We start from the raw sequence: 132711 nt of genomic DNA on the forward strand, positions 1-132711 counted from the left end.
AAACAACTAGCAAGACAGGAACACAACCCCACCCATTAGCAGAGAGGCTGCCTAAAATCATAATAAGTCCACAGACACCCCAAAACACACCTCCAGACGTGAACCTGCCCACCAGAAAGACAAGATCCAGCCTCATCCACCAGAACACAGGCACTAGTCCCCTCCACCAGGAAGCCTACACAACCCACTGAACCAACCTTAGCCACTGGGGACAGACACCAAAAACAATGGGAACTACGAACCTGCAGCCTGCAAAAAGGAGACCCCAAACACAGTAAGATAAGCAAAATGAGAAGACAGAAAAACACACAGTAGATGAAGGAGCAAGATAAAAACCCACCAGACCTAACAAATAAAGAGGAAATAGGCAGTCTACCTGAAAAAGAATTCAGAATAATGATAGTAAAGATGATCCAAAATCTTGGAAATAGAACACACAAAATGCAAGAAACATTTAACAAGGGCCTAGAAGAACTAAAGATGAAGCAAACAATGATGAACAACACAATAAATGACATTAAAAATACTCTAGATGGGATCAATAGCAGAATAACTGAGGCAGAAGAACAGATAAGTGACCTGGAATATACAATAGTGGAAATAACTACTGCAGAGCACAATAAAGAAAACAGAATGAAAAGAACTGAGGACAGTCTCAGAGACCTCTGGGACAACATTAAATGCACTAACATTCAAATTATAAGGGTTCCGGAAGAAGAAGAGAAAAAGAAAGGGACTGAGAAAATATCTGAAGAGATTATAGTTGAAAACTTCCCTAATATGGGAAAGGAAATAGTTAATCAAGTCCAGGAAGCACAGAGGGTCCCATACAGGATAAATCCAAGGAGAAATACACCAAGACACATATTAATCAAACTGTCAAAAATTAAATACAAAGAAAACATATTAAAAGCAGCAAGGGAAAACAACAAATAACACACAAGGGAATCCCCATAAGGTTAACAGCTGATCTTTCAGCAGAAACTCTGCAAGCCAGAAGGGACTGGCAGGACATATTTAAAGTGATGAAGGAGAAAACCTGCAAGCAAGATTACTCTACCCAGCAAGGATCTCATTCAGATTTGACAGAGAAATTAAAACCTTTACAGACAAGCAAAAGCTGAGGGAGTTCAGCACCACCAAACCAGCTTTACAACCACTGCTAAAGGAACTTCTCTAAGCAAGAAACACAAGAGAGGGAAAAGACCTACAATAACGAACCCAAAACAATTAAGAAAATGGGAATAGGAACATACATATCGATAATTACCTTAAATGGACTAAATGCTCCCACCAAAATACACAGATTGGCTGAATGGATACAAAAACAAGACCCATATATTTGCTGTCTACAAGAGACCCACTTCAGACCTAGAGACACATACAGACTGAAAGTAAGGGGATGGAAAAAGATACTTCATGCAAATGGAAACCAAGAGAAAGCTGGAGTAGCAATTCTCATATCAGACAAAATAGACCTCAAACTAAAGACTATTAGAAGAGACAAAGAAGGACACTACACAATGATCAAGGGATCGATCCAAGAAAAATATATAACAATTGCAAATATTTATGCACCCAACATAGAAGCACCTCAATACATAAGGCAACTACTAACAGCCATAAAAGGGGAAATCAACAGTAACACATTCATAGTAGGGAACTTTAACACCCCACTTTCACCAATGGACAGATCATCCAAAATGAAAATAAATAAGGAAACACAAGCTTGAAATGATACATTAAACAAGATGGACTTAACTGATATTTATAGGACATTCCATCCAAAAACAACAGAATACACATTTTTCTCAAGTGCTCATGGAACATTCTCCAGGATAGATCATATCTTGGGTCACAAATCAAGCCTTGGTAAATTTTAAAAAATTGAAATTGTTTCAAGTATCTTTTCCGACCACAACGCTATGAGACTAGGTATCAATTACAGGAAAAGATCTGTAAAAAATACAAACACAGGGAGGCTAAACAACACACTACTTAATAACGAAGTGATTACTGAAGAAATCAAAGAAGAAATTAAAAAATACCTAGAAACAAATGACAATGGAAACACGATGACCCAAAATCTATGGGATGCAGCAAAAGCAGTTCTAAGAGGGAACTTATAGCAATACAATCCTACCTTAATAAACAGGAAACGTCTCGAATAAACAACATAACCTTGCACCTAAAGCAATTAGAGAAAGAAGAACAAGAAAACCCCAAAGTTAGCAGAAGGAAAGAAATCATAAAAATTAGATCAGAAATAAATGAAAAAGAAATGAAGGAAATGATAGCAAAGATCAATAAAACTAAAAGCTGGTTCTTTGAGAAAAACAAAATTGATAAACCATTTGCCAGACTCATCAAGAAAAAATGGGAGAAGACTCAAATAAATAGAATTAGAAATGCAAAAGGAGAAGTAACAACTGACACTGCAGAAATACAAAAGATCATGAGAGATTACTACAAGCAACTCTATGCCAATAAAATGGACAACCCAGAAGAAATGGACAAATTCTTAGAAATGCACAACCTGCCAAGACTGAATCAGGAAGAAATAGAAAATATGAACAGACCAATCACAAGCACTGAACTTGAGACTGTGATTAAAAATCTTCCAGCAAACAAAAGCCCAGGACCAGATGGCTTCACAGGCGAATTCTATCAAACATTTAGAGAAGAGCTAACACCTATCCTTCTCAAACTCTTCCAAAATATAGCAGAGGGAGGAACACTCCCAAACTCATTCTACGAGGCCACCATCACCCTGATACCAAAACCAGACAAGGATGTCACAAAGAAAGAAAACTACAGGCCAATATCACTGATGAACATAGATGCAAAAATCCTCAATAAAATACTAGCAAACAGAATCCAACAGCACATTAAAAGGATCATACACCATGATCAAGTGGGGTTTATTCCAGGAATGCAAGGATTCTTCAATATGTGCAAATCAATCAACGTGATACACCACATTAACAAATTGAAGGAGAAAAACCATATGATCATCTCAATAGATGGAGAGAAAGCTTTCGACAAAATTCAACACCCATTTATGATAAAAAGCCCTGCAGAAAGTAGGCATAGAGGGAACTTTCTTCAACATAATAAAGGCCATATATGACAAACCCACAGCCAACATTGTCCTCAGTGGTGAAAAACTGAAACCATTTCCACTAAGATCAGGAACAAGACAAGGTTGCCCACTCTCACCACTCTTATTCAACATAGTTTTGGAAGTTTTAGCCACAGCAATCAGAGAAGAACAAGACGTAATAGGAATCCAAATCGGAAAAGAAGAAGTAAAGCTGTCACTGTTTGCAGAAGACGTGATACTATACATAGAGACTCCTAAAGATGCTACCAGAAAACTTCTAGAGCTAATCAATGAATTTGGTAAAGTAGCAGGATACAAAATTAATGCACAGAAATCTCTGGCATTCCTATACACTAATGGTGAAAAATCTGAAAGTGAAATCAAGAAAACACTCCCATTTACCATTGCAACAAAAAGAATAAAATATCTAGGAATAAAGCTACCTAAGGAGACAAAAGACCTGTATGCAGAAAATTATAAGACACTGATGAAAGAAATTAAAGATAATACAAATAGATGGAGAGATATACCATGTTCTTGGATTGGAAGAATCAACATTGTGAACATGACTCTACTCCCCAAAGCAATCTACAGATTCAATGCAATCCCTATCAAAGTACCACTGGCATTTTTCACAGAACTAGAACAAAAAATTTAACAATTTTTATGGAAACACAAAAGACCCCGAATAGCCAAAGCAATCTTGAGAACGAAAAACTGAGCTGGAGGAATCAGGCTCCCTGACTTCAGACTATACTACAAAACTACAGTAATCAAGACAGTATGGTACTGGCACAAAAACAGAAAGATCAATGGAACAGGATAGAAAGCCCAGAGATAAACCCACACACATATGGTCACCTTATCTTTGATAATGGAGGCAGGAATTTACAGTGGATTAGGACAGCCTCTTCAAAAAGTGGTGCTGGGAAAACTGGACAGATACATGTAAAAGTATGAGATTAGATCACTCCCTAACACCATACACAAAAATAAGCTCAAAATGGATTAAAGACCTAAATGTAAGGCCAGAAACTAACAAACTGTTAGAGGAAAACATAGGCAGAACACTCTATGATGTAAATCACAGCAAGATCCTTTTTGACCCACTTCCTAGAGAAATGGAAATGAAAACAAAAATAAACAAATGGGACCTAATGAAACTTCAACGCTTTTGCACAGTAAAGGAAACCATAAACAAGACCAAAAGACAACCCTCAGAATGGGAGAAAATATTTGCAAATGAAGCAACTGACAAAGGATTAATCTCCAAAATTTACAAGCAGCTCAATATCAAAACAAACAACCCAATCCAAAAATGGACAGAAGACCTAAATAGACATTTCTCCAATGAAGATATACAGCCTGCCAACAGACACATGAAAGAATGTTCAACATCATTTATCATTAGAGAAATGCAAATCAAAACTACAATGAGATATCATCTCACACCAGTCAGAATGGCCATCATCAAAAAATCTAGAAACAATAAATGCTGGAGAGGGTGTGGAGAAAAGGGAACCCTCTTGCACTGTTGGTGGGAATGTAAGTGATACAGCCACTGTGGAGAACAGTATGGAGGTTCCTTTAAAAACTACAAATAGAACTACCATATGACCCAGCAATCCCACTACTGGGCATATACCCTGAGAAAACCATAATTCAAAAAGAGTCATGTACCAAAATGTTCATTGCAGCTCTATTTACAATAGCCCGGAGATAGAAACAACCTAAGTGTCCATCAACAGATGAATCGATAAAGAAGATGTGGCACATATATACAATGGAATATTACTCAGCCATAAAAAGCAACAAAATTGAGCTATTTGTAATGAGGTGGATAGACCTAGAGTCTGTCATACAGAGTGAAGTAAGTCAGAAAGAGAAAGACAAATACCGTATGCTAACACATATATATGGAATTTAAGAAAAAAAATGTCATGAAGAACCTACGGGCAGGACAGGAATAAAGACACAGACCTTCTAGAGAATGGACTTGAAGATATGGCGAGGTGGAAAGGTGAACTGTGACAAAGCGCGAGAGAGGCATGGACATATATACACTACCAAACATAAGGTAGATAGCTAGTGGGAAGCAGCCGCATAGCACAGGGAGATCAGCTCGGTGCTTTGTGTCCGCCTGGGGGGGTGGGAGGGAGGGAAACTCAAGAGGGAAGAGATATGGGAACATATGTATATGTATAACTGATTCACTTTGTTATAAAGCAGAAACTAACACACCATTGTAAAGCAATTATATTCCAATAAAGATGTAAAAATAATGCTTCATAAGACAGTAAAAAATTAGAAACAAAGTAAGTATCTAACAATCAGGGAATTATGGACGGAAGGAAGGAAAGAAGGATAGAAGAAATGAAGAAATGGAGGAAAGAAGGAAGGGGAAGGAAAACTATACCCAAACAATGGATTTGTTATGCAGTCAGTAAAAACATGTCCAGGAATATTTAATGACATGGTTAAACTGCTCATGATACAATGTTTAGTAAAACTCTATAAGAGGGTGATCAAAGCTTTAGGGAATAACGTAGATGACCATATATACACATACACACGTAAACGATCATAATATTTCTTAGTTCACAGCGTGCAGAAAATGTAACTTTATTTTTTTTATATCTCAACTTAATTTTTCTTTTATTCCTTCATTTTGCCTGATGACAGGAAATGAATCTAGTCAACTGAGAGGTAGCTAAGTCACCCTGGGATATTCCCAAGTACTTTGTATTTAAACAATCAGTTAAGCGTTTCCCCCTTCCCTCTTACTTCCGTTAGATTCCATTCCCCGGTGTGTATCACAGAGTGTTGGTGTCACAGAGTGCAGAAAGACTAGCCTTTCGCTGTCCTCTGTCCCTCACGGGCATCTGCTGAGTCATCATTTGTTTACTTGGTCGTCTGCATTTACTAGGCTTGCCTCCGTTGAGATACCTATGGCTCCAACACGGTTTGTACCCCAACCTCCTCTCAGCCCTTCTCCACACTTTGGGGCACATGAAACTCTAGGGTATTTTCCCAAGCCTCCTGGGCCACAGGCAACGTGGGGTCCCTGATTAGGCTTTTCCTGCTTCATCCACTTCTCCGCGACTTCTGTGACATGTCAGTACCCAGGACTTCTGTGTCAATGTCACTGTCCCTTCAGATTTCCCCAGGAGTCAGGATCCAGGTCTCTGCTTGAGGTCCCCAGCATCACTGCTCTGAAATATCTATCAATTCACAAGGTATGGGAGTGTCTCCGGGACTTACACCACACCGAACTCAATCATACTTCCCAAATCTCTCCTTCCTCAGCTGTGCAATGTTTAGCAAATCCATGATAAAGTGGATTTGAAAACTGGATCTTACATCATTCATTCTTCCAAAGTCTATTATTTATAAAATGAAATTTAGCTTTTGTACACAAAAGTCAGACTTTAAGACTCAGAAATCCTTTTTGTCTAAGTAAAGTATTTTCTGGGAATTTCAAGTCTATTTTGAAAACTTAAGTACTGATAATTGTCTCATTTTTTTCTCTTTGCTTTCCGATTGTAACCTTACGCTGAGTGCCCATAGAGAAGTTTTGCTGGTGACTGAACAATTGAAGAAAGGATGGGAGTAAAAAGGAATGAATATATGTACACATAGACAAACGTATATGTGTGCACATAAGCATACATATTTATATAAAGAATAGAAAAATCAATTCAACAGAAGGTTTTAGTGGTTGTCTATACATTTTCCCCCATATTTCCTAAATGCTTAGAAGGATCATGTTTCATATCATCAGAAAAAGAAAATGATATATAAAAATAAATCAGCGAGCAAGGTCTCTGAAGCCCATCATCACCACCCACAGTGAAGGAGGTAGAGGAAGGGACCCAAGCCTTCTGCTGGCCTCACTCAAGAATCTCCTCTCCTCAATCTCTGTGTTACATGATCTTTGACCCTATTGACCACTCTCTTCTTGAAACCCTCTCCTTTCCTCGGCTTTCGGAGCACCAAGCTCTTTTAGCTCTTTTCCTAGTTCTCTCATCTATCTAAAACCTAGACCTCAAGTCTGAGTCTGATGCTGTAATAAGATGAGACATTTGCGGGTCCTGGGAGGGAAATAGGGTAATTTGCATGAAGGAGTAATGTCAAGATTTGTGGCCAGAGGATTTACAATGGTAATAAAGATGATGACACATTTTCTTGAATCTGACAGGCTCTGTGACTACTTTGACAGATATGGCAGAAGTGACACTGAGGGGTGAGGCTTTAAAACACTGGCAGCTTCCATTTCTGTCAGGAGGAGCTCTATCTTTAGGAGCCCTGAGCCACAATGAGAAAAGTGAACTAGTCTGAGAATAGATACTATGCTGCAAGGAGCCCAAACTAACCACAGAGTATGCCATTTGGAGAGAGATAGTATGAAATGGTGGTTATTTTGAGCCACTAAATTTTGGGTAGTTTTTATGCTGTAATGGATAATTAGAACAGATTCCCCCCAATAAAAGGGACTAATACTACTGTAGCTCACTAGGAGAAGCTATAGTAGGAATTATCTTCATAACATGTTCCAGAATTTCTGTGAGGGAGGGGACTTTTTTGTTTAGGAAAATACCTTGATAAGCCAGTTAGGACTAGAAGGTGAGAACCTAAGGGGATGAGTTGGTACAGAGAGATAAAAAGATATAACTAAACCACTTTGAATTGAAAATGGCCAGGAATTTGGAGGCAGGGAAGAGCAATAGAGAAGTACACAGTGTTAAGGGAAGAGAAACAGAAGAGGGGGAAGTAATGTGGCCAGAAGTTAGAACCCAAGTTGCAGAAATGACTGAAAGACTTTGAATACATGAGCATCTAAGAAATTTGATTTGGTTCCATATTTGTGATGAAAATCTCTCCATTTCTGCAGAACTTCCATCAAATGTGCTACCAGTATTAGATACCTTTTGTTACATTTTTTTTTTAAATGGTGGAAATTGAGAAAAATATCTGAGTGCCACACTCAGGCCGACTTGGTGAGAACAGAGACAACAGGGACCAGTTCCTACACTGAATTACTTTAGGATAGTGGTTCCCAACAGGGAGTGATTTTGCCCCCCAGGGAACATTTAGTATTGTCCGGAGACACTTTGAATTGTCATGGCTGGGGACAAGGCAGTCATGACATTCAGACTGACATTGGGTGGGCAGATTCTGGGGATGCTGCCAAAAATTCCTACAATGTACTAGACAGCCACCCACAATAAAGAACTGTCCTGCCTAAAATGTCAAGAGTCCCAGGGTGGACAAATCCTGATTTAGGGGACACAAAAGTTCTGAGTCAGATGTGTCCGTGAGAACCCGAGTCTCCCACGGAATTTATAGAAAGCTTGGAGAAGATGTTAGACTTTCTACAATCCATGGAATATAATTTGAATCAGTCTTACCTAAATTTTCAGGGCAGGATTGTTCTATTCAACATCTGGGTTATGGCATCAAATGAGAAAACTGAATTTGTTACGGTTCTTATTTGCAAGTAACAGAAACTAACTCTGGGGAAATTGAGCAGGAAAGGAATGTATCGAGCAATTGTGAGCAGCTCATAGAATCTCTGGAAGAGCCTGGGAACATGGCTTGTTCTTTTCTGAAAAACATCCTGCAGAGCCAGTCCGTGGAAACAGTGGGGCTCCCATCACTGGCACAGACACTGCTGGAATGAAGGAAGTATGAATGTACTAGAAATTATGATAGGATGGAATTTTCAAAAGAGGAAGGGAAAAGAAACAACAAACAAGTTTATTTTAAAAATATATAAATGTCTTTCAGCCTTAACATTTAAAAAATGAAAACTCAGGCATTTGGGTTTAAAGCTTCATTGCCATCTTTGACCCCATAATCACAATCCAAGTCAGAACACATTTGGATAATTACACTTCCTCCTAACCGGCTCTCTGTTTTCAGTCTCCCACCTTTAACGAATCTTACTCTCCACTGGAAGTTTAACCTCCATAGAGCACCATTTGGATCATTGTGCTTTCCCACAAAGAAATTACACGTAAGTCCTTTTGCCAAAATAAAAATATCCAAATATAATTTGACATCTTCAAAACACTCTGTGATCTCCTCTAAACCTACTTTTCAGTTTTCTCTTCCATTACTCTTCCAAGCAAATGGTTTGCAAATTGAGCCCTTAATATACCATACATATCCAAATTACTGTGCGACCTGGAGAAAATTAACATATGTCTCTGAACTCATAAGAATAGAACATGGAAATCATATAGTCTACACTGCTCATTGGTAGAATAGTACATGGAAGTCATATGGTCTTCACTGCTCATTGGTAGAATAGAACATGGAAATCATATGGTTTATACTGCTCATTGGTAGCACTGGTAGCTGTAAACCTAGTGTCCTGAGATAACTGGAGGGTAAGCACTAAAGCACAGTCTTTCTCATGTCTTTTTGGCTGATGCAGTGGGGTTAATTTCCAAGTCCAACCCTTTATCAAACAGATCTCGAAGATGCAACCCAGCATGTAGAAGGCTTGTAGAATTTCAGTCTCTCTACATAGAGTGTATATTTTACTGGAGCAGGTATGAATCTCAGACTGTAAACTTAGCTGTGTGATAAATATTGCATTTCTTTAAATCAACTGAATTTTAACTCTGAGCCCTCATTTAGCTGGGTGTCTGGGAAATTCAATCTCTGCCAATACGGTGGTTCTCCTGTTAGGGAGAATAAAATTAGGTTACTCTCCCATTATGGAGAATAAAATAAAAGTAGGGGGACTTCCCTGGTGGTCCAGTGGGTAAGTCTCCACACTCCCAATGCAGGGGGCCAGGATTCAATCCCTGATCGGGGAACTAGATCCCACACACACACTGCAACTAAGAGTCCGCATGCCGCAACTAAAATATCCCACGTGCCACAACTAAAAGATCCCACATGCTGCAGTGAAGATCCCACGTGCCACAACTAAGACCCAGTGCAGCCAAAATAAATAAAAAATAAATAAATGTTTTTTAAAATAAATAAATAAAATAAAAGTAGGTTTCATGGTGTTTTAGAAACAGATGGCCATAAGAAGTAATCTAAAACTGTAAGTTCAATGGAAATATAGATAGTAATACTTAAACAGAAGAAAATATCTCATTCTTAGAGAATAATAGCATTGTTATTGTTATAGCTAATGCTTATAACGGGAGAGACAGGCAGTCAGAATAACTGTCCACCTTCTCTGTAGTTCTCAGCTTTACTGGTGGTTATATTGGTTGTAGGACTAAGGTTCTGGCCAATAGAATGTGGGCAGAAGTGAACTTTGACCCTATTGACCACAGTGGTCACACTCTCAAGTCATTTCTAGCCCTTAAAAGTCATACCAGACAATCCTCCATGCTCCCCAAAGTGACCTTGAAGGTCACATGTTTCAGATGGTATAGGCTCAGGTGGGAAGCACCCTGGGTGTCCAAGTCAGCTGACTTCAGGAGAGACAACCACCCCAACCAGTGCACATCAGACTGCCATGTGAGAAGGGAATAACTCTATTGTAATTAAGTCCTTGAAATGTGGGAGTTTATCTTCTAGAGCAGCCTATCCCATCCTATCTCAACTAATAGAATTATTAAGTGCTTACTATGTACCAGGCACTGTTTAAAATGCTTCCTATGTATTAACTCATTTTGTGATGAGTTAGACATGTTAACGGGTATTGTAACGTCATGGTAGTAGAATGATGCAGAACTACAAATCTAAAATGTCCATTGACCTCCATACTCATCACACACATCCTTACAGTATTTCTTCCGCCATCCTTTCTGCTCATCTAAATCTCACCCATCCCCAAGGAGGGAAAAAAAGGCAAGCTGGGTAGAGTAAAGGAAACAAAGGAAGAAGAGGTTCTAATTTGTGTTTCTTTAATACAAATAGGTCAAGCTAATCCTGCTTGTTAAGAACTTCTTGGGGGTTGTGCATGCCTGTCATCTCTCATCCTGGTGTACCCCTGTAAATGAATCACTGTGTGCACATTCTTTTTGCCTTCTCTAAATGCAAGCACCATTGCTGCTAAAGTGGGTCTCCAGACTGGGAGATGGTGGATCTCACTCTTCTGGTGGTGTTTGTAAACCAGATCAGGATTATAGCAGTTGTAGCGGGCTGCTGTGTCAACTGCTCATCTTGGCCCTTCCCACTACAAAGGAAACTAAGACCACCCAAGGTGTGAGGGAGTGAGGAGGCTGTCAACAGCAAGAAGGATGTGAGAGCTAGCTCCTCTTCAAGGCACACAGTTCAATCTTCTCCTGCTGAGGAGGTTGCCAGCAAGCTGGAAAGGCATCTGGTGCAGATACTACAAGAATGGATTACCATGCAGTGTTACTTAAAGGCAAGTAAATGTTTTATATCTTGAACAGGCCACACTTGGGTATAGGGTGGTGGTAGAGGACATGTTATTGATCTAAAAGGGAAGCAAGGAGGAAATGTACCAAATTATAGAGAAAAATACATCTAAGCAGGGGTAAGAAATCTCAGAACCTGAGGAGTGGAGAAAGGGATATTCTGCAGGCTTTGGACATGACATTGGGCCAAAAGAGGACATGGTCAGGGACTTCCCTGGTGGCGTAGTGGTTAAGAATCCACCTGCCAATGCAGGGGACGTGGAGTTCGATCCCTGGTCCAGGAAGATCCAACATGCCGTGGAGCAACTAAGCCCGTGCACCACAACTACTGAGCCTGTGCTCTAGAGCCTGTGAGCCACAACTACTGAGGCTGCATGGCACAACTACTGAAGCCCATGGGCCTAGAGCCCATGCTCCACAACAAAGAGAAGCCACAGCAATGAGAAGCCCGTGCACCGCAACAAAGAATAGCCCCCACTCGCCGCAACTAGAGAAAGCCCGTGACCAGCAACAAAGACCCAACACAGCCGAAAATAAATAAATAAATTTATTTAAAAAAAGAGGACATGGCCATATAAGTGGTCAGAGGTACAGGAAACTTCAAAACAAAGAAAAAAACTAAATGGCACAAGTTTTCAATTATGGAAAGGTAGAAGAAGAGAAGTAGCGTGTTACTCAAGCATATATGTGCACACCAGTGTTGTCCTGGGAAATGTTTAGCAACTAGCTCTACCAAAAAAGTATGCATCCATATGCATAGTATCATTATAAACTTTACTAGGAATAAGTGCTTGATTATTTTGATTACTATCAATACTAAAGAACTTACTATCAATTACTAAAGATACTAAAGAAGTTGCTCACATCACTGGCCTATGAGTTTACATCTGACATGAATATAAGTTGATACTCTCTATACATTAACAAGTAAGAGAAATGTGAAGCAACAAAGACGTATGTCAGAACTTGAATCATCCACGATGATGTTCAAGACATCTTTCATGAATCAGATTTTTAAATACTGGAAGAATATTTCCTCAATGTTCTGTGCTATTCACAACGGAACAGGCACAGATACAACACACTTTTAAATTGAACCTACAGTATTACCATTTCTCCATCACTTTCTTAAGACTAAACAGTCAACAAAATAATAAATCAAGCCTTGATTGGTAGAGTTTGCTGATTTCTGTGGTGGTAGTAGTAGTATTTTTTATTAGGGGTAAACTAATTACAGACTACCAACAAGGTGTCACTGAATGCAGAGTTGGGAAGAGATACACAGTAGCACACTATTATATAGTACTTCCACCAGACGGATGTAATAGACATAACAAATAACTATACGTGTAGAAAATAGTTCTGTACAATTAATGGTCATAGGTAATTTCTGGGTTCACCCGAATCTCTAGTCTTCATGATCCTTTTGGATCTGATGGATCTGCCATTTCTGATCATGCTTAGGTGGAATTTTACAGCAGCTGAGACCCCTCAGAGGTCGTAATCTCTCCCAAGTACAGGACAGGTAGTTAGGGGAGAACATTCTCCTCTGTCTGGCCTCTAGGATGTCTACCCTCCAACTTTTGCTTCAATTCTAGGAATCTCTACTGTCCAACTTTTGCTTTTCCAAGGCCCTTTCTCTACTCCAGGCCTCCTGGCAAAATCCTAACACTGGACTTAAGCTTTCATAGAAAGCTTTCACCAGGAGAGCCTTTGAATTCCCCATACTTCCTTCCTCCTAATATATGTGAGGCAAGGAAATTACAAAAGCTGCCTGCCTTTTCAATGGCAGAAGGGAAATAGAAGTCTGGGAAAAACAGTATAAGTTCAATTTTGGGAAAAACAGTATAAATTCAATTTTCAAAAATGTATTCCACCTCACAGTTTGTCCAACTAAAGCAAGGCTTCAGTTTGAATATCTACAAGGGAGCCACATTTTCTCAGCCAGTAAGGTCTATATTTGACTATCCGTCCTTGGTACAGTTTATTTCTAATTAATTACTAAAATACCTGTGAAAATGCAACAAAAATATGAAAATTTATAACAGTGACAAAAAAACACAAACCTTTAGCCAGAATTCTGGAGGAATAACCACTAAGTACAAGGTATATGCAGCAGAATTAGAGATTTTAGTCATTGGTTAATACATAATTTGTGATAGAAAACAAAGTAAACCTGCTGGCCTAGAAGAGCAAGGAAGAAAACACAGAATGAAGCCTGTGAAAAAAAATTATAGAAAAGAATGTACGGAGATATATGTAAGGAGGGAGCATGGTGCCTAGCACATTTGATGAGTGTCCACTGGTGATAGTAATCACAACAGTTGTAATAGAAAATCCAGAGGAAGATCGTATCCATGGTTTTACTGTCTATGAGTTTATTTACTATAGGGACAAGAAAAAAATTTAGACAATAATTTTGCATCTTTAAGATAATGAAAAAACGTGGCCTCTAAGGTACAGGCAGAGAAAGCAATAAAGATAAGTGAGGGAAATATAACAAGATTTACAGGGCAGAAGAATATTAAAAAGTACTTAGAAGGCAGGAAAGGCAACAGTACCACTGCAGAAAATGACATTTGTGGAAATGGAATGCAAATTTGAGATTTCTTTTTAGACAGCAGGAAAAAATGACAAATGTATAAAAATCATTAAAAATAAGAAAATGATAAATATGAAAACAAAGATTAGAAGTACAATTTTAAAACTACAGCTATTCCCAGGTGTGGCTGGGTGGGATAAACTTGATACTTCAGACACACACACACACACACACACACACACACACACACACACACACACACCCCTTAGTATCAGAGAGAGATCGGTCAAAAGAATTTAAATGGAGCTGTCTAGTAGGCAGGATAATGCCTCCCACAAAGAAGTCTACATCCTAATACCTGGAACTTGTGAATATGACAAAGGGGAATTAAGGATGCAGTTGAAATTAAGGTTGTTAATCATTTGACTTTAAAATAGGAAGATAATTCTAGATTACATGGGTGGGACCAATGTAATCACAAGGGTCCCTAAATGTGGAAGAGGGAGAAGAGTTAGTGTCAGAGTGATGCTCTGTTAGGAAGATTCAGGCAGCTACTGCTGGCTTTAAAGGCAGAAATGAGCCAGGGCCAAGGAATGTGGGCAGCCGCTAAAAGCTGGAAAAGGCAAAACCAACAGGCAAAACGGATTCTTCCCTAGATACCCCAGAAAGAATCCAGCACTATAGACAGTTTGTTTTTAGCCCAGTGAGACCCATTTCTTACTTCTGACCTCCAGAATTGTTTGGAGTAATTTATTACAGCAGCCATAGGAAACTAATACAGCTGGAATAACTTCTACACAGCACATAGGCTATTTGCCTTTCATAGTCATTCTCTGCTCCTCATTTTTCCACTGATGAGACTTCCTGTCAAATGCATTTCATTTCCCTTCTTGTATTATTTTTACAAGAATCATATGATATAGTTTAAAACTTTTATAATGAAAAATTTTAAACACATACAAAGTGAACAGAAAAGTATATAAATGAATTGTGTGTATATATAAGGACTCATACCCACGACCCAGCTTCCACAATTATCAACATTTTGTTATTCTTTTTGCATCTAATCTCCCTGCTTCAACCTTCCTCACTCAATTATTTTTTACAGATTTATGCAAAATGTAAATGTATGTATCTGAAATTTGAAATACACAAATCTTAGCTGTACATTTTGATAAATGGATACATCCAGGTCATCCAGGCTCCTATCATATGAACATTTCCATTTCCCTAGAAAGTACCCCAATGTTCCTTTCCCACTCTCAACACCCATTTTCCATGTTCTAGAACATCACATGAATGAAACATCCTCTTTTGAGTTCAGCACGTCTGTTAGACTCATTCATGTTGTTACCTGTATCGATAACTCATTCCTGTTTGTTGTTGAGTAGTATTTCCTTGTATAAATTTGCTTATCCATTTTCTTGTTGATGAACATTTGGTTTGGTTCCAGTTCTTAGCTATTGTAAATAAAGCTGCTGGGACATTTTTATACAAGCCTTTTTTGCATACATGTGTTTTTATTTCTCTTAGATAAATCGCTAAGAGTGGAATTGTTGGACCAAAGGGGAGGTGTATGTTTAGCTTTGTAAGAAACTGTCAAATATTTTTCCAAAGTGGTTGTACCACTTTACATACCCATCAGCAGTGCCTGAGAGTTCTTCATCAAACTTGGTATTGTCATTCTTTTTCATTTTAGCAGCTTAGTGGAGATATATTGGTATCTTGTGGTTTTAATTTGCATTTCCCTGATGACTAATAACATTGTGCACTTCACTTTTGTGTTCCTTGGTTATTTATATATATCTTCCTTTGTTCAGTGTTTGTCTGGATTTTTTTTGCCCATTTTTAATTGGGTTGTGCCTTAGTCAATTAGGGCTGCTATAACAAAATGTCATAAACTGGGTAGCTTATAAAGAACAGAAATTCATTTTTCATAGCTCTGGAGGCTGGACAGCCCAAGATCAAGGTGCCAGCATGGTCTATTTCTAGTCGGTGAGATCCTCCAACCTCTGCCTCCGTCTTTACATTGCCTTCTCCTCTGTGTGTACCTTTGACATCTTCCTCTTGTAAGGATACATGTACTGGCATTTAGGGCCCACCTGGATAATCTAAAATATTGTACTATTCACATCTCAAGATCCTTAATATAACATCTGCAAAGACCCTTTTTCCAAATATGGTAACAATTACAAGTTCCAAGGATTAGGACCTGATATCTACACAAGAGTTTTTGCAAATATATAGCAACACAATTATTTTTTTATATTCACCTTGTATTCTGAGACTCTTCTTACCTCATTAATTATATCTAGTGGCTTTTTTTTCTTATTGATTTCTTAAGGTTTTCAATGTGAACAATCATTTGAAAATGTTATGCCTTATATTTCTTTTTCTTGCATTATTTCACTGCATGTAATACCTTTAGTCTTAAAATATAAACATTATAAAGTAATGTGGATTTAATCATTTGTAAACAATTTCAAGTTCTTGCACAGTTTTCCAAAGGTTAATTGATTCAGTTTGGGACTTCCCTGGAGGTCCAATGGTTAAAACTCCAGGCTTCCACTGCAGGGGAATTAAGATCCCGCATGCAGCAGCCAAGAAATAAAAAGGTTTTTTAAAAAGTGATTCAGTTTCACCTTTATAAAGACAATTCTCAAATCTGTATTGCAAGCCTTACCTCCTTCTGGAATTCCAGGACTTGATTTCTAAGAGCCTCATAGATTTTTCAACCTAGGTAATTCATTAATGCCTCAGCATTAATCATCAATCCAAAACCAGCATTATCATATCTCCACTCCAAATTAGCTTCTCTATATCTGTGACTGTCACTAGCACTGTTGATTCACTACAGCTTGAAATACTAGTCATCTTTGATTCCTGTCCCTAGTTTCTGCATTTAGTTTTCCATTGCCTTAAATATTTAAAAATATCCTTTTAAATGATCTCTCACCTCTACCCCCATTGCTGTACTTAGCTCAGACCCCTCACACTTGACTTTCTCATCTAGCCTTCCCAAACTTCAATCTCTCTCTTTACAAATTCATCCTTTTCTGGTTTTTTTTTCCCCAGAATTATCTTCCTTAAGCCCACTTGATTAAGCTATAGTTCTGCCCTGTAGCAGAACTTCCACCCCTGACTAGGTCCTCAGTATGTACTCAATCACTGTTTACCTTTGTAAACATTATTTACCTTTTTAGGTATGTGTCTCCCTAGCCAGACCATGGTTACTTGAGAGCAGGGCTGGGTTTTACTCTTTTTAAAAAATATATCCATGTACGTGTGTGTGTGTGTGTGTGTGTGTGTGTGTGTGTGTGTATGAAATCCAAATGAGGAGTTTTAGGAAATCATTTATAATGTTTGTTGATGAGGATTATGACATGCTTTTCTGAAGGGTGGGAAGAGTCTGATAACCCTGATGGTGCAGCTATGTGTGACTTAGCTAGTTTCCCTCTCCAGGAAACCACAGAAAAAAAGTGCAGTGTCAGGGAACTTGGGCATCTCCCAGGAAGAACTTGGCAAAAACTTCTATTGTAAAAATTTTAATACAAAACTTAAGAAAACAAAGGCAAATATTTCAGTTTCCATTAATATCTCCCTTTCTGAAGATCCCTGATTCTCTGAAAAATGTCCTTTTGCGGGTAAATATATTAATAAATGTTTTGGGAATTTTAACTGGTGCACTGCTCAATTTCCATCTGAACCTGAGAGTTTAAAATAGTAAAATTCTTTCATGACTTCTGGACCAGAAAAACATTTTTAACATCTATTTCCGTAAGTAAATAATACACATGTTAACAAATTCAGAGTATAAAAGGATTTACAGTGAAAGCAAGTCTCCTTTCCACTCACGACTCACCATACTCAAGTCCTTCCCCAGACCCTTCCTGTAAAGGAAAAAGAGTCCTCCTGTGTCTACTCCTGATACTCTCTGAATCCTCTGCTTTATTTCTGACACTTCTAGTCACCAAAAGTCAGTGAGGGTGGTGGGGATTGGGATGGCTCCCTCACATCAAGCAATTTTCAGATTCTCCAGACACCAGCTGGGTGTTCTATAATTTAATTCAATTGTGACACTATCTACTTGGAGATAGCATCAGATCCTACAGGTTAGGGGCTCAGCTCCACAAGAATGGTTCCCTACCCCCTCACTTCAGATCCAATCACAAGTCCAGGTTGTTACTGTTACCAAACAATATTTGGGTCCACTTGCCCGCAGTGCAACAAAGTCAATCTACTGACACCAGGTTGTGGTGAAGGAAAGTATAGCATTTATTTGCAGGGTGCCAAGCAAGGAGAACAGGCAGCTCATGCTTAAAAGACCCAAACTCCCTGATGGTTTCCAGGAAGGTTTTTAAAAGCAACATCCGGGTTGAGGGTTGCAGCTCGTGAACTTTAATCTGATTGGTGGTGAGGTAACAGGATGAAGTTTCAGGAATCTTATTCATCAACCTTCTTGTTGCAACCAGTCTGGGGTTCACTGCTTGTGGTCAGCATGTAGTCACCATCCTCCACCTGGGTGAGGGTCTTAGTTTCTGCAGAACAACTCAAAGATATGCATCAGATGGTTATGTGTATCCCTTGAGGATGAAATATGACTCTATTTTATCACTGAACTATTTGCTTTTCCTTTGTTTCTGTATTCCCTCACTTCCCTAATTAGTAATTGCTTGAGTCTGCAAGGTGGAACTCAGAGAAGGCCGGGAGACTAAAGCCTTTTTCTATAAACAAGAAACAGGGGCACAGAGAGGCTTTTGTACCCAGGAGGGCTTCATTGGGTTAGGTGTTAAATCCAGGTTTGGTATCATGGGCTTTAGCATAAGTGACACTGTTTGGGGCCTGTGGTTTTTCTCTTTAACAGCAACAAGTTCAATATTATTTTTAAAACACCAAATGGGCTAACACAAGCCAAACAAAACAGGTCAGGGGGATGAATTTTGACCAATGGTGGCATTTTGATTACACAATACTCTGCCCCTTTATTCTCATGTGATACTATATATTGGAAATTGTTCCTTATCAGGACAAAGAGATCTAACTCATAGACTTTCATGGCTAGTATGAATATAATTTATTTAACTATTTCTATTTCTGGCTATTTTTCTTGTTAAATTAATTAAACAAAAAGGTCATTAGACAAGACGGTTCTAACGTCTTGGCAGTGTCGAGGAGGAAGAAATTTTCCTCTACCCTTCTAGGTTCTTCTGTCTGGCCTTGAAATGGAGCAGGATGCTGTGCGGCCCTCCCGGTACAAAAGCCTTTCTATATCCCCCATTTCTTGTTTGTAGGAAAAAAGCTTCAGCCTCCTAGACCTTCCCTGAGTTCCAAAGGGCAGTTTCAAACAGTTTCTAAATAGGGAAGGAAGGGAATGCAGAAACAAAGGAGGAGCAATCAAGAGACAAGAGTGCAGCCATAAAGCAAGGTCCTGGTTCCTCCTCAAGGAATATACATAACTTTGAGTTCTTCTGTAGAAACTAAGGCCCCCACTCAGGTGGAGAACGGTAACTACAGGCTGAGTACAAGATTCCTGGAACAGGGTCCTGTTACCTCACCACCAACCAATCAGAAAAAAGTCATATATCCTGCAGCCTTCATCCTAATCTTGTTTATAAAACTTCTTCCCCCCAAACCATCTGGGAGTTTGGGTTTTCTGAGCACAGGCTGCCCATTCTCCTCTCATGGCCCTTTCAAGAAACCTTTCTCTACTCCAAACCTTTAGGTTTGTTTGGCATCACTGTGTGTTGGTCACGTGAACTTGTGCTCAGCAATAGTCTAATAATTAAGTTGACATGAGACAGATAAATAGGAGACAATCAAACAAAAGTTTAATAACATGTATACATGGGAGAGACCCGGAAAAACTGTGAATCGCCAAAATGACTGAAGCCTTACCTTAAATATCAATACCATCCTCAGCTAAAGACAAAAGAAGATGTTGGGGATAGGGGCTTGGGACTTCAAAGGGGAGAAAGGACATTCACATGGAATTGGAAAAGTAAATATTTCCTAAATAAATGCTGGGCCATTCGGAGACAATTGGATGGAGAGTGGATTCTGATCACTAAGAGTTTCCCCCACTGCACTTTGTCCATATCTTTTACAGATATCTCTGGGGATAGCTCTATTCCTACAACAGGCCCTCTGTCTAAATTCCTCAGGCAGCTAAGGGGGAGGTAAAAAGAAAGACTTCCTGAGTCCTCTGTTTCTTAAAAATAATCAACTTAAATTAACCTCATGCCGAAGAGACACATTTTGTGGTGGCAAATTTTGTTCCCCTATAGCAGCCTACTAAGCAAAACAAAACCTAAGCCTCAAGGTTAAGAAATCAAAACCTAAAACAACCAATCAGAACAAGGTTAAGAAATCAAAACCTAAAACAACCAATCAGAACAAGGTTAAGAAATCAAAACCTAAAACAACCAATCAGAAACAGCCAACTAGGCTTTCCCAAATAAGGTAACCACTTAAACTGCAGCCAACCAAATAATTTCCTTTCTTCACTTCTGTGTCTTCTCCATAGAAGTGTCAATGGATGGATCACTTCTAACCAATTCTAGCTTTGTTACCGAATCCAATCTCACTCTGCTCGCCACACGACAGGCCAATAAATTGGGAGATGCGGTGTTGAGGCAAGGAATAACGACTTTATTCGGAAAGCTGGCAGGCTGAGAAGATGGCGGACTAGGGTCCCCAAAAACCGTCTTATCGGGGTCTGGATGCCAGTCTCTTTTATAGAATCCGAGAGGGAGAGGCGGTGAGGAAGTAAAGTAAAAAGGACCTTGAGTCTTGCAAAACATCTCCTCCCATGGCCTGCATAGAGGCAGGGTATGTTAATTTCTTCTTTCCTGCACCCATTCACAGGTGGGCAGGGTCAGATTGTCTCCCTGTGAGCTGAACAAAGGAAGGCACTTCAGTTTAACATTCAGGCAGAGGGGCAGGGTTCCCTGAGGCAGGCCATTATGTATGATTATAATAACAAAAGCAACGAAAAGTAAAGGTTAAAGTCAAAGAAACAGATCCAGCATGGAGTCAAAATTGGCTCTTCCCTGTTACAGCTTGGTACTGCTTGATTTGAATAATTTTTGATCAAGTAAACCTTTAAAATTTTTATTGAGTCAGTTTATCTTTTAATGATGTTGATTCCGATCTTTTGCTACTTCATACAATGGAGAAAGAAATAGCATGTATACATCTTTGCATGACTTGTGAGCAGATGAGGTAGAGGGTCTGGAGAAAGAAAACTACGTATGGCTTTCATGGCATTAGAGAAGGCATTTTGGGCCAAAGCCATTGTGTGATCTCAGCCTGGCCACAATGCTTGTCCTCAGGTCTCAGTAATTAATGATCTTAAGGGAACCAAAGAATGCAGAAACAAACAACTGTTATCAGGCAAGAGAAGTAACAATAGCAAAGAGAATGTACCAATTGTAAAGACTCTGCTTCACTGGTAAAGATTAGCCTGAAGCCTCAACCACCAGATCAACTGGCACCTAAGGGATGATGATGTTCACCTCTTCTGACCTGTGTGACTCCAATCAACTCAAGCTTGTACTCTGTTGACTGCCCAACCCCTTCATAAACATGCACGTTCCCTTAGCTTACAACTTCCCAAATTTTGCTGTTGGAGGAATCACTGCTTTGGGAGAGTCCCAGTTTTCTCCTCACTTGCTGCAAGGAATAAATCCTTCCTTGTCCTGAACTTTGGCTTAGTTGTGTCTTTTGGCTTGACACCCAGCAAGAGGAGAACCCAGTTTTTCGGAGAACAGATTCAGTAGGCTAAATGCCTAGACATAGAATCACAAAACAAGGACTTTGTAAGATGCAAAGATAACCCATATATGAAAGGAGTTGCCATTATTTGGTTTCCACTTTTTTTCCCATAAAACAACTGGAATTAACAGCAACAAAGGAATTTTTGCATAAGCCTACAATCCTGGGAAAACCTACATTTTGTACAGATCAGTATAGCAAGTTCCCATTTGTACTTGCCATTAAAACAGTCACCACACTAAATATAATAAAGAAAATCCCGGAGTCCTTCATTTGGGAAGTTTACTACCATAGGCTGGGTCTATATTTGGTGTTACTGTGAATGGATGCACACTGTCTTATGAGTCTGATGATTACGGGAAAGGAATTTTGTGTGTAGCATGTGCCGGGGGTGGAGTTCTTAAGATAAAGCGGGCATACCCAGCCCTCTGATACTGGGCCACTAATTGACTTCACTACCTTCCACAGGCCACATCCCTTGTATGGGTCCGTTTCCACATAAAACATAAAATGATAAGAGTTGGAATGGGAAAAGGGTATTTAAAGTCATAGAACTGACTTAGACTACTTAGAGAGATAATGAAGAGAGAAGAGAAGGGGTCCAGGATCTCAAGAGATCCTACGTTTAGAGGCTGGGAGGAGGAAATGGCAAAGGAGACTGGGGAGTAGCAGGTCCTTGAGAAAAGGTGAATGTGATGTCCTGAAAGCCAGGAGAGGGAAGACGATTAAGGAGTGTGCTGAGATCCAATATTCTGAGCTGAACGCGGAGCGGTCCAGTGACCACTGGCAATATGGAATTGTTGGAGGCTTTGACAACAGCAATTTCAACAAATTAGTGTGATTAAAAGCCAGATGAAGGCCGGTTAAGGAGTAAATGAACAAAATCATTTTTGACGCCTTTATAAACTGCACAAGCTTGTCCCAAGCCCTTAGGTCTCCTAATTCATGACCCCTCTTAGATCTGACCTTCAGAGATTCTAAAGCATTTAACTTGTCCAGTACTTCTCCAGCCTCCGGAGATTGCTCTAAGAATATGAAAGTACTTCGTAAACAAAGAGGCCAAACAAAGGAGCAGGGCAAAGGGGCAGTCGTGGGTTTTCATTACTCTGTTCTATTACTCTACCCCTGTACTGTATTCATTTTGTATTCCCTAGTTTCCTCTATGCTCCTGCAATACCAAATTTTCCAAATGGTAGCCACCCAGTAAGAATTTATCGCTCCGTATTTCTCGCCCTTCAGCCCCTGCCCCACACCTCGACCCCTCCCCTCCCCAAGTCTTTAACCAGAAAGGCACGAATTCACCATTCCACTCTGGACACAAAAAGGGAGGGGCGGGTCGGGGCGGGGTGGGGAGAGGGGAGGGGAGAGGGGAGGGGAGAGGGGAGGGGAGAGGGGAGGGGAAGATACTGTGGTTTCTACAGAGGCTTTGAGCGCATGCGTGAGTCCTCCCCCGGACCGTTTGTGCTGCCTTCCTAGGAAGAGGGGTGGGGTGGAGGTTTGCCCGACGGACCGAGTACGGGTGCCGAGCAGGCTCTCACGGAAGTCCATTCGCTATTGGGAGGTCCGCAGTGGCTGCTCTGTGCCCTTGTTGCCGAGGGCCTCTTCTTCGGTCATTCCTGGAGTAGGAGCCGGACTGGGGCTGACACCGGGGCTCCCCCCGGCCGCCTCGGCGCCTGTGTGACCTCCTCGCCGGCGGGATGTGGCGACTACGCCGGGCTGCCGTGGCCTGGTAAGTGTGGGCTCCGACCTGGCCCCGTTATTTCCGGGGCCTCCAGAAAACGGGGTTGTCCAATCGCGACATGCAGAATGTGCAGGTAATTCTCAGGCCAAGCAGAGAGCAGTTGGAGGATTCCGGGATATCTTTGAGGACCTGGAGTGACAGGAGCCCTGACTAGGCTTACCTGGGTGCTGGCCCCCGTACTGGCCCCTGTCCGTGTTCCTATGCCCCTCGGAAGATTCTGGGCGCTTTTCAGTCTTGGCCTTTTCTATTGTCCTTTTGTGCCTGCCCCTTTCACCCTTCTGTCCTCGCTGTTATCTCTGTCTCTGGTAGCTTGTTGTTTCTGTCCGGGCTCTATGACTCTAACCATGTGTCACCCTTGCCGCGTCTCTTAATTCTCACTGTCTTTGGCTTCTGCCTCCATGCCAGCTTACATTGCTTTTGCAGGTACCTGAGCTCCTTTCTCGGGGTGAAGGGGACTTTGCCTCTTTCCTTAGTACGCTGAGTGAACATGATTTGGAGTCAGATCTGGAGCGGTGACGCATACGTGTAGTGTCAGAGATGGTGATTAGAGATATTCTCTAAATAGCAGCTTTTTTCAGTGTTTAGGAAGGGAGACTTGCTTTTTGGATGTGAGGTGGTGAATGCAGCACCACCTTTCTAATCACTGTGTTATTGTTGCCCTGGTCTGTGTTAATCCTAAACCGAAAATCATAGAAGTATTTACATTTCTATGGGTTACTGTGTGCATTTTAATGAAATTAAATTTGACTTTAATCTTTACACGTAGCTGTGTTCTAGTATCCTTAGATATCTTCAGGTTTAACTCATTGTTGCAGGCATTTGATGAGAAGTAACATACATCAAGCAAGGTTGGAAAAACTTGGTTTTCCTGAATTAACTCAGTCTCTAAACACCTGTCTTGAATTTTTTTTGGAACGTTTTTCAGTGGTGTAATTTATAGTGTTTATAAGAGAGGGGATCCACTTGTTTTGTGAAGGTTAATTTGAATTTAAATTTAGAACTGAATGGCATACAATAGTTGAAGTTTCAGTCAATTAGAATAATTGAATAAGTTACTTCTAATGTCATGGAATTTTAATTTCTGAGTAAATCCACAGCCCTTGGTACTGAACTAAGTTATTTACAACCTTTTTATTTCTACTCCTCAGTATTTACTGGGGAAATATATCTAATTTTCTTTAAATAAGAAAAGACTTTGCAGAAAATAGCGTACTTTGTTGGAGCAATTAAGATATGTAGGAAAAACTTTAAAAATTGAGTTTCCAACCAACTAATTATCAACTGATAATTGTTTATTCAATTGGATGCTGTCGGTTAAATTGTTTCTAGAGTTACTCTTGACTCTGTAGTCATGACTTAAAATGTCTTACGTTGATAGCACAGTTTAGCTGCCTGCAGAAGAAGAGATGCGTAAGGTCAGATGCCCCAAGTTCTGGAGTTTGTCCTTTGATGTAGTTCCTATGCATGTTATGAAGGAGTACATTTAAATTCTTACTCTTTAATAAATAAACATTCTTTGACATATATATCTAAATATGTGCTCATAGACACGTCAGAAGACCAATGGCCAACATTTATTTAGGTGCAATAAATATTTGCATAAACTTGTTGAAAAAATAATAACAGGCTAGGAAACAGTACATAGATTAAAAGGAGATGATGGATGAGTGTGAATAGATGATTTCTGGGGTTGGGGTCGGGGAGCCTTGTTTTGCATCACATTTGATTTTTAGTTTGGTCTAATATACAGAAGTATATATTCAAATTCCTTTTCCACCATTCACTAGTCATTCTACCTTAGGCAAGACACAGTTTAAAAAAAGCAAGTTGGTCAAATAAGGATACTTACCTTACTGGGTTTTTCTGAGAGTTAACAGTAGCATTTGTGTAAACATCTAACATAATGCCTGGCAGTTAGGTACCCCTTTCCCCTCACTGTCCGTCTTCACAACATTATTTCAATGTTCCTTGATTCCTTTTCCTTAAGATATTTCTACTCCCGTTGTAATTAAATGAATTAAAAATTTATTCTTTAGTATGGGGCCTGGCCCATAGTAAGCACTCTGACGGTGTGTTGAATAAGATAATCAGGCGTATGTTTGCTGGTAGGAGACTTTCATTCTCTGCCAGGAAGGACAGGAGGGAAGAGTTCAGATAGTAACATGTGCATTTAGATTCTTTTCTCTTTGGGGTATTCCCCCTTCTTTCTTTCTTTTTCTGGGGAGCCAGGTACATGAGGTGTTAATTTTTCCTTAATTTCCATTCCTGGACCATCTCAGGATTGTGAAACATAGATGAGAGGGCAAAGAATAGATGTTATAAGCTACTGGAACTTCTGTGCTTAAAAGTAAAAGTTTACACGCCTTTTTTTGTATAGGTGCATCCATAATTCACACTTATTTTCATACCACCATTTTAGCCTAACATTACATGAAATCTTTCCGTATATCTACATGGTCTTCATATTTATCACTTTAATGGCTATACACAGTATTCTCAGTATTCTCTTTTGTTTATGTACCATAGTTTATAAATTTATGTTCTTAATATTAGATATTTAAGTGGTAACATTTTTTGCTATTACAACACATCTTTTCTTCCAGTTTTACTGAGGTATAATTGGCATACAGCGCTGTATAGGTTTAAGGTGTATAGCATAGTGATTTGACTTATATGCATCATGGAATGATGACCATAGTAAGTTTAGTGAACAGCTGTCATCTCATATAGATACAAAATTAAAGAAATAGAAAAAAATATTTTTTGTGATGAGAATTCTCAGGATTTAGTGTCTTAACTTTCATATATAACATACAGCCTGTTAATTGTATTTATCATGTTGTACATTACAGTCTTAGTATTTATTTATCTTAGAACTCTAAATTTGTACCTTTTGACTGCCTTCATTCAATTCCCCCTTCTGCCACCCCCTTCCTCTGGTAACCGCGAATCTGATCTCTTTTCTATGTGTGTGTTTGTTTTTGAAGTATAATTGACCTACAACACTGTGTTAGTTCCTATTACACAACATGGTGATTTGGTATTTCTATACCATTTCAAAATGATTACCATGATGAGTTTAGTTCGGATATGTCACTATACAAAGATATTTTGTTTTCAACTTTACTGACAGCAAATAGCTGTCAGTAGTTAATAAAATAAGTCTCTCCCTTTTTTGATTTCAGTTTTGATTTCTTGGACCAGGATCATAGCCCACATATAGTAAATTAGGGGACAGGCTCTGGAGTCCCACTGCCTAGGTTTGAATCCTTCCTTTACTCCTTATGTCAGTGGGGACTTCAGCAACTTACTTATGTCTGTCCGCCTTTTCCTCGTTGGTAAAATGGGGACGATACTAGTACTTTTATCATAGGATTATCAGCAGGACCAGATGAGTTAGCTCCTGCTGCAGCAGTGCCTGACACACAGTAAATGGTTAGTAACTGTGGGCTATCGTAAGACACAGTGTGATTGGTCGTGTGTGCCTGTGTGTTTTCCCTTTTGCATATTGCTCTTTTATATCGTTTCCTTTGCATTGTTTCCCCATCTGATCTTTTTTCCACACCTATTTTTCTTTCAGTGAGGTCTGCCAGTCCTTAGTGAAACACAGCTCTGGAACAAAAGGAAGCTTACCACTACAAAAACTGCATCTGGTTTCACGAAGTATTTATCATTCGCATCATCCTATCTTAAAGCTTCAAAGACCCCACTTCAGGACCTCATTTCAGCAGTTCTCCTCCCTAACTAACCTTCCTTTACGTAAACTGAAACTTTCTCCGATTAAGTATGGCTACCAGCCCCACAGAAATTTTTGGCCAGCGAGATTAGCTGCAAGACTCTTAAAACTTCGGTATCTCATACTCGGATCTGCTGTTGGGGGTGGCTATACAGCCAAAAAGGTGAGGTTAACTTTCCTACTGCTTTTCCAGTTATTCCAGCATGATTGTTTTAAAGTTTCTCAGCATATGTCGTTTTTCTTTAGTGCAGTAGAATGTAATTAGATGTTTAAACATTTATTGTGTGTCTCTATTATGTGCTAAATTGTTTTAATGGTGCTAATAGGAAAATGCTCTCTGAATCTTAGTTATTATAAGAGATGAAAATGGCCTAATGGAAGGAGCACTGGTCTGGGAGTAAGGACACTTAGGTGTGATTTTCAGCTTTGCCATTTAGTAGCACAGGCAGGGAAGAAAGTGGCATGCTCGTGCAACTACTTTGTGGCAGCTCTGGGACCAAAGGCGGGGTATCCTGATCCGTGGTCTGTCTTCCTTGTATTCCTCAGTGTTGTTTAAAGCCAAATCATGAAACCCATTTGAAATAGGTGTACATTTTGAATTTTTCCATTTTCTGTATTTAGTAAAGGAGCATTTACATGTTTTATATGCTTGTCTGCTAATTTACTTTTAGAAGAGCAAAGGCCACTTTGTTTCTAAAAATTCTGAACATAATACATTGCTCTTAGTAGCTTAGCATGTTTTAACAAAATAAATTTAAGTAGTTTTTTTTTATATTTTATATGGCATTCAGATCATTTGATTGGCATACTTTCTTATCTTTCAGACTTTTGATCAGTGGAAAGACATGATACCTGACCTTAGTGACTATAAATGGATTGTGCCTGACATTGTATGGGAGATTGATGAGTATATTGATTTGGGTTTGTATCAACGTTAAAATACTTTTCTTGGTTGTATCTTTAGGAAAGAGAAATAGTTGTATTGAGATAGCCCCTTAACTCTAAGTTTAAGGTTGTAGCAGTTTTTTTTTTTTTTTGACATCTTTATTGGAGTATAATTGCTTTACAGTGGTCTGTTAGTTTCTACTGTATAACAAAGTGAATCCGCTATACATATACATATATCCCCATATCCCCTCCCTCTTGCGCCTCCCTCCCACCCTCCCTATCCCACCCCTCTAGGTGGTCGCAAACCACCGAGCTGATCTCCCTGTGCTATGCAGCTGCTTCCCACTAGCTATCTATTTTACATTTGGTAGTGTATATATGTCAGTACTACTCTCTCACTTCGTCCCAGCTTACCCTTCCCCCTCCCTGTGTCCTCAAGTCCATTCTCTACGTCTGCGTCTTTATTCCTGTCCTGCCCCTAGGTTCATTAGAACCTTTTTTTTTTTGATTCCATATATATGTGTTAGCATATGGTATATGTTTTTCTCTTTCTGACTTACTTCACCCTGTATGACAGACTCTAGGCCCATCCACCTCACTACAAATAACTCAGTTTCGTTTCTTTTCATGGCTGAGTAATATTCCATTGTATATATGTGCCACATCTTTATCCATTCACTGTCGATGGACACTTAGGTTGTTTCCATGTCCTGGCTATTGTAAATAGTGCTGCAATGAACATTGGGGTGCATGTGTCTTTGAATTATGGTTTTCTCTGGGTATATGCCCAGTAGTGGGATTGCTGGGTCATATGGTAATTCTATTTTTAGTTTTTTAAGGAACCTCCATACTGTTCTCCATAGTGGCTATATCAATTTACATTCCCACCAACAGTGCAGGAGGGTTCCCTTTTCTCCACACCCTCTCCAGCATTTATTGTTTGTAGATTTTTTTTTTATACAGCAGGTTCTTATTAGTTATCCATTTTATACGCATTAGTTTATATATGTCAATCCCAGTCTCCCAATTCATCACACCACGACGTTTGTAGATTTTTTGATGATGGCCGGTTGTAGCAGTTTTATTTTAATGATAAAAGTAATAGAATAGCAGAAAAAAATTGGTAAGAAAAGAAATCGTCCACTAGTTCATCAGTTTAACACAGCTGCCACTATCCTTAGGGATCAGTTTCTTTTAATTGTACCTATTTTGTGTATGTGGTTAATATTTTACTTTCCTTTTTAAGAATTATATAGTCATAGTGAACATACACTTTGCTATCTTGTCTTTTGCTACCTAACACATTTGTCAGCATTTTCTACTCTGCCGAGCAGCCTTCTTGAATATCATTTTCAATGTTGTATGATGTTACCCAGAACAGATGCACTGTGCTTCACCTAACTAGCTCCCTTTGATTGAGTACCTTGGTTACCTCTACTTTTTGTAACCAGATTACTTAAAAGCCTGCTAGTGTCCAGAGTAATTTCTCCTGTTAGTCTTTCATTGTTCCCTTTTTCAAATAATAGATAGATGAGAAAAAAAGTATATTTGGTAGTTATGATTGCCAGTAACTCATGGTGATCTTTAGAAAAAGATTTTTTTTCTGATGAAATTATTTTCCTCAGGTCTCTTTTAAGACTTTGTGTAGATATTTTTTAGACTTTAGCTTAGGTGTGTATGGGGGTGGATTTGATCTCTGCATGCACTATTCACAGCACTGTCTTAAAGATAAAATTGTTGCATTGCCAAAGATATTTACAGGAAAAGCACTCCTTCAAATTATTTTTCTAACGTTTATGAGAAGAGCTTTTAATGGTATGCATTCACTAATCCCACGCTGTAGTGACTGCAAGCCTGGGTTCTGAAGCTAGACTGTCTAGGCTTAAACGTGACTCCCCCACTTTGCTGTATGTGCAGGTACTGTTACTTAACCTCTGTGCCCCATTCCTCATCTGTAAAATGTGGTTGATGAGAACTGTTTTGTAGCATTGACGTGAAGATTAAACAAGTTAGTGCTTTTATAGCACTTAGAATAAGACCTAATACATATTCTTATTTTGAGAAACTTTGTGTTTTATCTTCTCCAGAGAAAATTAGAAAAGCCCTTCCTAATTCAGAAGACACTGTAAAGTTGTACCAAACTTTGACAAAATTGTTGAGTATTTGTAAACAAAAATAAATACTTGATCACTTTATAAATAAAGCTAGCAATAATAAAGTAATGGCTTGTCTTGAGTTCAGAGACAGTTTTTTTGAAGTGGTAACAAGTGTAAGTCTTCCTAGGGAATACAAAAGGAGAGAGAAAAGTAATGGAATTCTGTTCTTAAACTTGAACTGGGATTTCATCACTTTTTTTTGAATTCAGGTCAGGTGCTACAAAGGATTTTTCTTTTTTCTTTGATTCATTGCCTTTCTGCTGTGACTTCCTCCCAAAAAATACTTCTGTTTCCAATCCAGTGTTAACATTTATACAGTGTTTCTGTCTCAAGGCATTTAACTTATAAATCAAAGATAACCCTCTAAACCGTATGTTTGGTGAGTCTTTTATAAAAATTTTTCATGGCTTGTAGAAGATCATCAGAATAACACATTGTTTCAGATATACGTAGCAGTTATAGTTGGAATAGGGAGAAAAATGGAAAAAAACATTTAAGTTTATATATAATTATTTAAATTGTATGAATGTTTCAATAGTCAAGTTCTTATTTTGAGACTATTTCTTTTCTCTTCTCCAGAGAAAATTAGAAAAGCCCTTCCTGATTCAGAGGACCTTGCAAAATTGGCACCTGACTTTGACAAGATTGTTGAAAGCCTCAGCTTACTGAAGGACTTTTTCACCACAGGTAAGGAAGGACGTGTGTTTGATCTCATTTAAAATGTCGGGAAACACAGAGGAAAAATACTTAAAATGTATTCATTTGTTTATTTCCATCTTTTATTTATTTATTTATTATTTTAAATTAACATTTTTAAAAATAAATTTATTTATTTTGTTTATTTATTTTTAGCTGCATTGGGTCTTCATTGCTGCGCGTGGGCTTTCTCTAGTTGCAGCGAGTGGGGGCTACTCTTCCTTGCGGCAGGCGGGCTTTTCATTGCGGTGGCTTCTTTTGTTGCGGAGCATGGGCTCTAGGCACGCGGGCTTCAGTAGTTGTGGTACGTGAGCTCAGTAGTTGTGGCTCGCGGGCTCTAGAGTGTAGGCTCAGTAGTTGTGGCTCACAGGCTTAGTTGCTCCGCGGCATGTGAGATCTTCCCGGATCAGGGCTCGAACCCTTGTCACCTGCATTGGTAGGCGGATTCTCAGCTACTGCACCACCAGGGAAGTCCCTATTTCCATCTTTTAAATGAAAATATTTAGTACAAATAAAAGCCAGGTTTTTGATAAAAGGATAAACACGAAGTTTTTTTGCTCTGTGGTTTTACTATTTTTTTAATTTATTTTTATTTTTTGGCAGTGCCATGCGGCACACGGGATCTTAGTTCCCTGACCAGGGTTCAAACCTGTGCCCCCTGCAGTGGAAGCACAGAGTCTTAACCACTGGACCACCAGGGAAGTCCCCGTGGTTTTAATTTTTGTTTGGCCCAAGAAAATGAAAATTTGCAAGAACTTAAACATGCTTGGCTTTAGTCAGTGAGGGAAAAATAAATCACTTGTTCTTGACAAGTAGATGACACTTCCTATGTGTTTGCTGTTCATAATTGGTTAGAGCCGATTTGGTGATTTTAAAACAAATTTAATTATAACGGACCATAATGAGTAGAATTTACTAAGGCTAGTCCTGGTGTATTTGCCCAATTCTGCCCTATCATGATATAAATCTGAGGTCTCAGACATCTTGTTTGCTCATTGTTAAATTTTACATTTCTATTTCCCCCTTTGCTGATTTTTCACAGGTCACAAATTGGTTAGTGAAGTCATAGAAGCTTCTGACCTACTTCTCTTGTTAGGTGTGTAAACAGATATTTTTGCTGATCTTAACATGCCTTTTAAATGCATCTAATAAACTAGCTGCAAATAAAATTGCAGACCAAATTTATAATATTGCTTATGCTAAATTTTAAAATGTCAGAATTATATTGGGCAAATTCATTATCCTTTAGGTGGAAATAATAAAATAACTTTTTTGTGGTAAAACTAAAATTCCTAAATTTGTGTCTATATTATAAGATTAAAGCTATTAAAAAGAAAGTTTGGTTAACCAAAATATTTTCTTGAACCTGATGTGTTTGTTTCTGATAATTGAAATGAAAGTCATTTTAATTTGTCTCATCTTGACAAATGTCTCATGTCACAGTTGACATTTTTAATTTAATATTTTTACTGTATATGGTCTGTAATGGCAGTAGTGTATGGCTGAACTGTAAGTACTCTCATGTAAAATAATCCTTATCAAAGATTGCCTTATTTTTTATTGCAATTTTCAGTGATATTTTAAGAAATCAGTTAAACATGTCCTATAATGGTTTTGAAAATTTTTTTCTTAGCTTACCACTGTGTTCCTTAAAATAAGAATAGTTTTCCAAAAAGTGATTTTTGCTCTAAAAAATCCTTTTATCTCTCAACCGACTAAACATAATTTGGAATTTAGTTTAGGCTATTGACTTCACTGGAATATTTAAAGGACTGCATATTTATCTTTAAGGTTCACCTGGAGAAACGGCATTTAGAGCAACAGATCCCGGGTCTGAAAGTGACAAGCCTTATAGAAAGGTACGTATAAAGGAGCATTCTTCACATAGATAGTCTTGAAAGATTTTTTAAAGTTTTTACCTACCCTGGAAGATCTGAAAATGGTAGCATCCGAGAAGCAAACATAAAAGCATCCAGTGGAGATATTGTTATTATTCTTGGTACAAAATGCAAGGTATTATTCAACAGTTCTGGAAATATAATTGGGGAAGCCAGTTTCCCTCAAATATGTCTGTGAAGTATTAGTTTCCAGGGTTATCCCCAACAAAGGGTTTTGTTGTTAAGTATGTGTGGGGGAAAGCTGGTATAAATAAAACAAGCAGGCTTCTTTTCTTTTGCCTAGGATTTCTCAGACCTTAATATATGCATGTGCATTGTGAATCTCTAAGAGAAGTCAAAGTGTGCAGGGTTTTCCAGATTTATTTAGCAACAAAACCCTTCTTCCATGAAGTACCTTCTAGGGACTAATGTTTCATGGTATACAGTTAGGGGAAATATTAAGGGAAGGGCAAGTTTGTTACTAAGGGATAAATAGACTTCTGTTACATTGCTAGTCAACAAAATTATGTATGGGGTTATTTAGGATATGTTAATTTCAATTCACGCATTAAAACCCGTATGAAACTTTTAGGAGAATTGCTGATGTAGAATAACGTGCATTGTTGTGTATTTATATTAATATGTTAACCTGATATTGTCTTACTCTTCATTTTTTTCGTCTTTTGAAATTGGTAAGATAACTGATTCCTTGGAAGTTTTTTTTTTTAATAATAACCTAGATAAATAAATATCTGGAAAAAATACTCCATGAACATTTAAAAATTCAATATGAACATTTAAAAATTAAATGATGAAGGTTATTATGGTTTTAAATCATTGAGGTAAATAATTTTATGTTTTTTGGGGAAGCAGGAAGAAAGTAATTCCTATGTGTAGATTTCCATCTTGTTTCCTGTCCTTCAACTTTGAGCTTTTTGCATGATATTCCAAGTTTTAATTATATTTCAAAAGATTTTTTTTCTTTTTTAACTTGATCTTTTGGAGAAAACATTTTTCAAAATGTGTGTGTATACGTGTGTGTGTTTGCCTTTTAACTTGATCATTTTTGATACCTTTTCCACTGGCATTATTTTAACCAAGGGATACCCTTGACTATACATGCTACTGGAAAGAAACATTTGAATAGAAATTAGCCTATGATGCACAGCTTATCTTGAGCCAAGGCCTTGGCCCTTAATGCAGATAGACTTAATGTGCAGAGAAAAGCTAATCTAACTGGGGAGAAGGAACCCCTGTTACAAGTATGGTAGTATGGTTTTTGAGCGACAGGATTTCTTGTTGCGTAGATCAGTTAAGGGAGGCTTGCATCTCTGTTCTTTTCTGATATGGCCTAGGATTGTTTTGGTAAATGAGAATCCTGTTTAGGGCCTGACAGATAATTCCCTTAAAATCCTGCTAAGGTGATAAATGAGTAGTAACTGATAAATTATCAAGAGCTCTGCAGTATAGAAGAAACAAGAGAACTGATCTCTGGGAATTTATATTTACAGATTTTATTTTATACAGTAGACATGAGAGCAAATTTATTGCTTTATTTTATAATTTACTTTGCTTGAAGATAAGTGCTGTTGTAGACTGTTTCTTTTTAACTTTTCCATAATTTATGGTGATTATCTTGCCCATTAAAAACGCACCAATTATTTCCAACTATTTGTTATAAATTAAGCTGTTTTCATTATAGGTTAAATCAGATAGTATTAAATGCTAGTATAAATGTTTACTATACAGAAAAAGTATTTTCAACCTCAACTAGTGGTTTTAAATTTTATTAATATGCAGCATTATGTTTTCAAGGCTTGACTGTTACCTGTGATATTTGAAAATAATGAACTACTCAGACAAGATGCAGATAAACTGATTGTAAGAGACTTGTCTGTAAATTGGTGGTTGAATGTAAGCATGGAAAGGGAGACCTTAGCAGAAGCCTTTTTGAAATTATTCTAAAGCATCAAATTTGAAAATTTGGGCAATAATCAGAGGTGGTAGGATGGCATCCAGAGTTCAGGTGATACCTTTTTGATTGGTTCAGTCTAGTGTCTGAGAGCCCCAAGATTTAAAATGGTGTTCATGCCTTAGCTTAATGATTGTTGGGTTTATACCAAAGTTTCTGGCTAGACTTCTATTAGAAATGTAAAAGTAAATGTGAATCAGATTTTTTAAATGTAGTAATAAATTAAAAACATTTCGACTAGAAGTAAAAAGAAAACTTGTTCTTTCTAATAAGAGAACACATCTGGAAAAGTGCTGGCAAGTAGAGGGACAATTAGGAACCTTTCTAAGTCAACTGAAGTGAAAGTGACAGGGAGTTGCAGGAACACAGATGCCAGATTGACTTGAGTCAGGCAGAATGAACCACACAATAGACAGATTACCTGTGGTTCCCAGTCTGGGGTCACTGGACTTTTAGGTGTTCTGGAAAGTTGTGATTGAGGTCTTCAAAAAGCATCTATTCCCACATAATGCTACACAGGCTAACTAAACCTCAAGTTTCTTTGATTTTGCCTGTATTTATATCCGTTCAGTTTGTGGACAGTAATGTTTATCAAAAGTTCTTCTACGTATTTTTGATAAATAAAAAATGGAAAAATACTGAAACCACATTTTAGTAAATGCTTTTAGTTAGTCAAAAATTTTTAAACTTGTGTTCACTATAGAAAAATATTAGAAAGAGCCCTTAGTGTGACCTGAATAATATTCTTGAGACCTGGAGACCTTTAGAACTACCTGAAGACAAATTCGAGTGGCAAGCCTTTTTTAGTGAATTAATGGACTCACCTGGTTTGTAAGTCAGTAGATTTCTGTATATCAGTCATAGTATATATAGGTGACAGGACCACTTAGTGTATCTCCTTTTTTTAGATTCAGTAACATTGTTGTGTTCTAGTGAAAATTAATTTGCTAAATGAGACATTATCTGTGCTTTTGTTCTATCATGTTTCTGATGGCTCATAAACATCTCATAGAAGTAAGGAATATGGTCATTCTGAAGGGTACAAGCCCATTTATAATTTATAGAAAATATTTGAAGTCCAAATCGTAAAAAGTATTGTTCCTCTTTTTTTTTTTTTTTTTTTTTTTTTTTTTTTGCGGTACACAGCCCTCTCACTGTTGTGGCCTCTCCCGTTGCGGAGCACAGGCTCCGGACGCGCAGGCTCAGCGGCCATGGCTCACGGGCCCAGCCGCTCCGCGGCACGTGGGATCCTCCCAGACCGGGGCACGAACCCGAGTCCCCTGCATCGGCAGGCGGACTCTCAAGCACTGCGCCACCAGGGAAGCCCCTGTTACTCTTTTAAAAATAATCATTAAATAGTAATTACCTTCCTTTCCACGTTACTGTAATTCTTATTTGTGTGGCTTTACTTATTTTATACCCACCCTCTGAAATATCTCTCTTCCCTTTTCTCTGCCTAATTTCCACTCATCCTGAAAGCCCAGTTCATTTGTCACCTCTGTGAAGCCTTCCATAACCATTTTAGTCCCAATAATTATTCTCTTAACAATTTAAAACATTTCACAGATGAAACACTATTTACTTTGGCTTTCATTCTTACTGTTTAATAGGCTATTTCTATCACAAAATCTCTGTTCTCAGAGCGCCTAGGATAATGCTGAACTCTTAACACAATTCATCAGTTGATTTAACTCAGTAAAAGTCTGATTTAAAGTAAGCAAATTTGATTAATGCTAACAGGAGTGGGCCCAAAGATTTTATGTAATGTGTCTTTTTGCTCTGATTACCTTTGAATTTCTCCTGGCCTTCAATATTTGACAACTATTGAGGAGAGCAAGAATGTGAAGGTAGCACTTATACTCGGAATTCTGAGTTGTAACAAAGCAGTGTTGCTTAAGTAGGACTTAACATTTCTGGGATTCCTTATGCAACAAATAATGTAAACTGTGGCAAAATGAAATTCTCACAACCAGCACCATCAAGTAGCCACAGATTCAGGAAACTTAGGTTTCCTAAGCAGCTAACAATTGGCAACTGTACTTGGTTAGATACTTGTTTTATTCCTTAATAATAACCATATTGCCTTTTTATGTCATTTAAAAAACATTAAATATATACTGTGTACATAACACTATTTTTAGGTAATAATTTAGAACAAAGGGGATTTGGTAGAAATTGTATTATCGATAAAAACTATTGGTAATAGACTGATTTGTTCATCTCTTGAAATTAATTATTTGTAGAAATTGTCCAAATAGGATGCGATATTTCTCAGTTGGAGCAAATTAAATAATTCAAGTAGAAAGACATACTTCTTTCTGATATCCAATAATAAACATATTTTAGTTGGCTGTAAATATCTTGAGCTGAATTATATATTACTGGGAGGGAGGAAAATAGGAAAATAGATCTTTTTAGCTAATGAAATAGCAGAATTATTCAAACTTTGAAAAGTAGTTTAGTGCCTAGGAATATTTTTTAAATGGAAGGGGAAAGAAGTCTTCACTTTCATGAAGTTCTTTTCTGGACCCAAGTTACTTTTAAAACTAATAAAACGGGTTGGCAAGCTTTTCCTTGGAGGCCAGATGGTAAATATTTTAGGTTTGCAAGCCCTGTGGTCTCTAGGACTACTCAGGTAGCCCACTGTACTTTGTCAACTCCTTCTCTAAAGAGTAATTTACATTTGCCCTCCGAAATATTGCAGTTTTACCATTTTCCTTATTTAAATGTAAATTGAACGTGAAGGGTCAAAGGCACTTTGAAAATAGTGAGACTGTAGAGCTAACAGGTATCAGGTGTAGACTTTGGAGTCACACTGCCTGTATTCAGACTCTGTCCTTCCTGTTTTCTGAGCTGTGTGACCTTGGATAAGTTCCTTAGCTTCTCTGAGTTTCTGGTTTCCTCTTCAGTAATAGGGGGAACCCCTACCTGATAAGGGTTAGCACAAGACCTTGCCACATGATAAAACTAAATGAATACTAATGTAATGATAATAATAATGATTATTATCATCTAACACTTAGAATTATTCCATGAGTTAGCATATTAACATTATTTGATTAATTTCCTCCTCTTAATTCCTGTTGAATCTGTTCTGGGGATTGTGATAAGTGGGAAAATGGACTGTAGGGTTGATGTGTAGCTTATATACAGAATAGGCAATTTTTAGGAAACCCAATTTGGATTTTGTGCTGTAAACTGTGTGCGTTTTTAGGTAAAATAGGTTATCATTTAATTCATTCAAGCAACAGACATGGGCCAAGCCCTATCCTAGGTGCTGGCCATAACACATCTGAAGTGTCAGGCCTTATTCTGTGTGTTAGGTATAAAAACAAACAAGGTATGGGCCCTTTAGAATACTGTTAAAAATATAGTATTGGGTTGGCCAAAAAGTTCGCTCGGGTTTTTCCATATCTTACAGAAAAACCCAAACAAACTTTTTGGCCAACCCAATATTTTATTTTATTTTATTTTTTTGGCCATGCCTCCCGGGTTGTGGGATCTTAGTTCCCCAACCAAGGATCGAACCCAGGGCCCCAGCAGTGAGAGCGCCAAGTGCCAACCACTGGACTGCCAGGGAATTCCCAAAAATATAGCATTTTAAATGTATTCACATAAGAATGAGTCATAATTTCAAGATTTTAAAAAATATTTTCTAACAAGCTTATCAACTTCTAGAGGTATTTGCAGCATTTTCAGTTGACATTTTGGTTTCTGGAGTGATCACTGATTTTCTTGGTCTGACGTTATACTTTTTTAAAAACCCGAGAACACTGTACATGAAATATGGGACTATGAGAACTGCAGTGTCAAATTGACAGTAACCAGGAGATGTTTAGAGAGTATTCATCTGTGGTTGTTTACAATAACTATTGTTAAAGATCACAATTAGTACATTTTTAATGTAATATATATCATTTAAAAAACAATTATGTGCTGTTTCTTGAGAGAAGAATGTCTGAACTTGGGAAAATATTTATTGAGTAAAAGTGTTCTGTTCACGTAAGGAGGCATGAACAAATGCCTCATCTTGCACAGGAGGCACACACATTTTTCCCTTCCTTATACCACAAGCCTTAGCTTTAAAAGCTAATCCAGCTGTGCTTAGGGTGAGATTTGATGCCTTAAGTTGGATAATGGTAACCTTTTTTAGTATAGTGTATATAGCTTTTTCTGTGTCTAATTCTTGTTTTCTTCCTACTTTTTTTAGGAGGTAACAGTTAATTTCAGCTACCTTCACATAAAAGTGCTTCAGTAACAGACTTGGAAGGAAAGTGAGGTGTCACTAGAAAGAGAGGGTGTTTTTCTTGTAATAGATATTAGATATTTACCATACACTTTGTATGTACATATAAACAGTGGATGAGGGAGGGGTGTTTAAGCTATGAATAAACAAGAATCCTGTGCCGGATAGACCAGCACAGTTAAGAAATGTGGAATATTTTCTCACTGCTTTAGCGTTTTATAACTTATACTACTGGGTATTATGTTAATTAAAGCACAGGTACACTAATGTGTAAGCCAACGTGGGAAGCCATCTTTAAAAGGGAACTGTTTTGAGAAATCTAAACACTTGGATGAGTAGAAGAAGTGATTATGATAAATGACTAAATGAATAAAAATGAGTTGGATTACTTTTCTTTCTGCTTGATGAAAGGCAGTGATACAAAAAATGAAAAAAAAGGACATAAAAAATTATGGGAATGATGAGGGTAGTGAGTTGGCATTACATTTCTTTGATAGATTTATCAATGACCATAAAAGTGTTTATTTAAAAGATACATGTTAAAAGATAACCGCAGGTTTTTATAAATATATTTTGTACTATTGAATTTGGAAACAAATGTTGAAAGTTTAGTTATGTTAGCTGCCACTTTGATGTTCTCTTACTTTTCATGAAGAAATATCAACTAGTTTCATCCTTTGCTTTATATAGTAAGTCAACCAGTTTCATTATGTTGGTATAACTTAATGTATTAAAACTAAGAATCAAACAAAATAAAAGTCCCCCTAATTGTTTGCTAATATTTCCCTTAATTTAAAGTGCTTTACTGTAATACAGCTTTTCTATTTGTATTTATTTCTTTCCTGGTAAACTTTTTTATTTATATAAATCTTTGGATTATATAAACTAAGTTATTAAGCCTCCAGGTGAGTCTACTAATTAAAATTTGAATGTAACGTTAACCAATATTTCATTTTAAGAAACTTTATAATTGTACTATACAAAATAAAATATTGTTGGCAGTTATTTTATAAAGCTGTGAAGCTATTTGAAACTCCTAATGAGTGTTAGTTTTCCTAATTCTTTTTATTATTATAACTTGGTAAAAATTGTTCTCCCAGGTAAACTATTCTTGTACAAATTAAAGAGTGACCTCATTCATTGGAACTTTGCCTTTTTAGGGTTTCTAATTGAGAAAATATAAGGTTCCTGGCATTGTCAATTGCTAGTTGTTTTTTCTCCTACATTTCTTGAGGTTGATTATCTAATAGACAGCAATTAAAAACACTGTACAGAAAATGACATGTATTTTCGTTTCATGTCACAAGTGAATACATTGCATCAGATGAACATTTCATGATTATTAAATGGAATGAATTTTAAGCATAGAAATGATGATTATTTTGTGCATAGGTCCAAACTGGGTTTTGTTTCATTTTTATTTTCATAGTGACTATATTATCTCCATATCTTAATTATTTTATTAAGCTTGTGCTTTAGTAATTGATATATCCTTGGTTATATTCTCAGAGGCCATTTTTATTTAATGTCAAAACAGGTTATAAAAAGTGAAAATTCAGTCAAACTACTTATTTGATGTTGTATAAAGCTAAAACAGTACCTCAAACATTATTTTTTAATTTGCAAAAAAAAAAAAAACCCTTAGATTTTAATCAAATAAGATTCTGTGCGTAGACATGTAAAATTATGAATTAATGTAAAACCTTGATTAACTTGATGCTCAAAACTACGTTTTGAGGGATCTCTATTTATTTACTTTTTGGCCACGCCATGTGGCATATGGGATCTTAGTTCCTGGACCAGGGGTCAAACCCACGCCCCCTGCAGTGGGAGCTTGGAGTCTTAACCACTGGACCTCCAGGGAAGTCCCTTGAGGGGTCTTTAATTGAAGACATCAGATGTCAAGGAAAACTTAAGAATAATAATTTAATAAGTGATTAAGCTATTATGTATTCTCTATTTAGTCTTATGAAACTTATGGTTGAGAATTAGAAGATTCAGACCTTTGAAATCAACACTGTTCAAAACTCAGTTTTGTTTTTTCCCCCATATGTATCAAGTCAGGAGCGTACACTAGTTCGTATTGGCAATTCAAAAATAAGGGTTGAAGTATTTGTTTTCTCAGCTTTTCTGTTACTAGGACATTTAGTTAACTATAGTGCCATCTTCCTTGAGCATTCCAGTTAGTCTCGGTTTTACTGTATGTTGATATTATATATCTGGCTCGTTTTATTCAGCAGTCACTTATTGCATTTTCCTTTTCACTTATTAAACTATGCTGTTTTATAGACATAATTTTACTGAGGAGAAAAATGGAAATGTAGTACAGAACCCAGTTATATAGTGGCTCTAAAGGTACATAACTGAGTTTCCATTTTTGTTATAAGCTATCCATTCTTCTCTGACTTACATCTGTTCCTTTCTTGTGCCCTTTGGTTTAACATTGTTCTCCTCCCCAATTTTCCTCTTCTCCTCGTTGTAAACTCATGGCAGGGTCTGCTTGGTGAGCTCATTCTCTTACAACAGCAAATTCAAGAGCACGAAGAGGAAGCGCGCAGAGCCGCAGGCCAATATAGCACGAGCCATGCCCAACAGAAGCGCAAGGTGATGGATGGTTTAAGGGGGCTACTGATATGTTCACACTAATCAGCCGTTTCTACCAGGATCGTGTCACCTTAATCCATTCATGGACTCCAATTATGAGAAATTATTTTTGACAAAGTAAAAATATGAAAGATAATAGAGATATGCAACTTTCCTAGAGTAGGTAAATCCAAAATATTAAACATAGGAATTTATTTTCTGAGAATTAGATTATCTGTGAGGGTTCATGGATTTGTACTTAGATAAGAATTATGAATTACAGCTTACTTGGTTCAGTTATTGAGTCACCTTAAATTTGTAGCCAACTTGTCTATTCTCCAAGTTTTCATTTGTAAAATGAAAAGGGTTACTGTGAATGACCATGTTAAATTAAAGAATGAAATGTATTTGTTTTAGTTAAAATGAATCAGCAGAGAATTCTTATTTCTTACAGAAGAAAACTATTTCGACTTAACTTTGGGGCAAAGTTATTCTTAGATACTTTGATAAATTTGTACAAAGATTTTCCACATTTATTAATAAAGTCAGCACAGATTTTCACCTTGTCTACTGCAGGGTTGAACATTGGAAATTTGATATGATTCTGGTCAATAAAGAACAGATTCTGATAAAACTCAGCATAACAGTATACAAATGTTTGGTTATAGGAGCAACCAAGGAATCCTTAAACATATACATTTGGCTGTTAGATGATCCTATAGTATAGATCCCAAGGTTAATGTTCTAAAGAGACTAGAGTCAAATGAACTGTATGTAATGATTTTAAAATTATACTCTAGGATCTTGAAATCAGCTATTTGTGTTACATATATTAGATAAAAAAATTTTGGAGTTAGGTGCAAATCTTACTCAGGAAAAAAGATTCAGTCATATAATTAGCTTCCTGTAGGTTCTGATATTGAAATCAACCAATATTATAGATAATTAGTGGAATAATTCTGCTGGCTAACCCTGTCGCATTTGGTGGTGGTTAATACTTGAGAATACTCATCATAGTTTTCATTTATTTTTTCAGTATCACTACCTGGCTTTTCTCAATTCCATGGCTGTGGAATCAACTCCTGTATGTTGTTTAGCTTTCAGTAAATGAATAACATAGGTAGAAATAGAGAACAAGTTATTTTCCTACTTGTGTTAAACCAAGGGAGGACTTATTTTGGTTGCGTTGGGTCTTCGTTGCTGTGTGCGGGTTTTCTCTAGTTGTGAGCAGAGACTACTCTTCACTGCGGTGTGCGGGCTTCTCTTGTTGCAGAGCACAGGCTCTATGTGCGCGGGCTCAGTAGTTGCAGCACCCGAGCCCTAGAGTGCATGGGCTTCAGTAGTTGCAGTGCGTGGGCTCAGTAGTTGCGGTGCGTGGGCCCTAGGGTGTGCAGGCTTCAGTAGTTGTGGTGCGTGGGCTCAGTAGTTGTGGCTCACGGGCTCTAGAGAGCAGGCTCAGTAGTTGTGGCACACGCGCTTAGTTGCTCCGCAGCATGTGGGATCCTCCCAGACCAGGGATTGAACCTCTGTCCCCTGCATTGGCAGGCAGATTCTTAACCACTGTGCCACCAGGGAAGTCCCAAGGGAGGGCTTACTTTAAATGGTGCTTTAGCATTCTCTGTTCCTCATGCTGTTGAGAGTACCATTTAAATATTGTAACAAGTTGGATGCTTAGGCTAAGCCCTCTGTTCCTTAGCTTTGTTACAGAAAGAAGGGGAGGGAGCTACTGTGTTTTGGTACGTTAGTTAGGAATATGAATATAGCTCTAGTTACTAGTAGTTCTTGTTTTTTTCATAATGGAAAAATAATTTGCAATGAGTCCTATAGATCTGCTATTTTAAGATTCTAAGATACAGTTTAAGATTATTGATGTGCTGTTGAATCTGATGATTTAAGCAATATCAGTAGTGAATATTGTTTATTTTCTACACTGCCAAGGGTTAATGTTCATTTGGGGCCAACTTTACTAGCCTTTTTTCAGGCTTATGGTTATCCTTCCTATTCCTAATATTTATTGGATTATCCATGTAACCCTTTTATTCCTCACTTTACACATTTGTAAAAGAGCTACTGGCAGGACTGTACCTCCATCTGTTTTGTTTATTAAGGCATACTTAGTAGAGCACGAAACGGGGCTTGTTCCTGCCCACTTTGCAGTTACCTTGTGTGAAAGTAAATGAGACTAAAAACAATTTATGCTCCTCTATAATAATATCATTCCTTTTACTGTCCTTAAAGATGGTTTCCTTACTGTATCTTCCCCTTAATTCCCCCTATAGTTAGTACACAGATGACTTTTCAGCCCTACATTGTCATAATGACCAAAATCCTAATTTGATGAGATTTTTATCATTCTAAGCATTTGAGGTTTGTTTGAGGTACAAAGCCACAGCTACTTTTTGACCATTATTTCTTATTACACCTTGAAAATATAAGTAGGCCTTCATTATTTATATCTTATTAGTAACAGCTAATAGATTTACCCTGTATCATCTGAGCAAAGGAGCTCATGCAGAGACAGCAGATTAAGACTGCCATTGATAGGTTTGCCTCCTGTGAATGTGTACACATACATAAAAATTTTTACGAGTCTTATGCATTTCTGTATTTCAGAATGTCCAGAATTGCTTAATAGGAAGAAATACTTAAAATTTAAAAATCAGGCTTGGTTTTGTGAGGAGCTAGTAAAGGTTTTTCTCTTTCAGCTTTAGCTTGTTTCTGCAGAGGGTTCCGCTCTTTCTCCATCAATTTTACAGCCCTGGAATTGTAGAAAAGCTCTGGTTTCAAGACTATTGATACCCATTTCTGTCAGGGTGAGTTTTAACTTAATTTCATAATGAAAATTACATATATTAAACAGTAGGACAAGAACTTACTGTAAGTAGCTGAATTTTACCAGTAAAGTGCATCAAAATAAAATATACCCAGGTTGCTAGTTAAGACCTCAAATAAATGATAGACTAACAATAGCATGTACTAGTCTCTTAAGAAAATACGTAAAAGTATCTTATCATTAATCTTTAATATTTATTTTGTGAACCTAAATGTTTTGATTTTATTTCCTAGAAAATATTAGGTCTAATTCTTGATTCCACCATCACGTGTCTTTTATATAATAACATTAATCTTTTAATTTAACATTAAACTAAGCAGATAGGAAGTGTATTGGTAAAACTGCATGAGTTGTTCCTAACAGTCATGCCAGAAGGGCACATGATAAATATTCCTAAGAATCCAAATTTATGAAAATCTTAACAGTCATTGTACTAAATACTAATATTAGCACAAAGATTGTATTTGTAATGTTCTAATAACCTTATATCATTTTAAATCTTTATCCTTTTTATTTTACCAAATTATCAAGGTGTGTAACCTTTTATAGTCCTTGGCTTATAGTAAACATTCTAACTTTGTGTAATTGTATTAGTTTCTTAATTATTGCCCCAGATATAGAGAAATGTTGGATTTTCTACTGTAATTTATATTACATGAAATCATTAAATATTCACATCTAAAACTAAAACAGTTTATACTAATATTGTTTATACATTTCATACTAATTTAACTGCATTAGATGAATAGTTAATGGAACAGAGTAAATCAGAGAAACTTTCAAAATGAATTGGGAATATAATCTGCATAACAAAATTTTTACGACCATACTATCACAATATGATGGCATGCCATTTGGTCAAAATATGGAATTATTTATTTCTTCACTGGCCTTTAAGATTTTGTTCTTTGGGTTGTGGGCTCCTCCCCAATGTGCTTGTTTCCTCACATTTTAGGAGACGATTAATAATTCTTGTCCATTTTACAAACACATAGTCAAATGAAAAACACTTATATCCACAAGTTTCTGGCAAAGTTTGTTTTATATTATCGTTTTTCTAATTACCAAACCAAATTTAGAATTTTTAGACATAGGCTTTTTAGGAAAAAATGATACATACCTATCATTTCTAACAAGTATTGTCATTTTTATTTAAAAGAATTTTGAGGGGGCTTCCCTGGTGGCGCAGTGGTTAAGTGTCCACCTGCCGATGCAGGGGACATGGGTTCGTGCCCCTGTCCAGGAAGATCCCACATGCTGCGGAGCAGCTGGGGCCATGAGCCATGGCCGCTGGGCCTGTGTGTCTGGAGCCTGTGCTCCGCAATGGGAGAGGCCACAACAGTGAGAGGCCCGCGTACTGCAAAAAAAAAAAAAAAAAAAGAATTTTGAGGGAAATTTTGATAAATTATTTGGAAATAGGAATTAAACTCTCAAAATAACTTTATTGCATGGATGAAAGTTATTAACGTCTACCTCAATAAGCAAATCATTTAGAATGTTTTCATATATATTTGCTACCATGATGTCTTGACTGCTTAAATAGCCAATGAATAAAGATGAATAAAGATTTACATGAATTTTAACTTGATTTTTGTCTCCTGTGGAATAAAATCATTTGTAAAAATTTTGAGTATCAGAAATTAGATAATTATTTTGAAAGACTGAGAATGACAACTTTGGCATCTCACCAGGGAGTCAAAGTACAGTTACATGTATTTGTCATAAATGACCTCATTTTAATTACAGTTGATTATTGTGTTTTATATTTGGAATTGTGACTACTTTAAAGCCTGTTATAGAATAAAGTTTTTTGTTGTTTTGAATATTTTATCTTAGAAATATTAGCATTAATAACAATTCGGAGTAGTTTCCCCAATACCTGTGGATTTTATCCTACTTTTGTTTTATGTTGAAATCAATTTTAGTTGCTTTACTCAACTTCATTGCTCCTGATGCATTCGCTTTATTATGGGTTAGCAGATCTTGCATTGGAACTGAATTTAAAAACAAGCATCTGGCTCCACTTAAAGCTCTGAAAATGCAAGTTGTTCTTTGCATTTATTAAACGCTTTCCTACTTACAGAATAGAAATGGATAGTGTTTGCTTAAAGATACACTATGACCAGTGAACTTTTCAGTAGCTGTAAATGATAGCATGTGTCTGACTTCCTGAAACATTTCTGTAAGGATATTATTGCCTTATTTGTCCAAGCATCCAAGTCCCTGTGCTTGAGTACAAAATAACCTATCAAGAATATAGTAACCGTATGTGTTGCTTTCTTTTTTTTTTTTTTTTTTTTTTTTTGCTTTCTTATTTTTCTAACAAGCCAGCCATATATGACTAGAATGGCAATAGGAAGATGGTTGCTTTTTAAGGTTTTCACTTAATATAAAATTTTGATGAGCTATTTTTATTAATGAATAAGATATTTTTACTTAAATAAGCATTTGATTTAAAATTTGCTTTGACTAAATATCCATATAAAGCCAGTAGTTTTCATTCTTAAAAATGCTTTTTTAAAAACATTAACTTACTGTATATTCTATATAAACCTAATTCTACTCAAATAAAATTATTTATTTTAAACATTTAGGTGTCAGACAAAGAGAAAATAGACCAACTTCAAGAAGAGCTTCTGCATACCCAGGTAATTCTGATGAGTAAAAAGAACCAGAAAGTTTTTCTTAAACTCTAAGTTTGGTGGTATGGAAATGTATCTTTTTAACAAAGCAAAATTTAGAGTGGCTTAATGATAGAACCTTATTATTTTAAGTAGATGCTCCGCAAAATGCAAAAACTAATTGAGAAATAAGGAATAATGAAGGAACTTAATAAGTTTAATTAACTAATTTATGAAGTGACCTGTCCTTATATAAATCTATGTTTGCAATTTTACATTAATAGGCTAATTAAGTAACAATTAAAGAAATTGGAGTTGAGTCTACCACAGTTCTTCTCTGAAGCCCAAAGCCAATCAGATAATAACCTTTCCAAAGGTATTTCTAACACTACTATGAAAAGTTATTCTCTTATAATTGATGATAACAATTATCATTAAAGACTTTTTCTGTGCAATGTAATTGAGTAGGTAACATTCTAGTGAAAAATTGCCCCATCACCCACTCTATCTTTAGTTATTCTATGTAGATACAATGACATGCAATAATTAAGAATAAGTTAAAAAGACTTATTGGGTCTCTCTTTTTAGGGGAAAAAAATACAAGGACAATCCAGATGAAATTAGGAACTAGTATATTTTGAGTCCCAGGTTTTCTTAATATCTATGCATTATTCTTACACTTGACTATATGTTAGAATAGCGTGTGCTCTGAGCAGCACTGTATATATTTGTTATGGCTTCCCAGCCAGGTGATTACAGTCTGCAGCCAGGGATTGAGAGTCATTGGCCTCAGAATGTGGTCTCTGCAGCATTAGCATCAGTAATGTCCTTTGGGAACTTGTTTGAAATGCAGATTATTGGTCCCATCCCATCTGCACTGAGTGGGAAGCTCTGGGTGTAGAACTGAGCAATCTTTGTTCTTAAAAACCCTGAAGTGATTCTGATGAATTCTTAAGTTTGAGAATTACTGGTCTAGACGTCTTTGCAGGATGACCCAGCAACACATCTCTAGGAAGACTGCAGATTGGCACCTGTACTGAAGAGTGTTTCCAGCCCCAGAAAATGTAGACCCCATAATTGATTCCATATTTACCAGGAAGTGAGCCAGTGGAAATCCTACCACCCCTATATATACCTATTGATATCAACCCTTCAATTTGGACAGTTGTTGTCAGCTGCTAGGCATTGACAAACACTTTGATGGAGAGTTCATGATGTAATAATAGCGTTATCTATATCAGTAGTGTCCAGTAGAAATATAATGCAAGCCATGCACTTTAAAATTTTTACATTAAAATAAGGATGAAAAGAAATAGGTAGAGGGCTTCCCTGGTGGCACAGTGGTTGAGAGTCCGCCTGCCGATGCAGGGGACTCGGGGTCGTCTCCCGGTCCGGGAAGATCCCACATGCCGCAGAGCAACTAAGCCCGTGAGCCATGGCCGCTGAGCCTGCGCGTCCGGAGCCTGTGCTCGGCAACGGGAGAGGCCACAACAGTGAGAGGCCTGCGTACCGCAAAAAAAACAAAACAAAAAGAAATAGGTAGAATTTTGATGTTAATAATAAATTTAACCCAGCAGATCTAAAATAATATCATTTAAACATCTAATTAGTATAAGAAATATTAATGTGGTGTTTATGTATTTTTACTGAATTATAGAAATCTGGTGTGTATTTTATACTTAACTCATCTCCATTCAGGCTAGCCACATTTCAAGTGCTCAGTACCTGCATGTGGCTAGTGGCTAGCATCCATATTAGACAGCACAGATCTAATTCTTAGATAACTACCAGTATTTTGTTATATATACTATTACTACAGATAGATGAACAAATTCTGTAAAAATATATTTTTATAATAGAATCTAGCCTGTAGTTCTATCTGTCTCATACTATTACATAATATTTTCTTTAATTTGGCTTAAGCTGGACATTCTCTGAGGATAGAGCCATGATCTCTTGTTATTTACTGTATGCTTGGAAGATTATAACAACCTAACATTTTCTAAGAAATATTTTCCATTATAAGGGTCATGTTATTGTAAGTTGGACATAAACATCCAGTTGGTTATAGGAAAGAGTAATTCTTAATAGTTTTCTGAACATTGTTAATGTTTAGAGAAGAAATAATAGTGTACAGAGAAGACCAGTTAGAAAAGGATCACATTTATTCTAGAAGAACATTGTATAGCCAAGCATCTACTTTGACAAAAAAGCCTGTCTAAATGTATTAGTTTTCTTTAAATTGTTCTTATATCAATATTTTAAAAATTAATGTGTAATTTCTGGCCACAGAAACTTACCAAAACTTGGAAGAGTTTGACCCCTCAACTCAGACCTGTATTCAAAACTCTATGACCTTAGATAGGCTACCAAGCATCCCTGACCTCTGATTCCTAATCTGTATAACCTTTGCCTCACTTGAAGGCTTACGGGAGTTAATGCAAGTCAAACAGTCAGTAAAGGGCCTGTCACATACTGAATAGTCAGGTACTGTTAGCTATTTTTATTTTATATCATTTTTATAAAATAATATGGGGGATGGGGAGAGTTTGAATTTTTGTCAAATGTCCCTTTAATGAAGACTTAAAATTTTGTTGTAATAGGAAATATTGCTTCATAGAGGATACTTAAGAACTTCCTTCTTCAAGTCCTTTCATTTTTAGTATTTTTAATAATTTCTTCAACATAAACAGCAAACTTTTCCAAACAAAATTCCAATTGAAATAGAAAACTATAATGAAGCTCATTGTTTGAGATAATATTCATAATTTATTTGTTCAACATTTTCATAGATGACTTTTAAATGAAATAATTCATTTTAAGTAGGTAGGAGATATTGCTTCAGGATCTTGGAAGATTTTAATTTACACTTAATGTTATTTTTTAACCCATCTTTTTCTTGCAAAGTTATGTGTATTATTTTGTTGCAGTTAAAGTACCAGAGAATCTTGGAACGGCTAGAAAAGGAGAACAAAGAATTGAGAAAATTAGTATTACAGAAAGATGACAAAGGCATCCATCATAGAAAGCTTAAGGTACTTTAAGTTTGTCTTAATTTGTTCGCTCTCAGAACTTTACCACTTCACATTGTGTGTTGATCAATACCGGTTTTTAAGGAACTGCAAAGGGTTCTATCATCCTTTTATTTCTAACCTGATATGCTTAGGGGATAGGGAGGTCTCTTCCTATGTTAAGGCTTTTCACAAATTATAATCTTCAAACATTTATTTTATACTATATCCATAAATTTTCATACTTTCAAGAGTCATTTCTTGTGAATCAGTTTATTTTTTCTGAAATATTTAGTTTATCTCTAGGTTTACTTAATTTATACAGCTATAAAACCAGCAGTGTAAGTTGATAGAAAGTTACATATGTCTTATTTTCATTGCCTTACTTGTATTGCCGTCAATGAAGAGGCCACTTCCACCAGTTTTACAATAGTTAATGTTTTCTTCTGGAAGGTTCCTTAGACATTTTAAAGTATTTTTGAAAAAGCATACCGGTATTGTTATCATCAGCACATTGGTAATTACCATTATCAGTTAATTAAATCTTATTATTCCCCACTAAACCAACCTTTATGTGCTAAATGAAATTGAAGTAATTCTTTTAACTTAAATGTCATATAAGTAAACAGAATATGTACGTAGCAAAACTGCAATAAATCATGGCACATTCATTTTGTAGCCAAGGTCCAAAGATACATAGCCCTGTTTAACCAACATGTATTAATAGTTGTGACTCCAAATTACGACTGCATAAAACAAATAAATAGCATGGCTTTATTTATAAGTCAGCACATGGCAGATGGAAAAAACCACATCCAAGTGTTAATATATATTGAGAATTATATATATTAACACTGAGAAATTGTATTTTCTCTCATAAAATGAAATGGTAATGAAAATTCGAAAAGTTTTTTGTTTATTTTTAGGTGGAGGGGATAACAGTTGCTTTCCTTTTAATTATTTCTAGGTGTTGAGAGATGAAAGGCAGTGTAGACCCTCATTTTGTTCCTACTTTGGCACTGAAACTTACCTTTAATTATTAAATGCTTGATAGTAACCTTTTTCCCAGGCCTGTGTATATGTTCAATCATTCCTCAAATACTTGAAGCTTATAATTTTCCAGGCACCGTGTTCGATACTGTTTTTACTGAGATGTCTGCCCCTGGTGCTCTCATATTTTAGTCTGCCCAGTTATCAGTGTACACTAATCATTCATACTGATTTAACAATAATCTTGGTGATTCTTTCTCTACTTTACCAGTTCTTCAGTCTCTCTTTCTCTCCCACTCTGACGCATACACCAAACATTCCTTTCAGTTGGTCACCTGACCCCTTATTGGGCGTTTTTTGGTGTTAATGGTCTTCCTTTGTTGGGCACTTAATGTTAGCTCTTCAGTATTAAACAATAACCTCCTTCTTTTGCCATTTAATTAGAAGGTTCGGAAATCATGAATTAATATACTGTGTTAAATCACTGTCTCTTTAAAATAAATTTGATAAGAACATATGGAATTTTATTCTGTATTGTTTTACATTTACTAGGAATATTTATTTGCATAACTAGGAAAAGCAATACAATTATTATGGAAACATTTTGAATGTATCAGCTTTTATCGACACATCTGTGGTTTTTTAAAAATGTTTTCACTATTTTATATTATTAATTTCTTGAATTTTATAGAAATCTTTGATTGACATGTACTCTGAAGTTCTTGATGTTCTGTCCGATTATGATGCCAGTTATAATACACAAGACCATCTTCCAAGGGTAAGTAAAAAATTAGTACACAGTGAACTTGCCCATTAGCAAAAAGGCACTATAGTTTTTTAAAAAGTTACATACATAATACATACACATATGTATAGACATAGACAAAGACATAAAATTTTCTGTATAATATTCATGTGTTCTAGGTGATGCCCTAAGCATTGAATATTGTTTGACTCTTTATTTTGGTCCATTGGTTTACGTATATTTATGCATAATAAAGTAAGGCTTTCAGATATTTGGCATTAGGTATTCATGATATCCATGATATTAAAATACCTGAATGGTGGATAAGATTAGGTACATGAGTGAAATTTAACCTTACAGAATTGAAAATGTCTTTGTAAAGAGTAAACTAGCTATGGAAAAGATTTGTGGAATATTAATGTTAATGTGGTTTTAAAACTAGTGGTTTAAATTAGCATAAGTTTTTAATAAAAATTTGGCTGTAAATAATGGATCCAGTTAATGTTTTGCTGTTTATGTTTTCAATACACATCAATGTATGAACCATCATTTTTTTCTGGATGATATTTTAAAATCATTTAATTGTGGATAATTTTTAAGACTAAAACTTCTCAGCAGCATTCCAAATCTATTAAATTTAAGTTGGTATCAAAAGATATGAATATGTGGTATTTATTTTGTCATAAGGTTGTTGTGGTTGGAGATCAAAGTGCTGGAAAAACTAGTGTGTTGGAAATGATTGCTCAAGCACGAATATTCCCTAGAGGGTCTGGGGAGATGATGACACGTTCTCCGGTTAAGGTAAGAAAATAGGCCCTCTGGATTAATAGACTTACTGTGGTGGTCATTTTGTAATGTATTTAAATGTTGAAGCACTATGTTATACACTGAAACTAACATAATATTGTTTGTCAACTCTACTTCAGTTAAAAAGGAAAATAGGCCAAATGAAGTTCCTCAGAAAAGTAGTCACTTTAATGAAGTTTGTCCATTGTGTTAAAATGAAGAATTCTGACAAAAGAAATAATTGATATGTAGCATTTGGAATTATTGCTAGTGTAGAAATCAGTAGGCGGCATCCCTCAGGCATGAACAAAGATCAGGAGTTTTTCTTGCTGTAATGTAGACACAAGGATGTGTGTGTATGTTTTAACTCAGCTGATGGATGGAGTAGGTATAGAGTGATTGGAGAAATGGAAAATTGAAGTCACCAAGAATGAAGGCTAGAATAGTGGTAGAAAATGAGACAATGAGGCTGATGCTGAAGTCTCGCAGAATTGAGGTCTGTTTATAATTACAACAGGCAGTCTAGTGTGATTCGGACAGTGCATTATTATTTGGGGTCTGGCTGTGATTTCAACCATGTTGTGTAAAACTAGTTTCTTTTTCATTGCTTTGTGTTATTGTGTGAATAAACCACACTTTATAGATCCGTTTTATTGTTGATGGGCATTTGGAATATTACAAATTTAGGGGGAAAAGAATGAACTGACTATATCATGCTCTGTAATAAAATGTAAAAATATTATGAACCTACCTTTTACATTGTAACCAGCACCCTAATTGTAGTGGCTGTGGCTGATACTATATTTTAGGAAGGAGTTCACTTTCTTCCAGCAGGCAGATATCATGGACAGATTTCCTTGGAACGGACAAGGCTGTTCTCTTTTCAGTTTGTCATTACTTCACTAGTATTTACCAGGACTTCTCCTCCTTCATGGACTCTAAACTCCAGATTTTTGTCTCCCCTTGAAGAGTGAAATTGCCAGAATCTTGACTTAACATTTTGACTTCTTTTTAACAGCTTCTTTGTTCCTTAATGTGCAAATGCCTTAAAGGGAAATTGTGCATAGAATGTAGGGCTCAGTTTTTGGAGATTTATTTCTGCTGTCCATTTTTCTCAGAGAGTTTGGCATCTTAGATGGTGGCTGCTTGATAGCCCTGGAATCCGATTTTGTCTCTTCAACACAGTGAGATGGCTACAAGTTTTAAACTTCTCTTTCAGGCCACCGTGTGCCACAAATCAGCAAATGCCCTGAGGGAAAATAGCTGCAGGAATATACCCATCCAGATCCTTTGGGGTCCTGGACTCAGTCCAGGCTGCTCTGATGTCTTCAAACAGCTAGGTTTTATTTGTTATCCTCTGTATGCTTAGCTAATCTTAGTAGACAGAATTGTTTTTTAAAAGTGAAATCGAATCATTATAGAGAAGCTTGAAAAGTTACAACTGAAAAGTTAAGGAATGTGAAGTTTAGAAGTTCTCATGAAACCACTGACTGTTGACATGTAAGTTGTTAGAGAATTTCTTGCTCAAATGTCACTCCTTGGGTGAAGGCTGCCTTAGTTGCCCTTAGTACTGCTCTCCTCTGTGGCATCCTAGGTTTTGCTACACAGACCTATTCTCTCTGTATATTTCTCCCAGTATATAATGAGGCCTAAACCAGTTACAGTCAATTCTTCGAGTTCCCCCATCTGCAGTGCCTGACACAGTTGGCTCTCAATAAATAGATGTTGAATAAATGAATTGTCCTTTGCCTAAATTTGCCTTTGAAGTGAAATGCAAGATTTCCTTTTAGTTTTTCAAGTTTTGAGATTGATGGCTTTCTGCTTGGTACTCCGTATAATGTTGACTGGAAAATGAGAACCATATAAGTGCTGTGGGAATTAATAGGAATTGTAAATACAGTCTTCTCAATTTTCTGTTACTTTCAGGTGACTCTCAGTGAAGGCCCTCACCACGTGGCCTTGTTTAAAGATAGTTCTCGGGAGTTTGATCTTACCAAAGAGGAAGATGTAAGTAGAATTTGTATGAGGTTTATGTATGTAACTTTTTATAACATGTGTAAACTTACAAAAGACAACTAAATGGAATATTTAACTGAAGATTTCCTTAGGATTTTGTTGCTTTCCATTGATAGCTTGCAGCATTAAGACATGAAATAGAACTCCGAATGAGAAAAAACGTGAAAGAAGGCTGTACTGTTAGCCCTGAGGTAAGTGTTGCAATTCATTTCAACAATGTTTTATGGAAATCCAATGTTTATGGTTTGAAATCATGGTGTTAACATTGATGTTTAGATTGCAGCTGTTCCAAGATACTTTGTCTTTTCTTTTCTTTTAATATTCCAAAGAATATTGTTTTGTGGATAATTTTCTATGATAATTACTGTTATGGTCAGAAAAAGCATAATTTTTTTCTGAGCTGCATATCTGAATGGATGAGATACAGAATTTTCAAAATACGTGTCACCAAAAAATTCCTAATAAGCTGCTTCCCAAAATTAGTCTTTTGGTTTTTGGATTTTTTTTTTCCCTGCACAGACCATATCCTTAAATGTAAAGGGCCCTGGACTACAGAGGATGGTGCTTGTTGACCTACCAGGTGTGATTAATGTAAGTATCTACAAAATGTGTGTTTTATCTTATTCCTATTGTGAAAGACATTTATAATGACATTTAAAACCTTTTTCTTCAAGACTGTGACATCAGGCATGGCTCCTGACACAAAAGAAACTATTTTCAGTATCAGCAAAGCTTATATGCAGAATCCTAATGCTATCATACTATGTATTCAAGGTAAGTCTTATTGAAAGATTTTAATTGCACTAATATTCTTCCTTACTTAGCAATCAAAGCTTTGTTCTACATATGCATGTTACATAAACATACAAAATAAATATGTTTTGTCATCTCCTCTTACTTTTTCGTTTTATTAGTAAATAGAATTGAAATTGGTGATATTTTGATAAATTTCACTGTGTAGGCATCATAGACATTTTTATTGGCTAGAATGTCTTTTCATAACTAAGATAAAATATTAAGAAAATTTTCTTACTATAATGTAGACACAAGGATGTAGCCTGTTGAAGTTTTTAAAACCTACTTTGTAACCATTACAGTGTCTTATTTATTTATTTATGGCTGCGTTGGGTCTTTGTTGCTGCGCATGGGCTTTCTCTTTTGGCGAGTGCGGGCTACTCTTCCTTGCGGTGCGCGGGCTTCTCATTGTGGTGGCTTCTGTTGTTACAGAGCATGGGCTCTAGGCCTGCGGGCTTCAGTAGCTATGACACATGGGCCCAATAGTTGTGGCTCGCGGGCTCTAGAGCACAGGCTCAGTATTTGTGGCGCACGGGCTTACTTGCTCCTTGGCGCGTGGGATCTTCCCGGACCAGGGCTTGAACCCGTGTTCCCTGCACTGGCAGGTGGATTCTTAACCACTGTGCTGCCAGGGAAGCCCTACAATGTCATTTTTCAATTTTTTTTCAGATGGATCTGTGGATGCTGAACGCAGCATTGTTACCGACTTGGTCAGTCAAATGGATCCTCATGGAAGAAGGACAATATTTGTTTTGACCAAAGTAGACCTGGCAGAGAAAAATGTGGCTAGTCCAAGCAGGGTGAGGGCAAGTTCTTTATACAAGCTCCAGTTATGACAGGGACTGGTTGGGGGAATAAAAAATTTCCTTGTGAAATACAAGTAGTAATGAGATTTTTCTTGGTTCTCGTTAAAAACAAAGTATTGTATAGTTATAGTAAATTACTTAAGTGCAATATCCAGGTATAAGTGAAATTCCACAATTGTAATCAGTTTGCTTCAAATACTTAAAACTGCTAATGTTGCTTACTCTAATTTAATTTAAATTTTGTATGTTGACATAGTCATTAACCTCATTTGTAGTATTTTTTGTTATAGTTTAAACTTTTTTTTTAGTTGATGTTCATTAATTAATGTAAAACTAGTGACAATTTAAATTCCTTTTGGGCCTTATTTTATTTTGTCCTGTCTTTTAAAAATATTTTTATGATTTATGTATTTTTTTCAGATAAACATTACGTTTCTTAACTGATGAAAGACTGTGAGGCAGATTTTCATAATAGAGAAGGCATTGGATAGGGTGTCAAGGCTCAGCATTCTTATCCATGCTCTACCACCAACCAGCTGCATGTCCTTGGGCAAATCTTGTTACTTTTCTGCATCCAGTCAGTGCACCATCCAACCTGTTAGTCTAGTTGATCTCTAGGTCATTTTCATTTCTGAGATTCTGTGACTTCTATTCATGGTATTCAGTGTCCCTTCTCTCCTCCTCCCTTAACAAGGAAAGAATTTTATTTCAAGGTACGATTGTGTGCAAGGTTTATTAGGACATGCTCTCTACTTAATTATGAAGGCATAAAAAAGTGGGTCAAAGTGGGTCAAAGTGCACAATCTGTAGCCAGATTGCTTGGTTTCACATCTGCTCTACTGTTTGCTAGTGGTGTAACCTTAGGTAAGTTGTTTTACTTTTTCAGTGCTTTAGGCTTTCTCATCTGTTGGAAATGAAGATATTAATGGTACTGTCTCATAGGTAATGAAAATTTATAGAGTTTAATATCCATCGTAAAGTGGTTGAAATAGTGCTTGGCACAAAAGTGTTATGTAAATGGTGGCTATCATCTGTTGTTATTATATCTTCATCCCCCATGGAACAACTTCAGATATAAGTACCCATCCCTCTGGCTACTGCTTAGAATTTCTCTTTTTCCCACCCGAAACTCTGTAGGACTATGCCTCTGTGATGGGGTTCCCAAGGCAGACCACCCCTAGGCTCCCTGATTCCGTAGGACTCACAGGACTCAGTACATAGTCATACTTCCGCCTAAGATTTTATTACAATGATAGGATGCAAAGCAAAATTACAAAATGAGAAGGTGCAGAAGGTGATATCTGAAGGAAACCAAGCCCAAGTTTCCAAGAGTTCTTTCCTAGAAGAGTCATACAGGAAATGCTTAATCCTGCCAGCAACAAGTTACTCATCAGAGACACAGCACCTAAGGTTTTTATCAGGGGCTGTTCATGTAGCCACCCTCAAGTACCAAGATTCCAGACGCCCAAAGGAAAGCAGATGCTCAGCATAAACCACATGGATTGCACAATGAGCCACTGTTATTTAGGGAAAGTTTTATATCAGTGTAGGGGATTGTTTACCAGTTAAGTTCCCAGATGCCAGCCAAGGACAGGCAGGCCTTTCTGAGGACAGCAATCTCAGGCCTGCTGTGTTAACTCTTTTCTGTACAGCCTCGGTGACCTTAGCTTAGCGTTGTTTTTAAGGGTAAGGCCTGCCCTTGGCAGTATTGGTCCTGATAGGGAGGAGGGGAGAAATGAGGTAGAAGCAAATTTCTGCGCTTCCTTCCCATTTCCCATCATTCCTTTCATTTTTCTCCTCTTCTTTAGGATAATGAGTTTGCATTTCCTTTGAATACAGTTGAAGCTTGTATCAGTCTTTTTTTATACCAAAGATTCAGCATTAGCTTAGAAATGTAACTTGTCTTAGAGGAGGGATTCTTATCTCAGTATTAATCTTAATGAGCTTCTGGGAGTAGGAACTCTTTTATGTTATGTGTGAATGACAGATCTCTGTGCAAGTGTGCATTTTTCTGGAGACAGAGTCTGTAGTTTTTATTTCATTTAGAAAAGGAGTTTTGACCCTAAAAGAGTTGAGAACCACTGGATCCAAATTTTTTTTTTTATAGAGTTAAAAAAAAAAAGACTGTCCAACTTTGTTAGAATTTAGATATTGGGGAAATAATAATAGAAGCTACTATTATTGTGTGCTTCTGCATGCCTGGCACTGTGTTAAGTATCATATAACCTTTTCAACTACCAGTTTGAAAAAGTTAAGTAACTTACTTAAGGCCACACACCTAGTAAGTGCCAGAGAAGAAATTCAAACTAAGGCCTGACTCCAAAGCTCTATATGTCATTCCAAGTTCTAATTTTGGTACTTAAGTTTTAACAATACATTTTTAATATAACAAAACTAAATGTATTTAATTTTTTCCTCAAAGAGCAATTGAAATGCATTTCAGTACTTTTGTGCAGACATATATAGCAATTGAAATACATTTCAGTACTTTTGTACAGACATATATTTACCCAAACATATACATATATAGCATTATTAAATTTGCTTTCTAAGTAGCATGTTATGCTTTAAAAATTACGTCAACTTACATCTGTTTATTTTTCCCACTTTTGAAAATAGATTCAGCAGATAATTGAAGGAAAACTCTTCCCAATGAAAGCTCTAGGTTATTTTGCTGTTGTAACAGGAAAAGGTATGCAAAGACAGATTATTATAGTTTTTTGTTGTTTTCAAATAATAAAAATGAATTTTCTTAGTGAGAACTTTACCATCGTCTCTCCCTAGGAAACAGCTCTGAAAGCATTGAAGCTATAAGAGACTATGAAGAAGAATTTTTTCAGAATTCAAAACTCCTAAAGTAGGTATCTTGTTTAAATATTTAAAGAATTTATAGTGAGGGAGTAACTTCAGCTGTTTTCATTTAAAAGTTTGTTTTATAGCTATCAGTTTAACATTGAATTTCCAGAATTGAATTCCCAAATAGCAATCTGTATTTAATAAGCAAGTCCTCAAGCTACTCTGACAGAATTGGGAGCAGTTTATCACACAGTACAGTACATGCTGTTGTAATAAATTGCCCCTTGGCATATGGGCATTGGAGACCACACTGACACCACTTAAGTTGTTATACTTATAAGATGATTTTTTAAAATCAACACTTACATGTTTAAATGCGTGTACACATTTCTCTTACAGTATTGGGGAAAGTTGGAGTGAGGGGTGGGAGTGTGAAAGGGGTGTCCTTAAATAGATATTGACAGAAATTAACAGAAAATAAGATACTGACAGAAAAGCAATGAGGAAAAGCTAAAGGGCAACTGAATTTTAAAACATTATAACATGTAGAGAGTCTTGAACTGGAAGAGTGCGTTTGCCTCTATATTAGTATAGTAAGTCAAGGTCGTCTTTTCACACGTAGTCTTGAGAATTGTCTGTTGGGTTGGGAGCTGGCAAGTGGGTAGAACTATGCTATCCATTATAGTTGTCACTAGCCTTGTGTGCTTGTTTAAATTTATTTATTTATTTTTGGCTGTGTTGGGTCTTTGTTGCTGCACACGTGTTTTCTCTAGTTTCAGCAAGCAGGGGCTACTCTTTGTTGCAGTGCACGGGCTTCTCATTGCAGTGGTTTCTCTTGTTGCGGAGCACAGGCTCTAGGTGGCGTGGGCTTCAGTAGTTGTGGCTCTCGGGCTCTAGAGCACAGGCTCAGTAGTTGTGGCTCATGGGCTTAGTTGCTCTGCGGCATGTGGGATCCTCCCACACCGGGGCTTGAACCCATGTCCCCTACACTGGCAGGCAGACTCTTAACCACTGTACCACCAGGGAAGTCTTTAAATTTAAATTAGTTAACATTAAATAGAAGGAAAATGTGAGTTCCTCAGTCACACTAGCCACACATTTCAAGGGGTCAATAACCCCATGTGACTGGTAGCTGCCATATTGGACAGCACGGGTATAGATTACTTTCCTCATCACAGAAAGTTCATTGGACTGCCCTAGTATAAAATGATTAAGTGGCTATTCTCATTATGTTATAACAAGCACATTCTCAAACTTGGTGATAGTATTGTCCTTTCTGCCACTTTAATATACTTTAGCTCTGGTTATTGTTTTGTAGGACAAGCATGCTAAAGGCACACCAAGTGACTACAAGAAATCTCAGCCTTGCTGTTTCGGACTGCTTTTGGAAAATGGTACGAGAGTCAGTTGAACAACAGGCCGACAGTTTCAAAGGTAAGTTGGGTTTTTAAAATAAACTCTCAAATTTAGATACTTTATTAGCTGGCAGTCTTGGGCATCCATCAGATTCTTTACTTCCTTTGCTTTAACAGTTGCTTTTCATTCATTTACTATAAGATAGTATGTAGGAAAAGGAAAACTACAAATCTTCAGTTGTATGAGAGCAGGATTTTTCTTTTCAGGGGAAACATTGCTAGGAGAACATTACAAAATTTAAATAGAAAGTTTGCAGTAGTGTTTGGGAGAAAGAACCTAGTATAACTATAGAGAACTCAGATTCTGCCTTTTTAGAGGAAAGAGAGGAAATGTGTTGGGAAGCAGAGCAGACAGTGTACTTTCAGCTACATTGTACTGGTTCCTGAATACCATGCTTTCTGGTTCCATGGCTTTGCTTGCTTCTGTAGTTTCGTTTGGTGAGAGTATATCCTCCGCCCATTTTCTCATTAGGAAAGCCTACCTATTTTTCCCATTAGTCCCTCAGCAACCTTGTAAGTGTCATTCTCATCTTACAGAAGAGCAAACTGAGGCAGAGAATAATTTACCTAAGTAACACACCCAGCATCAAACAGTAATAGATAATAGACCCAGGGTTTGAATGGGGTGCAAAATCAGGATTGAGTTGGTAGTATGACTTCAGAGTCCCATGCTCTTAGCAGCTGTACTAAATTGTGTCAGGTGTGTGCTTTGTGGATTGAAAATGGAGAAACTAAAGTCGAAGGGATTAGTTCGGAAAACTGTTGTAATAATGCTATTCTGAGATATTGAGAGCCCAGAGTACTCAGGAGCTATCTGTGCACACTCAGAAATTCAGTTAATATAGCAGATATGTGAGAGATAGCCTTTAACCACTGCATCTGGAACTGAAGAGAATCCTCAAACTTGAGCATTTTTCCTTCTTCCTCAGCAACACGTTTTAACCTTGAAACTGAGTGGAAGAATAACTATCCTCGCCTGCGAGAACTTGACCGGGTAATATTTATGTACCTCATGTATTTTGTATATATCTAATTTAGTACTGTGCTCTAACAAAATTTATGTTGACAAGCAAAATCTGGTAAGCTAAATTGTTTTGGTTTTAACCATGATTACTAATTTAGAGTTGCAAGAATACATTTCCACGAACAGTTGTCCCTTTTACAAATAAATTATTTATTACATAATAAAAAAAGTAATTAGGGATCATAGGATATCCAAACAAGTATTCAAAATCTTTTTCTGAAAAGGTGAAGAATAGTCTTTCAAGGTCTTATAAATTAACATATTTATGTAATGTAAACTTAAAAATTATATATCAGCTTTTTAACCTTTTCACTGTTTATACTCTAAGTTAATAGGTCTTAAGTATTGGTTTTCCTTGATTATAAAATGCCATCAGTTGTAAAACACAGCATCAGATTACTGTTAGTAATACACTAAATTAATGTGCGTTGGTAACTTTCACATAATGTTTGTTACGTAAAAAACTTATCTGAACAAATGTTCCGTGAAAAACTGCATTCAGAGTTGAATAAGGTAGACGTGTGTCAGTGTCTTTGTCCTTATCTGGATATTGGCATTCCTAAAGAAAGAGACTAGAAGAGAAGAGCGTTACTTGTTGGTCAGGCATGCTTCAAACCTAAGTCCAGCCAGTAGCTTGTCAGAGGCCTTCCTTTTAGTTATCTCTGAAAATCATGGCAGGGCAAATTGACTTATCTTATGAAAATCTTACTTACGTGTATCTATATTGCCTAGAACGAACTGTTTGAAAAAGCTAAAAATGAAATCCTCGATGAAGTTATCAGTCTGAGCCAGGTTACACCAAAACATTGGTGAGTATTTGACCTTTCCTCAAAGACTTTACTATGTGAATTATAATGGAATACTAAAACTTAGATTGATAAAGCAATGATTTATTGTAGCCTTGGCCTGTCCCCCCAAACACTTAGTAAATAGGCAAGAACATAAAGGTATGTTTTTTTGCAAAATCTAACCACTATCCTAGTCTAACCAATTAAATATTTTAAGTATAATGAATTATGTATTTATTCTGTATGTCTGAGAAGAGATATTCCGAAAGATAACTTTCTCCATGCTCTTTTTTTTTTTTTTTTTTTTTTTTTTCTTTTTTGCGGTACGCGGGCCTCTCACTGTTGTGGCCTCTCCCGTTGCGGAGCACAGGCTCTGGACGCGCAGGCTCAGTGGCCATGGCTCAACGGGCCCAGCCGCTCCGCGGCATGTGGGATATTCCCGGACCGGGGCATGAACCCGTGTCCCCTATATGGGCAGGCGGACTCTCAACCACTGCGCCACCAGGGAAGCCCTCTCACGCGCTTTTGAAATCTTCATTCATCTTAGGTTTTTCCTTATCTTATACTTAATAAATACATAATTTTGATTTCTGTAAAATCATTTAGGTAAAAGTTTTATCAAATTGTGCTTTAGCTAAGTATCAAACAGTCTAACAAAACTGGTTGCTCTTGTTGGATTACACGTAGAGAACAAAACTACAGAGAAAATTGATTTGTAAACGGAGAAGAGTATATTACTTTCAAATTCTCACATCTGCATAAGAACACTGGTGCTTTTGTAATATGTGTCTGATATGTTTTGTACAAATCACATTTGAAATTGAATCCTATTTGAGATTTTTTTTTAAATAGCAAGTAAATGCATTCTTTTGAAAAATACTCATGCAAATCGCTTTTAGGACCAAGTGTCACCTTCAGTTTATGTTTTATGTAAATATTGGCACTCTTAAATATGTTGGAATGGCAGTAACCAAAATAGTTTCCATGTACCTCAAGCAAGCTATGTATAAATAGCTTAAATTTAAAATTTTCATAATCATATTTTAATTAACAAATCCCTTATATAAAAATTATCTTTATAATGAAGTCTGTAGTATTTTAAGAATTTATTATGCTTGGAGCAGAACTGCCATTTATTATGAATATTTTCTGTAACTCTTACATTTGCTCAGTTGAAGATTATCAAAATGGAACTTAGTAGTGTCCAGTCCTTAAGTTTGTATTCAGTACTGCTAGTTTCCTTATGTTGGTGCCCTTTCTTCCTCGGTAGTGAACGCTTTTCTCTCTTCAAGTAGTCAAAATTTCCCTATTTTTAATCTCTCTCCTTATCCAAAAAAGAATTCTGATCTTATCTGTATTTGTTGATTGATTAATCATATATATATATATATATATATATATATATATATATATAAAACTTGTTATCATTAGTGTTTTAAGCCAGTTCTATGGCTTTCTATAAGTCATTCAGCTTTTGAAGTTTGCAAGAGATAGATATGTGTGTGTGTATATATGTATGTATGTGTATAGTATATACACATACACACAGAATGAATAGTACTACTTACCTTACTAGGTTGTATGAAGATAATGTACAGAAAAAGTGATTTGTAAACTATGATAACTCAAAATGCTATTTATGGGAGAAAAATGTGGTGCCTCTCTGAATTTCTGGCATCATCAAATGGAATGGTTAGTTTTGTTTGGACAGAGCAAGTCTGAAATCAAAGTGTACCTACACTTAAGCGAGCCTTGAAGATAAATCTAATTTACTTAACACACGGGTGGTGAAGGGAATTTGTGAAGGGACAAGAAACCTATATTGCCAGATTGCCTATTGAGAAGGCAAGGGAGAGAACTAGGACATCTGGCTGCTAGAGATTTATTCTTTGAGCTGCTGGATCTTTTCATCACCACCCCTCCACCTCCGCCGCACCCTTTTCCCCCTGACGCTGTAGCTTAACGCAAACATAGATCAAAATAGCAGGTCCTAATCTTAGCTGTTTGTGCCACATTGATTTCAACTGCATTGCACCCAAAATGTTTTATTTTTGTGACATAGTTGATGTTGTATCAGGTAGTATCTTTCTGCTGCTTAATGCCTTATGTGACATTTTAGGATACACCTCTAAGATGTTTATAATTATTTAAGTCACAGGACTGTTTGATCTGTATTTATAATCTGGAAGCACTGTTACAAGCATTTTGTCATTCTATACTTCAGTCATATTTTAAGAAAGTTATTGGAGGTTTAGATTTGACATATGATTCATTAGAGTAAGAAATAGGCTCTCAGCGCTTTCACACAATATACTTGATATTTAGGAGTCGATTACGGACACTAAGCAGGAGATAGTTATTTTATCCTTATTTAGAAGGATAGCTGGCAGAATTTATAGAAATACACTTAAAAATGGTATCGCAGTATACATACAATTTTTGGTGAAGAGTATTAAGTTTATTTTGTTGAAGTTAAAAGAATGAAAGGAACATGGGAATGCACAGTTAAGTATCCTAACTCAGATGTAAGGAATCAAAAAAGATTTCTTATAATTTGAGATTTAAAGAGTGAATAGATGCTAGGTAAAGGCAGTGACCAGAATATTGCAGAGGCCAAGAGGTGAGAACGAGAAAAGTGACACAGGTAACTGAAGACAGGTACCTATGGCTTTAGCATAGAAGGAGGCAAGAGGAAGAAGATGAAACGGTGGCTATAAGCAAGATATAGATGATTAAGGGCCTTAGAAACCATGTTTAGAAGCTTGAAATTTATCCCACAACCAGTGAGGGCCAATGAAGAGGTTTAGGCAGATTTGCAGTTTAAAAAGATTTTTGTAGTAGGGAAAGTGGAATACAGATGGAGAAAACTGAGCAAGGAGACAGTTGACTGTTGAAATAATCTAGACCAGAAGAGATAGTGGCTTGAACTTGAATAGTGGTTGTGTAGGTGGAGAAGAGGAGACATTTTTGAGATATTTGAGAGGTTACCTAGAGGATAGAATTGACAGGATTTAGTGATTGGATGTGTAGGTAATGGAGAAGAGGAGTCATTTAAACACTGAGTACATCTATATCCAGTAATTATATTGCTAGGGCTCTATTGAAATGAATATATTTTTGACGAAGATGAACACATAAGAATCTTCACCATGGTTTTGTTTATAAGTGTAAAAAATTGAAAACTTGTGTTTTTATTTGTAATTACATAATATTTGATTTATCCATAGAGTGGATTACTATGCAGCCATTGAAAAATGTAGGATGTCAACATGGAAAACTATGTACAATATACTTTAATATTATAGTTATTAAACAGTATGTGTAATATCACCTGTGTAAACACACACAAATAGTAATGTAGGCATTGAATATTTTTAATGATAAATTAAGCTGTGAATAGTGGTCATTTAGTGAAAGAGACATTATGGAGGACTTCTTACTTTTTCTGTATTGGTTTTAAATTATATGGAGTAAGTCCTCTGCTTTAAAAGAAGAAATTTTTATTTTGAAAAAAAATTTAATTAAAAGGGCATATAGGTAAAGTTGAGGAGATAAAGGGGGTGATAAATAGAACTATAATGGTAGTTGTATTTTATGTATTAGTGGTATTTATCCCTGGACGATGGCAAAACCTAGAGAAGAAGTCTACAATCACCTAGAATATATACTGGGGGAACTGGTCGATGTGAGTAGAGGATTAATGGTCTGGAAGAGAGATTGTGGGGTAAGGAGAACATCCACTTCCTGACTGAAGCACATTCAGCTAATGAGCAGCTTCCAGGCAGCAGAATTTGAGGACAGTTACTGCTTGTAAGAGAGGGTCAGGAAAGGTTTGAAGATGCAAGGAAAAGGGAAAGAATGAGAATATAAAATGGTTTGTTTGTTATGGAACAAGGTATTGGAGGCACAATAAAAGTTATTGTGATGGAGGGGAGCAGGGGGAGTCTGGACAGAGGACAGCAGCTTAGTGATGAAAGGGCAAGTGAGCTGGGTAAGGATAAGTGACAGCAGCCACCTTTGGTGGATTGGGAAGCTGCAGCCTCCTTTGAGAAAGTTACCTAAGGCTTGTCAGAATTTGGTGGTGTGGAATTTTGTTATGATCTCCTTGAAAGGGTGTCTGGGTTGTACAGTCCTGTCCCATAGACTCCTAGGAAGAGATTAACAGACCATGTCTGTTCTGAGGCAGGAGCAGCAAAAGGCCTTCGTGGTCAGAGGCTGTATCCTGATTCTTTGTTCATCTTTCAGATATCTTGAGTTTGTGTTTAAAATTGTCTGAATAGATGGCCCTGACAAACTTCTTTTCTTCCGCCTTGCTCTTAAAATTCTCCCATTATCTGTTATTAATGCCGTGACTAAATGGACTTTATCCTTTTAATCCTCAGTGGTGTATTCTCTCCGCATATTTTTTCTGTCTCTCTTTCCTTCTTTCCTTCCTTCCTCCCTTCTTTCCTTCCTTTTGTTTTTATTGAAATATAGTTGACATACGATATTATGTTAGTTTCAGTGCACTACATAGTGTTTTTTTAACATCTTTATTAGAGTATAATTGCTTTACAATGGTGTGTCAGTTTCTGCTTTATAACAAAGTGAATCAGTTATACATATACATGTGTCACCATATCTCTTCCCTCTTGCATCTCCCTCCCTCCCACCCTCCCTATCCCACCCCTCTAGGTGGTCACAAACCACCGAGCTGATCTCCCTGTGCTATGTGGCTGCTTCCCACTAGCTATCTGTTTTACGTTTGGTAGCGTATATATGTCCATGCCACTCTCTCACTTTGTCCCAGCTTACCCTTCCCTCTCCCTATATCCTCAAGTACATTCTCTAGTAGGTCTGCATCTTTATTCCCGTCTTGCTCCTAGGTTCTCCTGACCATTTTCTTTTTTTTTTTAGATACCATATATATATGTTAGCATACGGTATTTGTTTTTCTCTTTCTGACTTACTTCACTCTGTATGACAGTCTCTAGGTCCATCCACCTCACTACAAATAACTCAATTTCGTTTCTTTTTATGGTTGAGTAATATTCCATTATATATATGTGCCACATCTTCTTTATCCATTCATCCGATGATGGACACTTAGGTTGTTTCCATCTCCTGGCTATTGTAAATAGAGCTGCAATGAACATTTTGGTACATGACTCTTTTTGAATTATGGTTTTCTCAGGGTATATGCCCAGTAGTGGGATTGCGGGGTCGTATGGTACTCCTATTTTGAGTTTTTTGAGGAAATTCCATACTGTTCTCCATAGTGGTTGTATCAATTTACATTCCCACCAACAGTGCAAGAGTGTTCCCTTTTCTCCACACCCTATCCAGCATTTATTGTTTGTAGATTTTTTGATGGTGGCCATTCTGACTGGTGTGAGATGATATCTCATTGTAGTTTTGATTTGCATTTCTCTAATGATTAATGACGCTGAGCATTCTTTCATGTGTTTGTTGGCAGCAATCTGTATATCTTCTTTGGAGAAATGTCTATTTAGGTCTTCTTCCCATTTTTGGATTGGGTTGTTTGTTTTTTTGTTATTGAGCTGCATCAGCTGCTAATATATTTTGGAGATTAATCCTTTGTCAGTTGCTTCATTTGCAAATATTTTCTCCCATTCTGAGGGTTGTCTTTTGGTCTTGCTTATGGTTTCCTTTGCTGTGCAAAGGCTTTGAAGATTCATTAGGTCCCATTTGTTTATTTTTGTTTTTATTTCCATTTCTCTAGGAGGTGGGTCAAAAAGGATCTTGCTGTGACTTACGTCATAGAGTGTTCTGCCTATGTTTTCCTCTAACAGTTTGTTAGTTTCCGGCCTTACATTTAGGTCTTTAATCCATTTTGAGCTTATTTTTGTGTATGGTGTTAGGGAGTGTTCTAATCTCATACTTTTACATGTACCTGTCCAGTTTTCCCAGCACCACTTATTGAAGAGGCTGTCCTTTCTCCACTGTACATTCCTGCCTCCTTTATCAAAGATAAGGTGACCATATGTGCGTGGGTTTATCTCTGGGCTTTCCATCCTGTTCCATTGATCTATATTTCTGTTTTTGTGCCAGTACCATACTGTCTTGATTACTGTAGCTTTGTAGTATAGTCTGAAGTCAGGGAGCCTGATTCCTCCAGCTCCGTTTTTCTTTCTCAAGATTGCTTTGGCTATTTGGGGTCTTTTGTGTTTCCATACAAATTGTGAAATTTTTTGTTCTAGTTCTGTGAAAAATGCCAGTGGTAGTTTGATAGGGATTGCATTGAATCTATAGATTGCTTTGGGGAGTAGAGTCATTTTCACAGTGTTGATTGTTCCGATCCAAGAACATGGTATATCTCTCCATCTATTTGTATCATCTTTAATTTCTTTCATCATTGTCTTATAATTTTCTGCATACAGGTCTTTTGTCTCCTTAGGTAGCTTTATTCCTAGATATTTTATTCTTTTTGTTGCAATGGTAAATGGGAGTGTTTTCTTAATTGCACTTTCACATTTTTCATCATTAGTGTGTAGGAATGCAAGATGTTTCTGTTCATTAACTTTGTATCCTGCTACTTTACCAAATTCATTGATTAGCTCTAGTAGTTTTCTGGTAGCATCTTTAGGATTCTTTATGTTAGTATCATGTCGTCTGCAAACAGTGACAGCTTTACTTCTTCGTTTCCAATTTGGATTCCTTTTATTTCTTTTTCTTCTCTGATTGCTGTGGCTAAAACTTCCAAAACTATGTTGAATAATAGTGGTGAGAGTGGGCAACCTGTCTTGTTCCTGATCTTAGTGGAAATGGTTTCAGTTTTTCACCATTGAGGACGATGTTGGCTGTGGGTTTGTCATGTATGGCCTCTATTATGTTGAAGAAAGTTCCCTCTGTGCCTACTTTCTGGAGGGTTTTTACCATAAATGGGTGTTGAATATTTTCAAAAGCTTTCTCTGCATCTGTTGAGATGATCATATGGTTTTCTCCTTCAGTTTGTTAATATGGTGTTTCATGTTGATTGATTTGCGTATATTGAAGAATCTTTGCATTCCTGGGATAAACCCCACTTGATCATGGTGTATGATCCTATTAATGTGCTGTTGGATAGTGTTTGCTAGTATTTTGTTGAGGATTTTTGCATCTATGTTCATCAGTGATATTGGCCTGTAGTTTTCTTTCTTTGTGACATCTTTATCTGTTTTTGGTATCAGAGTGATGGTGGCCTCATAGAATGAGTTTGGGAGTGTTCCTACCTCTGCTATATTTGGAAGAGTTTGAGAAGGATAGGTGTTAGCTCTTCTCTAAATGTTTGATAGAATTCGCCTGTGAAGCCATCTGGTCCTGGGCTTTTGTTTGCTGGAAGATTTTGAATCACAGTTTCAATTTCAGTGCTTGTGATTGGTCTGTTCATGCTCTCTATTTCTTCCTGCTTCAGTCTCAGCAGGTTGTGCATTTCTAAGAATTTGTCCATTTTATCCAGGTTGTCCATTTTATTGGCATATAGTTGCTTGTAGTAATCTCTCATGATCCTTTGATTTCTGCAGTGTCAGTTGTACTTCTCCTTTTGCATTTCTAATTCTTTTGATTTGAGTCTTCTCCCCTGGCTAATGGTTTATCAATTTTTTTTATCTTCTCAAAGAACCAGCTTTTAGTCTTATTGATCTTTGCTATCTTTTCCTTCATTTCTTTTTCATTTATTTCTGATCTGATCTTTATGATTTCTTTCCTTCTGCTAACTTTGGGGTGTTTTGGTTCCTCTTTCTCTAATTGCTTTAGGTGTAAGGTTAGGTTGTTTGAGATGTTTCTTGTTTCTTAAGGTAGGCTTGTATAGCTATGAACTTCCCTCTTAGAACTGCTTTTGCTGCATTCCATAGGTTTTGGGTCATTGTGTTTTCATTGTCATTTGTTTCTAGGTATGTTTTGATTTCCTCTTTCATTTCTTCAGTGATCTCTTGGTTACTAAGTAGTGTGTTGTTTAGCCTCCATGTGTTTGTATTTCTTACAGATTTATTCCTGTAATTGATATGTAGTCTCATAGCACTGTGGTTGGAAAAGATACTTGGTATGATTTCAATTTTCTTAAATTTACCAAGGCTTGATTTGTGACCCAAGATGTGATCTATCCTGGAGAATGTTCCATGAGCACTTGAGAAGAATGTGTATTGTTTTTGGATGGAATGTCCTATAAATATCAATTAAGTCCATCTTGTTTAATGTATCATTTAAAGCTTGTGTTTCCTTATTTATTTTCATTTTAGATGATCTGTGCATTGGTGAATGTGGGGTGTTAAAGTCCCCTACTCTAATTGTGTTACTGTCGATTTCCCCTTTTATGGCTGTTAGTATTTGCCTTATGTATTGAGGTGCTCCTATGTTGAGTGCATAAATATTAACAATTGTTACATCTTCTTCTTGGATTGATCCCTTGACCATTATGTAGTGTCCTTCTTTGTCTCTTGTAATACTCTTTATTTTAACGTCTTTTGTCTGATATAAGAATTGCTACGCCAGCTTTCTTTTGATTTCCATTTGCATGGAATATCTTTTTCCATCCCCTCACTTTCAGTCTGTATGTGTCCCTAGGTCTGAAGTGGGTCTCTTGTAGACAGCATATATACGGGTTTTGTTTTTGTATCCATTCAGCCAGTGTATGTCTTTTGGTTGGAGCATTTAATGCATTTACATTTAAGGTAACTATCGATATGCATGTTCCTATTACCATTTTCTTAATTGTTTTGTGTTTGTTATTGTAGGTCTTTTCCTTCTCTTGTGTTTCCTGCCTAGAGAAGTTCCTTCAGCATTTGTTGTAAAGCTGGTTTGGTGGTGCTGAATTCTCTCAGCTTTTGCTTGTCTGTGGAGCTTTTAATTTCTCTGTCAAATCTGAATGAGATTCTTGCTGAGTAGAGTAATCTTGGTTGTAGGTTTTTCTCTTTCGTCACTTTAAATATGTTCTGCCACTCCCTTCTGGCTTGCAGAGTTTCTGCTGAAAGATCAGCTGTTGACCTTATGCGGATTCCCCTGTGGGTTACTTGTTGTTTTTCCCTTGCTGCTTTTAATATTTGTTCCTTGTATTTAATTTTTGATAGTTTGATTAATATGTGTCTTGGCGTATTTCTCCTCGGATTTATCCTGTATGGGACTCTCTGTGCTTCCTGGGCTTGATTAACTATTTCCTTTCCCATATTAGGGAAGTTTTCAACTATAATCTCTTCAAATACTTTCTGAGTCCCTTTCTTTATCTCTTCTTCTTCTGGGACCCCTATAATTCGAATGTTGGTGCGTTTAATGGTGTCCCAGAGGTCGCTGAGAGTGTCCTCAATTCTTTTCATTCTTTTTTCTTTATTCTGCTCTGCAGTAGTTATTTCCACTATTTTATCTTCCAGGTCACGTATCTGTTCTTCTGCCTCAGTTATTCTGCTATTGATCTCTTCGAGAGAATTTTTCATTTTGTTTATTGTGTTGTTCATCATTGTTTGTGTGCTCTTTAGTTCTTCTAGTTCCTTGTTAAACATTTCTTGTATTTTCTCCATTCTATTTCCAGGATTTTGGATCATCTTTACTATCATTATTCTGAATTCTTTTTCAGGTAGACTGCCTATTTCCTCTTCATTTGTTAGGTGTGGTGGGTTTTTATCTTGCTCCTTCATCTGCTGTGTGTTTCTCATTTTGCTTAACTTACTGTGTTTGGGGTATTCTTTTCGCAGGCTGCAGGTTTGTAGTTCCCATTGTTTTTGGTGTCTGTCCCCAGTGGCTAAGGTTGGTTCAGTGGGTTGTGTAGGCTTCCTGGTGGAGGGGACTGCTGCCTGTGTTCTGGTGGATGAGGCTGGATCTTGTCTTTCTGGTGGGCAGGTCCATGTCTGGTGCTGTGTTTTGGGGTTTCTGTAGCCTTATTATGATTTTAGGCAGCCTCTGTGCTAATGGATAGAGTTGTGTTCCTATCTTGCTAGTTGTTTAGCATAGAGTGTCCAGCACTGTAACTTGCTGGTCGTTGAGTGGAGCTGGTCTTGGCTTTGAGATGGAGATCTCTGGGAGATTTTCACTGTTTGATATTATGTGGAGCTGGGAGGTCTCTTGTGGATCAGTGTCCTGAACTTGGCTCTCCCACCTCAGTGGCACAGCCCTGATGCCTAGCTGGAGCACCACAGAGCCTGTCCTCCATACAGCTCAGAATAAAAGGGAGAAAAAATAGAAAGAAAGAAGAAGATAAAATAAAATAAAGTAAAATAAAATAAAGTTATTAAAAAAATAATTAGTAAGAAAAAACGTTTTCTTAAGTAATTTAAAAAAACAAATGGACAGACAGAACCCTAGGACAAATGGTAAAAGCAAAGCTGTACAGACAAAATCACACACAGAAGCAGACACATACACACTCACAAAAATGGAAAACGGGGAAAAAATATATATATATCGTTGCCCCCAAAGTCCACCTCTTCAATTTGGGATGATTTGTTGCCTATTCAGGTATTCTACAGATGCAGGGTACATCAAGTTGATTGTGGAGATTTAATCCGCTGCTCCTGAGGCTGCTGGGAGAGATTTCCCTTTCTCTTCTTTGTTCCCACAGCTCCCGGGGTTCAGCTTTGGATTTGGCCCCACCTCTGCGTGTAGGTCACCTGAGGGCATCTGTTCTTCACTCAGACAGGATGGGGTTAACGGAGCAGCTGCTTCAGGGGCTCTGGCTCACTCAGGCCGGGGGTGGGGGGCGGGCGGGGAAGGGGCACGGAGTGCGGGGCGAGCCTGCGGTGGCAGAGGCCGGCCTGACGTTATACCAGCCTGAGGCACGCCGTGCGTTCTCCCGGGGAAGTTGTCCCTGGGTCCCAGTACCCTGGCAGTGGCGGGCTGCACAGGCTCCCAGGAGGGGAGGTGTGGACAGTGAGCTGTGCTCGCACACAGGCTTCTTGGTGGCAGCAGCAGCAGCCTTGGCATCTCACGCCCGTCTCTGGGGTCTGCACTGATAGCCGTGGCTCGTGCCCGTCTCTGGAGCTTCTTTAAGTAGCGCTCTGAATCCTCTCTCCTCGCGCACCAGGAAACAAAGAGGGAAGAAAAAGTCTCTTGCCTCTTCAGCAGGTCCAGACTTTTCCCCGGACTCCCTCCTGGCTAGGCGTGGCGCACTAACCCCCTGCAGGCTGGGTTCACGCCGCCACCCCAGTCCTCTCCTGGCGCTCTGACTGAAGCTGGAGCCTTAACTCCCAGCCCCACCCGCCCCGGCGGGTGAGCAGACAAGCCTCTCGGGCTGGTGAGTGCTGGTCGGCTCTGATCCTCTGTGCGGGAATCTCTCCACTTTGCCCACCGCACCCCTGTTGCTGTGTTCTCCTCCGTGGCTCCGAAGCTTCCCCCCTCCGCCACCCTCAGTCTCCGCCCGCCAAGGGGCTTCTTAGTGTGTGGAAACCTTTCCTCCTTAACAGCTCCCTCCCACTGGTGCAGGTCCCGTCCCTATTCTTTTGTCTCTGATTTTTCGTTTTTCGTTTGCCCTACCCAGGTACATAGGGAGTTTCTTGCCTTTTGGGAGGTCTGAGGTCTTCTGACAGCGTTCAGTAGGTGTTATGTAGGAGTTGTTCTGCATATAGATGTATTTCTGATGTATTTGTGGGGAGGAACGTGATCTCCACATCGTACTCTTCCGCCACCTTGAAGCTCCTCCTCTACATAGTGATTTGACAATTGCATACATTATGGAAGGGTCATCACGATAAGTCTAGTAACCATCTGTCCCCATACAAAGTTATTACAGTATTATTGGTCATGTTCTTCATGCTGTATATTACGTCCCATGACTTATTTATTTTACAACTGTATGTTTGTACCTCTATCTTCTTCACGTGTTTTGTCCTCCCTCCCATACTCTTGTTTTCTGGTTTTAAGGGAAAAAAGACCTGAAAATTAGCAAGGGAAGACCTGCAGCTAAGCTCATTGACTCAATGGACTTAATTTTACACAAAATATTGAGTGAGTATGAGTCAACTTGCATGGCAGGAATTGTTGGCTCTCCTCACCCAAGAAAAGTGCAGTTTGGCTTTTGGACAGAATGGGGGTGTTTCTGTTGCCCTGAGCTTTGCAACTGCATCCTAAAAGATGAGGTTACTCCTAAGACTGCTCATTTGATAAACACGGTCTTTCTGTATGTTTTAGCACTGTGTAGCAGTAAAGATTAGTTTGGGAGAAGCCAGATATTTTCTAGAGATTTCAAATTTTTTCTTGATTGAAGTAGTTTTCTTTATTCTATTTAGAGAACCATATTCTTGTAAGATGTCTTTTAAAAGGTGGAATTTTCAGCTTGATCATTCATCCTTTATGTTATCATGAAATGTTGAACAATTTTACCTAGCAATATCCCATAATGTCTCTTTGCTTTGTGCTGTGGTCTGATAAATTGTTAAAATCATACCAAGAAGTTTACAGTCTTGGACTCTACTTCACAGTCAACACATATAAAGTATGTATTAATATTAGGTAAATGAACACATAAAAAGATACTTGGAATTATTAGTCATTAGGGAAATGCAAATTAAAACCATAATGAGATACCACTGTAAACCTATTACAGTGACGTAAATGAAAATGACTAATCATACCAAATGTTGGCAAGATGTAGAGGATCTAGAACTCTCATACTCCTCTGGTGGGAATGTCAAATGGTTCAACCAATTTGGAAAACATTTTGGCAGTATCTTATAAAGTTAAATATATAATTACTATATGATCCAGCCATTCCACTCCTAGATATTTGCCCAAGAGGCACAAGAGCATATGTCATACAAAGACTTGTACTTGAATGCTCATAGCAGCTTTATTGTGATAGCCTGCAACTGGAAACAGCCCAAATGTCCGTCAGCAGGTGAATAAGTAAACAGATTTATGCAATGGAATATTACTCAGCAAAAAAGGAAATGAAATATTAATATACACACAACATGGATGAATCTCAAAGTAATTATGCTGATGAAAGAAGACAGAGAAAATAAGAATACATGCTACATGACTGCATTTATATTAAATTGTAGAAAATAAACTAAGCTGTAGTGACAGAAAGTAGATCCAGTGGTTACAACTTTTGAGGATGATGAATAAGTTCATTATCTTGATTGCGGTGATACATAGGCATGTACATATATCAAAACTTTAAATATGTACAATTTATTGTAAGTTGATACTTCAATAAAGCTGTTTATAAAGGCTTAATGTTTGAATTTGGTGTTCTTGGAACTTTTTTTTTTTAATTTCAGGGAGGAAATCCTTCAGCAGTCTTTGTGGGAAAGAGTATCAACTCATGTGATTGAAAACATCTATCTTCCAGCTGCACAGACCATGAATTCTGGAACTTTTAATACGACAGTGGATATCAAGCTTAAACAGTGGACTGATAAGCAGCTCCCTAATAAAGCAGTCGAGGTTAGGATATAATTTAATTAAATGGGTGAGAAGCATTATGTGAAGGGATTAGGAGCTGTGAATTTTAGGTTTTATTCCTATCACAGCCACTATCTTTCTCTTTGGTCCTTATGCTCCTTTTATTCTTTATTCCTAATCTCTGTATTGGGATTAACCTTAATGCTCCTACCAGTTACTACTGTCAAAAAAATTTACTAATTGGTATGGTGTTGGTCTGAGGGTACTGGTTCTCCTTCCAAAGGTAGCATTTAACAAAACTGGCAAAATGTGTTTGAATGTGAAATATTTTTAACTTCTTCTGTAGTTAGAGATTCCATAAGGAAAATGTTCAATGGATGAAACATTTTATTTGTTGATTTTATGCAGGGCTCAATTTTACTTAAATAATTATTTCCTTAGTTAGGACCCTGCCAGAAGGTTAGACTAGGAATTGTAAGCAAGTACCTTAGAGAAAGCATTTCTGATACCCATGTATCTTGGCTCTACCACTTTGTAGCTATGCGATCCTTGGGCTGTTTGCTTAATAACCTTCCTGTTTTCTCATTTATAAAATAAGGATGAAAGTGTTGCCTACATCATAAATTGTTGTGAGGAGTCAAGGAGTTAACATATGTAGAATACTTGGACAGTATCTGCTCCATAGTAACCATTTGGTAAATGCCAGCTGCTATTATGATGATTATGATCATCATCCAAGTTGATCTTGCCAGGCACATTACTCTGAAGAACGATTGTTGTAGATAAGAGCCATTGTGTCCTTTGCTTCGTTGTGAAGTTGCTCACAAAATTAGAATCCATGTTAAAAATAATTTGGGGGGGCTTCCCTTGTGGCGCAGTGGTTGAGAGTCCGCCTGCCGATGCAGGGGACATGGGTTCGTGCCCTGGTCTGGGAGGATCCCACATGCCGCGGAGTGGCTGGGCCCGTGAGCCACGGCCGCTGAGCCTGTGCGTCCGGAGCCTGTGCTCCGCAATGGGAGAGGCCACAACAGTGAGAGGCCTGTGTACTGCAAAAAAAAAAAAAAAAAAAAAAAAAATTTTTGTTTTTCATTACCTACCTTAGAAACAAAATGTCAGTGTCTAATTATTCAGGTGTATTTTACCCCTTTCCTACCCTTCCAGTCCTTGCTTCTTTATCTCTGTTCTCAATTTCCTCAAGTCTCTTTTTCTAAGAACTCTTACAGCCACTCTATCTAAGCTCCATGTTGCTGACCCCTGGTCTCGACACATTTCCCCCTAAAGTAATTAGAGAGCTGCTGCCACTTCTCCTCACTACTGGCTCTAACATTTTTCTGGACCCTGTCCCATGATAGCATATTTTCATATCCTAAGGTTCAAGCAGCAGAAGTAATCATAAAAATGGCAAGTGATTCTGTCTTTTGCTGCTTTCTCCCTTCACACATAGGTGTGGTAGAAAGATGTGAACCTGCTGAAGGTCAGGAAACAGATTTTAATACCTCACTCTGTATTCTTGGACAGTCACCTTTCCTTATGCCATAATTTCTTAATGTTTAAAACGAAGAGGGCTAGATATAAAATGCAATATTAACTAGCCCATTTAGTCCTAAGTAGGTTTAGTTCTTAATTGATTTTGACACTGTGCTCTCCTTTCACTGTTCAGATAATTGGGAATTAGCAATAGTACAAGGCTGAATAATACTCACCTGTGTTCAAAAGTACTGACACATTACCTCATATATTTGCATAAGGGCAAAGATGTGTAAAAGCAAAGTCATTAAGAAATTTTAAACTTTTTACAGTATGGAAGAGGCAGGCAAACTCAGATGTTGTAGAGAGTGAAGTAAATAAGTAAGTGAACCGAGTCTGGTGGCTAATGTGGCCTGCATGCCTTCTCTGAAGGGACAGGCAGCTCCTGTTTAGCTCCAGCGGGCGAAGGTGTGCAGGAACATGGGCCCAGTGTTGCCAGGTGGTTCAAGTGATGCTGGAAACCTGGATTTTATAGGAAGTCTCTCAGTTTTTAAATGTTGGTTACTATTTTTTTTTAAAATTTGAGATGCTGTGTATGTGTAGCGAAACATGTCAGGAGGCCAAGTCTATTCCACCAGCTACCAGTATGAGCTCTTGAGGGCAGAGTTTATATTTGCTATACCTTTTTTTAAAAATGTGATTTCATATGTATTTTCTGATTAACTGATTTATCACATCTACTTGGCTTAAATTCATGTGTTTATTTTTCTTGTTACACATTAAATGAAAGTATGCAATATAGGTGCAGCTTTTTTCTTTTAAATCATTCTAGGTTGCTTGGGAGACCCTACAAGAAGAATTTTCCCGCTTCATGACAGAACCGAAAGGAAAAGAGCATGATGACATATTTGATAAACTTAAAGAGGCTGTTAAGGAAGAAACTATTAAACGCCACAAGTGGAATGATTTTGCAGAGGACAGCTTGGTATTTCATTTGTATATTAGGGTGCCAGCCTCATTTTTTTATATAATTTCTCAAATTGATATCCTTTTATAGAATATTTTTATATGACTATTTAAATTAGGTTCTGAATTGAAAATAAGGAACGAAATAGATTTACGAAATATAATCGGTCTTTTGACGTTTTTCTGCCCTTCTAAAATCGCCCTCTGCTATTTCTTTCTTGGCTATCATTTCAGAAGAAAATCAAACCTTGCAGTAAACAGGTTTCTATAAACTTCCACAGAATTTACGTGGGCCTGAACTACGGATAGCTGCTTCTCATTTTACCCTCAGTGGTAAAAAGAATTAGATGCATTGGTTTTCAGTGGAGTTGAGTCAAAATGTTAGATTCCTAAAATCATAATGCTAACTACCATGTGTTGGATGCTTACAAGGTACCAGAAACTCTATGTATTTTGTAAGCATTGTTTTATTTTGTTCTTAAGCAGTTATATTGTTGTCATTGGCAAAGCTGGGATACGAGCCCCATTGTGTCTTTATTGTAAAGCCTGGCTCCTGACCTTCATCACCTGATAAATCTTTTGTTACGTAGAATGTTCTCATCACCTAATCAAACCTTTTTTAACCACCCACTCTGTCCAGACAGTTATGGGAGGAACTGTTAAAGATAAGACTGAGCAGTTTTCTAAGAATGCATATTTCACTGTGGGCTGATCATAATTATAGGGTTTTTTTTTAAAGAAATGTTTGTCTTCATATTTGAAAACCATATCCATTCTTGTTAAATGCCTTAATAAGATTGGCTTGCTGAGAGAGAGTGGTGCCATTTTCATTCATTCATTAATTCAAAAGCTATAAGATTTGGAAACCAATTTTCTTACAATAAGTAACTAACATTTACTTATGATTGTCTAGACCTCTTAAGCTTCCTTCCATTACATTTTCCATTGGTGTTAACAGTGAGATAATGGTTATTGCTTTTTTTTTTCTCCTCTCCTTTTTGAAAATGCTAACACGTAGGTCATAGGGCAAAAAGAAGCAGTAGAGATGATCTGAATCATTAGCTCCTGAATACCAGGGTTCTAGGGTGTAATTTTATGTAGTTAAATATGTAATTCTCTACCCACCCCCCAACCCCCAGCTATCTTCTTGATGGTGAGCTCATTTAATTTGGGCTAGGAGAAAATCTCCACTGTTTTATTTTTTAGACAGAAAGCTGACAAATAAGCAGGCAGACAATAGGACCCTCTGCATTTGTGTGGGAGGGACATACTTTTATGTTGTTGTAGATACATCTGCTAGTTTGGATATTTTCTGAGCTGTCAGTTAGAATTAAAATTACTAAAATGACAAGATATCCATCAAAATAGCTGTTTTTCTTTCCTTGTTGTTTCAGAGGGTTATTCAGCACAATGCTTTAGAAGATCGGTCCATATCTGATAAACAGCAATGGGATGCAGCTATTTACTTTATGGAAGAGGCTCTTCAGGCTCGTCTCAAGGATAGTAAGTAGGGACATGGGTTATTGAGTTTTGAGTATTCTCAGTGGATAAAGAGTCACCTAACTTTAGTGAACATTGGTTTTAAAAAAAAATCTAACATCTCAAGTTCTTTGTCAGTACTATTCTAGTTGACTATTATTTGTGCAATTTTTTGGTCAACTGCTTGTAACTATTAAAAATGTTAAATTGAAAAAAATGTTAAATTGGACACATGATATCTATATGTACTTATATTCTAAAAAGCTGAAATTCAGACTATTTTAGTGTTTGCTACTATACTTATGGGAACTTTATAAGCAATTATACTTTTCATAGATTCTAAACATATATAATTAAATGCTTTCTTATATATGTACCATATCAATTATATAGTTTTATTCTTTATTTCAACTGACTTCATATTGACACAGTGTTTTTGAAGTGGTTAAGAAAGCAACATAGTATTAGTTATAATTTATGTACCTGGTAAGTGATACATTTCCTGATAAATAAAAAAAAATTTTTTTTTAATTTTTCTAGCTGAAAATGCAATTGAAAATATGGTAGGTCCAGATTGGAAAAAGAGGTGGTTATACTGGAAGAATCGAACCCAAGAACAGGTAAAAACAAACAAATCTTTGGCATTTTAATTCAGGCATTAAAATATAACCTCTGAATGCCTCTAAGCCAAACTTAATAATTTCAAATATTTTATATTAGCCTTTCTAAAAGACAATAAATCTTTAGAAAAAACAGTAAACTACAAAAGAAAGTCTAAAAAAATATGAGGTAGCTTTTTTTATTAAAAAGAGTGGTTGATTACTTTGTTCAAGTGCCTGTTTGAGGTGAAATGAAGATTAAATTTATAAACAAGAAAAAGTGACAGGAACTTCAGAGGATGTAGAATGAATGTGATTAGAATAGAAGATATAATGTCTTTTTAAAACCTTATTCTATTATTATCACTGGATTTTTCTGTTAGTTGTCTATTTAAACTATTTTATCCTTTTGCATTTTTTGCTCCTATGTTCACAAAATAAGCATAAAAATTCAGACAGGAAGTAGAATTATAGAATTCATATTATAAACATTTAATGATCACTTTAAAAGAACAAAATGGTAAAGGCAAGTATAAATAACTTTACAAATGAATAAATAGAGGGAAAATGTGTAATCATTAAAATCCTCCCCCCCTTCCCCCCACCTATTTTTATTCTTTCCTTGTTGTTATGGCTTCTTTTCTTATTAGCATTGAGTCTTACACCACCATCTCTTTCTTATGTTAATTCCTTAAGTAAAAGATGGTAAATAGAATATAAAATCAAAATACATAGATGAAGGAAGTAATGAATAAGAAAAAGAGGTGGCATCTAATTTACTTCCTTTCTTCCTTCCTTGAATCCATGTAATTAGAGAAATGAGACCATCAGATGTGTGTGTATTGAGAGAGCAGATAAAGAGAATGAAAAATTACCAAATGACATATCATTCCTATTCTTTTTTAATTGTTTTGTTTTTATTTTAAATACAGAGTTAATTATATAATCAACACCCTATGTTTTTCTGGTTTTATGCATTTCTTGTTTCGTAAGATATCTATCAGATATAAGTCCCAGTTTGTCTTAAAATAGTGAGGGGACAGTCCTCTTCTCTTTTTTTTTCTGATATGATTTTTGTGGGAAAATGAGTCACTCAGAGACTGAAAAGAAGCTGAAGAAATGGACAGAGTTAGTGGTTGGGTCATGCGTGTATTCAGAGTACATCAGTTATCTCTGCTATACACATGGGCTGTGAGGAGGCGGTCTTTCAGAACAGAATTCCTAGGGGATTCATCAGAGATTTCTGACTTTGAGACAGGTAGAGGCATTGATTAGAAAGAACTGGTGTAAGGCAGATAAACTCCAAAGAACAATGGCGTCTGACCTTTAAGGCTTAGTGAAATTAGGCCTAATTAGGTCTAGAACAATCAGTGATGGCAGAACTTGCCTCAGCAACTGGTAGTAAATATGCTTTGGCCAAACACACTCAGAGAGGAGTGATTCCTGGTTGTAAGTTACTTTCTCAGGAACTTGAACCCATAGGAAATCCCTTCAAGAGAAGCAGAGGAATTAGTTTTACTGTCAGTGCGAGGATCTGTAGCCTAGAAGAGGAATTTGGAAACCCTTCAGAGAAGAGCTTCTCCTAGGGTTATCAGGGTGGCATGTGTAAGACTCAGTCTGACTGTAAAACAAACAGAGGCCATAGTTTGGAGTGTAGACGGGAGGGACAGAAGAACCGCAGGGGAGGTGTTTGTATACGCAGGTTTTGTTTTCTCTGTCAAAGCAAAGCGTCATGTCAGACTCACCGACTCAAGCTCTCCTCTAACCTCTCTAACCCTCCCACTCCCAGTTGAAAACCGCTGGTCTAGACTTCATACCTGGAGTTTTCAGTGAGAAACAGATTCTAGAAGTTGAGAATATCCCTAGGTCCCACACGGCAAGTTTAGATAGGTAGCTGTGTAACAGTTCCTTTTCTTTTTGAGTTGGCAGGATTTAGCAGGAAAAGAAACTTAAGATTGTCCTTTGCTAAAGATGAGAAATCCATGTTCTGAAAACTATATTTTGCTTTTATATTGTTACTTTTTCCTAATCTTCTGGGGAAAAACCATTCCTTTGAAACATTTTCACTTTGAGCTAAACTAATGGAAATCTTGGTCAGGATAGATGGGAGAGTGGTGTTCTCCTGAACAGCCAGCATGGTGGGAACAGGTGGACAGGTGGAAGTGAAACAGGGCAGGAAGAGTGGGAGAATATAGTTGGAATTTTCCTTCCTGTCTAAGACCAAATAGCAGAAGTTTAAGGAAACAGTGAAATTTCTCTTTATTAAATTTCTTCTAATGTTTTCAGAGAATATTATTTAGTAGTTCCATTTACAAGCCGTTTATTTGTGTTTCAGTGTTATTTTTATATAAATACTCAGATTCTGTAGCTTGGTACAGTTTGGGGCAAAGTGCTATGGTAGTAACTTGTTTAGAGTAGTGAATTTGAAGCTAGTTTCCTGTACCATCCAGTTTTGAAAGAAGGATGGAAAAAATGAAAAGATAAAGTTAATTTGACACGGTACTGAGTCTTGCTTTCAGACTTACCACTAGTGTGTATGCTTTCCTCATTTGATGAAGAGATTGTAAACAGTTATAGAGAAGAGACTGGAAGTGAATTTAAGAATGTTGGGCACCTCACAGAAGCAATCTAAGAACGATTTCAATGAAAAGACTTTTTTAAAAAATCAGACTGAATTTTGTATTTATCAGAAAAGGAGCATGTCAACAGGCACAGGGCCTTACAGTCATCCAGTTCTTAGATATGAGGCATTTATAGAACATTATCTCTTCCCATGTATATAGGGCACTTTTTCCTAGATTGAAATCATACCCTAAGGTCAAGAAAGGATGTACATAGTAAGGTGCCTGATCCTGTGACTTGGACAGTAAAACATCTCAGCCAAAGTATCGATAAAGTATAGCAAATAGGGCTATTCCCCTTCCCCCCTTGCCCCCTCACATGTCCAGGTTGTTTTGCATTCATAAGCCGGGGTACTCTGGTTTTCCTTGTTTGTTGTGGTTGAGCTTGTGTCACCAATCATGCAAAAGTAATATATTCATTAAAATTGGGACTCTGTTTTTATAATTATGCCAAATCATGAACCATCTAAACACAGTCCTCTTTTAAACATTTCAAAGTGTGTTCACAATGAAACCAAGAATGAATTGGAGAAGATGTTGAAATGTAATGAGGAGCACCCAGCTTATCTTGCAAGTGATGAGATAACTACAGTCCGAAAGAACCTTGAATCCCGAGGAGTAGAAGTAGACCCAAGTTTGGTAATAAACCGCTGAAAAGCATGAACTTGCTTCCTTAGTCTTTGTTTCTTGTAGTAAAATGTTACTACTTCTAATGTATTACTTAGATATTTAAGTGCTTAATTGTACTTTGATCCTGTGTACTTTTGCTGACAAAAAGAACTTGGTCATTTTGAGTGTGGAAACAGCTGAAATTTTATTCTAAGTGTTGCTTTAAGTATAATGCTTTAATTTGTAAATGGGGAACTTGAGACTTAGAAAAGGGAAGTTCTCTGGGCAAATTCAGCAGTAAGTTCTGGGAAAAGGGGAGAGACCTCACAGAGATCTCTGCACTACGTTACACTGTTTCAGATTACAGAATGAAATTTTTGCTTAAATATGGCTCACTTAATATGTATGTTTTTTCAGTCAAATGTATCTTAATCAAGTATGAGTAAATTGGATAATACCTTTGGGTTCTATCTCATTTTCTTTCTTCATAATAAATATGAGGATATATAATTATAGTTTAGGCTACTTTTGCTTACCTTCATGATGCTTATTTGGAGAAAAATTTAAAAAAACAATTGTGTTTCTGGGCCTGTGTTCCCTAGTTAGTTAGGGTGTAAGGGATCAAAACTTCATTTTAACATTAGCTTAAATTAGCTTAAGGGAACCCCATTTAGAAAAGTAATTCTAGTGAGGAAAACAATCATTTAAGAAGTTTCAGGGCCATGCATAGATTCTTTTAAAGATTTATTTGCTATTTATGTTTCTGCACTGGAGAAATGAGTATACTTAATTTAAAATCCACCAGAGGTCAGAACAAGAAAAGAAAACTGATGAAAAGAAACAGTTAAAGCTGCTATACATCTCATTGTTTATAAATTGAAAATGAAATTAAAACTAATGATTACATGAAATTATTAGTTGAATATAGATTTCATTTATCCACATTGGTCCTAGCTCTTACTAACAGTAAATTCTGTTCGGTTGGATACTTTTGAACTTTATAAGTGGTTAATACAATAGGAGGGACTTTATCCATATCTTAGGATATGAATTGGCTGTATATCTTACTTTCTGTGAGCGAGAAAGTATCAGATTTTTTCCAAGAGAAACTATGTTCACTGCATTTTGTGAAGCTATAAAATAGGTAGCAAAGTACTGTGATAAGAATAGTGGATAGACTAGATGTCAGGAGATGTGAATTCCAGTACACTTCCATTCTGTTAGCTAGTAATACTGCCTTTAGTTATTGGTATAATCTCAGCCCCCTTTTCTCATCTGTCAGATGGTGTTGATGATGCTTGTTCTACTTTCTCAACATTATTTTTGTTGTGCTTGAAAAAAGACAATGGTGTGGAAGACCTCTGAACACCCTAACAGACTATATAGTAATAAAGTGGTGGGGGTCATATTGCTGAAGGAACAATGAAATTTCATAACGAGAAAGGAAATGTTGTTGGGTTGATGGACATGGTCTGAGACCAGCTTCCTAGTCTGACTCTGACCTCTGACAAGGCTCACAACCTCTTTTTGCCTTGGACACCTTACCTCTAACTAGAGGAAGATAATCTCCACCCTCTATACTCTACAAGATGATTAATAATAATGCTTGTTAGAAACACTGCAAATATTGAAGTATATAGACTGGTAAGGAGTCAGAGTACTAGTGGTCTAATCTTTACCTTGAAAAAAATTTTTTTAATGGATACAGAAGGTTGACAGAATAACAACATTGCCATTGGTTTTAATTAACTTTTTTATAAGTAAACTTTGTATATGATTTTTCACAATGTGTTTGATCAACCTAGAGAGCATACAGTAACTCTTTGGTCTCTTTTCTTTTTATTATTTTAGATCAAGGATACTTGGCACCAAGTTTATAGAAGACATTTCTTAAAAACAGCTCTAAACCATTGTAACCTTTGTCGAAGAGGCTTCTATTACTACCAGAGGCATTTTGTAGATTCTGAGGTAAGGTTTCCAAAAACAAAGAGAAATGTTTTTTAGTGATAGTTGTTTAATTGCTTAAAAGTAAGCTTGAGGTTTAGCATTAACTTTTAAGTCTTTTGATCTTCTGAAAAAAAGTATGCGTAATTTATAGAGTGACCTAACTCTTATTTTTTCAAAGATATTTACCACTTTTGTAGTGATTACATTTTACATACATATCATCCCAGTGCATATTAGATCATGTGCATATAATAGGCACTACAATACTTTTTAAAGATTTTTTTAAGAATTAAATTTATGTTAGAAAATAATACTTTACCATTATAGAAAGTAAATGGAATAAATAAATGTTAAAAAAACAACCATGCAAAAGGAAACAATATTTTATAATCCCCTGACCTAGAAGTACTTTTAGTTAACATTTTTATGTATATCTGTTCACCTCTTTCTATACATGTTGTATGTATGTGTGTGTAGATATATAACATAACCATTTATTTGCATAATGGAAATAATAATGCACTACATTTTTTATCATGCTTTTCCCCCCATATTATAATTCTTTATATCATGAAAATCTATTTTTTTCTATTTATTTTTTTTATACAGCATGTTCTTATTAGTTACCAATTTTATTCATATTAGTGTATATATGTCAATCCCAATCTCCCAATTCATCCCACCACCACCACCCCTCTCCCTGCTTCCCCCCCCTTGGTGTCCATATGTTTGTTCACTACATCTGTGTCTCTGTTTCTGCCTTGCAAACCAGTTCATCTGTACCATTTTTCTAGATTCCACATATATGCATTATTATACAACATTTGTTTTTCTCTTTCTGACTTACTTCACTCTGTATGACAGTCTCTAGGTCTATCCACGTCTCTACAAATGACCCAGTTTCGTTCCTTTTTATGGCTGAGTAATAGTCCATTGTATATATGTACATTTTCTTTATCCATTCATCTTTCGATGGGCATTTAGGTTGCTTCCATAGCTGGCTATTGTAAAGAGTGCTGCAGTGAACATTGGGGTGCATGTGTCTTTTTGAATTATGGTTTTCTCTGTGTATATGCCCAGTAGTGGGATTGCTGGGTCATATGGTAATTCTGTTTTTAGTTTTTTAAGGAACCTCCATACTATTCTCCATAGTGGCTGTATCAATTTACATTCCCACCAACAGTGCAAGAGGGTTCCCTTTTCTCCACACCCTATCCAGCATTTGTTGTTTGTAGATTTTCTGATGATGCCCATTCTAACCAGCGTGAGGTGATACCTCAGTGTAGTTTTGATTTCCATTTCTCTAATAATTAGTGATGTTGAGCAGCTTTTCATGTGCCTCTTGGGCATCTGTATGTCTTCTTTGGAGAAATGTCTACTTAGGTCTTCTGCCCATTTCTGGATTGGGTTCTTTGTTTTTTTAATATTGAGCTGCATGAGCTGTTTATATATTTTGGAGATTAATGCTTTCTCCATTGATTCATTTGCAAATGTTTTCTCCCATTCTGAGGGTTATCTTTTCGTCTTGTTTACAGTTTCCTTGCTGTGCAAAAGCTTTTAAGTTTCATTAGGTCCCATTTGTTTATTTTTGTTTTTATTTCCATTTCTCTAGGAGGTGGGTCAAAAAGGATCTTGCTGTGATTTATGTCATAGAGTGTCCTGCCTATGTTTTCCTCAAAGAGTTTGATAGTTTCTGGCCTTACATTTAGGTCTTTAATCCATTTTGAGCTTATTTTTGTGTATGGTGTTAGGGAGTGTTCTAATCTCACACTTTTACATGTACCTGTCCAGTTTTCCCAGCACCACTTATTGAAGAGACTGTCTTTTCTCCATTGTATATCCTTGCCTCCTTTGTCATAGGTTAGTTGATTATAGGTGTGTAGATTTATCTCTGGGCTTTCTATCCTGTTCTATTGATCTATATTTCTGTTTTTGTGCCAGTACCATATTGTCTTGATTACTATAGCTTTGTAGTATAGTCTGAAGTCAGGGAGCCTGATTCCTCCAGCTCCATTTTTCTTTCTCAAGATTGCTTTGGCTATTCAGGGTCTTTTGTGTTTCCATACAAATTGTGAAATTTTTTTGTTCTAGTTCTGTGAAGAATGCCATTGGTAGTTAGATAGCGATTGCACTGAATCTGTAGATTGCTTTGGGTAGTAGAGTCATTTTCACAATGTTGATTCTTCCAATCCAAGAACATGGTATATCTCTCCATCTGTTTGTATCTTCTTTAATTTCTTTCATCACTGTCTTATAGATTTCTGCATACAGGTCTTTTGTCTCCTTAGGTAGGCTTATTCCTAGATATTTTATTCTTTTTGTTGCAATGGTAAATGGGAGTGTTTTCTTAATTGCACTTTCACATTTTTCATTATTAGTGTGTAGGAATGCAAGATGTTTCTGTGCATTAACTTTGTATCCTGCTACTTTACCAAATTCATTGATTAGCTCTAGTAGTTTTCTGGTGGCATCTTTAGGATTCTCTATGTATAGTATCATGTCATCTGCAAACAGTAGCAGTTTTACTTCTTCTTTTCCAATTTGTATTCCTTTTATTTCTTTTTCTTCTCTGATCACTGTGGCTAGGACTTCCAAAACTATGTGGAATAATAGTGGTGAGAGTGGACATCCTTGTCTTGTTCCCGATCTTAGAGGAAATGCTTTCAGTTTTTCACCATTGAGAATGATGTTTGCTGTGAGTTTGTCATATATGGCGTTTATTATGTTGAGATAGGTTCCCTCTATGCCCACTTTCTGGAGAGTTTTCATCATGAATGGGTGTTGAATTTTGTCAAAAGCCTTTTCTGCATCTAGTGAGATGATCATATGGTTTTTATTCTTCACTTTGTTAATATGGTGTATCACATTGATTGATTTGCATATTTTGAAGAATCCTTGCATCCCTGGGATAAATCGCATTTCATCATGCTGTATGATCCTTTCAGTGTGTTGCTAGATTCTGTTTGCTAGGATTTTGTTGAGGATTTTTTAATCTAAATACATCAGTGATATTGGTCTGTAACTTTCTTTTTTTGTAGTATCTTTGTCTGGTTTTGGCATCAGGGTGATGGTGGCCTTGTAGAATGAGTTTGGGAATGTTCTTCCTCTGTTCCAATTTTTTGGAAGAGTTTGAGAAGGATGGGTGTTAGCTCTTCTCTAAATGTTTGATAGAAATCACCTGTAAAGCCATATGGTCCTGGGCTTTTATTTGTTGGGAGATTTTTAATCACAGTTTTGTTACCTGTGATTGGTCTGTTCATATTTTCTATTTCTTCCTGGTTCAGTCTTGGAAGGTTATACCTTTCTAAGAATTTATCCATTTCTTCCAGGTTGTCCATTTTACTGGCATACAGTTGCTTGTAGTAGTCTCTTAGGATGCTTTGTATATCTGCAGTGTCTGTTGTAACTTCTCCTTTTTTATTTTTAATTTTACTGATTTGAGTCCTCTTCCTCTTTTTCTGGATGCATCTGGCTAAAGGTTTATCAATTTTGTTTATCTTTTCAAAGAACCAGCTTTAGTTTTATTGATCTTTGCTATTGTTTTCTTGTTTTTATTTCATTTATTTCTACTCTCATGTTTATTATTTCTTTCCTTCTACTAACTTTGGGTTTTGTTTGTTCTCTCTCCAGTTCCTTTAGGTGTAACTTTAGGTTGTTTGTTTGAGATTTTTCTTGTTTCTTGAGGTAGGATTGTATTGCTATAAACTTCCCTCTTAGAACTGGTTTTGCTGCATCGCATAGGTTTTGGTTTGTCGTGTTTTCGTTGTCATTTGTCTCTAGGTGTTTTTTGATCTCCTCTTTGATTTCTTCTGTGATCTCTTGGTTATTTAGTAGCATATTTTTTAACCTCCATGTGTTTGTGTCTTTTACGTTTTTTTCCCTGTAACTTATTTCTAATCTCATAGCATTGTGGTCAGAAAAAATGCTTGATATGATTTCAGTTTTCTTGAATTTACCACGGCTTGATTTGTGACCCAGGATGTGATCTGTCCTGGAGAATGTTCCATGTGCACTTGAGAAGAAAGTGTAATCTGCTGTTTTTAGATGGAATGTCCTATAAATAGCCATTAAATCTATCTGGTCTGTTGTGTCATTTAAAGCTTGTGTTTCCTTTTTAATTTTCTGTTTGGGTGATGTGTCCATTGGTGTAGGTAAGGTGTTGAAGTCCCCCACTATTGTGTTACTGTTGATTTCCTCTTTTATAGCTGTTAGCATTTGCCTTATGTATTGAGGTGCTCCTATGTTGGGTGCATATATATCTATAATTGTTATATCTTCTTGGATTGATCCCTTGATCATATGTAGTGTCCTTCCTTGTCTCTTGTAACTTTCTTTATTTTAAAGTCTATTTTATCTGATATGAGTATTGCTACTCCAGCTTTCTTTTGATTTCCATTTACATGGAATATCTTTTTCCATCCCCTCACTTTCAGTCTGTATGTGTCCCTGGTTTGAAGTGGGTCTCTTGTTGACAGCATATATATGGGTTTTATTTTTGTATCCATTCAGTGAGCCTGTGTCTTTTGGTTGGAGCATTTAATCCATTCACATTTAAGGTAATTATCAATATGTATGTTCCTATTACCATTATGTTAATTGTTTTGGGTTTGTTTTTGCAGGTCCTTCTCTTGTGTTTCCCACTTAGAGAAGTTCCTTTAGCATGTGTTGTAGAGCTGGTTTTGTGGTGCTGAGTTCTCTTAGCTTTTGCTTGTCTAAAGCTTTTGATTTCTCTGTCAAATCTGAATGAGATCCCTGCCGGGTAGAGTGATCTTGGTTGTAGGTTCTTCCCTTGCATCACTTTAAATATATTGTGCCACTGCCTTCTGGCCTACAGAGTTTCTGCTGAGAAATCAGCTGACAAACTTATGGGAATTCCCTTGTATGTTATTTGTTGCTTTTCCCTTGTTGCATTTAATATTTTTTCATTATCTTTAACTTTTGTCAACTTGATTACTAAGTTTCTTGCATGTTCCTCCTTTGGCTTATCCTGCCTGGGACTCTGAGCTTCCTGAACTTAGGTGACTATTTCCTTTCCCATGTAGGGAAGTTTTCAGCAGTTATCTCTTCAGATATTTTCTCAGGTCCTTTCTTTCTCTCTTCTCCTTCTGGCACCCTATGATGAGAATGTTGGTGTGTTTAATGTTGGTCTCTTAGGCTGTCTTTCTTTCTTTTCATTCTTTTTTCTTTATTGTGTTCCACAGCAGTGAATTCCACTATTTTGTCTTCCAGGTCACTTATCTGTTTTTCTGCCTCAGTTATTCTGCTATTGAGTCCTTCTAGGGTATTATTCATTTCACTTATTGTATTGTTCATCTCTTTTTGTTCTTTAATTCTCCTAGGTCTTTGTTAAACATTTCTTGCATCTTCTTGATCTTTGCCTCCATTCTTTTTTCTGAGGTCCTGGATCATCTTCCCTCTCATTATTCTGAATTCTTTTTCTGGAAGGTTGCCTATCTCCACTTCATTTAATTGTTTTTCTGGGGTTTTATTTTGTTCCTTCATCTGGTACATAGTCCTCTGCCTTTTCATTTTGTCTGTCTTTCTGTGAATGTGGTTTACATTCCACAGGCTGCAGGATTATAGTTCTTGTTTCTGGTGTCTGCCCTTTGGTGGATGAGGCTATCTAAGAGGCTTGTGCAAGCTTCCTCCATGAAAATCTTGCTTTAAATAATTCTTTAAAAGAACTGTAGAAAGTTCTTAGAATGGACAACTGCACTTTAATGTCACATTTTACAAAGTAACCCCTAGGTGGCGGTAAACTAATGTATTTTGAGCTTTTTCATACAAGGATAAATGCTTTTTAAAGTGTCCTTCTGAAAGAGCTCTGTTAATCAGCGATCTTATTTGAGATCCCTAAAATGTTTTTCTTTTGCGTTTTCCGCAGCTTAAAAGAAATTTGTGTTTAAACGTGCCTGTGTAAAAATTGGCAAGTTGTTTGCATAATTTTCATTGTTAGTAAGACCTCTCTATTGAATAATCTTTCTTTTTCTTTCTTTCTCTTTCTTTCTTGCTTTCTTGCTTTTTCCCTTGCTTTCAAAAAGGAATATGCTATTTTTTAATTGAAATATAGTTGATTTACTATTTTATATTTGTTTCTGGTATACAGAATAGTGATTCAATATTTTTATAGATTATACTCCATTTAAAGTTACTATGAAATATTGGCTGTATTTCCCTGCACTGTACAATATATCCTTGTAGCTTATTTATTTTATACATAGTTGTTTGTACTACTTAATCTCCTACCCCTGTTTTACTCCTCACCCAGAGGATAAGCTTTTTTAAGACATCGTTAATGTATTTGCATATGCAGCTGAATTTCAAAAATGGCTTGAGTGTACACTCAAAGAACAGAGCTTAGCCTAAGGGCATATGTAAGATAACATGATTGTTAGTTGAACTAAACGCTAAGTAAGGATATATTCTGTGAACTTCTGCTTGTATATAACATAATGAAATTCTCTACTTCCCAAGTTTACTTGCTTTGTCATTGGAATCAAAACAAAGCTGTGGTGCAAATAAAACCCAAATCACGTAGAACTTTGTGGTTCCTGTGCAGAAAAAAATGCAGTAGGTCCTATCTACAAGAGGAATATATGTATTAGGTAAATCTGATTATTTTTTATTAAAGCAGAGGCTGTAGGTACTGACTTCAGGAATTTAATGTGTTCATGATTGTGGTTTTCATTTTTAAGTTTGCATCTGGTAACCTTTATTACCTAATATTTCAGTTGGAATGCAATGATGTTGTCCTGTTTTGGCGAATACAGCGAATGCTTTCTATCACTGCAAATACTTTAAGACAGCAACTTACAAACACTGAAGGTAAGCCACAGAAGGAGCACTTTCTAATTTGATATGAAAAATAACAGTAATAACATTTCATTTTAAATAGATGGATGCCAAAATATTTCCTGAATATTAGATTTATTAGAAGACCAAAAATTATAATTTGCCTTTAAAATAGTAATGAAAATAAACCATAATTGAAAAAGATGAGAGGTAAACATACCAGGAGTCTTTCTTCATTACACAAAAACTCTGTTAGGAAAGGACTCCTAAGCATCACTTAGGTTTTTTGGGGAATCTGTACTTCCATTAAAATGTTAGGGCTTAAGAATAGGACTTTCTCTGAGGATATGTGTTAGTTTCATGTTGATAAAAGTACTGCATAACAGGTAGATATTCTCCCTATAACTGAGAAGTCTGAACTTAATAATAGATTTATCATGATGAGAAAAATTAAGAACTTGCTCTCCATATATTGTTAATTTTATCATCCTTGTGCCTTCATAAAAATCATGCTTCTCATATTTCTTTATTTACTTTAAATAGTCAGGCGATTAGAGAAAAATGTTAAAGAGGTACTGGAAGATTTTGCTGAAGATAGTGAGAAGAAGGTAAAATTGCTTACTGGTAAACGAGTTCAACTGGCTGAAGACCTCAGTAAGTAATCCTTCCTGCCCTCCATCTCACTGCCTTTTCACCTTCCGCATGTCCATTTATTTCTCCATCTCATTTTAAACTTATAGAAAAGTATGTACAAAGAGCTTTTTCCGCCTGAACTGTTTGAAAGTTGCTGACCTGAAGTTCCATCAGTTCCAAGTACTTTAACGTGTGTTTTTTAGAAACAGGAATTTTCTCCTAGCAACCATCAAAATCGGGATGTTAATAACACTGATAAATTACTACATCTAATTTTCAGACTCCATGCAAGTTTCACCTGTTGTCCTAATATTGTCCTTCCACACAAGATGTTCCATATTTATCTTGTGCTTTCCCTGACCAAGCTTCCCTTTTTGGAGAATGAGATTTAGAAATCAAGAACTAGGAACCAGATATGTTCATCATTATTGAAATATCACTGTTCCCAGACCCACTCGGTGGAGCGAAGGAACAAACACCATGTGTGTGCGTGCACATATATACACATATTTACATCTGTATTTCTAATCATATGTATATATCTGTATTGAAAACCATAAGTTGACACCAGTGCTTTCCATTTTAATCTAATAATACCGAGTTCATTCTAATTTTTTCCTTTTCCTTATTTGTAATTCCTTTTTCTGACAGTGATAAATCTGGCTTTACGTATCTTTAATATATTTCCTTATTTTGATCAGTCCTCTTATATGTAACCAAACTTGCTACTGTCCCCTTCATTGCACAAATGTCCTTCTCACCCAGCTCGGTTCTTATCGCCCAACTCCAGGCCACTACCACAATACCTTACCCTGTGTTGACACCCTTTCCACCTCATCTAGGCTCTGACATTCTGTGCCAGGTTGCCCTTCCTAATGGAGTCCTTTATACTGAGCTCATGCTCTGACACTGCCAGGCATCTCTCTCTCTCATTCTCCCTACCCCCTGCCCGGCTACACAAGGACTCTTCCTCACCTGAAGCCCAACCGTGCTTTTGTAGAGATACTGTTTTCATCCTGCTGTGCTATGGCCGCCTGCACTGACTCTTCTCCTACACGGATCCTCTCCTCACTGCTGGGCAGGTCACGAACACCCTCTTACACCTGGTCTGGCTTTAACACCTATACCAGGGTGATATGGCTCCCCACCTTCAGCCCCCAACGTAGCTGGGCCCTGTTAGTCACTTTGTTTTTGGGGGCTTTGGGGGGGTGCGGAGGGACATTTGGTTTTTCTTTGAATGCTAGTGAATTCCTAGCTTTAAGATGTTTGGATTGCCTATTAAGATTTACTTAGATAGTTGAGAACCCAAGGAAATCAGTGAGAAGTTAATATTATTAAATAAAAATGAAAATACTGGTGGTTAGCGCTTCTGTTTGAGTTTACCTTTTTACAAGTTTCCCTTATTTCAACTTCATGAAACAGTATTTTTTTCTTTCAATGTAAACTTAAATTTACTATCTATGAATTTTCTGATATCCAGAAGGTAGCACATGCTCAACCCAAAGCAGTTCTTCACATTTGAAAACAGTTTCTAAGCTGAATATTTAGCACTTCCATACAACCCCTAGAACATCCAAGTGAAACCAAGCAGCGCTTTCCTGTCTTCTGCTGTGTGCCAGAGCAGCGTGTTCTCCTCCACCGCTTGTCCTCTCTTTCTCTCTCCTCCCTACCATCTCAGCTTCCTATTTCTTTCTCTTTTCCTTTTCCTTCTTTCTTTAGGTAATCTTTTTTTGAAACATATCTCACTTTAACTTTTATTTCCATCTTCTGTTGCTATTCTTCCAGTTTTTTCATGCTGCCTTGGTGGTGTAGTTAAGTCTGTGCTAACTCATAGAAGGCCTGTGCTTAAATCTGAACTACCATGTACTAGCTGTGTTATCTTAGGGTATCTTCCACAGCCTTAGCTTCTTTGTAAGAATGATACTATAATAGTTTTTTTTTTACAGGGTTGGTAGGGGAATTGGTTCAAAAAAACATTTGGAAGTTTCTGGTTCATAATTTCATGCTAAATTAGTACTGTTACAGGAAGAGATGTGTCGGTATCACAGTGTATACAGATCTATTTCTTTTGTATCCCTCGAGACATAGTTATCAGACAGTGAAATACTTCCATGTGTTTTACCAGCATATACATTTTTAAGTGATTAGAAAATATGTCTTTTCTCATGTTTTATAATAGAGTCTTGTGTAACCCCATCATTTTCTACTCCCAATTTGATTGTTTAAGGAAAGTGTATTGCTAACACAAATTTGTGCACTGTCAAGCCAAGTCTTATGTTTTCCTGAGAAAGTACTCATATGACTCCCTTGAAATGATTTACTACTTTTGTATATATATAATTATTGTCGTGTTAATGTACCAAATAATGTCCTTGGAAGTAAGTGTTTGACAAGTGACTCAGCCTCATCAGTCACACTAAAGGAGATGAGCCATGACTTTGTCCATTAGTTGAAAAAAAATCTTGAGAGTACCTTTTCCTTACTGTTTATGTTCAGTCTGACACTTGCGAATATGGTCATGGATACTTTCAGCCAGTAAACTGTCACAGTTTAATGGTTACTACTGTCTTACACAGATCAAAGTTCCTAGTATAGCATATTCAATTAGAATATGGTAAGTTGGTTAATGAAATTTAGAGAAAGGAAGTCAGAGTTTTTGTTTGTTTGTTTTTACTACAGTTTCAAAATGGTACAGGGTAGATTATTGTAGAGATTGGTAGAAGTTTGATGCATCATATATTTTGCCAGTTTTAAACGTGCCCAATTTCAAATCATTTCACCACTTTACTTTGGGGATTCTTCGACTGGTTTTCCTTTAAGATGAGTACATAAGTAGTATGGTATTCGCTCATATTCTGGAGAAAATACACCGTGTTCAATATTGAAGTGAAGCCACAAGCTAGAGTTAGGAAGATGAAAGAAATGAAAGAAGAGCTTGCCTCTTCTAGTTCTAGGAGGCTTATGAGATGAGGAGGCAGACAAGGAACCAGGACTCTGGAGATGCAGTGGATTCCATAGGTGGAACAGGGGAAGATCAGGAGGAACCTGGGACATCTTAGGATATAGAAAGTAAGGAAGTAGTTGAGGGATGATAGGGACAGGTCAACAAGATACAGAAGCCAATGTGCAGACGTTCCTGTTGGCCAAAACTAGGACAGTTTGGGCATCAATGTAAATAAGGACAGTTATAAGCTATAATCCATTGAATAAAACAGGAGTCCATAAATTGATAATTATATAAGTAAATGAATAAAATCAGTGATGAGGAATGGGATGTTTGTATAATCACACAAACTGTCTCCATGCAAAATAATTGAAAAGGAAAAAAGAGTAACTTTAAAGTGGGGAAGCCTGGGAATAACCACCTTAATCAAGTGGTCACAGTAATATTATCAGTAGTAGTCAAATCAGAACTGTGTGCCACCTTATAGAATGCAGTGAGAAGAACCCAGCGTCACTTCTATGATTTTCTTACCTTCAATGGATAACTTAAATTCAATCATAAGAATTCATCAGAAAAACCCCAATTAAAGCACAGCCTACAAAATAACTGGCTTGTAATCTTTAAAATGTATCAAGATCATGAGAGACAAGGAAAGACTGAGGAACTGTTCCAGGTTGAGGGAGACTAAAGAACAAGAAAACAATGCATGATCCTGAACTAGGTCTTTTTGCTCTAAAGGACATTCATGGGACAGTTGGTGGGAATCTAAGGGTTACATGGTAGTAATACTTCACTGTTAATTTTTAAACCTTGTTAGATTGGGATTATTTAGGAAAATATCCTTATTTGTAGCTACTACACAGAATATTTGGGGCTTGTGGGGCATAATGACAGTAAATGATTCAGGAAAAATGTTCTTTGTAGTATTCTTACAACTGTTGTTGAGAAAAGGGTAAAAAAGTAATTTTGTTTTTATAGCTGACAGTGGATCAGGAATCATATGAAAATAATTTAGAGATAATGAGACTTTTGAAAACATGACCTCTGAATATGTTGAAAGACTGGGTTGCCTCATGGATGGTTTAGTAAAATACATAGCTAATCTTTCCACCTTATTCCTTTTTTGCATTGTCTAGTCATACTCAGAACTGTCTGGTGTTTAAATATGCTCACTATGACCTTGATGAAATTCTTTTGATTTTATAGTGAATTTTATCTCAAAGGATTTTTTATAGATACTTAAATACAGCATTAATTTAGTTAAAATCTATTTGGATTCCCAGCATAGTTTTTAATAATGTGTCCAATGTATTTACTGAAACAGACCGCAATTTTAAAACGCTTTCTTTGAAGAGGAAAAAATTGGCATGTTACAGCTCAATTTAAAATGTTTCTTTCTATAATGATCTGCTTATGATTTATAAGATGTATTTTATGATTGTCATTATATAAACTAAGTAATAGTGCTAACATCTCACAGACTTTTTTTTGGAGTTTATTCTCCATCCCAGCCTGGAAACTGAGTGTCTGGACACTGGTAACAACTGCTAGTTATGTTGCTAAACTGAGTTTCATCAGAACAGCATGGGATTCTTTTATTGTTTGCTCTGTAAATATCGTATCAACCTAGCTTACTGTGAGTTTTTGGACCTTGATATCAGTTGCATGGGGTTTAGAGCTTAGGTTTCTTTTTTAACTCTTGTTCACTATTTCCTGTGTACATAATCAAAGAATCGCTGATACCCAGGAATTAAAGGGGTATTACTGATCATTTAGATTGTTCTCTTCTTCTTTTACAATAAATTCCTTTTCATTTTTGTATTGAAACTTGAATCTATTTATGAATATAAATTAATATTGAATAAATTTCCTGTGCCAGATATTAGGTTATGTGTTTAACATGCAGTCTCATAGGTATAGTCATTTTTCTCATGTTATAGAAAAAGAAACGGCAGCCTAAGAAACACACAGATAGTAACCGGTAAAGCCAAGATTTGAGCCCAGGTCTTTTAACTACTCTGCTGAACTAATTTGAGAAGAAAACCCCAAGGTGTTAGACAATATAATTATATAAAATGGTCTTTTGTATTTGGAGGCTCCCATAGTTAACAGTGTCCTTTACGGAGAGGGTCAAAAAAGACATACGTGTTAGTTATGACCGTGATAATCATCATGATCATTATCATCCTCTGTACTTCGGACACTAAAAAAATTTTGCAGCTTAAACTTTCAAACAATATGAAAACTTTGATAGCATTAGAACATCTGGGTAAGAGAACACAGAAGTGTAAATGAAGCCAGTAAACAGATGGAAGGAAGTTAATTTTCTTTATGTGACTTGTTAAATTGTCTTGAAGTACACTCAATTGAATTCCGCGATAGGTAAGTAGTATCAAAGTTGCCCAAAGTTCAGACACAGCTTTTCAGTGTGGTGTGTTTGTACTTAGAGACTTAAAATCCAGCTGTAACAGATACACAATCTTTACTTGAGCATATGGCTGTTACTCTAAGTTGAGGCTTTTTGTCGAACTTGTCTGGGAGTGTTGAAATGTTTTATAATAAACTTCAGTGTATTTCTTCATATTTCTTGTACTTTACATGAAGAGAAGATATGCTTCAGTCAAAACGAATGTTTCATATTTACATCTATACATGAAGAGAAGATATGCTTCAGTCAAAACCGAATATTTCATATTTACATCTATCTCATCTACTAATGAAATATGAAAACAGTCTTAAACCTTTTTACTTGGGCTACCATTACACAGGCTTATTTTAATGATAATAGTTTGATGTCCTCAATGTTAAAAACAGTGTAGCTTAAAGAGGCTGGTAGATTAGAATTTTCCAATATCCGCAGCTTTTTTTCTCCCGTGGTTAATTTGCTCTGCTGACTCTCTACACGAGGTGGCAACAGCTGGCCTTTTTACTAGAGGTCCGGGGATTAGAGAAGCAGTCTCAGCGGCATGCTCGGCCTCTTGCCTCTGTTGACTGTTCTTTATTGTTTGATGCCTGAGCATCTCCCAGACAGCCGGCAATTGTTTCTTGAAACTAAAGTTTGTTTCTCTTGGCAATATACAATGCTGGTGGGGCTTGTCTTTGTGTCTCCTTACTTTCCCAGTCTCCTCTTATCCTCCATCCTATGCTTTCTCTTGATAATTAGAATGGAGGAAAGATACAGGCTTTCTATCTTAGTGTGCAGGAGATTCAGTTTTGATGCTAAAAACTTAGAAATATAGATGACAGATGGACATTTCTTTTTTCTCTGAGCTACCAGGTAGTAACAAATTATTTTTATAATGAAAATTTTGTTTGTTCTTCATAATTAACGTACTAGTGCATTTTTTAAATTATGGTTATAAAAAGGGAGTAGAGGCAGAATGATCCAGTACTACCATTTTATAAGCTAAGATCAGAAGAGAAATGCACCGTAGCTGCTTAAGTTTAAGAAGTACCTTTGGGCTTCCCTGGTGGCACAGTGGTTGAGAGTCCGCCTGCTGATGCAGGGCACAAGGGTTCGTGCCCCGGTCCGGGAAGATCCCACATGCTGCAGAGTGGCTAGGCCCGTGAGCCATGGACGCTGAGCCTGCACGTCCAGAGCCTGTGCTCCGCAACGGGAGAGGCCACAACAGTGAGAGACCTGCGTACTGCAAAAAAAAAAAAAAGAAGTACCTTCATTATCTCTGAAATATAATTCTAGTTTATAAGAGAGTTAAGAAATGTCTTCATGCCATGTTAAAACTTGGATAAAAAGTAGTCAGGAAATATCTAGATGGGAGAAACTTCAGCAAAAATAATTTTGTTGTTCTTTATTTAGGAAAGAAAAGTAGCAAGATACTCGAATTTAATTTTCATTGGCTCCTCCACATTCCTAAACTTCTGCCGTACTTGCGGAATCCTTGAGGGCCTTTATGGATGAAACCCGTGGCCACGAAGTAGTGTGAGACTGAAAATCATCCTAGAAAGATTATTGTACTCAGAATCTGGGACTTAAAACTGTAGAAAAGGGAAGTCATGTGTTTAAACTATTCCTCCCGAAGTAGGGCTACGGCATGCATATTTTGCCAAGTCTCCACAGGTGATTGTTGCCACACACCGCCACCACCCACTCTGCCCCCGCACCAGTTCTCTGGAGAGTTCTTCATGCTTACAGCGGCACAGTCTGTTATTTTTATTAATGGGCATGAAATCAACATATATCTTCTTTTAGTAGAGTCTGATAAATCATGTGACTATTGAAAATTTGTTATTTGCACTATTATCTATAGTAGCATGTTCATTTGTTTCTGTAGACATAACCAAAGAAAATGAATTTTAAAGGGATTTAAAGGAGGAGAGGGTAGCATTGAGTTGTAGAATTCTAGGTACCTAGGCAACTGTAAAAACCATAATCTCTGTGGCATCATTTATACCTACATACTGTGATTGTGGTTTTTTGGCCAGTAATTACAGGCACTCAGTACTGCCTTCTCATCTCTCCTGGCTTCTAGCACATTTTAAGCAGCCTTTCCCTCTTTGTCTCTTTTTTTCTTATGTCTCACTGTGCCTTCTTATACATCATTATTATCTCTTGGTCCTGAGCCAGTGTTTTTCGTCCTCCCTGCTTATTTAACTTCCTTCAGTGGTTAAAAACCTTACTGAGGTACTGCCAGTGTTGTTTAATTGAGCAGAAGGCAGGCTTCCCACTATAGACAACTGTAGATCAACCAAAATAACCAATTTAAGAAAAAAATTTTTTCATGTCTATAATGATTGATCTATTCTGCCAAAGCCATTTGCTTCTTTCATAAATTCACCATATTTTGTATGTCATATTGAATGTGTTTGCTGAATGTTGGATCATGACGTTTTAATACAGGCTCTTCATTACCCCCTTCTCTTAACTTAAAAAAGAGGGAGAAGAAAGCTTTCTTCCACTCTGTCTCACCAGAAAACTGCCACCTCATTTCTCTTAAGAGCAGCTCGCATTTGCTACATTCACCCCTATACCCACACATTCCTTTGCTAGCATCTTGCGACTAGCTTTCATCCCTAGCAGAACCACTTCTTACTTCTTTCTAGGTCACCAGTGATGTCCTAATCCCCGGTCCACCCAGATCACCGAAAACACTCATTTTTGTGTGTGTGTTTATTAGGAATTTTTAAGTCGATTGGAATATTTTTATTCTATTTGACATTTATGCACTTTCTGGAATGGTTAGTAGAAGTGAGTATATTTGAAAAATGGGAAGATTAGAATGTTTCTTTTCTTCACTGCAGAATAAATAGCTTTCTGTTTTATGTTATCAGTGTTTGAGCTCTTTAAGATACCTTCTCAGGGTTAAAGTGATTGAATTTTTAACTTCTGCCTTTGTGGAATATTTTTCCTAGTAAGGTGAAATTGACAAAGCAGCTAAGGAAGGGAGTGAAGGATTATTTTTACCTTGAGTCTGCAGAGATGGAGTAGACTCTGCCTTTGTGTTGTAGTCCAAAAAAGGGAGAGAGAGTGAGTTGACACGAAGAATAAAGTAATCCTCAGGGAGAGTCCTGTGTGTTAGAGGAGTAGTTATTTACATGCGCAATTCCACACGATGAGTCCGAGTTGTGTGCTTTCCAGGTTATTGATGAGAAAATTCAGACTCAAAATGGGGCTTTTACAATCAAGCACATTTTTCATGCCCTAAGTCTGTCTTTTAAAGACAACATTGACGGATATTGATAAACTGGTACAAGATTAAAAGGATATTTACTTCTCTGTAATCTTTTACAGGCTACTGTTATTCAATGCTTTACTAGCAAGTATATTCTTTTTGCTTTAAACTCACATTTTAACTGATTAAAAGTGAGAATAAAGATAGGAAAGGGCTGTTCAGTAATTTATGGATTGAATTTTTTGTTGATCATTTTAAAGTGGTTTCTATTTATGTGTTATGTATTATGTGCTTGTGTGTATATGATTATGTATAAAAAAGTGCACATTTTTAAAGCTAGAAATGAGGCTGTTTTTCCCTTGTTATTAATGCTTACCACTCCCTCAGTGAGACTTTAGGATGAAATAATATCTTTACGTTTTGGATTAAACTGATTTGTTTTATTTTTTTAATCATGTATTCTCTCCATTCTAAGATGGAAGAAGATGGAATCTAGTTATTGAAAACTAAATCGAATTGCAAAACAATCCATTGATCTGTAGAACAGTATATTAAAAATAAGATTAAACAAGATATGAATACATTTTTTAAAAAAGAGAGAACTCTCTTGAAGGACAGATTGATGCACACTGAACTGGTAACCTCTGTGAAAGAGGGTTCTCAGGATAGTTGCAGGAGGGGTTGAGGACAAAAGAAATTTTAATTTCTTTACCATTTTATACATTTCTAAACTGTTTCTTTTTCCAAACGAGCATAATTCAAAATTACCTTAGAAATTTCATATTCTTAATTATCACATTCATAGAAATGATTAAGCTGATTCATGATATGATCAATTTTAAAAGTGACTGATATCTTCCCAAATAACCTCTTGGTAATTGTGAAACCAAGAGACATTTCATGGGGCCACATAGTAATTGGTTATCATCGTATCATCCTTTGTGGCTGAGGATTCACTTTGAATTCTTCCTATTTCTAGTAACTGCCCCTCCTGGATCTGTCACCTGTGAATGAATTGAAATCTTTCTTGAACTGAAGTTTTCACACTTGTGCAGCCCATTAAAGATAATAGATTTTCTCTGCTTCGTCGTTACCTACTGTGTATGGAATTAGTCCATTTTAATTTCTCTTAGAAGAACTTTTTCAGTCTGTTCCTTAGTTTTAATCTTTTGAGTTAGATCTTTTTTCTGGGCCAAGGAATTCAGGTCTTTTTTTAGTCTCTCCTTTTATTGGTACCACTTCATATTCTGTGTCATGTGTACCTGTCTTCACCCAGTACAACTACCAGAATTTTAGGTGTTTTTGTTTTAATCTTTTTTATCACAAAACTAGTGCATATGCATTGTATAAAGTTAGAAGATATAGATGGCAGAATTTTTTTAAACTATTACCACTGCTGAGATATAACCACTGTAACACTGTATTCTAACAAAATTTTTAATGGGATCTTAGGGACATAATTTCTGTTACACTTCTGGAACACATTTTTCATGAAGAAATCTTGGGTTGGCTTCCTCTTATACCCCAAATCTTCAATTTGTTGTCATTGCTCCTATTTCTGGTTTCTCATCTATCAGAGTAGGCTCAATTTCTCTTCCTTTTCTTCATACAAACTTATTTCAAAAAGATTCCCTGAGAGGAATAAGCAGCATTAGTAAAAATAAAACCTGTGGTACCCATTGCTTTAAATAGGTCAGGGATTCCAGAGGCTATATAGTAACAAAACATGTACTAAAAATCACTCTGCTTTTAAAGTTAATCTCCACCTGTATTCAGGACCCTGGCACTTCCTATATGTACTTGTACCTTCATTATGTCTCTCTTTCTTCAAAGATGCTGAAATCATTCCTATCTTAAAATTACTAGATTGATTCTTCTGTGCACTCCAGCTGCTTTTGATCATGATTCTCGTTTACACAGGAAAACTTATTTTCCCTTAATAAATTTATTTATTTATTTTTGGCTGCGTTGGGTCTTTGTTGCTGCGCACAGGCTTTTCTCTAGTTGCAGCGAGTGGATGCTACTCTTTGTTGCAGTGCGTGGGCTTCTCGTCGTGGTGGCTTCTCTTGTTGCGCAGCAGGGGCTCTAGGCGTGCAGGCTTCAGTAGTTGTGGCACATGGGCTCAGTAGTTATGGCTCGCAGGCTCTAGAGTGCAGGCTCAGTAGTTGTGGCACATGGGCGTAGTTGCTCCACGGCATGTGGGATCTTCCTGGACCAGGAATCGAACCCCTGTCACCTGCGTTGGCAGGTGGATTCTTAACCACTGCGCCACCTGGGAAGTCTACAGGAAAACTTTTGAATGTTTGGCTGCTGCCTCTACTTTAAACCGTCCACTCTCTTCTTAACTTTGTAATCTTTTATTCTCACTTCTACTGAGATTGCTGACAATCAGGAAAGCAATGAGCCAGGCAAGCATTAGGAATAGAAAGTATTCTCATGTAACTGCATCATTTGGTACTTTGGAATACAAATTAAATCCTGTTTGGAACTCTATATATGTGCTTTAAATTTGTATAGAGCTTTGCACTTTACACCATGTGTTGTGTTTTTCTTCTAAAGGCGTATAAGGCTTGTAAGTTATTATCCCCATTGTTCAGATGGGGAAGTTGATGTTCACTAAGGGAAATGATTTAGCCAGTTACATAAATATTTATGGCAAAGCTCGGGCTAACAACATGTGTCAGAGATAGTATCTTTTTAGATTTGTTTTGGGATTCTGTTCATTTTTAGTCTGGGTTTGGGCTAGTGGTGACTGTAGATAACCAAGTTCATATAGTTTGGCTTCCTTTTTTATATTATTTTCAATGTGTTATTTTTAGAGCCTACTCCTAGTTCAACTAATCATTAACTCGAGAACAATGAGTTTGTCTCCTAAAGAAATGTGTAATGGTTTCATTCTTCAAAAAAGATAACCCAGGCTTATCCATCTATGCATTCTTATTGCTATTTCAATTTTATTTCTTTTCTGTAGAAAAAAAGAAATTGCGATTTATAATTTAAAGGTGATCTTCTAAATTACTGAATGCATGAAATTATTCTGAAGCTGCATTTATGTCTTTGAGCCTTATTCTGCCTTATGGAACCAATATCAGTAATGATATCAATTTATAGGGTTATAGTGAGAAATAACTGAAAACATGAAATCAGCCTAAAAAAACACAAATGCCTATTAGTTCTCCTTGTGATAAGATTAATAATACTTTGTCCTTATGTAGCATCTTATTTAAGAGATATAATTGGGGCTTCCCTGGTGGCGCAGTGGTTGAGAGTCTGCCTGCCGATGCAGGGGACACGGGCTCGTGCCCCAGTCTGGGAAGATCCCACATGCCACGGAGCCATGGCCGTTGAGCCTGCGCGTCCGGAGCCTGTGCTCCGCAACAGGAGAGGCCACAACAGTGAGAGGCCTGCGTACTGGAAAAAAAAAAAGAGAGAGAGAGAGATATAATTGTATTCCATTTTTGTTTTTCATCTCACTTAATTCATAACTTTATTAAAGTCTGCAATTTTTAATTCCATACTTTTTTCTATAAACTTTCAGTTTGGCTCATAAATCAGAATTACATTCTCCCTTCTTGTATTATTTTCTTTTACTTTTAAAATTACATTAATGAGCTGACTGTTTAAGAATCATTCTCATGATTCATTCATCTGTTACACCTCCTCTTTAAAATTTCAGCACTGAAGGTCTTTTGACAAACCAATATTTATAACAGTTTGACAGCAGGATGAGGAACAGCGTTTGTCTTTGTAACAGCTTGAAGAAAGACCCTTTCCAGGACCCAGTCATGCAGTTACAATCTTGACCTCTTTCTTATGCTGGGAACATACATACAGCGGCACCTCCCATGTGTTTTCTTGTCCCATTGACTGTCCATTCACTTCCCATCTGTTTTGGAGTCTTAAAGGAACAGAAAGGGCTCTCTTCTTATAAATCTGTCTTTTCAGGTGATAAATGATGTCCTGTCTCTTTAAGGGCTGCCTGGGTGGTTTTCCTTCTCTTAAAATGTTTCAATCTCCCTCCTAACAAAATTCAGAGTAAAATATGCTTTTAAGAAGAGGAAAATAGAAAAGAAAAAAAAATGATGAATTATTTTAAAACCTTAATTGTTTGGGACTGAATATTTTACTGGTCATTATGCTAATGCTTTTTTAGCTTTCCTGATTACTTACCTATATCATAGTTTTTAAATTGTAGTGATATTTAGGGTTTTTTATGGGGAGAAAAAGAAATGTATTCATTTTGAAATAGCGTATTTAAACTTTTTTGAGAAAAAAAATGTATCATTAATGAGTTACCACATAAAATAACTTAAATATTTTTTCATCATAATATGAGTTGATAGATATAGTGAATATGGAATCTTTTATGTACTGGATACAGAATAAAATAATTCACAGGAGACAATTATAATCTTACGGTAGAATCTATCTAACATTCACATTTAAAAAGACGATCATGAATCCCATAAAACTGTATGATTTTTTTCTTTTGCTGAAAATAATGACTTTAAATATAGATTTTTATATCATTGAGTTTTCCGAGAATTGAGCAGAAATAAAAATAATTTATTTTTTTCTCTCATGTAGGGATTATTCATAGAAGGTTAAATGTGACAAATATTGTCCTCCCAAAATGTTCTTAAATTACTGATTTAAAAAGTATTACCAGTATATGGGCTTCCCTGGTGGCACAGTGGTTGAGAGTCCACCTGCCGATGCAGGGGACACGGGTTCGTGCCCCAGTCTGGGAGGATCCCACATGCCACGGAGAGGCTGGGCCCATGAGCCATGGCCGCTGAGCCTGCGCGTCCGGAACCTGTGTTCCGCAACGGGAGAGGCCACAACAGTGAGAGGCCCGCGTACCGCCAAAAAAATAAAATAAAAATAAGCTCTTTAAAAAAAAAAAAAGTATTACCAGTATAAAAAGATTATTTTTAGAATATTATAGTATATTATATGAATCAGCTACCTAGTGGTATATCTTCTACAAACTAGCTTGTTAGTTTAATTCCCTGCCTTATTCCCCAAACATTTTGAGGCAGATCTACCCTGTGCGAAAAGTAAAAATACTTGAGTGGAAAAATTGGGTGGAAGGGAAGAGAAAATCTAGGCAAGTGAAATAATGTGAAATTTGGGATAAGATTGGTGCTCAAGGGTTCTGTGTGCTTTGCTATAAGCAAGCTGCATATCTGGCCCTGAGCTTCCTAGTAGTGTTACCGAACTGAACTCTGGTCTACTCGCCCTATGCACAACAAAGCCAATCAACTGACACTGGGCTGTGGTGAAGGAAAGTACAGCATTTATTGTAGGACCCCAAGCAAGAGCAGGCAGCTCGTGCTCAAAAGACCTGAACTCCGTGCTGGTTTTCAGGAACGGTTTTTAAAGGCAACCATTAAGTGTGAAGTTCACAGGGTGCCTGATCAGCTTGTGGACATCCTTCTGATTGGCTGGTGGTGAGGTAACAGGATGTTTAGGGAATCTCAGTCATCAACTTTCCAGTTCCAAGCAGTCTGGGGTCTACTTGCTTGCCGACAGCATGTAGTCACCTTCCTCCACTGGGTGTGGCGTCTTAGTTTCCACAGAACAACAAGATATGCGTCAGATTGTCATCTACATCCCTTCAAGAGGAACTAGGAGTCCTGTGACTCTGTTCTAATCGTTAACTGCTTGAGTCTGCTCTTTGGAACTCAGGGAAGGTCAAACAAGAAACAGGGGACATGGAGGGCCTTGTACCTAGGGAATGCTCTGCGAGGTCCTGCTCGGTTTCAGTCCCCTCTTTTCTTTGCTACTTCTCAATCTTCAGGGGGACAGGGACGGGACAAGAAAAGGGATAAAGTTTCAGGTAGAGAGGTTAATCATAAGCCCTGCACGGGGACTTCGTTTTAGGGGGAGTTGGTTTCAGTAGCTGAGGCAAAATGGAAAACAGAGTTGATTACATGATTTATGGTAGCTCTCAGACAACAGCACAGCAGTTGCTTAGTTGAAGCATAGATATACCTGGTACACACACCTGAGAGAAAAGTCACTAGTCCTCATAAGAGGAACACTGAGTTATATGATATACTGAATCAAATGACTGCACATAATCATGAATTTCATGGGGCTCTTTATTGTAACATTCCTCAGTGTAGGCCAGTAACAAGCAATTCTGGACAAAATCAGAATGATGCCATCTAAATAAATAGCTATTTGGTTTGGATTATCTAAAGATGAAATGTATAGCATCTAGAGAAATAGATGAATTGTATATCCCCCATACAATTTATCATAAATGTGATTTCTTCTTGCAACTGAGCCTTTTAATAAGTATCAGGTAGCAGAGAAAGTTCAAGATTTTACACTGATTGACACTGACAAGCGCCTGGAATGGTGTGACTGTTGGTTAAGGGCAGGTCCATAAGAATTAATAGCTGAGATGAAATTAGGGTTGCCATCTATTTATGAAAGTTTAAGGGCCTAACCAATATAAAGGCCTGGGTATAAAGCTACTCTTTGTTCATCCATACTAAAGTCTTTTGGAGAATAGGCTTCAAAATTCAAGAAAGTATTTTTTAAGAGGTTTTGATTAGCCAGAAAGGAGCCTGGTAGAAATGCTCAATTAAAGTTGTTTTTAAAATTTAGGCTGAATTTATTCACAAGTCACTGAGTTGTTTATACATTCAGCAGACATAAATTATAATTTACTTCACAGACTTTATTATGGCAGCTTTCTTTCTAAATCATATTGTTTTGGGGTCTGAAATAGCAAATTTTTAAAATAACCATCTTTAATGTTTGGATTAAGTATTGGTTAAGTCAGATCACTCACCAATAAATAAATGAATGAGCAATGAATGAATATTCATGGGCATCTATTACATAGCAAGTGCTGTAACACTTGCTGAGTGATTTTAAATGACAGGCTTTTTTGTAAGTAGGTAATTCATACAAACAGTCACACGTTGATTCCTGGGGGAAGAAAAACAGTATAAAACTGATCTTTCTAAAATGAATTCTGTAACCCTATGAGAATAATATTATCACTTGTGGTTGCATTTTTTACTAGGAGCTTAACATCAAATAAAAAAATACTAAAGAACAAAGAAAAGACCATTTATAAGTTTTAAAAGGTACAATTAAAACATGATCAGTTAGAATAGTACATTTCAGTCCTAAATTTTAAAGTAATATGGGCTCTTTTTAGACTGATTCCCTCATTTTAGAGATAAAGAAACTAGCACCGTGATTTGTCTACAGTTGTAAGATTAAAGGCAAAACCAGGACTAGAAACTTAGTTCCCCTGATCACGTTATCGTATACCTGTTAATACATTATGTTCTCATCTTGATAAAAAGTCATATGAAATAACTACTCCATTGATTGTTAGGGGCATTAGACCAGGGATTCCTAACTTTTTTTTTTTCATCAAACACTCCTTTCATTGTTGTATACTCTTGTAAAGTCCATGTTTTATAAGATTTGTCTACAATGCACATAGTTTTAGTTTGAAACATAAAATTGCAATTATATCTTTAATCAGCCTAAATAACTAATTGTTACAAGAGTAGATGTAATTCTGGCCCAAACAAAGATATCCATTTGAACTTTTGAAACAATGGAAATAACCCAGAGAACTCTATTTTCACCTCACAGACTCCTGGAAGTCTGGGACCCCACCCAGCTTTACAATTACTGTCCAAGTCTCAAACAGCTTTCCAGGACATAGGAAACGATGCCTCCTTCTTCTCTAACAAGCAGAAGTATACTGTTTGTCTTCATTAATGAGTCTGTTTAAAAATAATCATACCTATTTGTAGGGAAAAAACACTACAGGGCCAAGATTCAGAAGGTAAGTATTAGATTTAGCTATACATCTTTGACTCTGTATCTCTTTGGCTCTTCCTTTCAACTGTAAGAGGTGTACATCTTTTCTTGTGCCAAGTCTAAGATTTCGACTGTAGTTTTGAGACTCTTGAATCTGGTCTATTATTCACTTTTTTTTGTTGTTGGTTTTCTTTGCTTGTTTCCCTAGATGATTCCTTTAAATACTGAATTTCTAAAGAGCACTTACAGTGTAACTGTCTAATGAAAAGCAAGCCTGTTTAGGAGCAACATATATAACATAATAAGAAGTGTTCCTTCTTTTAGTGAACAGCTCTTTATAGCAAAATCTCACCTACAAGGTGTCCTCAAGCTTGGTACAAAATGTGTATGCAGTATGTTATGAGGCAGTTCTGTTAAGGTACATTTGGATCTTTGGATGTGTGGTTTGTTTAAAATACACTGCATTAGTAAGTTTGCAGCTCGTTTCTTTATGCTTTCTCTAAAAAGATCAAAAGCTGTAAAAGGTTTATTTCAGTTCACGTGGTAGTGTTTTGTGTGTGATTCTTTGTTCCTGTTCTAAACTGTTATTAACCACTGAAGTGAACCTTCTCCCGGGTTTGGCCTTTTGGTATTCACAGTGTATTCAAATCCTAATTACAGATTAGTCTATATTTGAGACTTTTAGAGCAAGTATCAGAAGTCTCAAAAAAAAAATGAGAGTAGCAGTATCATTTCATGTGGAGATAAAGAGACCCAAAACATGAATGAGTGTCAAGTCATCCGAAGAAAAGAAAAAAGAGAAGGAACTTCATTCACTGAGACTGACGGTTTATGAGTTGGGGATTATGGGAATATTCATGACTCAATCAAGAAGCACAATGAATTGATGTTTGAAATTGTTCATCTTTTAAGTAAACATTGGACAAATGGAAAGTAGACTCAGTATTCACTACATGTGGAATTGGCTATTTCAGTGTAACAAAAATAGCAGTTTGTTAATCCCTTCCTGAGTTGGTTTAGTTTATCAAGTAAATCACAAATTTTTAAGAATTCTCTAACTATATAAATATTTATTGCAAATATTTAATAGAAAAAGGAGTTTGCTCTATAATTAGCCATGCTAATATATACACATTTTTCTGTGGGAAAGTAAGTTCTAATGGTGAAAAAATTAAATACCATAATATTTGGGGATTTGAAAACACTGTAATTGTGAGACATTAATTTGGAAGGATCAGAAAGTGTTAAGTGTTAAGTGTTAGTTGCTAACATTCCAATTTGATTTTTACACATAACTCAGTTTTCTGTGCAGCCAGGAGGCATAGTTGGTATACAAGACAGTGCTGGAACCTTACATCAGAATTTAAAATGAATGAATTCAAATATGGAAAATAATGCTGCTATATTATTTGTAACATAGCTTCCTTGCAAAGCATGAAATCATGCTTGTGTGTGCTTGTGTAGTCAGCATATTTTAGCCTTCTTAAGGTGCAATAATTAAGTTGTCCCTCACCCCACCCCCTATTCCCCACCCCGCCCCCACAGAATGCTATTGTGTTCTAAGACCTGAGTATTCTCTGTTCCTTGGTGCTTTATGTGGTTCAGGTGACCCACCAGCTTTCCTTGATCTTCATTGTCAGTGTATACCCTGCCTCCTGTTCTCAGACTTGCTCTAGCTCTTGTGATCCTGGCATAACATCCAGGAAGCATGTTAAGTGCTTTTTTTCCTTTCTTGATAACCTACAGCCCTCATTTTCCATGCCATACTTTTGGGAACTTCATTTATCGAATATTTATTGAGCATATATAGCGAGTCAGACATTGTTGTAGACACTGAAGATGCTAAACGTTTTTGGGCCAGTTTCCTACTCTTATAGTGTTCTCCAAGGGTCTCTCCAAGTGTGTATAGATCTAGTCTCCTCAAGAGGTAATAATATTCATTCGAGTAAGGTAGCATAGTATACATTTTTTAGACATTTCTAGGCACAGAACTGCTTAGGAGGTGCTCAGTAACTATCTCACTCCCTAATTTTTATCAAAATGTCTTATTTTACATAAAAGGTAAAACTTTCACCAAATACATTTGAAATAATAGCATTTGTTTTGTTACCATTTAGAGTCTGCATATGGTAGCAGATCTAGTATGTGTTTCTTAATTGGAGGAGTGTGGACAAGGCTAACTCTCCAGGCTTAATGTCCTCATCTTTGGCCGTGAAACCTGCTGGGTTGTATGAGGACCAAATGAAATGTGGGATCTGACATCACGCAAAACATAATAGACACTCAGAGAGAGGTAGAAAGTAAGCAAGGAATTCTTCTCAAAGGCAGGGTATAATGTATGTCCCCAGGTCACTCCATTAAGTACATTGTATAAGTGAAGGAATGAATGAAGAAATGTGTTTTTCAATTTAGTATTAAAAGGATACATTTATCACAACTATTCTTTTTTCTTTTAACATTTACTTCCATCCTCTTCTCTCCTCTCCTCTCCCCGCATTACTTCCTAGTAACTTACTTATGTTTTTTGTGTCATTCTTGAGGTTTCAGTACAGTGTGCTGATATTCCGATTGTAAAATATTTTGTATAAAATCTTTTTAAAGGGAAATTCGGTAATTTTTTATTCTGTGGTTTTCATATTTAAATTAATTAGTTTTTTTAACTTTCATTTACATAAAACATCACTTATCTCTAATTTTAGAAGAATTTGAATTTGATTCAGATTCCACAATTAGGCACATGCATCAGAGTGGCTCTTGGCTTCTTTCAATACAAATAGATCTTGCTCTGAACAGTGTCTTGTGAGGGATTCTAGTTTATCACTCACTCACAGATAGTCTGTCCAGCTGAACATAGAGGTCATTGACAGGGCAAAAGGATGGGTAGTGCTGGCCGTTCAGCTGCCTGATTGTACTCTGATCGTGGAGCAGATAGAATGATTTCCTTTCTTCATACAGTACAGTTTTCCCAAGTAGAAATAGTTCTCAGTCTAATGTTAGAGAGCTGCTAAGGCTCTGAACACTTGTTTTAGATTTCCATGTTTTGTGCTATTTAAGCTAGATGATTTTTTAAAGACCCCATCCATTTCCAAAATTTTGAGACAGTTTAGAAAACTTCTTTCCACCTGTTTCCCAACCCCCTTTAAAAATTCTTCAACTGATGACCTATAGTATCTGGAATTCTCTAAATGTTCAATGAAGAAAATAGGTGAACTCTTTCTAAGCAAACTACATGAAATAATTTTTAAAATAAGAAATGTGGCCTTATTTTGAGAAAGGAAGTATGTTTACTGGTTTGACTGCTAGTTTAAAAACAAAAAAAAACAAAACAGACTACCAGAAAGTACAAACTAAACTTCCAAGAGTTTAATTTTTTATATATAAGGAGTTACTCCTGCCTTTGTGATAACTAAAATCATATTTTCTCAGTAAATAATTTGATTAAAACAATAGGGGGTCCCCCTCCCCTGGCTTTTTTTGGTGTGTGTTAGTCTCGGTCTAATATCAAGAATTAGAAGTACTGAATTACTGGAAAAAGAAGATGAAGACATTACATTCTTTATATGCAACCTGGTAGGCTCTGTTGAGTTCCTGCAATGCTAATAAGAATTTACAAAAAGGATAGTTCTTTTTATTGGCTACTCATCACAAATGCTGTCTCACTGTTAAAAAGGGATACTTGTATCTTCAATTGCAGATTATTTATTTTTAAATGATACAATTTGTATCTTTTAAAAGATAGGAATGTTGTAAATCAACTATACTTCAATTTTTAAAAAAATCTGAAAAAGAATATAAACATCATGAGAGTGAGAATATTGTCTTATTCGGGCTTTGCACTATGCAGCCATTCAGTGACTGCCAACAAATAAAGTATGCACGAAGTTCTGGGTGGGGGGAAATATAAATGTTGACTATTAATACCTCTTACATGTTTTTTTTCTCTAAGATATAAAGTAGAATGCTTTGCAGTTTTGCCTCTGGATCACCAGCTTTGAACCAGTCATTTCACTTTAATTGATAATTCTCACCAACATGTTAAATTGTGTTAACAGGACAAAAATATTTGTTACCATGCTTACTATAACCTGTATTTTAAGATGGGAGCTGCATGATTAGGTTAGTGAAGTAGAATAAATCATGACTTCTGTTTTTAATATTAAGAGATAGGCGTGTGCCCTGTGAATAGTTTACATTTTGAAGGAAATTTTTATATTTCAGAGAGAAATTGCAGATTTTATTTGAACATCTATAAACGTGAAAACCTAAAATCAAATAAAATAATGTAAATCTGTCATCAGTGGTTCTGGTGTTTTTAAACTTTCCTTTCCTCATTCACAGCAAGCAAAGTACGTTTTTATTTTTTAAAGTGTTATTTCCTTTTTCACGTTTGTTGAAAATATTTCGTACAATTTCTTTTGCCGTTCAATTTTAGGACATTTTGACATATAAAGGGTACATTTTAATGTCATATTGGTTGATCTTTGTAACTCTTCCCATTACTTCATACTTAGAAAGTCATTTCCCAGTTGAAGGCCAGTTATATACTCACCTGTATTCTCTTCTAATTTTAAAAAATGGTTTCATTATTGTATATTTTCCTCTGTTCCAGATAATGCTAACTGTGAGTCCTTGGTTAGACTCCAGAGAATCTGACAACTCCTTAAAATTCTATACATAATGGTATATTTATCTATACTTGCATTTTTCTGTGTAAGGATCCACAGCTTGTATTAAATCCTCAAAGGTATCTGTCACAAACCCCCACCCACGCTCCTCCCCTTCCAAAAATTTAGAAGCTCTTGCTATTACATAATCTGTTCGAACTTTATTTGGCTATAAGATGGAGTGTGGTGCTAAGGTAATTTTCCCCCCTTTTCCCAAGTCATTAAAGTATCCCAAACCATTTATCTTCTATGATTTGTGATGCCTTTGAAAAATAAATTTGTTTTTAACTAATTTATTATCTCTTTTTATCTCCACAGAGAAAGTTAGAGAAATTCAAGAAAAACTTGATGCTTTTATTGAAGCTCTTCATCAGGAGAAATAAATTGTAATAAGTGAGTAAAAAACTTCTTACTGCGTTGGTAATGACTAAACACAAAATTTATATTTTAGACTTATTTTAATAATCATTCTATTTAACTATATCCACCTTGTTCCTTAATAATAATCTTAATGTAATTAAATAATTTAAAAAGGAGGAATTTCTGAAACTAGATTCTAAATTTTGTATGTATGATGTTCCTTTGAATAACTTGATTGCCTTGTGGCTCGACTAAAAATATCCTCTAGAACTCTTTGAACAGAAGAAAGGTCAATAAAGCTAAGATATTTCATAGTGTGCAGGTGGCTCATAGAGTTTCTGTATGTGAAGAATTGAGCTTTAGCTCTCATTGTTTTATTTCTCGTTGTTCATATTCAATGGATAATTGTGTATATGTTCACTTGCAAAGCTTTTTATTTGTCTTGACTAAAAATTTTAACAATTGTTCTTAATCTTATTCTCAACGTCTAAAAACGTTTAAATAAACCATTTTTCAATTTAAAGTAACTTAGATAGCTGTAGAATTTAGGACTCTTCTGAATATATGGACTCTTGTTTAATTCTGTAGTCTGGCATTATAAGCAGTTCCCAATAAAATATTGTATATTGGAAGACTTCTCTTAATAGCAGAGTTAATTGTTAATTATTGCTGAAGAATTACAATTAGTAAATCTTTTATAGAAGAAGTTGAGAAAAGGAAAATGCTATAATTAAAACCTTATCATTAATTTGAAATATTTAATTACTCACTTTATCTGTGAGCCTTACACTATAGGCAGCCTGCAACACAGTCAGAAGTGAAAGTAGAAATGTGAAAGATTCATTCTCTCCCTAGATGCATTCTGTTCAGAAAAGGCCCTTAAATCAGACTACCTACTTTCTTGTAGTGCAGGGGCGATATATTTGAGAAAGCAAGCTAGAAAGGGAAGCACAGATCAGACCAACATCATTCAGAACAGTATACCAGCAATGAATGAGAGAGGAAGGAGTTAAAAGCTTTAGAATAATGCTTTGTTACTTTGTTTGTCTCTTGCATAAGTTAAGACTGGTGTATGGGTGTATACAAAAATATATCTAGAAATTAAATATCAATCATCTTTAACTCATACCAAACATAATTCAGTGTTTTTAAGTGTGTGTTTGTAAATGTTTTATACAACTTCAATGTATGAAAATTTTCTTTTAAAACCATCAAGTGTTACAATGTCTTCCTCATCATCATAATTACTATCAGTAGTTAACGTTAGGAACATTTTGAGAGTCTTCTGGATTTGGAGATTCTCTTCATAAACACCAGTTTACTTGATGTCTTTGTTTACACATACGGTTTTTTGGGGGAAAAATTCACAGAAACCCCATTAAAAATATAAGGTATGTTTCTGTCTTTTCAATGAAATAAGGTAGCCCACAGCCAACCAGTGTTTTACGGAACAGTCATTGTCACTTCCCTAAGCTGATCAGTGTGACATCTGGAGTTACTGTTGCTGCTGGGAACATGCCTTTTCCTGCCAGAGTGTCTGCCTCAGTTGCAGGCCAGGGCAGTCCTATGAGGCCGGCTGTGTACAGGAAAATAGTCCCAACTTTCTTTGTTCCCTACTTGTCTCTACTCTCTATGCCACGAACTGTTACATATATCTGTGAATTGGACAGATACATATCCATTTAAAAGAATAAATCTGGTAAAATTGTAGCCTTGCTTCATTCTGACCATTTAATAAAAGTTACCAAGCATCTTAAAGAATACTTTCGCAATGACAGTTTTAAGATGCATGGAGTTACTCAGCCTGATCGTTTTCAGTAACCAATTCTGATACTTTCTGAAGATGAAGTCCAATATTTGAATCATACATCATGTTTGATAAAAATTATTTTATATTCTGGTGGTGGATATTTTAAATTTAATAAAACTAGCAAACTTAGGCAGTTAAGCTTCAACATTTTTATGATCATGCAGTAGTAAAATTTACTTAGAAATTTTACATTTGTCTCCCTAGACCTAAATTTATCAATGACAGTTCTGTTTATTTTTACAGACCTCCTACTCATAATATAATCACCTCTGCACACATCTGAAGAAAGAAAACTCCAGAGCCTTTTGTCCTGCCTTTTTTTTCTTCTGCTATTCCACCTTTCTAAACATAAAATAAAGTCATGGAATAAAAATAATTTATGCGTGTTAGAGGCACTTTAACCATCAGCTGCCTTTTCAATGGAAAAACAGTGGAAATGGCATTAACATTGTATTGTATTTTTTTGTATTAAAGTGACAAATTGGGATAATTTAACTTGGTATGGCCAGTAGGCTCAGTCCTTGAAGATAAGAAGCTCGCTCTCCTGCTTGTTGTCTGATTTGTAGTGGCACTAGTTCAACTAACTCATTAGCTGATGTTACTCCATGTCAGTTTCTTTTCCAGAAAAAGAATGCTAGGTGTTTTGAAATAAAACTGATGGCAATTTTCTAAAGGCTATCAATTGTATATACATTGATATATACTCAACAACCTGCTGAGTTGTTGTCTGTATCTGTAATGTTCTATATCCAGAAACTATTTGACCATGATAATTCAGTTTATATTCATCTCATGAAAGAAAGCGAGTTAACAGAAAAACCCCTCAAATAGGTTAATTTGTATTACAATTCCATGTACATTCAGTGAAAGATTTCAACCCTTCATTGATAGCTTAGAAGTTGCTGTAGAAGCTAAGTGAGTAGCAGCTTACCTATTTGATTCAGTTGATGTTTTTGTACTCTCTCTACCCATTTGAAATTCATTCATTTTGGATGTTGTACACTTGAGCTAGGCTTTCTTGTTAACAGTGTTTTTTTTACCATTTGACAGAGCTGTTTGTTTGTGACATAGGATAGGAAAGATTAAGAATAATCAATTGACTAATTTCATTTAGACTAATTTCAACTATTGTCAAACATTTCATCTAGGCCTCAGGAAAAAAGCCTTCTTTCATAAGACTGTATTTTAAATAGAAATTATTTCAACAATTAGAATAGTGTTGACCATCCACCTCTTCACGGAATGTTTAAAGAAAAATATAAAGTTTAATTCATTGCAGTTCAATTACAATAATATCCTCACATCATTTTCATTTTTTTATATACTTTTTTTTTATTGGCTAAAGGACTTTAAAGCAAAGAAAATAGGCCATTTTTTACTTTAAATGTCTTTCTCATTTAACTCTGCTCTTTACTGCCATTTCATTAAGGCTTTATTATTCTAATAAAAATGCCCATTGTGTGACAGTTTTTATTTTACAGTTTACTTAATTCTACAGTTTTCTTGAAATTATGTTTTGGTAACAGTTCCCTTGCCACCCCACATTTTTTTTTTTTTTAATTTAACATCTACATTCTTTATTGTGATCTCTGTCAAGATCTGACACTTAATATGGAAGGTTAAAGTATACCACAAAATATTTCCGAAATTGAGAATTCAGGAAATATTTGTTTTAAACTGGTTGGTAAGAAAAGTAGATCCAGTTTTAAGCAGCTAGTAGCAGTATACTTTATTTGGGAGCTGAGTAGTCAAGGACGTTGCTGTATCCTTCAGACCTAGGGATAGTGGGTGAATGGAAAGGGAGTAGAGCTCCCCGGTGTTCTGTGCAAAGGTTAGGAAATGACCTTACCGGTTAACTACCTCTAACCAGTGTTGGCCAGTGGGTAAACACCCTCACGGAAGCAAACATCATGTAATGATTAATTAATATTTTTGCAGTTATAAAACACAACCACTTTATAACTACAAATCTATTTCTAAAGAAAAAAAGAAATAGGACCATGTTTATTTCTGTGAGCTATGGATAGGGAAGAATGCCCTCAGCTGTATTTCTACAGATTGCCCCCAAGCAAAAAGGCTGATGTTATTAAGTCAGTACTACTATTGCATCTCTTTGTATAAATTTAAGAAAGGTGTGGGGGAGGGAGGATGGATGTCTCCATTTCTTTGAGGTCAGTATTTGTAATTTAAATATATAAATAGATAATAAAAATATTATTTAAAATCCCACATTAGAGTCCAGATATTCCCCGTCCTCCTCAGTAATACAACTTCTTTCATGGATTATACATTTTTTTCCTTTATGGCTAGTCTCACACTAAGCATGCTTCCCTCCCCAGCCAAAAGCCAGGTATTTATTAAATGCAGATGTTATTAAAAGAAAAAAATAAAATTCAGGTTCTCAACAGTAAACCCTGTGTATTGTATCTGTAGTTCAGAACTTACAAATGATTCAGATACCAACAAATCGCTATACAGAAGTATACAAATTTAACAAATAAAAACAAAGTCAATATACAGAAGTTAAATTCTAACCAGACCAGGAATCATTTGTTTTTCATGTCAGAATTTGCAAAGAATAGAATGAACAAAGCTCTGCATGGAAGACTGAACAACTGTAAATAGATTATATCTAAAATTTACTCGTCCGGGTATCAATTTAAAAAATCAAACTGTGTAGGCAAATCATGACAGGAAACAAGCGGTTCTTGCAGCTTCACGGTTGAATTATAGTTCAGCTGAGCTTTAGTTATAGGCGGAGCAATCAGCCTTTCTTAGCGGCTTAATTATATTCTCTTTTCTTGGTATTATCCCCTCTTTCCAGGCTTTACTCCAGCAGACTCCTTCCCACAAATTATTTAGCCTCCAGATGCAAATGAATAGTGTAAAAATAAGTAGGGAACATTGCAGAGAGTGGTGTTTCCTGACCTTATAATTTGGGAATTTTACACATGGATAAGATTCAGAGTGTAGGTTTAAAAGGTAAATCCCTTAACTAGTTAATAATTTTATTTTTTATTTATTTTGGAGGTATTTATCTGCGAAAAAATTATAATGGTGTTTTAGTTTACCAATAAAGGGGGTCAAAGTAATTGTTTTTTAAATTTCAGTTCTCTAAGCTGGTATATGCTATAGTTTCAGGAACTCTAGCAGTATAGAAATGTGCTCATAAAAATGCTTACCTTTTGAATAATCATGGCTTTGTGTTTAAATATTTAAAACTTAACCTTGTTTTTACTTGTGCACTATGACTGAACTCGTATTATTTTTTAAAACCTTCACACTATATGTAGATATTACTGCAATTTATATTTTGCCTGTGCTTGATCTAAGGTCATTTGTGTAGATGAGTAATTAAAGATACTGAAATCATGTTATAATTCTCTTATTGGAGAACAGTTTTTTTTTTTTTTTGCGGTACGCGGGCCTCTCACTGTCGTGGCCTCTCCCGTTGTGGAGCACAGGCTCTGGACGCACAGGCTCTGGACGCACAGGCTCAGCAGCCGTGGCTCACGGACCCAGCCGCTCCACATGTGGGATCTTCCCAGACCGGGGCACGAACCCGTGTCCCCTGCATCGGCAGGCGGACTCTCAACCACTGCGCCACCAGGGAAGCCCGGAGAACAGTTTTTAAGTTGTCTGTTTTAACAAGGGAGAGAGATACTGAAATCATGTTATAATTCTCTTATTAGAGAACAGTTTTTAAGTTGTCTCTGTTTTAACGAGGGAGAGAGAGAAACCTGTGCACCTAGGGAAATAATTTGACGTCACAGTATAACCAAATGCATGGTCTCACAAGCCTCTTAAATGTAGCTCTTTTTTGAATGCTTGAATTTCACATGCCTCCCATTGCACAGTTGTAATTTACGGTCTAACAATGCTCTTTTTCATGTCTTGATACTTGTCAATACATTTTGGTATTTTCTTTGGTAAAATATATCTTTTAAGTGTTTTTAATTGCATTTTGCTGCCATGGCCACCATTTTCTTTCTTTCTCTTTTTAAATTTATTTATTTTTGGCTGCATTGTATCTTCGTTGCTGCGTGTGGGCTTTCTCTAGTTGTGGCGAGCAGGGGCTGCTTTTCATTGCGGTGCGCGGTCTTCCCATTGTGGTGGCTTCTGTTGTTGTGGAGCACAGGCTCTAGGCGCAAGAGCTTCAGTAGTTGTGGCTCATGGGCTCTAGAGCGCAGGCTCAGTAGTTGTGGCGCACGGGCTTCGTTGCTCCGCAGCATGTGGGATCTTCCCGGACCAGGGATCGAACCCCTGTCTTCTGCAGATTCTTAACCACTGCACCCCCAGGGAAGTCCATGGCCACCATTTTCATTAATGATGCTAACATGTTCAGTCATATATGAGGCTTACTAACAGGTCATCGTTAAGTCTTAGAACTGAAAGGAACCTTAAAGATCACTTAATTCCATCTACCACCTGATTATGAGCTCCCATTTTTTATTTTATAATTCTTCCCAGAACTTTGCTCATAAATGATGCTTATTAAAGATTTGGTGATCATTAGATGTGTAAAATAAGGCAGAGCATGGGTGTGTCTTCTCCAGGATTCATGTGGTTGGCTAAAATCAAAACCAGGAAAAGACTGTAAAGTCATGATTGCTTCCATAAGTGGTAGACAATAGCTGGAGTGTGGTATATCTCTGGTGAATAGGTGTCAAGACAATCTTTGACTTCCTTTAGAAGGTTTATAAGGAAGAACGTATTTCAGTCATATGAGCAGTTATTTCACTTGTCAGCGTTAACAGACCAATCCTAGTTTGAGGCCCCAAAACTAGTTGCATTTTAAATTGTTTTCATCCTTTGTGCACTTCAAGTTCAAAATCTTCATGGGTCAAGAAAGTTTGAAGAATTTACTTCCTGAAGATTTAATAGGGTAATTTATGTGTTTTCTTCTAATACTTTCAGCTGAAGAATTAATATCTTTGTCCAAGTGAAGTAGCTGCCATGTGCTTGTAAATAATACAGATGCATTATTTAATTATATTACAAAATGTGTTTTAAAATAATAATTATTGTTTCAATAAAATTTAAACAATAAAATACCCAATTTGTGATAACTAAGTCATAATTTCTGCACATATTAGACTAAGCTGATAGATGTAGAAAACTTAAAAGGATTAAGACAGGTACTCCAAAAGTTGTCAAAGATCGCAAAGCAGAACAGTGCCAGGACAGTTTAAATGTGAGTGATCTTTAGCCCGAAGAAGACAGTTTTATAAAATAAGGGTAAGAAAAACATACATCATAAGGCATTGGGTTAAATATGTATCTTGAAATGAGAGTTGTTACCAGCTTGACAATGAGAGAGTGTATATGATCGCCCTCTGAAAGCCTTCTTGTGTGTTTTGTTCGCATTCTGTAGGATCAGTGTTAAGGTTCATTCGGGGTCAGGTCACTGATAGGGGGTAACTATAGCTTTTAAATGTTTTTAATCAGTTCCTTATTCTTTGTGGTAAAGGATTCTTATTATTTGTTTTGTTTTGTTTTTAACTAATTAACCAGGTGTAGCCTGGTTCCTATCCAAGTATTTGAGAAAGTGCAAAAAGTCTTTAAAAATATATATATATATATAGGCCATAGACCTCACTGAAGATCCAGTGAAACTGTCAGCAGCCTCCACGGAGGCATATCTTATGGTTGTGTTAAGAATACAAGTTTCACTCCTTAGAGTTCAAAGCAGAATGTCCGTTCTGCTACTTACTCTTGAAGTAACTAAATCATAGCAACAACATGGAAATTAGAATTTTATCCACTTGTCAAAAAATATGTTCATGGTGTACGTGATTTAACACTTGCCAAAAGCTTGTGAGACCTCTAACATTTGTGAGAAAGTATGTAGGGAATAGGTTAACTCCACCTTCTTGCTTTGATAAAGTTTATCTGAGAATTAGGCCAAATCATCAGAAAGCAGTACTACATGGACTACTTACCTTTACCGACTTCTTAATTTATCTAGTATTATGCCCTTGGCTTTCGCAGACAAATACTGTATGATGCACTTATTTGACAAAATACACAGTAGCTTTTGCAGTAGTAAAATCTAGTGACATGTCTCTTTTATCACTTAAGTTCTTTAAAGTAAGGAGTACTAGATAATTCAGTGCCAGCAGAGTTTCCCACTACAGACAAACGCATATGGTGCTTCCCTTCTGTCAAAGAGAACTCAAGACTTCACCTGTTTCTTTGCTTCAGCTACCAGGAAATATTGAAATTAATATACCTCTTAAGGGATGAACCTATACATTTCTCTGCTCCCTTAGTTTGTGTTCCATTTTTGTTTTTAATCTCTCTTTTCCATACATCTTAACACAGACGTCGTCATGAGTCATTAACGAAATGCCATACTTAACTATTTCTCCATTAAAAACTGTATTTGTCTAGAGGGCTTAAGTCAAAAGTCCTCACACTTGCAGCCAATGATGCTCCAAGTGGTACACAACCAATTCCTCTGATCACAGGAGTTTTGACCTGCTCCGTTTCCGACCTGAGCCGCTTCACCCCTCCTTAGGCAACCTGGTGGTCCCCTACTCCCGGGAGGTCACCATACAGATGCAGAACTTAGTGCAGACACCCGATTGGCACAGCGCACTACAGCACGGAACTCATGGGATCAAGCGATCCTCCTGCCCTCAGCCTCCCAAGTAGCTGGGACTGGCGGCACGCGCCACCACACCTGGCTCACAGCCAATCCCTCTGTGTGCCGAATGTATATCATTTTTGTCTACCATCAACGTATATGTAGTGAAAACCAGGAGTCACCTATACCTTAACACAGCACAGCACAGCACACGCCCAGTAATGATGGTGAACCCGCCTCCCCACCACCATGAGCAGCGCTAATGCGAGGGGGCGGTGTTTGATGTGTTTTGGGAGAAAAGGTGCACAGCCATTGCAGGGGCGGCAGCACACCCTGAGTAAGAGCCTGTATAAAGGTCTTAGCGGGACTCAGGACACAGTGTACTGTCGCTGGCCATGAGCCTTTGGGGATCTATCTAGAGACCCCCCTGAAACCTTTTTAATGGTCAGTATCCTATCTTGCCAAGGATTAATCCTGTGAAACGTTTTTGACTTTCCTTTTAAATTTTGAAGAAAAGAACTGAAATCTAGAGCAAAGGAGCCAGTATGTCTTATGTTATGCATCCATTATCATGGGCAGTATTATTTCCATTTTTATAGATGAGAAAATAAGCTCAGAAAAGTTAAATAACCAAGGTCATTCCAGTGCCTAGCAGAGTCTAAATTGGAAAACAAATCTGGTTACAAGCCTACGCGCTTTCTAAAACGTGCTCTCTCTCAAATATACTTTTAGGAAAATGAATTTATTTATAAAATTATATTAGAGCACTGATATACCTAGAAGGTGCAAGTTGAGCTGACTTTACAGAAATGCCCTAGGATGGTTTTCCCTAATTATATGAGACTTCTGTTGCACCACAGGAATAGAAACCCCTGCAGAGATGGTTTCCTACCGGGCCCTGGGGGACAAGGTGATACTGAGATTCAGGAGTTTCTAATCTCAGGTCTACCCCAGACCTTAGGAGTGAAAATGAATACTCTGCCATTTTCCCTTAACATGTTAATCATGTTAATTTTCCCATTTTACCTCTACAGATTCTCTGATTCTTTTTGAGTTAGCCCAACTGTTAAGATGCAGAATTATTTTTACCCCAGTTTTCAAAACCTTGATTGAATATTTTATTTTCCCCAATTTTGACTGCCTTTTGATTTCTAATAAATTTAGCACTTGAAAGGAAAGCCATTAACAGAAGCCTTTACAATCTCTAAGTTTATTTTCAGGAATATCATTTATATTCTTTATTTAATTTTCTTGCCCTGAGAGTTTCTAGTTTCCCAGGACCATTAGGATAGGAATAGGTAATAAATACTTCCCTGCCAACATTCTTGTGAGTTCCTCTAGTCCAGTATCAAATCCCCCCTAGTATGAGTGCCTAGTTGAATATCCCCGCCCTCTGCTGCTTCTGCCATACCGAAGGCTCTCAGCAAGAGCACGAAGCCACGCCCATTTTCATACATTCAGATTTCTCTTTTTAAATATCTGAGACACTTACATTCTTACTAATTATACTAATTGCTAAATCAGGATCCTGAGACTGTGGGCCCATTCACGTCAAAAGCACTATGTTTTGTCACCGTAGCGGTGGACGGGGCATTAGGATCTCGTTCTCTGGGACAGGCGCCCAGGTTGGTGTGGTTCGCCAGCTGTGTACCCTATGATTGGCTGGGCTTTTGATGTGCAGATACTACAAGTTGGTCACCAACTTGTGTACAATGGGCCTGTTCTGGTTCATGCGAAAACCAACATCCTTTTTTTGTGTTCCCGGGTGACAGGATGCTACAATACTATTAGCATTTGCAAAGAGTGCGCTCTGTCCAAGGGTGTAACCACAGATCGTGTGCTGCTCAGTTTGTGTTTCTCTATTATGTGAGAGACACAAAGAAGCTGAAGGCTGGCAAAGGCCTGTCAGATCTTGTAATGTAGCGCTCGACCCCCAAACTCCACTTGGCCTCCGAGGGTCTCTTGTTCCCGGTCCCACCCCTTCCCCTGAATGGGCTCTGAGGTAGGTAAATGAATTCAGGGGCCTGGTAGGCGGGGGATTCCTTTCTGACCTCATTCCTGTACCATTTGTTTGTGGGCTTGTAGGGGGAGAGGAGGACATTTTGGAATCCTTTGTGTCAAATAATTTTTTTGCAGGTTGGGGAGTTAATGGTAACTTTGTCTGAAGCCACTGGAGCAGAAAGCCTCCACGGCCGAGGCGTGGTATGCTCACCCTCAAAACTACAAGATGAGAATGTGGAAATAAGGACATTTCCATGGCAGATGGATACACGGCACGTCTGCATGTTCAGCATCTGGTGGTGGGCAGCTTCCATCTTCCCGTATGAGACAGAGCACTTCTTCCTTTAAAAATAGCTTCCTCTTTCTGAGTTACCATGGCTTTTATACCGATGCCTATAGTTTGGATAATCTTTTGTGTTACCAGTTTTATATATATATATATATATATATATATATATACTGAAACATTTTTAAAACCTTCTACCACCTAGCTAACTGTACAGAGTATGGTGTGATTTCTAGAGGAGTTATATCATTTTTTTACCCTTGGACTTGCTTTGCTTATCTAGAAAGTGAATTATAGTTTTAGAACAATGATAGCTCTTGTTTTGTTATTAAAAAAAAAAAAAAAAGAAAGAAGAGACCCAGAGAGAAGAAGCCATTTGTTCAATTAGTGGTCGAGATAGAACCCTTGCCTCCTGACTCCCAGGGAAGTATTGTTTCTGTTCCATGAAGATTTAAATCAGGGGCCACAAATGTAATGCCTCAGTCATTTGTGTTTTTTCTGTTTTTGTTTTGTTTTGTTTTGTTTTTTTGCGGTACGCGGGCCTCTCACTGTTGTGGCCTCTCCCGTTGCGGAGCACAGGCTCCGGACGCGCAGGCTCAGCGGCCATGGCTCACGGGCCCAGCCGCTCCGTGGCATGTGGGATCTTCCCGGACCGGGGCACGAACCCGTGTCCCCTGCATCGGCAGGCGGACTCTCAACCACTGCGCCACCAGGGAAGCCCATGCCTCAGTCATTTGTAAAAGAAGTTGGGGATCCGGATAATCATATGAAACCTCCTGCCTTTTAAATATTAGCAGCTGATTTTAAGAATCTTTTAAACAGTGTGTGAGTCAGACAGAAACATCTGTAACACACTGCCCACCCATGGGTCACAGTTTGAAACCTGATTTAAACGGTAACTTTCTGCTCACCTCTGGCCTCTATGGATTTGAGTGACAGTATTACTAGGGCTTCCGCAAATAATATGATTTCTGCTCATTCTTAGAGATGCATAGATTTTTAGCTTCATTTGTATACCTAGAGCTCTAGCTTCACTAATGATGAGGCTGGACTGAAGGGAAAATTTTACCGTATGTAAATTCTGGCTCAGAGAGGCTGCCTGAAGTTCCGAGGCTGGCTTGTTGGCCAAGTCTTTCTGGGATTCCAGGAAGCTTTGAGTGCAGAGCCTGGAACAAAGGGCAGGTATTGGATGGGCCGGCCGTGTGCTAACAGCCTCTTCCCTCACCTCCTCAACTCTCCTGCCATGGCGGTTCCTTTTCATGTTGTGAGCTGCTTGGCAAAACTGGGGGTATGTTCATAAAGGGAGAACAGGATGCCCTACTTCCGGCATATCAGGCAAGTCCTCGCTAAGGGAAAACCCCAAGTGAATGAGATGCACATACTTACATAAAAGTCTTTTGCTCTAAACATCAAAGTTTTTCAAGTTCTGAAGGTCACCCTGGTGAACCTCAGCCAGGGAAAATGGCACTTGTCATGCTAGTTTTTCATAGTTTAAGTGAATTCTGAGTATACAGAGCACATTTATTTATTTTTTTTTAATTAATTTTTTTTTTTTTTTTTTGCGGTATGTGGGCCTCTCACTGCCGTGGCCTCTCCCGCCGCGGGGCACAGGCTCCAGATGCGCAGGCTCAGCGGCCATGGCTCACGGGCCCAGCCGCTCCGCGGCATGTGGGATCCTCCCGGACCGGGGCACGAACCTGTGTCCCCTGCATCGGCAAGTGGACCCTCAACCACTGCGCCACCAGGGAAGCCCCCAGAATAAGGAAACCTTAAAAAACCTTATTTTTAAGGTTTATTGAGGAGGAGGTAGCCCAGAATTTTGGTAATTATTTTGTATTTGCGGTGCAGCTTGAATAAAACCAGCTCACTAACTAAAGGGTGCTTTTTTCAAAAAGGAGAGTCTATTGTGTAAGTGTGTGTGTGTTTATCCTGGATTTGTAACCAAGAATTCATCGCTGTTTCCAGAAAAAGAAATCTAGTTGGAGAAACTCTACCAGGAGGAAGGCCACTGCTGAGAAGGGCAAGGCCCTGACAAGCACACATATACAGGGTTTGAAACCTATGTGTTTATCTACAGGAGAGCAAAGGCAGAGCACAGGCCATGAAGCCAAAGGGCCATGCTTCTAATCATGCTCTGCGTCCATGTGATGAGTGACCTTATCAGAGCCCCTTCCTCTTCCAGGATGGTCCCAAAGTTCCTACCACTGATTAAACTTGGCATCTAAAGATGTTCTCCCAACACCGAGGAAAAGTGTCTCCTGCTCCAAGTAAGTCAAGCAGGACACTTTCCAGATTACATTCTCTTTTAAGTGAAAGGCATCATATTTGCCTCCAAACCGGGCACAAGGTGTTTCTCTCCTAAATCCTTCTAAATAATGATAGCAACATTTACTGAGTGCTTATTATGTGTCAGGCACTGTTGTAAGCACTTAACCTGTGTGCTGGTTTCCACAACCCCGAGAGGTAGGTACTGGTATTTTCCCCTTTTACAGATGGGGAAAAAAAATGACATCTCTGAGTTGTTCAAGTTGTCTGTCTACTTAGCTTGTAAGTGGCAAAGCTGGGACTTCCACCCTGGCAATCTGTCCCCTCGTCGGTGCACTTAACCACTGCACGGTGCTGTAAACTGTTTCTCTACTAGAAATACCCTGCATTGCTTATAAGTAGGAAGCCTGAGGAAGAATTTGCTGTCGGCAAAGGACGTCAGAGAAGTTTGAGAGGTTGTGACTTCAGAAGGCTGGCATCTGGGAGCTGTAGATAAGAGAGTTCCAGCCCCCTCGGGAATGTTTGCAGATAGAATATTTTTCTATTTCTAGGGCTCAGTGCCAAACCTCACCACAAGCAAATCCCTGGGAACCAGGCAGCCCAGTCTTGGGATGCTCCTGACTTCCAAGGAGACACCTCACACCCAGCAGCCCCTCCCTGCCGGAGGGAAGGGCAGGGGCTTAATATGTGCTGGAACAGGGGAGGACAAAGACCTGAAACCAAGTAGGTTTTTTGAAAGACTATGGAGGAACTTTCCTGGTGGCGCAGCATTAAGAATCCACCTGCCAATGTAGGGGACACAGGTTTGAGCCCTGGTCCGGGAAGATCCCACATGCCACGGAGCAACTGAGCCCGCGTGCCACAACTACTGAGCCCGCGTGCCACAACTACTGAGCCCGTGTGCTACAACTACTGAGCCCGTGCGCCTAGAGCCCGTGTTCCCAACAAGAGAAACCACCGCAGTGAGAAGCCCATGCACCGCAATGAAGAGTAGCCCCCGCTTGTGACAGCTAGAGAAAGCCCGCGCACAGCAACGAAGACCCAATGCAGCCAAAAAATAAATAAATAAATGAAAAAAATAAATTCAAAAAATTTTTTAAAAAAATAGGCTATGGATGGGCTGCCTGAGAGGGCACAGTGAGAGTTGTGTGAATCCTTATGTTCATGGCGGGCAGCAAAGGGACTGGCTCGCTATGTCCTACTAGCCCTGCCACCAGGCCATGCTTTACCACGTGGGTACGAGGAAAGTTGGATTGTTGGCATCTTATTCAGTATGGTTGCTTACGTGAGCTACTTTTACATTTTTCAGTTTGAATGGGTTTTCCTTTGTCTTCATTTTATACCGCCACTTTACTGTCTTCTGGGCACTTCTGGAGAGAGTTATCTGGAAATAAAGCAAATGAACTTTTAAAATGTCCTTGAATCCCAGGATCTAGAAGTAAATTGGTGTCTTCAGTAAACCCCGTATATCTGTAAACTATGCACTCTTTCATTCTCAGCCAAACGCCTTGGAAGAGAGATCACCCTGTACTCAATCTACAGCTCACTCCAAGCTCCAAGCTGGCATTTCCTTTGTCAGCTGGGCCTCCCTCCCCACGTCCTTGCTGCTCCCACCACTGCCCCTCGGCCAACCGCCCCTCTCGGAGGCCCCCAGTGACTTCCGTGCTGCTAATGACCCCAAACGCTGCTCTACTTACTTGGCTTGATCCATTAAGGCCATTTAATACTTTGTGACATGTGTTCTCTCTCTCTCAACTCTTACTTCTTTGACTTCTGTAATTTTGTGGCCCCACTTTCTCCTGGTCTTCGTTCTTATCACACAATGGTTGCTGATTGTCAGGACTGTCCACAGAGCTTCCCGAGTGCGGACCTTTCCTGGAGCGCTCCCTCAGCACTCTCCTTTTCTGTCTCCTCTTCCTCCTGGCTGGTTGACCCCCAGCCACATTTGCTTGTGACTCAGCTCTCCAGCTCCATCCTGTTCCTGTCTCCACACTCCAAACCCCAGCTCCAGCTCCCTACTTGCATGTGCCCTAGGTGTCTTACACTCAACCTGTCCGAAGTGCAGCCACCCCTTTCTCCATTTTAAACCTCTCCCTTCTCCAGATCTCACTATTTTGGTGACAGGCACTGTAATAGCTGCCAAGAAAGACACCTAGGAGTCTCCCTGTCCCTGATACAAGCAACAAACCCAATCACCAATGTCTACAGTTTTGATCTTAGTATCTTTCGTGCTCATCCTCCTGTCTCTGCACACCTCAGATGGCCCCATGGCTCACCTTTCTTCCTGCCACATGCCTTCATTTTCATTTCTATCTTAAGCATCCCTTACACTCTTGCCAGAAAGAAGACTCTAAAATGCAAATGTGACCGTTTTTGATTAAAACTGTCTCCAGATAACTTGCAAATAAAGTTCAAAATCTTTAGCACATAGCCCATTTCTCTGATAGCAATTCCAACCATCCCCTCAGCCCACATCCATATCAAGAGCCACAGACCTTCCTGCACACACACTTGCTCTGATAACCTTCGTCCATCCATGGGGACCCTGATCCAGCACCACCTCCTCTGGGTAACTTTTGTGACCCCTCCCTTCCTTCCCAACTCCCACCTGAACTGGCTGCTTTTCCATTAGCGCCCCACGCATCTGCCTGTCCTAACACAGCATCGTGTCCTGGGACTGCTGCTTTATATACATTTCTTCACAAGAGTGAAAGGTCTTTAAGGGCAGACACTGGGTATCATAGATCGTATCCCTAACATCTAGCACAGCATCTGGCACATAACAAATATTGAAAAACTGTTCAAATGAGTGAACTGTTCACGTCTGTAAAACATACAGTATATAGACGTTGAGTTACGTATAAGGTAATGCTCACTGCTATATGTTTATTCAGGTTTATGTGTTTGTGAGCGTGTGAGTGTCATCTCTTTTTTCATTTGCTATCTGGGATAAATAATTAACTTTTCACTTCAACTGGCAAAAAATTGGCCCAGGATTTGCTGTGATTTGGAAGGTCCTTTGCAACTTTAGTCTTAATTTCCTTGTTGATAAAATAAAAGGGTTTGATTGGCTGTTCACTAAAGGTCCTTCTAATGCTGACATTTGTAAAAACTTTGATTCTATTTTTTTATAATCAATTTTTATTGGAGTATAGTTGATTTACAATGTTGTGTTAGTTTCTGCTGTACAGCAAAGTGAATCAGTTATACATATACATATATCCACTCTTTTTTAGATTCTTTTCCCATATAGATCATTACAGAGTATTGAGTTCCCTGTGCTATACAGTAGGTCCTTATTAGTTATCTATTTTATATATAGTACTGTGTATATGTCAATCCCAATCTCCCAATTTATCCCTCCTGCCCCCCTCCTTGGTAACCGTAAGTGATTCTATTTTTATATAAAACTGCCTTTTCTAAATAAAACTGCCCTGAATTGGCATACAGCTTTCAGAGCTATTATCTCATTTAATGTTTAAAATATATCAGTATGGTAGATAAGATATTGTGATGAAATGAGTAGAATTCAGTTATTGGCTTATATTAAGCATTCATCTAACCTTAATGAAATAACTTGATTCTAGCACTAAACTTCTGAAATATTTATCACATTATAAACACAGGATGCATTTCTAATTCCTTTAGCTCTCAGAGCTGTACTCAAAATATAGAACATTTTCAGAAAGAAATCCTTGCCTTTTCCTTTTTTGGCATCTGGAGTCTCTCCTAGAGTACCTGCCATCTTAGATGCCAAGTCTTCCTCTACCCCAGCAGTTAGTTGGTAAGGGTGGGACCCCGGGGGTACTCAAGACCCTGTCAGTACTCAACAAGGTCAAAATGATTTTATAATAACACTGATATTTTATTTTCACTATGTTGACATTCACTGGCTCTGCAAAAACAGCCATGGGTAACACTGCCTAGCATGAATCAAGACAGTGGCTCAACCTGTGCTAATGAACATTGTGTCATCTTCCCACCATGCGCTCACAGTTTAAACCAAACTAGTTTTACTTAAAGAATGGCTTGATGAAACAGTAAAAATTATTCATTTATTTTATTAATTTGTATTGCTATGATATTAATGTATTTTATCGATTTTTAGTTTTATTAAACCTCAGCCCTTAGGTACATGCTTTTTTAATAGTCTGACAAAGTAGGAGTGTCACATAAAACCCTTTGTAACCCGAAATATCACAGTCATCTTGATAAAAAGTACTCGTGCAATTATTTGATATATGACCTAAACTGTCATTTCTTTCAAGGAATACCACTTTGCTTAAAAGAATGACTAATCAGCTATGGTAATTCAGACTGACTCCTAAAGCAGACATTTTCTCAAAACTAAGAGTGAACCTGCCACTTTAAGGAAAACACCTCTGTTGTATTGGTTACCAACGGTAAAACTTACACATTTAAGCAAAAATGAGAATTTGGAAAAACAAAATGAGCTTGACAACTTCTCAGTATTTTTCTGATGAGATGGAAGATGGTATTCATGAATGTGATTTTTTCAAATTGTAAAAAGAAATGTGTCGGTTGGAAGATCTGCGTAACCAAGGAAACCAATATTTTCTGAACGGCTAGTGCATAATGGGTCCAGATCAGGCATGAGGAAAGGTCCTCTCCAAGCAGGAGGTAGACCAAGGGATTTTATGTCATAGAGGATAAGTTTACTGACGTGTCAAGTGTTTGTGTAGCATCAAAGAAGCTGCACAATTACCGGGAAAGGCTATTCCATTCTTCTTGTTTTTTCTCATCCCATTACTGTGAGAGACCAAGTTTTCTTCACCTCCTTAACCAAAGCAACATATTGCAACAGATTGAATGCAGAAGCAGATAGAAGAATCCATCTATCTTCTATCAAGCCAGACACTAAAGAGAATTGCAAAAAAAAAAATTTTTTTAAGCTACTTGTGGGCTTCCCTGGTGGCACAGTGGTTGAGAGTCCACCTGCCAGTGCAGCAGACACGGGTTCGATCCCTGGTCCAGGAGGATCCTACATGCCACGGAGCAACCAAGCCCGTGTGCCACAGCTGCTGAGCCTGCGCTCTAGAGCCCGTGAGCCACAACTACTGAGCCCGCGTGCCAAAACTACTGAAGCCCGCATGCCTAGAGCCCGTGCACCGCAACAAGAGAAGCCACCGCAATGAGAAGCCCACATGCAGCAATGAAGAACCAACACAGCCAAAAATAAATAAATTAAAAAAAAATAGCTACTCGTGTTGCCACATTCTTTTGTTTTTCATAAGAAATGTATTTTATATTAACATGGAATCATTTTATTTTTAAAAATTTATTAATGAGTATTTTAAATATTTCTCAGTTTCAGTTTTGAATATATCAGTATCAACTATTATATCCAATAGTAAATATCAATCGACATAAACCCATGTCAACAAAAACTTTGGGGTGTACGATACTTTCTAAGAGATTAAAACTTTGAAAATCATTGCTTTGTACTATGAGGCTTAGCGATAGGATCAGAGCCTTTGTTTAAAATATCTGCTGCAATGCGATCCCCATGAGAATTGTTTCTTAGCCTGAATTCAGGATATATTTTAAATACAAGGGTTAGATGGGAGTCTAGTGAATGTCAGTTATCATTGCTGTGTGAGTTGCAAGTTCAACCATTTTAAAGC

General features: G+C 37.2%; 1 protein-coding gene across 8 annotated transcripts; it reads left to right on the top strand.

The window, feature by feature from the left end:
- The first annotated feature begins 23319 nt into the window (after positions 1-23319).
- Positions 23320-114138, top strand: OPA1 (OPA1 mitochondrial dynamin like GTPase). Of its 8 annotated transcripts, XM_065876925.1 has the most exons (30): positions 23470-23501; positions 27094-27412; positions 28074-28170; positions 30873-30980; positions 32032-32085; positions 32781-32848; positions 41578-41688; positions 47095-47148; positions 50052-50156; positions 51814-51900; positions 52555-52668; positions 54580-54660; positions 54786-54860; positions 55189-55260; positions 55344-55443; positions 56134-56264; positions 58890-58962; positions 59055-59127; positions 60385-60500; positions 61411-61475; positions 62238-62314; positions 75478-75643; positions 77901-78053; positions 79429-79537; positions 80054-80133; positions 83232-83372; positions 85194-85310; positions 92021-92114; positions 92625-92735; positions 114074-114138. In XM_065876925.1, the coding sequence occupies exons 1-30, from the start codon at positions 23470-23472 to the stop codon at positions 114136-114138; spliced, it is 3048 nt and encodes a 1015-aa protein (XP_065732997.1). The 8 variants fall into 8 exon arrangements, with proteins under 8 accessions (XP_065733003.1, XP_065732997.1, XP_065733001.1 ...); XM_065876929.1 differs by lacking the exon at positions 41578-41688; XM_065876926.1 differs by lacking the exon at positions 32032-32085.
- Positions 114139-132711: the final 18573 nt, after the last annotated feature.

This window comes from Phocoena phocoena, chromosome 4 (genome assembly GCF_963924675.1).
Source record: "Phocoena phocoena chromosome 4, mPhoPho1.1, whole genome shotgun sequence".
Classification (NCBI taxonomy): domain Eukaryota; kingdom Metazoa; phylum Chordata; class Mammalia; order Artiodactyla; family Phocoenidae; genus Phocoena; species Phocoena phocoena.

Bases quoted from the DNA above. Each gene is read 5' to 3' on its own strand.
- OPA1 (XM_065876925.1), top strand. From the start codon at position 23,470: ATGTGGCGACTACGCCGGGCTGCCGTGGCCTG. The intron at 28,171-30,872 runs GTTTGTATCAAC...TCTCTTCTCCAG, and splicing joins TGATGAGTATATTGATTTGG to AGAAAATTAGAAAAGCCCTT. The intron at 41,689-47,094 runs GTGATGGATGGT...TTAAACATTTAG, and splicing joins ATGCCCAACAGAAGCGCAAG to GTGTCAGACAAAGAGAAAAT.